General features: G+C 36.2%; 5 protein-coding genes and 1 long non-coding RNA gene across 11 annotated transcripts; 5 read left to right on the top strand and 1 right to left on the bottom strand.

Moving 5' to 3' along the window:
- The first annotated feature begins 18,182 nt into the window (after positions 1–18,182).
- On the top strand, positions 18,183–26,028 carry LOC127806933 (toMV resistance protein Tm-2(2)-like). Of its 4 annotated transcripts, XM_052344553.1 has the most exons (3): positions 18,183–18,925; positions 19,017–19,095; positions 25,711–26,028. In XM_052344553.1, the coding sequence occupies exons 1-3, from the start codon at positions 18,325–18,327 to the stop codon at positions 25,721–25,723; spliced, it is 693 nt and encodes a 230-aa protein (XP_052200513.1). In that variant the 5' UTR covers positions 18,183–18,324; the 3' UTR covers positions 25,724–26,028. The 4 variants fall into 3 exon arrangements, with proteins under 4 accessions (XP_052200513.1, XP_052200514.1, XP_052200510.1 ...); XM_052344550.1 differs by lacking the exon at positions 25,711–26,028 and having other exon boundaries at positions 19,017–25,701; XM_052344554.1 differs by lacking the exon at positions 19,017–19,095.
- Positions 18,225–101,919, top strand: LOC127806930 (toMV susceptible protein tm-2-like). Its single transcript, XM_052344545.1, has 4 exons — positions 18,225–18,300; positions 94,246–96,856; positions 100,585–100,662; positions 100,787–101,919. The coding sequence occupies exons 2-4, from the start codon at positions 94,270–94,272 to the stop codon at positions 100,840–100,842; spliced, it is 2,721 nt and encodes a 906-aa protein (XP_052200505.1). The 5' UTR covers positions 18,225–18,300; positions 94,246–94,269; the 3' UTR covers positions 100,843–101,919.
- LOC127806934 (uncharacterized) lies at positions 33,804–35,676 on the bottom strand. Its single transcript, XR_008024535.1, has 3 exons — positions 35,462–35,676; positions 34,832–34,933; positions 33,804–33,990 (listed from the first exon to the last, which is right to left on the bottom strand). It is a non-coding gene; the product is annotated as an uncharacterized LOC127806934 (long non-coding RNA).
- Positions 41,986–48,309, top strand: LOC127806931 (toMV resistance protein Tm-2(2)-like). 3 transcript variants are annotated; one of them, XM_052344547.1, is made up of 6 exons: positions 41,986–44,787; positions 44,950–44,992; positions 45,150–45,271; positions 46,811–47,065; positions 47,508–47,539; positions 47,889–48,309. In XM_052344547.1, exons 1-2 carry the CDS (start codon positions 42,192–42,194, stop codon positions 44,964–44,966), a joined length of 2,613 nt encoding a protein of 870 aa, XP_052200507.1. In that variant the 5' UTR covers positions 41,986–42,191; the 3' UTR covers positions 44,967–44,992; positions 45,150–45,271; positions 46,811–47,065; positions 47,508–47,539; positions 47,889–48,309. The 3 variants fall into 3 exon arrangements, with proteins under 3 accessions (XP_052200507.1, XP_052200506.1, XP_052200508.1); XM_052344546.1 differs by lacking the exon at positions 46,811–47,065; XM_052344548.1 differs by lacking the exons at positions 46,811–47,065; positions 47,508–47,539.
- Positions 60,582–64,402, top strand: LOC127806929 (toMV resistant protein Tm-2 netted virescent-like). The gene is made up of 3 exons (XM_052344544.1): positions 60,582–63,758; positions 63,925–63,981; positions 64,134–64,402. Exons 1-2 carry the CDS (start codon positions 61,025–61,027, stop codon positions 63,951–63,953), a joined length of 2,763 nt encoding a protein of 920 aa, XP_052200504.1. The 5' UTR covers positions 60,582–61,024; the 3' UTR covers positions 63,954–63,981; positions 64,134–64,402.
- Positions 101,920–132,172: 30,253 nt separating the features above from the next.
- Positions 132,173–135,604, top strand: LOC127806317 (toMV resistance protein Tm-2(2)-like). Its single transcript, XM_052343536.1, has 3 exons — positions 132,173–135,025; positions 135,190–135,246; positions 135,379–135,604. Exon 1 carries the CDS (start codon positions 132,430–132,432, stop codon positions 133,570–133,572), a length of 1,143 nt encoding a protein of 380 aa, XP_052199496.1. The 5' UTR covers positions 132,173–132,429; the 3' UTR covers positions 133,573–135,025; positions 135,190–135,246; positions 135,379–135,604.
- The last annotated feature ends 8,575 nt before the right edge of the window (positions 135,605–144,179 follow it).

Genomic DNA, 144,179 nt, shown 5'->3' on the forward strand with positions numbered 1-144,179 from the left:
TAAAAAAATTTGTTAGTAAGATTGATAGATCACAACTAGAATATTATTAATATTAATGAATTAAAATATTGGTTTAATCAGCAGTAATTAAACATTAATATGTTTAAAAAAATTTATGATGAAAATGTATGTATCTGTCTTAACAGAGGAAGTGTAAAATAGGTGACACAATTTTTTCTTAAACCAAACCGAATTAGTCCCTTTCATTTATCCAAATGTTCTATGATTTTGGTTTAAGTTTCATGTTAGATAGGTTTAAATTTAGTTTTACAGAGACTTATACCACTTAAATATAGCATTTAACACTTATTAAAAACAACACTATTTCAACAAGCTTGTTGATAATCTTAAACTCCAAACTAATGGGAGGAGTTAATGAAAATACACAGAGAGAGAATGTCAAATGTTAAATTTAAATCAGAGAGAATTTTTGTTAATGATATGTGTCCTAATGCTAGATTCGGATGACGTCTAGATGGCTTGTAATTAATATATTTATTGTATTTTTGTATGTATTAATAAAAATAAATTATCATCATTCATAAACTCTCAAGTTTGCTATATGAATGAATCTCTAGATTTCTTGTTTAAAAATCTTATTCTCAAAATATTAAAATTATGTGACAAGATTATTTGGTAACAAGGCTTTTTAAATGATTTATAGTTTTTAGATTATTCATATGGGGACACTGACTAGTCAAGTATGGACTAACACAATATTTACTATCTTATTCAATATTGATGGGATGTCTCCAGTAAACTTGTGGATGGTTGTTGGAGAATAACGCACTAAATGTGACATTGATAACTGACCACATGGCACAGTGAATAATGGTCAAGTTATCTAGTTGTGATAGTGTAGCTGATCTTAGACTTAAACCAGCATGGTTGTTTTATATATTAATTAGTGTGCGAGATTTAGTAATACGTCGAATCATCCAATTAGGAGGTGGAGATGTTCATTTATGTGGTTCCATATTGCTAATATATGGAGACAGGTATTAGGGATAAAATTTGTAACATCCCTTATTGAGCGATAGGAAGGATCGGAACAACTTATCCTGATGAGCCTACGTGAACTTTCGAGAGGGTCACCAATCCTTGAGCTTCCTCAGCTTAAGCACAATTAACCTGAGAGTTCTTTGCCTACATTCAGCCTAAAAGATATCCAGTTGGTGTTATTTTCGTCCTTATTTATCCTCGATATATACTATCATTCTCTAAGTTTTTGGGGTATTACATTCTACCTCTTGAGCACATGACGTCTTCGTCATGCTACCTTACAACTGGTCCCGGACCTTCTTTCATTTAGGGCCTTCCATCCTAGAAGTCTGCTAGAAGCCACTTCTTGTACAGGCCCTCGAGCCTTGGCGCCACTCCTCGCCTTTATTAGATAGCCTTCACCAAGGGTCGGCTCTGATACCACCTGTAACATCTCATATCGAGCGATAGGAAGGAGCGGAACAACTTACCCTAATGGGCCTACACGAACTTCTCAGGGGGTCACCCATTGTAATACCCAGTATTATATGGTATTGGAAAATAAATAATTTTCTGTGATTTTGAAAGGATCTTGGGTGGTCCAGGAAGCCCAAGGGCCAATTTCAGAAAATTAATTAATAAAAATGATCAAATTGGCAATAGGAAATGCCCCGAGACTTGGATATTCAGGGAAGAGGACAAAAGATTGGTGAGCATCACAAGGTGCACTACAAGAAAAATCGAATTTAGCGACAGAATTTTCGTCGCTAATTTTTTTAATATTTTTTTAATTTAGTGACGAAATTAGCGATGGAATACTCGTCACTAAATTTAGCGACGGAATTTGCGACGGAAATCCAGTGGCTAAATTTTAATTTTTTTATTTAAATTTGTTTTATTTTTTAGCGACGGTGTAACCTCGTCGCTAAATTTTAATTTTTTATTATTTTTTATTTTTTAGCGACAGGGGATGACCCATTGCTAAATTTTAATTTTTTTATTTATTTATTCTTTATTTTTTAGCGACGGGAGTAAGTCCGTCGCTAAATTTTAATTTTTTATTTATTTATTTTTTATTTTTTAGCGACGAGGTTGACTTTGTTGCTAAATTTAAATTTTTTTATTTATTTATTTTTATTTTTTAGCAACGAGGATGCCCTGTCGCTAAATTTAAATTATTATTTTTATTTATTTATTATTTTAATTTAAATATTTTTATTTAATTTTTTATTTTTTAGCGAATTTAATTTTTTAGCAATGGGGATGCCCCGTTGCTAAATTTAAATTATTTATTTATTTATTTATTTTTTAGCAACTGGGATGCTCCGTCGCTAAATTTAAATATTTTTATTTTATGTTTTTTATTTTTTAATGAATTTAAATTTTTTATTTAATTTTTTTTATTTTTTAGTGATGGGATGCCCGTCGCTAAATTTAAATTTTTTATTTATTTTTTTTTTATTTTTTAGTGATGGGGTTGACCCCATCACTAAGTTTTAAACTTATTTTATTTGTTTTTTTAAGTTTTAGTGACGGGAGTGACCCGTCGCTTAATTTTAAATTTTTATTTATTTTTAGCGACGGGGTCACTCTAATCGCTAAAATTTAAAAAAATAATAAAAAATTAAATAAAAAATTTAAATTTAGCGATGAGGTATTTCCCGTGGCTAAAAATTAAAAAAATATTAAATAAAAATTTTTAATTTAGCGACGCTAAAATAGAAAAAAAATTAAATAAAAAAATAATATTTAAAAAATTTAAAATAAAAAAAATAAAAATAAAAATTAAAAAAAATTAATTTTTTTTAAACATATCACAATAATTTTTACTAACATTAATATTAGTAAAATTAATTTTTTAAATATATTAAAATTAAAATCAAAATCAAAACATAATTTTTCACTTACTAATATAATAATTAATAAAGTTTTATTTAAGTTCATAACGAAATAAAATTAAAATTAATATTCATTTCCCTTTACTAACATTAAATATTAAAATTAATATCATTAAATAAGTTTGAGAAATTTTGGTGTATAATATAATTCTGAAATATTTGAAAGAGAATAGTATAAATATATTTTATATACATCAATGAACAAGAAAACTTGTAGATCGGCTGACTCGTGCGCGAAACTTGGTCATAAGAGGTTGGGGGTTCAAATCTTGTTAAAAGCATTAGATAATCGCTTGGAGTATTATCCTAGCACTGCCACGTGATGAGTAGAGGAGTGGCCACGTGGCGCACATGAGGGGTGGTTGCGACGGCCAGGCGCGTTGAATTTTGGGACGACCCCATCGCTAAAAAATTAAAAAATAAATAAATAAAAAAATTCAATTTAGCCACGAAGGTGCCCGTCACTAAATTTTTTAGCGACGAATTTTTATGTTTTAGCGACAGAATTTTCCGTCACTAAAACGTTGATTTTTGTAGTGGTGAGGCTGATGACGCTAGAAGCAATTCAACCATGAATAATTTCTGGAATAAATTTTGTATAAGTCTGAATTGGTGCCAGTACCGAATGATAGTAGGGGATCTCTGGGAAGTTGAGGGGACCCTAGGGGTGGTCTGGTTTTGCGAGTAAGGCAACCCTGAAGTGTTTTCAGGTGGAATAAAGGTCCCGTGCAGATGCATGGACGAAATTGACTTTTTCAAGTAAAATCGATTATTAATTTTGAGAAAAATCAAGTTTTGGGAAGATTCAATGATAATTAATGGAGGCTTGGAGAGTCAAGTGCTATTATCAAAAATCCTTAAGTATAATTAATATGTTCCTTAAGTGGAATTAATGATTGATGAGGGGTATATATATAGAGGCGCGCGTGTGTGTGAGGAAACTTGGCAGAGAGTGAGAGATAGAGAAAGGGAGAGAGATGGAGAGATCGAGAGAAGGAGCAAGGGCCGAGACCAAGAGAGAGAGAAATAGAGAGTTCGCGAGAGAGTAATGGAGAGACCGAGAGAAGGAGATGGTCGAACTCGGCCATGGAAGTAGCAACCTCGAGCTGCTATTGCAATGGTTGAGAGAAGTGAGGTAGCCGAAGGCGATGGTAGCAGCCGAAGGTGATGGTAGCAGCCGAGCTAGAGGCAGCGGACGACCGTGGCTAAGGCGGAGGCACGCGAGGCTGTTGAAGAAGGCCGATCAGCCATGGCTACCGCGGGAGCTGCAACACGCATGAGAGGCTGCCATGGTTGCTCACGGTGGCAGCGGCTGAGGCACGAGGAGGCTGGTTTTGGGGGCTGTTGATCGCGACGGAGGTGGTGGCCGCGGGCAGTAGTGGCGACCGGCGGGCCGGGCGACGGTGGCTACTGGTGCGCAGCCGTGCACAGAGGAAGAAGAAGGGGATGCGAAGAAGGAGAAAGAAGAACAATGGAAGAAAAGGAAAAATAAAAAAGAAAAGAAAAGAAAAGAAAAAGGAAAATATAGAAATTGGAGAAAATTGGGAAAAAATAGGAGAAAATTCCAAAAAATTCTAGGAATTATTTTAGAGCTCAAAGAACTTGCCGGAAGCTCGAAATGAAGATTTGGGCGTAAGATGGCAGTATAGAAAGCAAGGCCGGTGTGGGTGTTTGGCTGCTTTTCTCCTCAAATGAGTCGAGGTAAATTAATATTTTATTCCCAAGTTATTTGCATTAAGCGAGTTAATGTAGAATAATTGTAAGCACCCCCGCCCGAATATCCCCAACCACCCGGACTACCCGAATGGGAGCGCCTACAGGAGGAGAAAAGAATGAGACACAAGACCAAAACCACCCCGGCATGCATACACGAAAATAAGAACAGCGGAAGCAAAGCTCAAGACATGCATGCACTATGGGTACCCCGCTAACACAGCGGTCACAAGATAAATAAATAAACAAAAACTCCTGTGTCGACATACACAAGACTCGAGAAAACACCTGGGACAGTACGAAATAATAGTGTAAATTCTACTTAGACATTAGAGTGGATAGGGATTGACGAGACTGCCTGTACACCACACCGACTCTGCCGTTAAAGCTGACTCCCTTGCCATGGCCCACGCCGCCACTACCTGGAATGATGGAAAGTAAGGTGAGTCGAGAGACTCAGCAAGCATAAAGAAAAGAAAGGCTGAAGGCTGAACATAGCAAAAAAAAACTCTCCCCAAAATAAACCCCCAGGTACACACAAGGCATGAGACGCTACAATACAATAGTAGAGCATAATAAAAGCACATACCGGTCTTTGGGGCCCACACAAGACACACGACACCCAAGTCCCATACCAACCTGCCGCTGCCCTGAAAGGCAACAAATATCTCCACAAATCTGCGCGTGCAATCCCGGGTCGGTACTCCCGTCACCCGTATCCGTCGGTACTCCCGACAACCGAGCCATAGGCTCCCTCGGAACGGTACTCCAGTCCGAGAACTAAATACTACCAGTATCCATGCAATGCACATAGAAATGCAATGGCGTAGTGAGCATCAACGTGATACAAGGCGCCCATACATCCAAGCATCAAGCCATGCTCCGCCCACATAGTAAACCACACGGCATGCATATGCTCGCGCTGGATGCAACCTAACCAAACTAGAATGTCTGTGTCCAAGCATACTCAATAAATGGATATCCCAATATGCATCCCGTACCCATGTGCATATCAAATCATGAACAGTAATACAAGGTATCTAATCATGCAGTAAATCACATACCGACAGAGCTAGTCAGCAATGCCCAGCACCGGTCAACGGCCAGTGACTAGGGGTGTCCACCCGACGATCCATATCAGGGCCGTACCATAGTCTACCCCAACGTCACCAACAACCGACCCTTGCCCCACTGCTCGATAGCTCTAACCGAACCATAAATAAATCTGAGAAAAACTGTAAGTAAACCCAATAAAATCGTAAATAAACCCTCACATCTAAGAACCTAGTCCCCAAACTAGTTCAGTATCATTCCCGAAAGGAGTGGGGGCGGTACAAACCCCCATAGGCTCACAAAAAATAAAATGCTAGAAGTCTCAGATTTAATTTAAATTAAAACAAATGAATAATAATTCAACAGATAAGGCTAAGTGCCAAAATAAAGTAAGGGAGAAGACTAAATATGAGAAATCACGGGGTCTTTCACGGGAATTGAAAAGCACGAGGAGAGGGTTAGGAGCTTGCCTTTACACGGCTGTTTCTTTTCTTCCTTGCACTCCCGCTGCGAAGTAAAACGTTCGCTGGCAATAAATAAAATCGCGGCTTTAATTAAATAAATCTACCGTGTAATATAATTAATTTAACCGTCTAAAATCCCATGTAAGCGCACCACAATTAATATCTCAACGAGTCTCATATTTATTTTAAATTAAATCATGCTAATAAAGCCAGCTTAATAAATTAAATTTAAATTAGACGACTCAAATTTCCATAATTAATAAACGAATCGAAACAGACGAAGGGAGGATATAAAATATGAGAAATCATAGGGTTTCTCACGGGAATTGAAGAATATGAGGAAAGCATCAGGAACTTGCCTGAAACTAGCTGATTTCGACCTCTCTCAAGCTCCCGAGGTAAATTAAATCATTTTCTAGCAAATAACACAACCGGGACTCAAATTAATTAATTTTAATCGCGTAAAATTTATAATTTAAACATATCAGACTTTTATTAATTTTTACCCACGTACCTGACCACTTCCCATACCGAAATAATCCCAAAATTCTTTATTTTCTTTTATTTCCTTTCCTTTCTTTTCTCTTCTTCTTCTTCTTCTTCTTCTTCTTCTTCTTCTTCTTCTTCTTCCCGCAGCTCCTCCCCTGCGCCTTGCTTCTTCTTCTTCTTTTTCCTTTCTTCCTTTCTTCTTTCCTCTTCGCACGTTGCGGCCATGGTCGACGCTGCCCCAGCCGCTGCCTTGGCCAGCACCGCCCTCGCTGTTCGTCGCTGCTCCGCCCTCGCTAGCGCATCTGGCCGCCACTGCCATAGGCGGCTGCACCGCTTCCACCCACGCCTCACGCGGCCGCCGCTGCCGCCCTGCTCGGCTGCCATGGCCGAGCTCTCGGCCAACTTCTATGGCCGCCCAGCCACTTCTTCCTTCTCTCTCTCTCTCTCACCTGATCTCTCGGCCACTAGCTTGCTGCCATGGCCGATTCGGCCACTCCCTCATTCCCTTCTCTCGGCCTACTGATATCTCTCTCTCCTCTGTTCTTCTCTGTTTTCTATTTGACAAAATGGCCGCTTTGCTTAACCCCTACGCACACACGCACAGCCACAAAATTTTTAAACAAATTAATCAATTTAATTAATTAAATAAATTTAATTTAGATAAATTTAATTTACACTTATATTTTTGGGATATTACAATAATTATTCGTTGGATTAAACCCTAGGTCGTGGTTGCTTGAAAATTTGTTGATGGATGATTTTGCGGTGTATGGTGGAGTTTAAGGCATGGGTTTAATGTCTGATTGTTGGGTTTGTGTGTGGCATCTAGGATCGACTGGGGAGGCGGTGAACCTAGAAGAGCTTGGAATTCGTGCCGAGGCAGATGAGGGTTCGAGCCAGGTAAGGGATGCCCTAAGTGGTGGGGTTTACTTGCATTTGTAAGTGTTTAATTATGAGTTGCATGTAGCGGTCACATTTGCATAATATGTGTTCTAGTGTGTACCTATGGCCATATGGAGGACTAGTGGTGGGAAGGGTTGGTTGATGCCTTAACCTATGGAGGTTATGAGGGCATGGAAGACTACCCATTTGCATTGCATTTCGTATTACATGCTCTCTCATGTTTCATTTACTTATGCATTACACCCTTACTGAGTCTTTATGACTCATGAGGTTTTACCTCATGTGTAAATGTTGCAAGTCTAGATGCAAGCAAGGATGCTGCCGGAAGGCTGTTGTGGCAACTAGCGGTGTTGTCCGAGTTTGTGTATTTTATTATCTCTTATATGTATTCATGTGGTGATATGTAGATATACCCTTGCGTGTGAATGTGTAACACCCCACCTCACCAGGCGTGTCATTATAAGGGTATTTTCGGGAATCTTTTTTTTTTTTTCCAAGCTCATTACGCGCGGTGATTCCAAGAACAATCTTGAGATGTAGATAATGAATCCCGAGAACCCCAGTTTTGCCCGTTTAACAAATAAGATCAATAATCTTAACAACTAAACGAGACATAACATAACGCAGTGGATACATTAACATCAAACACCGTGATTCTTTCATAGTATTTCCATAACAAAATACGTAATACAGATAACCCCAATGATAACAATGTTATCGTATAACTATACATACATAAGCTGAATTACATACTAAAATCCCAAAAGATAACAACGACTATCAGTCTAAACACCATTGATCTTCAACCGGCCATGTCCTTGCCCACGCAGCAGTCCCTGGTTGGAACATTGAATGTTCCAGGGGCATAACCCAGGTTAGATGACAAAACATCTAAGTGATGACATAAACAGTTTACATTATGCATGAACAAACATACGAGCATGGCATACACAGACAAAATGACATACAACACGTCTAACTTGAGAAATCTCCCTGACATACTCAACCTCCCGTGGAAAATCCATTCCACACACCGTTGGGATTAACCTTGCCGCGACATACTTAATCTCTCGAATGCCTTATCGTGTCACTCGTTCACCTGGATTAACCTTGTCCCATTCTCAAGTAGACCCCATCCTGTCCCATATGGACCCAATAATGACACAAAAATCAATATCCCGATGATATGAAAATCACACGCTATGCACTGACTCTTTTGCAAGTAAAACAGTTAATGCAATATACCACATGATAAAAATGCAAATGATGCTATATATGCATGAATAAAACACATAAGCATAGCATCCCGAGTTTTGGTCTCGAGTGCCCTATCGTGTCACTCGTTCACCTGAACTCACTACACTCACACCAAGATATATCCAAAACAAGGGTAAAACTAGAGTCAAACCACTCACCTAAACGTATTTGGAATGCCTCGATCCTCGTGCAATGCTTTGATTTACATGCCAAATCGCAATCACTTGAACTTACACTCAACCTCGAGCCACAACACTTCCTAAACACCATATTTAATTAAGGAAACATTAAAATCTATTTTCCTCATTTTTTTTCATAATTTCCTTTATTTTTCTCCCATTTTTCACCTCGATAATTCAAAAATAATTATCTCCTCAGACATTTTTCAAAATATTTTAACACTATAATTCCCAAAATAATTAAAGAGAAATACTGAAATTGAAATTACCAATTTTCCCCTTCGCACGCGCCTGGCACGTGGGTGCAAATGATGTGTGGCGCGTGCATCTCGCGCACCACCATCTTCCCCGATTTTCCAGCCGCCGGTGACTCATCTGATGGCAAAACCAAGCATACTCCCTTGAAGCCCATGAAGAGTCGATCCAAGTGGTGCCATTTTTCGGCTGAAAGGACGCCGAAAACCCCCCTTAACGGCCAGTTGCAGGCGACCGGTGGCCGACTGCCACCCTCTTTCGGTCGAGTTCAAATCGGCCATAATACTAACCCAAAATGCTCCCAAATGATCCCAATCTATTCTCCTTGACACAAGGATTCAAAGCCACTTAATCACTCATTGAAAAACATTCAAAATCACGCTCGATTTGTTGCCAAAAACATTAAAACTCTCAGCTCCTTTTATACCCAAAATTCGGTCGGATCTCGGCCAATCACCGGCCAAGCTTAGTCCCCAAGCATTCCCTCGGCCATATACGACCTCCCCCAAGCTAGCCTCGACCATCCCATCGCCTGAAACGGCCTCCACGTGCGGTGGATTGAAGCGGCCGATTTTTGCCTTGCACATTCACACTGCCAGATTTCACTTTTTTTTACACTTTGGCCCCCAACTTTCTTCAAATGGCATTTTTGCCTTTTTCATGACACCCCTGATAAATCCAACTATACGTTTAAGACCCTCAAGATTAGTACATCTCATTTGACCCTCGAAACTCCTGAAAAATTACCGTTTTGACCTCCGTTGGGCAAATTTAAAAAAATTGCACTTAGGCTTGATTGATTGTTTTGATCTTAATTCCTTTCGTTTCAACCCGAATTCACTTAAGGGTTGTTCTACACATCAAATGTTAGTCCTTAGCATGCTATGTTGACCTTTTGGACGTCTCTTACGTCGGTTCGATTTTCCCAGCCCAGTCGACAGCTGTACTGAAAACTGTTCCCGATCCCACTTCTTTCATCACTAAAAATCATAATTCAAATCACTTGTCAACACTATACCATTTTCCTTAGCTAACTAGGGTCCGGGGTAACCCCCTCCGACTGATTCGGTTGCCTAAAGTTGCGTTAGTGTACCCTATAGTCTCATTTTTCTGAGAATTCCACTTGTATCCTTTATCAAATACCGTTTATACCCTTAATAATTTCCTGGGTATTAAAGAATGTATGTGTTGTTTAGAGTTAGATGTATCTAATTGTTGTAATCATCATAGTGTGATAGTTGATTGTGAAATTACTGGATGTATATGGCTTTAGTTGGTGGAGCCAAGTTCGGATGGGGTAAAGTTCAACAAGGTATGTTCTCATAAATCCCCAATACTCAGTGAAGTGTGTGTTATGCTAGTTTGCGCCTAGGTCACATTTGGCTTGTTTTAAGGCCAGCTAAAGAAAAGTGAAGCTTACTGGGGTTTTGGGTTCCCGTCCGCTGTGTTTTCTTGTGTGTGTTTGGGACCAATGCTTCGAGTGGAGTAAAGGGAAGGACGAAGCCTAGTTCCCACCTAGGGCATTTCCTGTTGAAAGATAGTCCAACCCTTCAATTATTGGCTTGGTGTGTGAGTAATTCGGTTGATTATACACCGGTGGCACTCGAAAGTGGGAGTAGGTCGTTACACCCATCCTTGAGCTTTCCTAGTTCAAGCACGTTTAACCCCGGAGTTCTTTGCCTACATTCACCCCAAAAGGTATCAAGCTGATATTGTTTCCTTCCTTACTTATCCTCGATATATACTACTCTTCTTTGGGCTCTCGGGGTATTACATTCTCCCTGTAACACCCCACTCTAACAGAGGGGCGTTATAAATGCGAAAAACATCATCATGGATTTCAGGGATATATTTTTTTCATAAATATATAATATAGTGTTTGTACGTGAATAGTACACTAGGTAAGTTCCTAAGAAAGAGAGGTGGGTCACAAAGAGGGCACACTTAAATACCAAGTATTTCCTTAGATAGAACTTTCCTAGACATGCATTTCCACTACACAAACACAACACTTAAATCCATAACTTCCCTGACAATCCTGATTACCTTCTCAGCACATCAAACTTAAAATCATCAAGCTAAGACAGGTAATATCATCATAAAACAAATGCGGAAGTTAGATCGAAACCTAATATAGTACATAATCGAAATCATCTCATATATAATATCTAAAACCGTACCATCGTCTAACATGACATCATCAAAATGAAAAGCATATAATCCAAAATACATGCTACAATCCACCTACAAGTTGCCGTCAATCCTCGATAATTCCTTTCCCTTTGCACTGCTGCTTTCATCTGAAATGCTGAATATTCCAGGGACAAAGTCCAAATATTAGATGTTAAATCATCTAAGTGAGAATTCAAAAACATTTTCATGAATGTATGCAAGACATGAAACAACAGAAAAATCATGACAAACTCGGCCAAAGAGAATCCTACATAGCACTTAACCCTAACCGGGAAAAATGCAATATCTCTAAAGGCAACTCAACCACATCGACACATTGGCATAACATAGTCCTAGCTTAAGAGGAAGCAACGTCAATGCATGAATCGAGAACCACCCCGTCATCATTACGTTCCCACTCAGAAGCTTACGGAGCACGTCAACATCAATCCTAGTCAAATGATGATCAACACCATCTTGGAAATCCACGTCCACATTGGAAACAATACTATTGCGCAAAGCATTTGGGGTGGTGTCCACTCGCAGCCCTCTCTTGCCAGTCCAGGGTGGTGTACACTCTTAGCCCTGCCACTTGTTGACTCGCAAGGGTGGTGTCCACTCTTAGCCCCCGTCAGAAGTGGGTATTTTACCTTGGCATGCTTCCCTAGTGCTGTCACTTCAAGTGTCACATCGTAAGTTGACATCCCATCCCATATGTACAACCTGTCACCCTAGTGTAACTTCCTTCCACCAAGCCCGACATGGAAACCGAGGCGATCATCCTAGCATACAGCTCGAGATACCTCTGTCCGACAAACATACTTGGGGAATTACGGCTACACTATCGGGGCAACATTCCCAGGTTGACATCCCATAAAAACACGCCAATGCATAAAACATAACTTGATGCATCATATGAAACAACATTTCATGTACACAATTTATCGCACAAAATTCAATGTACATGCATACAATATTTCGGGACAAATCCAATAAAAACAACCATCACAGGTTAAAACCATTCACATGCAGCAAAACATTTGCATGGATCAAATCAAGTTTAAGAGGATTAAAACCAAGTACAATGAACAAATTTTGGGGTTAGAGTTGCTCACATTTGACAAAAATTAGGGTACCTCGAAAAGCGCACATTACCTTGATTTGCGTGCCCGATCTCGATTTTCGTGCCAACCTCAAAAATCGAACCAACACTCAACCCTAGGCCTCAAAGCACCCTAATCATTATTTAAACATAAAAAATTTGATTTTTCTCCCAATTTCTTTATTTTCTCCATTTCCTCCCATTTTCTCTCTAAAAATTCCAAATAAATAGCTATCAAACTATTTTCTCATATATTTCTTCACAACAAATCATAATAACCTATGACCATCAAGAGAAAATTACTGGATTTACCTGGATGCTGCATTTTCACGCAAAATGAGACTCTTCGATTCTAAAATCGAGACATCAGAAATGTCCAACTTCAAAACTAATTGCACATACTTTAAGATCTCAAAATTCTAGGAATTTATAAAATTTTCTCACATTTTTCCAGGTAGGGACGAGTCCTCACATGCCCAAGGAAGCTTCTCCACGTGCCTGCGCGTGCTTGCCACGTGCCGGTCGTCTTCTCCGGCGCCAACACATCAGAAAAATTGGCCGACTCCACCATCTAGTTCTCCTCTTCCAGTAGATCACGATGGCATGCTTTGGGGGCTGAAATGAGCACCAGAGGATGTCCAACCGGGGCCTCGAATGATCGGCCAGGCGGTCTGCCTCCCAACTTCGACAAAGCTCTAACAGCCTTCAAAATGCCATGAGAATGGCTCTAACTCTCCAAAAATGACCTTCAAGCTATGGGCAACAAAAGCCCTATGCTTTGAAGTCCCAATTTGTTCATTAACCTTCTCAATTTGAAGCTTTAAACTTTTAAATTTTCGGCCACTTTGAGCTCCTATTTATAGACAAATCTGAGCTTGAAAAGGCCTTAGCCACTGAATCCAAGCCCTTAGGCATTTAACCCTACCCTAGATTGACCTAAACACAACCTCACCCGACCAAAAACGTGATTTATAGTGCCTCGACAAATCGACTAAACTTTCAGTTAGAAAACTCGATAATCCAGCCATACCAGAGGCTGTTGTCGGCCCAAACTTGATCCCCAAGCTCCCTTGACCAATCCTCGTGCGACCCTCATGGCTGAAATGGCCAGTTAGCTATTGCCAGTGGCTTAGTCGGTTTCCCATTGCTGCATTTTTGCTTATTTGAACTTTAGCCTCTTCAAATTTGGTATTATCACTTTGGCCATTTTTCACATAGCCCCTCAACTTTTTATAACTTCTATTGAGTCCCTTAAGTATTGATCCTTTCATTTCACCATTGAAACTTCCGAAAAAATGTCATTTTGACCTTCTCGGGTAAATTTGAAAAATTACACTTATGCCTAAATCCATGTTTTAGCCTCAAACCCATTTGTTTCTTCCAAAAACTACTGAAGGGTTGCTCTACCTGATGAATCGAAGCTTCCCTAGGTTTCTGTTTCTATTTCGGGAATCTCTTACGATTATTCGATTTTACAGCCTATTCCATTGTTGTATTTCAGTTGTATCGAAAACTATTCTCTATCCAAATTCTTTCGATGCCATAAATCATACCTCGAAATACTCGTCACCACCATATCATTTTGTTTAGGAATCTCGGCTCCAGGGTACTCCCTGTAGTCAATTCTGTCAATTTCTCGGGCTATTCTGATACCTATTTTCCTCAAATCTCATTTTTCTAATAAAATACTCAATTCTTAATTAACCCGAAGCTTTCGGGTATTGCATTCCCCCCCTTGAGCACATGACGTCCTCATCATGTGACCTTACAACTGGTCCTAGATCTTCTCTCACATTTGCATAGTCGATGTGGGATTCGCCTAAGGTGCCTACACGTACCCTCCTTTAGGGACTTAGTATTCTCGCTGAGGTTTGCCCCATCATCGTGCTCAAAGGCTCAAGGGTCGGTTCTGATACCACTTGTAACATCCCGCATCGAGCGATAAGAAGGACCGAAATAACTTATGTAATACCCGAGAAATTCTAAAAGACTCAAGGGTAAATTATCTTCAGGGCAAAAATGAAATTTAAGGATAAATGAAGGGTATAATGGTAATTTTTTATCGTATAGATGACCGAATCAACTGCCGGGAGTGTGCTGGAGCCAAGATGCCAAAGGAAAATGATGTGGCATTAACAATAACCCCGAGATAGGATTTATGGTGCCGATAGAAATCGGATCGGGAATAGTTTTCGGTACAACAAAATGACAGCTGCCAATTAGGCTGCAAATGAGAAAAGATAGAGGAGACTTCTCGGAAGTCAATGAAAGTTTGAAGGGGTTTTGATTTTTCATGAAGAACAACCCTTCAGAGGTTTCAGGAAGAAACGAAAGGGTTTAGGGCCAAAACGAAGATTTGGGCCTAAGTGAAATTTTTTAAAATTAACAGAGGGAGGTCGAGACGATGATTTTTCAGAATCTTCCGAGAAGGAATGGAAGTTTTTAGGACTTGAGGATCGTATTGGAACTATTAGAAAGCTCAGGGGCTTAAAGGAAAGGACCAAAATGCAAAATGAGAAAAGATAGAGGCTAAAGTGCAATTTTCCAAACTTGGAGGATGGAGCAAGCTGCCATGGCTGACCAGCCACATCTGAGCCATGGGATTTCATGGGGGTTTGTCGGGGATGCTTAAGGATCAAGCTTGGGCCGACAATAGCCACAAGGGTGGCCAAAATTTGAAGAAAAGCCAACCAACTTTTCGGTCGAATTTGGGAAGCAATGCAAGTCATCATTGCGGTCAGTTTTTGCTGCAATTAGGTTGATCCAAGGGTGGTAGAAGCCTCAAAGGTGTCAGTTTAGCAAGCCTTGAGCATTTGGAAGCTCGGTTCGCCAATAAATAGAACTGGCCGAATGCATTGAAAAAATTAAGATGTTAGATCTGTAAATTTGTGAATAAATTGGGAGAATTAGATAAGGGGATTTTGTTTCCCATATCCTAAGCTTCATTTCTGTGCAATTTGAGCGATTTTGGTTGAGAGATGAGTGAAATCCAAAGCCTTATCAGAAAAATGAGCTTTATCGAAAAATGAGCTTGAGCAGTCTGAAAATGGCTCGGTTTGAGCGATTTTATGGTATTATCTTGTAGAGGGCGAAAAGATGAAGCCATAGGTTCAAATAGGGGGTCAATCGGAGGTCAGATGAGGGAAATATGGCTATTAAACCGAAGGCAGCGCACCAGTCTGGCGAGCTGAAGGTGGAAGAAGACCGGCTCGTGTGGGACACGCGCCAGCTGGGCCCCGCGAGTGGGCGCGTGTGAGCCAACTTCTAGGGGCGCGTGAGGGCTCCAAAAATTATGAAAAAATTGCTAAACTCCTCTAAAATCAACATCTAGAGGCTGTGCAAAAATATTTAGATTTAGACTTCCCGATGTCTCGATTTTAGCATCAAAGAGCCTCGTTTTGCGTGAAAATGAAACATCCGGGTAAGTTCAGTATTTTTGTTTTGAAGTTCATAGCATATGATGAATTGTTGTGGAATTAGATTTGAGAAAATAGTCTTGATAGTATTTATTAGGATTTTTAGAAGAAAAAATAGAAGAAAATGAAGGAAAAATGAAATAAATGAAATATGGAGATATTTAGTGATAAATTATCATTTTTATGGTTGAGGTGATCGAGATGATGTGATTGGTACAACTTTTGAGAGTTGGCAGGAGAATCGAGGTCGAGCATGCATGTCGAGGTGATGCGCGCTTTTCGAGGTGTCTTGATCTTTGGATAAATGTGAGTGATTTGCTCACAAGAAATTATATTTATGATATGATTTTTATATATGCATGCTACTTATGAATGCAATATTCATTTTGTCACATTGCATGAAAAGTCATGATAATTACATGACACAATGTGATTGTCATATTGATATTTGTGCATGAGAATGAGATGTCGCCCCCAGAGTGTAGCGGTAATTCCCCTAAGGCAATGATGTAATAACGTTAGGCTTATCCTGTAGAGGTTTGGGATTTGATTAGGATTCCGTGTCAGACTGGTGGGCTTGGGAAGTTACATTAAGGGCAAATGTTGTTCATGTTATTGTATCATGCATTTGTATATATATGTTCTTGGAACCTCACTGGAAGTTTCATCTTCTAATGGGTTATGCCCCTAGAACATTCAAAGTTCCAGTTTAGACTTGTAGCTTAGGCAAGGAATAGGTTGAGATAAGACGGTACGTGATGGCGTGGCCGATGGATTCAACGATCTAATTTGGATATGTTTTAGCTTATGCTTTATTGATGATTAGTCTTGTTAGAATGTTTATGAAATCTCCATGTATTTTATATTTGAGAATATGATGTAATATATGGTACAGATTCTTTAAGATATAATATAAAGTGAATTCAGATATGTACCATATCTGGTTTCAATTATTGCTTTCGCATTGTGAATGATTTGCTGGGGTTTTTTTTTTTTTAGAATTCGGTACTTAAGGTTTAAGTTATGTACTGAAAAAGAAAGAAAAAATAATTTATGTAATTTGGGCCCCAGCATAGTGACACGCTCGGTAACAGAAAAGCGAGGTGTTACAACTTACCCCGATGGACCTACGCAAACTTCCTAGAGGGTCACCCATGCTTGAGCTTCCCCAGCTCAAGCACGCTTAACCCGGGTGTTCTTTCCCAAAAGATATCCAGCTAGTGTTGTTTCATTCTTTACTTATCCTCGATATATACTACCATTCTCTAGGCTCTTGGGGTATTGCAAAATCTATCACTCTGATTGTAATTGATGAGGTGAACATCTTATATGATCTATTGTTAGTGTGACGGGACAGTCCCTGGCTAGGGTAGATTGATTATCAAGAAATGTGTTTCATGAGGTGTCATTTAGTCACATTGACGAGGTTAGACACATAGTTACTGAGTTTGTGAGTTTATCATTCCATAACTCTCGCTCAGTCGAGACGTTAGATGATAGAAGGATGATAATATAAGTTAATCGTTAACTGTAATAGATTCATTTGAAGTGAGACTATACTGTCACTTATACTGTTCTGAACTGTTGTTAGATGCTATTCAAGAACACTCAGATCTTTATCGGGATATGGAGAGATTCTAGTAATGGGTCGAGGTGTTGGGTGGTGCCAAAATGGATTTTGATGCTATCTGATTACTAGCGAATAATAGAGCTAGAAAGTCACACGGGGAATTGAGAAACAAGTGTCAATGATACGTGATCTTCAATCTAGCATAGGAAGATATGACCAAAACGCTATCAGACTGCATACTAGATATAGACGGACTAAGAATACCACAACGTGATGTAAATTCAATTTCAATATAAAAACAATTTTTGGACTCAACGTTACATTGAATTGTAGGTATTCATTTACTCTATTTATATGATGAATATACTTGTTATTTAAATATTTAAATTATGTATAATGTGTGTTTATAACTTTTGTTGTGCATATTTGATGTATGTAAAATTTTTAATTTTATTCGCTCCATCATACTTATATTACGTCAATTTTGATAAAAAAAATAATATAAATTATAAGAAATTTGAGTAGAATTTATTAAGCTTTTTGTGAACGCATAAATGGAAAGGTAAACATTTCACGAGAAGAACAAGAATACCATCCGCAAACTCCTAGATAAGACATCACTTGCTATGTTGCCTTTTATGTCAAAATTCAGGGCCCACGTCTTGATGGCATTGGCATATGCCATTGGCAGCTGTCGGCGTTGCTAAAGGGAAGATTGTGTTGATAAAAACGAAGAATTGGTCTTCTGGTCTTTGTAAAAAATTCCGGGAACTTGCTGGAGGGCTTCTTGGAAGTTGTTCTCCTTATTTCTACTACTACACTTTCATTCTTGTTCTGGCCGATTGAAGGTTGTTGCCGCCGGGAAATCTAACATGGCAGAAATGCTTATTTCAGGAGTTGTCAAAAAACTTGCTGATATAGCAGGTAATCTAATAGCAAAAGAAGGCTCTCGTTTGTCTAACTTGAGAGCAAACATTCGTTGGATTGAAGAAGAGATGAGGTCAGTTAAATCTTTCTTGGAAGATGCTGATGCAGAAGAGTCAGAAAGCAGAGGATTGGCTGACGACATCAGGAGCATTTGGGATCTTGCTTATGATTTGGAGGATATCATGGAAGAGTACTTCCCTAAGCTATCACCACTTAGAAGGAATGACTGGAAGGGGCGTCTTGGTTGGTTTTTGAAAGCCAAAACTGTTCGTGACTTTGCGGTGAAGATTGAAGAAATAAGAGAAAGGGCAGTGGATATAAAACGCCGGAGAAAGACATATAAAGTCCCAGATGCAAGTGGCTGTCCTGGAAAACAGGGATGGGATCCAAGAAGAACTTTTCCTCACACTGACGAAGTAAATGTTGTTGGTATGGACAAACACATTAAGGAATTGGTGGCCAAAGTGACGGATCAAGATTCAGTGCATCGTGTGATCTCAATTACAGGCATGCCTGGTCTAGGCAAGACAACACTGGCCAGAAAAGGTATATAATTCTGTTCGACAAAGGTTTGAGTGTTCAGCTTGGATTTATGTCTTTCGACGACCAAACCCAAATGAACTTTTACATCATATAGCAAAGCAAGTTGGCTTGTCCGACGAGGAGAGCAAACAGGACTTGGAGGGTAATTTGTTTCGCCATTTAAACCTAAAAAGGTATGTGATAGTAATTGATGATATATGGCAGGTTGAACCATGGGATGCTTTAAAAAATGGCATTCCTGTTAATTCCATGAATGGCAGTAGAATAATCATCACTTCCAGATCCAAAGATGTATGTGTACGAATTGGTGGAAAAAAATTTTCACATGAATTGCAACCCTTAGACGAAGAAAAGAGTAGAGAGCTCTTCTTCAAAGTGGTTATGGCTGCCCCACAAGACAATGGTGAAGATGGTGATTCCTCACAATTGGAAAACATTGGTGAGAAAATACTAAAGAAATGTGGCGGTGTGCCGCTTGCGATAGTAGTTGTAGCAGGTGTGTTATTATCAAGAGACAGAAGCATACAAGCTTGGAAAGGGGTATTAGAGAGTATAGGTAAAGATGAAGACCAATGCCAAAAGATATTTGCTTTGAGCTACAAGGATTTACCTTGAATGTTGAAACCATGTTTTTTATACTTCGGTCTATATCCAGAGGATCACGAAATTTTCACGTTCAGACTAATCAATTTATGGGCAGCTGAAGGATTTATACATGGCAGTGGAGTAAGGGCAGTTGAGGATGTGGGGCAAGATTACCTAAATCAATTAATTGGTAGAAACCTAATTCAAGTTGTCAAGAGGAGGTTCGACGGGACAGTTAGATGTTGTCGTATTCATGATATCTTGCACGACCTTTCCATTAGCAAGGCTAGGGAGATGAACTTTCTTACCACACTCAATAATGTAGCCACTAGTGCAGATTGCATTGCACCACGCAGAGTCACCACTTCTTTTCATAGTGATGCTATCAACTACTTATCTTCAAATTATCAAATTCCAAAGCTTCGGTCTTTTTTATGTTTCGATGATTTAGATTCGTCGGGTGTTAAGCTTCCTCTTAGAAACTTCAAATCTCTTCGAGTGCTAATTTTATGTTACATGGGTAAGCAGCGGGCTCGTATGAATGAAATTGTGAAGTTAAAACACCTCAATCACCTTGAATTGGGAGGGCGTACGGTGGTGCTTCCTTACGCCATAAGCAATTTGGAAAATTTGCTGACCTTGGATCTACATCAATGCAACGGAGTCATCCTCCCTGAGGTCATCTGGAAAATGGAGCAACTAAGACATATTCGATTACCTCTTCTCTGTTGGGCTCCTTCAGTCCGTGGGTTCCACTTGGTTCGCCATGGGTTCCATCCATTTGAAGTTTCTTTACCAAACCTGCAGACCCTCCATAATTTGCCTGTCAAAGTTTTTGAGGCCAATTGGTTGCACAGACTTGATAGTTTGAGAAGACTGCGAGTCCGTTTAATAACTAAGCATATCATTGAGGTATTGTCGAGTGCAAACTCCCTGTCACAGAAGCTAGAAGAATTGCGTATAATACGGCCAGCATATATGAAATCTGCCTTGGATCTGTCTAGATATGTAAGCCTTCGTAAGTTATACATGAACGTCAGCGGCATAGTGGATTTTGCACGACATGATAAATTGCCAACATGTCTCACAGAGCTTGTCCTTGAGCACACTAGACTGGAAATGGACCCAATGGTGACTTTGAAGAAACTACCTAGACTTAAGATCCTTATATTTGGAAGGGATTCATACCTTGGGGAGAAGATGGTATGCTCTGGAGAAGCTGACAGTTTTCCTCAACTCGAAGTATTGAAAATTGAAGCAAGGATTCCCGGGTGGATGTATAGCGCTCAGAAACCTGAATTGCGTCTAAAGGAGTTTGTAGCTGAGGAAGGAGCAATGCCCAAACTCAAGGACCTTACCCTCACTCAATCCATACCGAGAATGAGAGTTCCAGTTAGAATCAAAAATATAATCACTGTTGCAATTTGAAAGGAAAGAACATAGATAGAGAGAGAAAACTGTTGCAGCACAAATGTGAGGAATAAGATGCATAAAAATCAAATAACTTCTGAAATTCTTACAGAATAAATAGAGGACAGAAAATTCAAATCACTAAGATCATGGCTAGAAGATATCCCATGACTAAGATCATGGTTAGAAGTTATCCCATGATCACAACAAACAACTAACCACTTCCTAGAAAAGTGGAACTAACTGCAAAGTAAAACAGAAACAAAACATTTTAAATCCACATCAGCATGCACTCCTAAACATGTCAGCTAACACTCCTCCTTGTTTAGTTTAGCTCTTAAATCTTCAAACCGGCTAGCTGGCAAAGGTTTTGTGAACATGTCTGCCACTTGACATTCAGACTTGCAGTAGATTAGCTTCACTTCTCCAATTTGCTGTACTTCTCTTAGGAAGAAAAGCTTGATATTAAAGTGCTTTGTCTTCCCATGAAACACTGGATTCCTTGAAATGGCTATGGCAGCCTGATTATCAACAAGAATCTCAGTGTTCTCCTTCTGCTTTAGGTTTAGATCAACTAGAATTTTCCTTAACCATAGAGCTTGATTTACAGCTGCTGTAGCAGCAATGAATTCAGCCTCTGCAGTTGACTGAGCCACTATGTCCTGCTTCTTTGAGCACCAAGAGAATGCACCAGACCCAAGGAAGAAACAATATCCTGAAGTGCTCTTTAGATCATCTACAGAACCTCCCCAATCACTGTCTGAATACCCTATCAGTTTGAATTCCTCACACTTCTCGAACTTAATTCCAAAATTACAGGTATTTTTGACATACCTTAACACCCTTTTAGCTGCTTTGAGATGCATTTCAGTAGGACAATGCATAAACCTTGACAAAATGCTTACTGCATTCAAGATGTCAGGTCTGGTGGCTGTAAGGTACATGAGGCAGCCAACCATGCTTCTAAACTGCACCTGATCTGCTCCTTCTGTTCCATCATTCTTGCTTAGCTTTTCCTTAGCATTCATAGGAGTATTCATGCCCTTACATTCTTCAAGGTTGAATTTATTTAGAATCTCCTTAGCATACTTTTTCTGGCATATGAAGATGTCATGATCTTTTTGCCTGACTTCCATTCCCAAAAAAAAAGCCATCAGCCCCAGGTCTGTCATCTCAAAAAGCTCCCTCATTTCCTGTTTAAACTGCTGAATCATGCTCAAATTGCTCCCAATCACCAGCAGGTCATCAACATATAGTGACACAACAAGAATCTCAGATTCAACCTTCTTTACATATAAAGTTGACTCTGACAAGCTTTTACAGAAGTTCAAGTTCTTCAAGTGCTCATCAATCCTGCTATACCAGGCTCTAGGAGCCTGTTTTAAACCATAAAGGGCTTTCTTTAGGAGATAAACCTTATCTTCTTCTCATTTTTTCACATAACCCTCAGGCTGATCAACATAAATCTCTTCCTCCAAATATCCATTTAAAAAAGCAGACTTCACATCAAGTTGATACACCTGCCAACCCATCTGTGCAGCAATAGCAAGAAGAAGTCTAATGATGTCCAACCTTGCAACTGGAGCAAATGTATCAGAATAGTCAACTCCAGGTATTTGTGCATACCCTTTCACCACAAGTCTTGCCTTGTACTTGTTGACTGTCCCATCTGCATTGAGATTTGTTCTGAACACCCACTTAACCCCAATAACCTTTCTATCTTGAGGTTTATCAACAAGCTTCCAGGTCTGGTTCTTTTCTATCATGAACAACTCCTCCTCCATTGCTGCTCTCCATTCCTTGCTTTGTTTGGCCTCATCATAGCTGGTAGGTTCACAAACAGCTACATTGCACCTTTGATAAACATCAGTTAGTAGCCTAGTACCTCTCACAGGTCTATCATCCATAGCATCTTCATCATTCACCAAATTCTGATCTGTAGAAACAAAGTCAGTTAGCTTTAAATTCTGCCTCTCTTCTGCTTTGTCATTCCAATCCCACTCTTCTTCTTCAAAGAAATGAACATCTCGGCTTACAACTATCTTCTCATTCTGTGGTTGGAAGACTCTGTAGGCTTTGGATGTAGAGCTGTACCCAATAAAGACTCCAGGTAGTGCTCTTTCATCCAATTTATCCCTCTTGGCATGAGGCACATGAGTGAAACACAAGCTGCCAAACACTTTGAGATGGAGTAAACTTGGTTTGTAACCATACCAAGCTTCAAAAGGTGTCACATCTCCTACTGCCCTTGAGAGAAGCCTGTTTTGCAGATACACAGCTGCATTTGCAGCTTCTGCCCATAGTTTTTTAGGCAGATTTTTCTCATGCAGTAAGCATCTAGTCATTTCCAGTATATACCTGTTCCTTCTCTCACTCACTCCATTTTGTTGTGGAGTGTATGGGGCTGTTAACTGATGATGTATGCCTGCATCTTCACAGAAATTTTCGAAGGCCTCAGAAGTATACTCTCTTCCATTATCAGACCTCAAAACCTGAATCTTCACCCCACTTTCATTCTCAACCTTAGCTTTGAACTTCCAAAATGCTTGTGCAACCTCTGACTTGTGCTTCAAAAAATAGATCCAGCACATTCTAGTTAAATCATCAATGAAAATAGCATAATAAAGGCTGCCATTCAATGAAAGTGTTCTTTGAGGGCCAGCTATGTCTGTATGAACTAGCTGCAGCTTCTTAGTGGCTCTCCAAGCTACTTTAGGAAATGGTTTTCTGGATTGTTTTCCTGTTTGGCAGGCCTTACAAGATGGGACTTGATTTACAAGTTCTGGAAGTCCTATAGCTACTTCCTTTGACTTCATTTGCAATAGGCCTTTATAATTAAAATGCCCTAACCTCTTATGCCACAACTCAGAGATGTTACCCTTTACGGAAAAAGCAATTTACTCCTCCTCCAATGGATTAAGAGCAAAGCTTTTTCCACTCATCTTTACTCTAAACAAAGTTTTCCCTACTGCATCTTGAATTAGACAGGTTTTTCTCTCAAACAAAACTTTGTTTCCATTTTCAATCAACTGTCCCACACTTAGTAAGTTCTGATCTATTTCAGGTACATAAAGCACACCAGAAATTAACTTTGTACCAAGACAAGTTTGAATGGCTACAGTACCTTTTCCTCTTACAGCTATGTATTTTCCATCACCCACTCTGACCTTTGATGAGCTTGCCCTACCCAATTCAGTGAAGAGCTCTTTGTCGTGGGTCATGTGGTTGGTGCAGCCACTGTCTATCAACCAATTCTCACTTGAATTCATGCTGGAGAAGCCAGTTGCCACAAAGAGGTGATCTTCCTCCTCTTGATCAGCAGCTTTGGCTTCTTCTTCATGTTGCTGAGACTTGGATCTGCAAATGATTGCTACATGCCCTTTCTGGTTGCACTTAGAGCACTTTGCATCTGGCCTTCTCCAGCATTTGAAAGGTGGATGGCCTTTCCTGTTGCAGTGTTGACATGGAGGATAGGACTTCTTTTGAGTCTCCTTTTTTCCATTAGCATTAGCTTGTGTAGCATTGGTGGCACTGTTTTCATCATCCTTTTTCTTGCCTTTCCATTTGCCTTTTGTTGTGCTTTGATGCTTGACAGTTAAGGCTCCTTCAACTTCAGTATCCTCCCTCGTTTGCCTTCTCTGCTCTTGTGCTTGAAGAGCATTTAGCAATTCTGCAAGAGCAATTTTTGACAAATCTTTAGTATTCTCAAGAGCAGTAATTGATGCTTCATACCTCTCAGGGACTGAGACAAGAATCTTTTCTACAATCCTTGAGTCTTTAAATTCTGCCCCCAGCAATCTAACTCTGTTTGCTATGCCCAGCAACTTGTCAGAATAGTCCTTGATGGACTCAGACTCTCTCATCCTTTGAAGTTCAAATTCTCTGATTAAATTCAGAATTTGCATGCTCTTAATTCTCTCATCACCTGCATATTCACTCTTGAGATAGTCCCATATCTCTTTTGCTGATTTGAATGACATAATTCGAGTGAAAACTGTTGGTGACACTGCTGCAAATAGGCAAGCTTTTGCCTTTGATTTCCTGGTCTTCTTCTCCTTATATGCTTTTATTTGTGCCATAGTAGGATTATCAGAAAGTGCAGGTACCTCATAGTCCTGTTCCACTGCCTCCCAGAGATCTAGGGCCTCCAAATAGGTCTCCATGCACACTGTCCACATCTAGTAGTTGGTGCCATCAAACACCTGTGGAGCAATTGTAGTCAGGTTGGATTCAGACTCCATGGTTGCACAGGTCCCTTAAAGAAAAAAGCTCTGATACCACTGTTGCAATTTGAAATGAAAGAACATAGATAGAGAGAGAAAACTGTTGCAGCACAAATGTGAGGAATAAGATGCATAAAAATCAAATAACTTCTGAAATCCTTACAGAATAAATAGAGGACAGAAAATTCAAATCACTAAGATCATGGCTAGAAGTTATCCCATGACCAAGATCATGGTTAGAAGTTATCCCATGATCACAACAAACAACTAACCACTTCCTAGAAAAGTGGAACTAACTGCAAAGTAAAACAGAAACAAAACATTTTAAATCCACATCAGCATGCACTCCTAAACATGTCAGCTAACAATCACGATTGACCCATACATGAACATGAGAGGTCAGTACCATTTGTTGTGTTTTATTTATATTCTTTTGATTATGGATATCTCGGTCCAATTCATTATCATTGTTTCACTGTTTTAATTTGTTTCATGTACTTGGAAATTATGCATTTTTCTCACAAAATATGGGGCTGGCTTTCTTACATACACACATGTAAATTTCATCAGCCTACGACTATGATTTCAACGTGTGGCCACCATCTAAAGAATGATGAATACATGGGCTCTTGATCTCCAGACTGCTTGCTCCTCAATCTATTCTTGCAACATGATGTCTTTCGACTGATTGCTTCTCATGAGAAGGAATGGTATATGCTTTAGATGTCTGAATTTATCAGTGGGTTTGATCGATGTTCAATAAATTTACATATGTTGGTTTCTTCAAACTGTCAATAGTCAATCAGTTGATTAGTCGTGTATTCATAATTAAAAAAAATACAAAATATTGATTGTAATGCTCTCTTCCTCTTGTATCTATAATTGAAAAAAATACAAAATATTAATTGTAATGCTGTCTTCCACCGACTTTTAAAAAAAAGTCTTGAATTCTTCATAAATTTTTGAAGTTTGTTATAATTATTCTTATTGAGTGTGACAGAAGAATTTACTATCGTATTAGAACTCGACACAATTAACAATAAAATGTAATGGCATAAATCATAATTTAAAATTGAAAGTAAAGGAGGAAAGTTTAATGCATAATTGATAAAATTAAAAATTAAAGATAAACTGAAAGTTATTTATTTATCTAAAAGTCTTAACCTTATACTTATGGCATTGATATTTTATAACTTTAAGCCAACATTTAATAATTTCCCATTTTTACTTTTTGTTTCATTTTCCCTAATCCATAATCAATATTAGATCTAAAGGCTTATCTAAATTAAGATTGATTATTACTTATTAATTAGGCCAACATTTATTCTCGGACATATAAAAAATAATTTATTTTTTGCTAAATCTATGAAAAAGAGAATAGATGATGTGGATTTGACCCTACACCCCATTCCATATCAAAACCTTAATCTAATGCCTTAGGCCAAGCATCTCAACAGATGATAACTGGACTCACAATAATAAATAAAATTTGGAATCCATAATTCCTCCATTTGAGTTTGACGTTTGTCGGCTGTAAAATGGTTTGATGTCTGATTCTATGCATCCCTCCACTGATATGGCAGCCCAATACTGCTTTCACCAAAATATAAATGGCAACAAATATGTATTGGGTATTTTACCAAATATCTCATTTCGTAAACTCATATTCATCTACTAATACATTTGATTTTTTTAAGAAATATTACTCTTAAGCACAAAGATCTTAATTCTAACTTGAATTTTAGCTATAAATCCACCGTTAAAACACTTTTTAAGAAAAAAGAAACAATTTTGTTACGATCAACGATATCTCAAAGTATACTAAATTGCTTTTGATATTCCAAATGTAAGTAAAAGACTACATTTTGAGATATAAAATAAACTAATAAATGTCCAAATCTAATTTCGACCTGGTTTGAAAACTAGAGTTTTAGCCATAGATTTATCGTAGAACACTTTGAAAAAGAAAGAGACAACTTTATTACAATCAATGATATTTCAAAGTATACTTGTTACAATCAACTAGAGTTTGCTTTTGGCGAATCCAAGTATAGGTGAAAGATAACTTTTTGAGATACAAAATAAACTAATGAAAGTCCAAATCTGATTTGGAGATGATTTGTAAACTTGAGTTTTAGCCATAAATCAACCATAGAACACTTTGAAGAAGAAAAAGATAATTTTGTCACAATCAACAATATCTTGAATTATATCATTTTTCTTTTGATGAGTTCAAATATAAGTGAAAGACGACATTTTTAGATACAAATTAAACAAATGAAAGTCCAAATCCAATTTCGGGATGATTTGAAAATTTGAGTTTTAACTATAAATCTACCGTAAAACATTTTCAAGAAAAAAAGTGACAATTTTGTTAGAATCAATGATATCTTGAAGTATACGTGTAAGTGGAATCATACTTTAATTTGTAAGTGCATATATTAATTGGTTAAGACCAATCAACTTATGAGTTGTGTATTAGTCATCTTATTTTATTTTGTTTTATTTTTTTTGTTTTTATGGTCAAATAATAATAGCAAGAGGAAATTTCACACACCATGCTTAAGATTTGATTAAATTATACTTATTATTCATTTATTTTTTAAAAATACTATCTTGCCTTCACATAGCATTAAAAAGTATCTAAAGAGACTATTTTACCGTTGTGCTTATACTAACCCAATCACTCTTTCTCTCTCCCATTTCCCATCATTTCTTAGTAATTTGCTCTGAAATAACGACAAGCTAACTAGTAGTTTCCTTTGTACTATACTTTCGATTTGACTTTCTTCTTTCATGTCCCCTTATCATTTCTTTCTCAATTTCCTATTTGATGACGATTAAAGCCATTATTGAATAAACATCGTAAAAGCCCAAAAAAGATTTTGATAAGGCCATCGACGACAATGATAATGGTAATAATAATGGTATATTAGTATATACCCGTACCTAAAGACACAGTGTAAATAATATTAATAGTAGAGGAAGGTGGCCATCAATAGTGGGTGAGGGGTGGTTGGTGGCGGCCATCAACGACTGGCAAGTGAGGGAGGAAGGGGCGTTGGCGATCACCCATGACGGCCAATGGGTTTGGGGAATGTTGATGGCTAAGGAAAGGTTGGTGGCGGCCATCAGCGGTCGGTAGACGAGAAGAGGCATTGGCGATCACCTATGGCGAATGCTGGGTTCCCCAAACCCCAAAAGTTGGAGAACCTGGGTTCCTCGACTTACGGGGTTTGAGGAACTCGGGATTCAGGAAACCTCGGTCCCTGACTTTCAAGGTTCAGGGAACCTCGGTTCCCCGAATCCCGAGTTCCTCGAACCCTGTGAGTCGAGGAACCCAAGTTCCAGGACTTTCAGGGTTCGGGGAACCTTGATTCCCTAAACCCATCGGCTGCCAACCCCCCAACGGCTATGGCGCCTATTGCCCCCATTCCCCTGCCCGCTGCCGTTGATGTTCGCCCCCCCTAGTGGCACCATTGATGATCGCTTTCCCCTTTCATGGTCACGAACACACACACATACACACGAAGACATATATATATATATATATTTTCACACACATTGTTAATATTATTTAGACTGTGCCTTCAAGTATGGGTATATGCTAGTATGTTGATATAATAATAAAATTATTCATCATTTAGTTGTTATTTAAACATCGTAAATTTAAAATCTTTTTTTTATAAACAAAATACAACAAAACATTCAATTTTGTTGATGATCTTATTTTTTCAACAAAATACAACAAAATATTTTTAAAAAACATTTAATTGTCATAATATCACAACATCAATTCACCAAAGTAGAGTATTATTTATTTATTTATTAATATTTTTTTGAGCTAAATATTTTGAAATAATATTGAAAATAAATTTTTATTTATGCATCATTACTTGGACTCGAGACATAAAATTAATATTTTTTAATTCTTTTTACTTAATACATAAAAAAAATTAATAAAATTTTCCAAAAGTAAGTAAATAGACACAAATAATTATATCTGTATTAATAGGGCAATAATTATCATTTTCGTTAAATTATCACTTTCATTAAATTATTAATATTTGTATTTAACAAAAGCGATAATTAAATAGACACAAATTTTTAACAAGCATATGTAAGTAGATACAAATTATAAATGTAATGTTTTCAACTTTAAATATCGATTAAGGTAATTTTATTTAAAAATATTTTTACTTTCTATTTTATCCATTAAGGAACTTTAAATATTTTTACTTTTTATTTTATCTAACTTTAAATATTTGTGTAAAAATATTTTTACACAAATTATAAATGTAAGATAAAAGAATAATAGAAAAATAAAGTATAAAATAAAAAATAAAAAATAAACGGTTAGCATAGGGCATCCCTCCCCTGCCACCCCTTCCCGTGGTTCCAAACCCACCCTGCACCCCTGACCACCCCTTTCCCCCAACAACCTGGCCGGCAGCTGCATGTACAAAGAGAGAGAGAGATGCAATGGAGAGAAGGAGATAGAGGTATTTTTGTCAAAGTATGAGAGATAAGATGGGGCCAAGGAAATGGTGGCTGCCAAAATGGAGGGGCCGATGGTGGGTTTAGGGGGGCGACGGTGGTGGATTTGGCGAGGGATTTGGTCGGGTGGCTTTGATAGAGAGAGGGACAGAGAGAGAAATAAGGGGAGGGGGAGGATGGGATGGAGCGGCGTTGGCGGGTGGCGATGACGATGGTCGGGTAGGGGTGATTGCTCGGCAGAGGCAACAACGAGGATGGCTTTGAGAGAGAGAGGGAGAGAAGGACAAAGAGAGAAAGAAAGAAAGGGGGAGGATGGGATGGAATAGCGTTGGCGGGAAGCAACGGCAGTGGCCGGGTGGGGGTGACGACGGTGGGTGGCAAGGATGACAACGGAGGGGGAGGATGGTTGGCGGGGGGCGACGATAGTGAGCGACATGGGAGATGATTCAGGGGCTTTGAGAGAGATGAGGGCAAGCAAAGAGTGGATTTGGCAGAGAATGAGTGCGTTGGACAGAGAGGGAGGATGGGATGGGATGCATTTGGGGGAAAAAAACATTGATCTTTGCCATTGATGAAAGAAGAAAACTCATCTTAACCATTAAAAAAATATCTCCCTCATAGTGTAAATAATAAATAAAAATAGATATCGATATATATTTTTAGAAAAAATATTTAATTTAATACAATTATAATGTCTCCTCGTTATGACGATATGACATCATTACAATTGTTTAGACTACCTTCCATATGACGCTGTCGTCGAGATGAAGAAATATGAGGTTGTAAGCCTCTTCTCTAATTTCCCCAGTTCGAGCGATCTAGTCTATATGCCATTTTCGATCATCTGATTCCAGTGCTATCAACACTTTGTGATGAGAGAGTAAGATTTTTATTTTCTTTTTCCAACTATCGAAGTCACATTTTTCGTCAAATATTCTGATTTCAAATCGGGTGGATGTCATCTTCGCTTTGCACGAAGGTAACCTAGACCTCTAGATTAAACCTTTCTCAGCACACACCCACTGACTAAGAAACCCTAGAGCCTAGGTTTGATTTACAGAGAAAAGAACAAAGACACCCAAACACATAAATCGAATAACTCGGATTCTGACTCAAACCCTGGAACACGATTTATGGAACTGAGCTCTAATACCACTGTTGAGCCTAGTGAAAGACTCTAAACAGATTAAACAAACTTTACAGAATCCGAAAGATTTTTGATAGATCAAAAAATCATTCTCACACTTCCGAGATAAAATGAACCACAAGCAAAACTGAATGACAATAAACATGAATGAAAAGTGAACACCAGAAAATCAATTACTTTTCTTGATTTCAAGTATTCAAATTTGAATTACTTCCTTTGGGGAAGGTGCTAGTAGAGTTAGAAGGGTTGTCAAAACTCAAAAACTTTACCCTAGTTCACTACAATCCAAAAATAAGGTTTCAAATAGAATTAGATATTCATTTAACCATGACTAGTTCTGAAAAATACCAGTAAAATTATACCATATTTCATTGATATAATTCTTTTTTCTCCCTTTTATTTTGTGGTCATGTTTATTTTTTTGAAGTTTATGGTTTGTTGTGTTAGCATGTTTACCCATTGTTTTTAACTATGTTGGTTCCTAGATGTGCCAAGAGAATCACATCACTTGATTCCATAGTATTAGGCTTGAAGTAGGATACGCCTCACTTGTGCTGGACCTTTGCTTAATTCCTACCATTGATAAATCACAACTAGGATATTATTAATATTAAATATATAAAAAGACAAAGTTAATTTTATCACAATCATAAATAGATATATAACTTAGTTGGAGCTAAACTGATCATAATCCAATATCCATCTGTCTATGAGTTTGATAAACAGATAAATCATATTAGCAGTTCATAGAAATAACAAGGGACAATATGATATAATAGGTGTCAATGAGATGCTGTCATTTGTTAGTTCGATCCCTATAAAATTCTTCTTCTTCCCTCTCTCTATTTGCTTGTCTGTGGCTTCTTTTTTTATTCTGGTCCTCAGAATACAAACCTGTGTTTACTAGATTAAGATTGATCTTTATTTAATTATATAAATTTTGTAATTGAGTACAAATTACATTTTACTTAATTTAATTTTTCTTATAGAAAAATTCAACATATAATTAATTGCAAAAGTCTATTTAATACAAAAGAATCTTTATTTGAATACAAATTTTCATACTCAATCACACTTTAGAACTAGAGACTTCACAAATCTTTAACTCTTGTTTACTTGATTGCTAAAATTATTTTCTCGAATACAAATCATATATTACTCGAGTACAATTTTAAACATTCAAATATAAAAACCATCCAAAGACTAATAGAAACTTTTAAGAATATATACTTAATTATAAAGAGTTATCATTTGTATTTAGATTGATCATTATTCGATCATAAAAATCGATTACTTGATTATTTTTGACTCTACAAAACCTTGCATTACCTACTCAAAAACAAACTCATATTAAGTTGAATACATTACATATTTACTCGATTAAATCGTTATTTGTAATTGATAATTTTTAGGTTTAAATGAAGTTTACTCGATTACAAAAATTTTCAATCGATTGAACAAGCACCTTAACTCGGAAATATGACTTAATTTTTATTTTTATCAGTGGAATACTCAATTATATAAAAATATTTACTTGATTAATAAACACTATAACTTAACTTAATTTAAATGATTTACTCGATTAACAACTTGATTAACTTGTGTTCTTTTCATATCATTCTTAATTATTTTAGTCATTATTTTTTAACTAAATTTTTTAATTTTCTCATTAAAATAAAATAAAAAATTTCTTAACAATTGTCTTTTTTTTTGGTTTATGAAGCCATTTAATGATGCATTAATACAAGAGACTCCCCCAAGCACAATAACCCTATTTTAGTATTTTTATTCTTTTTCTCTTATTTTTTTCTCATTAACAAAACTAAAGAGGCTCTCACGTAGGACATTTGTAAATAATTTGTTTCTCTTATTTTATGTATTTGAATTCACTTATGAGTAATTTTGAATATTGACACAGTAAGAAAGGTTTGAGTAAAAAAAAACAGAACATTTGGAATTCATTCAACATATTGAAAAGTTTTGATTACATTGATCGATAAAGATAAAAATAAAAAATACATGTGGAAATTCTATCCTACAGATGGTGGAGGATCTTCCCTGGATCCTTCTTCCTGCTGTCTTCATCCACCATGTTGATTGTATAGTTATCTTGATTTTTCTTCCATCTTTTGTCGCCTCCCTTTCAAGCTTGTCAATCCATGCTATTACGGGCCTCTTGCCTATCCAATAGCCTTACTCTATAGGAAATCATTCTGATTGATTGGACAAGGTGCTGAGAAGATGATTGATGGCATATGCCATCAGCTGCTTTCGGCGTTGCTAAAGTGAAGACTGACACAATTAACTGGGCACGCATACATTTAGAGATGGGAAAATGGGCCCTAGCCCACTCTCGGGCCGGGCTGGGCCGCCGGCCCATTAATCGTCCACAAAATCCCCACCCTCAGCCTCGCCCCTAACCCTCGCCCTCGCCCTCGCCCTCACCCTCGTCTCGCCCTCGCCCGTGCCCCTCGCCCTCGCCCTCACTGGCCCTCTGTCTCGCCCTCGCCCTCGCCCGCGCCCGCGCCCCTGTCTCGCCCTCGCCCTCACCCTAGTCCTCGCCCGCGCCCCTTGCTCTCGCCCTCGCTCTCCCTCTGTCTCGCCCTTGCCCTCGCCCTCGCCCTCGCTCTCGCCCGCCCCTCTCGCCCTCGCCCCTCGCTCGCCCTCTGTCTCGCCCGCGCTCGCCCTTTGTCTCGCCCTCGCCCTCGCCCTCGCCCTCGCCCTTACCCGCGCCCACGCCCGAGCCCCTGGCCCGCGCCTCTCGCTCTCGCTCTCGCCCTCGCTCGCCGCCCTCGCCCCTCAGTCGCCCGCGCCTGTAACGCCCCATTTTCCCACAACGAGCGTTAACTCGAGATTTCGGGAATATTTTTTTTTTTCAACATCGAACACACAACATAAGTCTCTCAATACATATACATTCGTCATAATCATTTCCCGTCAATCCCGATCGTACCTTCTTAGCATATCAAAATTTAATAATAAATAAACTAAGACAGGTATCAACAATTACATCAGCAGAAGCAAGATCGAAACCTCAATGATATATGACCGACAATTCCTTTACAATAACCAAATCGATGTTTCACATGAAAATATCAAAATATTACATAACCTCTGAACATCGTAATCATGGACAAAACCTACGAAAACTAAACATAGCCGCTACATCTCGATGATATTCTTTCCCTTGGCGCCACCGCTTTCACCTGGAACGTTTGAATATTCCAGGGACATAGTCCAAATTAGATGCTGAATCATCTAAGTGAGAGTTCAAAAACGTTTTCATGCAGATATGAAAAATCATATACAAAATCGATAAATCCCGACATGCACCAGCCTAAGAGAATCCCACATAGCACTTAACCCTAACCGGGGAAAATACAATCTCTCTAAAGGCGACACAACCACTTCGGCCCATTGGCAAAACAATCCTGCTTAAGAGGGACAATCTCGACATATGAACCCGGGAATCACCCCATTGTCATTGTTAGGCTTTACGCTCCAACTCAAAAGCATTCCAAAACCCAACGCAACCCTAGCCCCAAGAGTGTCACACCAGCACTATCCTCGGAATCGACGTCACCTCGGCATTAATGCTATTGCTCAAAGGAACCTGGGGTGGTGTCAACTCGCAGCCCCGCCACTTGAGCCAACAACCGGGGTGGTGTCCACTCTCAGCCCTGCCACTTGGGTCCCGTAGGGTGAAGTCCGTCTCAGCCCCGTCCCAAGTGGGTCACCTAGCATTAATCCTAGGTACGCATCCCGAGTGCTGTCACTCTGGGCTACGTCACAAGTTACCAACCCACGTCCCACATGGACGACACAAAACAAGCCAACGCCGAAAAATCATAACATGCATAAAATCAACATCTCAATGTATGCACTTTACCGTACGAAATTCAATGCATGTGTAAATAATTGTTTGGACAACCATAATAAACCAAGCCATAGGGATGAATATTCCCAGTAAACCATTCACATGTCGCTTAAAATCTTTTCGGGTAAAACCACTCACAAGTCAAAACAAAGTTGGAGGCGAACACTCACATTTGGCGATATTTCGGTACGCCTCGATTTGCGTGCCTGCCTCGATTTGCGTGCCTTCTTCGATCTTCGCACGAGTCACTTCGTCTCAACCCTCAAGGCACCCTAATCATCACATTTATCCAACAATTATAATTTTCCTTAATTTTCTCACAATTTTCCTATTTTTCTCCCATTTTCTTCTCTAATAATCCAAAATAAATACCTACACAACTATTTTATCAAATATTTTTACATAATAATTCATAAAATAATATTTATAAACCTCTGGAATTTTCTGGAAATTTTCCAGATTTTTCTCCTATTTTCTCAAATTTCCATAATTACTTTTCCTTGAGAAAATTTATTTCTCATCGATTTACTTCGAATATACTTCAAGAAAAATCACCAAAACTAATAAAATAAATTCCTTATACTTCTGGAATTTTTTTCAGAATTTCCTAAAAATTCCTCCTATTTATTTTCTATTTACATTTCCTTTCAAAAATCAAAAATAATTATTTCCCCAAGAAATTTCCAAGATAAAAATTCACCAAATTAAACTATTCATCTTTCTTGAATTTCTGGATATTTTTCCAGAATTTTAATTCCTTTAATTTTATATTTTCAGTATTTAAAAAAACATAAAAATACCTCCGGTCATCTTCTCCGGCGACGGCACACCGAAAAATTGAAGCGACGACACCAGGCTGTTCCTCTCCCTTATTCGATCCCAATGGTACCAATCTTGCTCGGAAAAGACCACCGGAAGCCTTCCGATTTGGCCAAAAACAGTCGGCCGAAGCTATCCCGCCACCGAACTCCGGCGAATCAAATTGACCCTCGATTTGAACTCCGATTGGCACGAAACTTTCTAGATCAGTTACCCATCACCTTGCGAACAAAAGCCCCTTATTAGATCGCTCGATCGATCACTCTACAACCCAATTGCAAAATGTATATATATATATATATATATATACGGCCGAATGTATATATATGCGAAAACACCCTCTATACTACCCCAAAAATTCCCAAAATCTCCAGAAATGATCCCCTTCCCTCAAGGATCAAAAGCCCCTTATTGGTTTCCCTCGATTTGCTCTCAAAACCGAGCAATTTGATGCTTCATTTTCGGCCGAAACCCTTGGCTATTTATAGCCAAATTCGACCCCCACGTGGCCGATTTCCGGCCAAGGCTTCTTCCCCACGCTTCCTAGACCACCCTAGGCCACTCCCTGACGACCCTAGGCTGCCCAAATCGCCGGAAAATCAGGCCAAAATCTCGGCCAAATCTGCCATGCTTTGGCAGATTTTCAAAAATTGCGATTTGGCCCCCTTTGAATTTTCTTTTACATTTTGGCCCTTATTCTCAAGCCCCTTAATTATCCAACTATAACACTAAGACCCACAAGATTAGAACTTCTCATTTCTCCCTTGAAATTTTCAAAAATTTATCGTTTTGACCTCCCTTGGGCATTTTTAAAAAATTACACTTAGGCCCGACTGATTTATTTGACCTCAAATCCACTCGATTCAACCCGAAACCTCTTAAGGGTTGTTCTATACATCGAATACTAGTCCTTGACACTCTCCATTGACTTTTTGGATGTCGTTTACAGCAATTCGGTAATACGACCTAATTGGCAGCTGTATTTTTGCTGTACCGAAAACTATTTCCGATCTCATTTCTCTCATCACTAAAAATCATAATTTTAATTGCTCGTTGATACTATACCATTTTCCTTGGCTATCTAGGGTCCGAGGTACTCCCTCTGATAAATTCGGTCGTCCAAAGCTGTGTTAGTGTGCCCTATAGTCCTATTTTTCCCAAAATTCCAATTATGCCCTTTATCAAATATCATTTTTATCCTCAAAATTATTCTCGGGTGTTACAGCGCCCCTCGCCCTCTCTTGCTCACTGCCTCGCTCACGCTGTCTGCCTCTATTGCCTAGCTAAAGAAAGGTAAGTTAAGTTTTTTTTTTGTTAATTATTTGCCTACCTAAAGTTTTGTGTTAATTATTTAAAATGAATTATTTTAATTATTTACAGTGAGGATTCTTTTGTTAGAAATTTAGAATGGATGGTGATGATCAAATTTCGAGAGAAATCCCTAGTAATGTTAATGAGGAATTCATCTCACAATCACAATAAAAAAAGTCTAAGATTTTAACCTCTGATATGTGGAACCATTTTGTGAAAATTGGTGTTGGTAGTGATGGCAAACCAAGGTGTAAATGCAAGGGGTGTGGTAAAGAATATTCATGTCCATCTAAATCAGGAACCTCTCATTTAAGTCGTCATATTCCTAAATGTATGATGATTTCTAAGTATAATGATGCGGGAGATATGCTTATTGATTATGAAGGAAAGTTGAAGAGAAAAAAATTTGACCCTAAAGTAAATCGTGAACTTATTGCTCAGATGATTATTTCACATGGTGCTCCCTTTAATATGGTTGAGTGGAAAGGGTTTAGAAATTACCAAAAGTTTCTGAATGAACATTGTAAGTTCATTTGTAGAAATATTGCTAAAGCGGATGTCTTGAGAACATATGAAATAGAGAAAGAGAAGTTAAAACAACAATTGGCCCAAATTCCTGGTAGAGTTTGTTTGACTTCTGATGTTTGGACTGCATGCACTAATCATGGATTTATTTCTCTTACTGTTCATTATGTTGATGGCAATTGGAAGTTAAATAGTAAGATATTGTCATTTGCTCATATGAAGCCACCACATAGTGGACATGAATTATCATTGAAGGTGTTAGAATTTTTAAAAGATTGGGGATTGGAGAAAATTTTTTTTCCCCTCACTTTGGACAATGCCACTTCAAATGACAACATGCAAAATATATTGAAAGAACATTTAAATTTGTCGAATACTTTGTTGCTTAATGGAGAGTTCTTTCACATTAGATGTTGTGCTCATGTACTAAACCTTATTGTTCAAGATGGTTTGAAGGTAGCTAGTGAGGCATTGCATAAAATAAGACAAAGTGTTCATTATGTGAGGGGTTCAGAAGCTAGGATGAGACAATTTTATCAATGTATTGAGCAAGTTGGTGGAATTGATACAGGAATTGGGTTGAGACCGGATGTTGTCAGTAGATGGAACTCCACCTACATAATGCTTGAGAGTGCACTCAAGTATCGTCGTGCATTTCATAGTTTAAGCTTATGTGATAAAAATTATAGGTGGTGTCCATCAAGTGATGAGTGGACAAGAGAGGAGATAATTTGTGAATTCTTGAAGCCATTTTATACTATCACTAATTTGATTTCTGGATCCTCTTACCCTACATCTAATTTGTATTTTGGGGAAATTTGGAGGATAGAGTGTCTCTTGACATCCAACTTGGAAAATGATGATGAGTTGATTGCAAGTATGAGTGCAATGATGAAAGAAAAATTTGATAAGTATTGGAGTGATTATAGAGTGGTTATTGCATTTGGGGCAATTCTTGATCCAACCAAGAAGTTTAACTTTTTGAGGTACACTTATTCAAAGCTCAATCCTTATAACTATGAAGAGAAGTTGGAAAGGGTGAAGACGGCTTTGTATAGGCTTTATGGTGAATATGTTAACAATGGTTTATCAAGTTCAAGTTCAATGTCTTCCTCAAATGTTAGTGGATCACAAATTTTCATTGGAGGTGAACAAGCAAAGAAGTCAAAAAATATATATGATGTAAGTCTATATTTTTTTAAAACACTTGTTCATATATAATTGATATAAATATTTGGTTGACTATTTTTTTGATTATTTGATAGGATTTTGAAGCATTTGATTGCCAAGTTTCTAACGATGCCGGAAAATCCCAACTTGATCTTTATTTGGAAGACCAAGGATTCCAATATCGGGAGCATTTGATGTCTTGGCATATTGGAAAAAGCGAGCTAATAGAGGGAAAATTATTGCAAAGATGGCTTGTGATATATTGAGTATTCCGATAACAACCGTAGCATCGGAGTCCGGTTTTAGCATTGGATCTCATATTTTGAACAAGTATAGAAGTCGTTTGTATGATGAAACAGTTCAAGCTCTCTTGTGCACACGGAGTTGGTTACATGGTTTTGGAGGTAATTTTTTTTAAACTTTCTAATATCTAGGATTTAACATAATATTAAACATTTCTCTTATATGATAAATAATTAACATATGTAATTTTTTATTATAGATGATGAGGAGGGGAGGAGTCAAGCATTGATGATATAAGACTTTCTAAACAAGACTCAAATGTTGTTGTTGATGAAGAGGATGAAGATTAGAGGCATAATTTTTAATTATTTTTTTTTTCTTATTTGTAATTTGGCCTCCAGAAATGACTTTTTGAGCAAGTTGTTTTTCTTCAAAGTGGGCTAAATGACCAAATATGGTATAAAAAAAAAAAAAATTGGACGGGCCCGTTTGGCCCGCGGGCCCGTGGCGGGCCGGGCTAGGGCCAGCAATCTGCTGGCCCGTTTTTAAGCGGGCCGATTTGGCCCGGCCGGTGGGCCATTTGGTGGCGGGTCAGGCCGGCCCGGCCCGACCTGTTTGCCATTTCCACATACATTACAGGCATTTACCTAACATATCATTCCGAAATATTTATGTTCTTGAAAATATTTATTTAACATAACAAAAGCTGAAAAAAAAGTCTTATTAGAGAAAATATTCTTAATGTTCCTAATTAAGCAAGCAGGTCTCGGGCAAGGGCAATGCATTTTAATACACTCTAATGTTTATGGACTGGAAATTGTTTACAACCTATTGGTAGTGGCAGCAGCAATTATGGTTTGAGCCCTTAAAACAGCTTGTGACATGCAATGTAGTGAATTTTTGCAATAGCTAGCGTGACAGACTTGTATTCTAGTGGTGGGCTGCACCTGAACATAATTCTTTTATAATTGTTTTATCACACAACTGTTGTGGAATTGATTTGTGCTTACATTTTCTTCCTATCCCATTCAACATTACATTTACTGAGAGAAATTCTATTTGTTGTCATCTAATTTACTCTTAATAGTCACTTTTAATATATTTGAAATATATTCAATTGAAAGGAAAATTTTATTTGCAGCAACGTGTTTTACTCTTCACAATCACTTTCTATTAAAATTGAATATGACAAAAATAACCTAAAAACAACACTTATTTTTACTCTTCTAAATATGCAACCATCTTATATCAAAAATCAAAAGATTCAATACTTCCCTAATTTCAAAATTTGGGAGAAAGCAAACCTCCCCAACTCCAGAGTTCGAGAGTAATTTTGTTTTCTCCTCTTAGAGTTTTAGAGAATCTTTCTCTCGAACTCTAAAGTTCAAGAAAAATGCATTCTCCCATCTAAGGTTCAGCAAAAGAACATTTTCACGAACCCCAAGATTTGGGAGAATTACATTCTCCCGAACTCTAATATTTGAGAAAAATGCATTCTCCCGAACTCTCAAGAGTTTTTTGTGAGTTTGTGCTTTTTTTCTCGTTCAATATTAATTTTTTTTAGTAATATTATAGATTCATGATTTGTCTAAAATGAAATGAAGTTGTGTTTCTTGTAATATATATCTTGTAACATTTATTATATATTTGTATATTTTTTTATTTTATGTTGATTGGGCAATATTTAATTCTGATGCAATCTAGCAACAGTAAATAGTCATATAAGTTTTGTAATCTCTAATGGCTGACACAAGGCCTCTGATCCCTCATCTAAGATCCAGAAGAATTTCTTTTAATTCTAGTAAATTAATTCCTATGTGCTTCTATTTTAATTTTAAAAAAATTACAAAATGATTCTTTCCTTTGAATTCCATTGCTACACTTTGAAATAAAATAAATTGACAGTGAAATATCATATAATAGGGCATCTTTTAAACAAAAATCCAAAGCAACCGAATCTCAGGGGTTCGGAATTAATGTTCAAACTGATTTTTTAGTATTAAGTGGATTGCAAGATACTCAAACCCTGGGATTCGAGTGCATTAAGGAGCATTGTTCTTCGATGTGATAGGCAATCCCGTTTGTCGTGGCCAGTGAAAGTACGTTCGAGTCGCCTGCAACCATTATGCTGGCGACCCTTTGCCTTCCATTCACTGTCGTCTTTTTCATGTGGGTCTCACCATGGCCACTCATTTAATTTTGCCTTCTTCCATTCTATTCTTCGATTTTGCCATCTATTCTTCGATTTGTGGTCTTTTGTGAAAAATTTGATTTTGCCTTCTTTGATTAGATTGTTAGGGTTTGAGAGAAAAAATTCTTATGGAATGTCTGTGTGTGAGATGATTGTGTGTGGAAGGATATTTTGAAAAAAAAAAATTGCAAAGAGTAATTGAGTGTGGGTGCGAAGAGCAAACGTAGAATGTTATAGAAAATAAAAAAAGTTACAGAATTTTCCTAATTTTTTTAGCCACGACCCTATTACAATTACCTTTATATACCCTCAATCATTAGTCATTTCCCTTTATGTCCCAATTTGCTTTATCATTTTTTACTTTCCTTTATATACAATGCAATATTTTACTTATTGCTTATATATCTGTTTGTATCCCAATTTGTAGACTCATTATTTTCACTTTGTACAATGCATATTTTACTGGTTTGTATAGCCATCTATCATTTGACATGTATGATGTCATAAATGCTATTTTTTTTGTTAATAAAAGATATTAATATATCTTTTAACTAGATTAGAAAAATATTTTCAGTTACAATTATATAATTTACTTCAAAGATAACATAATTGATTAACCTACTAAATCTTGATCTCAATCTTTACTAAATCTACGTCCGATATTTAGAGTTAGTTTAAGGTGTGTTTGATAATATGAAAAATACATAAAAAAAAATATTTCATCTAAAAAATTAAATTTCATATTTGTTGTTTAAAATATTATATTTTTTATGAAATTAAATTTCATAATATAACTATTAAAGTATCATTTAATTTCTTTTTTATAAAAAAAATTATCTAGCGGAAAGATAATTTTTATTTTTTATATAAATTAAAAAATATTTTTTTAACTAAATAGTATCAAATACACTCTTAATTTTTTTTAACTTTAATTCCAACTTTACAACCCGCAAACTCCTACGCAAGGCATCAGTTGCGATGTTGCCTTTATGGCAAAATTCAGGGCCTAGATCTAGATGGCATCTTGATAGCATCTTAATGGCATATGCCATTGGCAGCTGTCCGGGATTGACTTGATAAAAATGAAGTCTTGGTTTTCTCTTCTCGTCTTTGTTAAAAATTCCGGGAACTTGCTGGTCGGCTTCTTGGAAGTTGTTCTCCTTATTTCTACTACTGCACTTTCATTATTCGTCTGCCAATGATGAAGGCAGCCATCTTCTTGGAAGTTAAAAATTCCGGGATTGAAGGTTGTTCCTGTCGGGAAATCTAACATGGCAGAAACGCTTATTTCAGGAGTTGTCAAAAAACTTGCTGATATAGCAGGTAATCTAATAGCAAAAGAAGGCTCTCGCTTGTCTGAGTTGGAAGAAAACATTAATTGGATTGGAGATGAGATGAGGTCTATTAAAACTTTCTTGGAAAAATCTGACGCAGTAGAGTCAGAAATAGGAGGATTGGCTGACTTCATCAGAAGCACTTGCGATCTTGCTTATGATTTGGAGGATATCATGGAAGAGTACTTCCCTAAGCTATCACCACCTAGAAGGAATGGCTGGAAGGGGCGTCTTGGTTGGTTTTTGAAAGCCAAAACTGTTCGTGACTTTGCAGTGGAGATTGAAAAAATAAAACGAAGGGCGGTGGATATCAATCGCAGGAGACAGGCTTATCAAGTCCCAGATGTCCCAGATGCAAGTGGCCCTGCTGGAAGAGAGGAATGGGATCCAAGAAGAACTTTTGCTCACACTGAAGAAGTAAATGTTGTTGGTATGGACGAACACATTGAGGAATTAGCGGCCGAAGTGTCGGATCAAGATTTAGAGCATCGTGTGATCTCAATTATAGGCATGGCCGGTATAGGCAAGACAACACTGGCCAGAAAGGTATATAATTCTGTTCGACCAAGTTTTGTATATTCAGCTTGGATTTATGTCTCTCGACGACCAAACCCAAATGAACTTTTACATAATATAGCAAAGCAAGTTGGCCTGACCAACGAGGAGCGGAAACAGGACTTGGAGGGTAATTTGTTTCGCCGTTTAAGCCTAAAAAGGTATGTGATAGTAATTGACGATATATGGCAGATTGAACCATGGTATGCTTTAAAACATGGCATTCCTGTTAATTCCATGAATGGCAGTAGAATAATAATCACTTCCCGATCCAAAGATATATGTGTACGAATTGGTGGGCAAATTTTTTTACATGAATTGCAACCCTTAGACGAAGAAAAGAGTAGAGAACTCTTCTTCAAAGTGGTTTTGGCTGCCCCACAAGACAATGATGAAGATGGTGATCCCTCACAATTGGAAAACATTGGTGAGAAAATACTAAGGAAATGTGGCGGTGTGCCGCTTGCTATAGTAGTTATAGCAGGCGTGTTGTTATCAAGAGAGAGAAGCATACAAGCATGGAAAAGGGTACTAGAGAGTATCGGTAAAGATGAAGACCAATGTCGAAAGATATTTGCTTTGAGCTACAAGGATTTACCTTCAATGTTGAAACCATGTTTTTTATATTTTGGTCTATTTCCGGAGGATCACGAAATTTTCACATTCAGACTAATCAATTTATGGGCAGCTGAAGGATTTATACATGGCAGTGGAATAAGGGCAGTTGAGGATGTGGGGCAAGATTACCTAAATCAATTAGTTGGTAGAAACCTAATTCAAGTTGTCAAGAGGAGGTTGGACGGAACAGTTAAACTTTGTCGTATTCATGATATCTTGCACGACCTTTGCATTAGCAAGGCTAGGGAGACGAACTTTCTTAACACACTCGATAATGTAGCCACTAGTGCATATTCCCTTGCACCACGCAGAGTCACTACCTCTTTTCAAAGTGATGCGAGCAACTACGTTTCTTCAAATCTTCAAACTCCAAAGCTGCGGGCTTTGTTATGTTTCGATGATTCTACAACGAAAGGTTTCTGGGAAGTTAAGCTTCGTCTTAGAAACTTCAAATCTCTTCAAGTGCTAATTTTAACGTACTCAAGTGGGCTGAGGGCTCCTATGAATGAAATTGTGAAGTTAAAACACCTCTATCACCTTCAATTGGGAGGGGAGTATGTTATAGAGCTTCCTTACGCCATATGCAATTTGAAAAATTTGCTGACCTTGGATCTAAATTTTCTCGAAGTCATCCTCCCTAAGGTCATCTGGAAAATGAAGCAACTAAGACATATTCGATTACCTCCTCACTGTAGCGCTTCTTCAGTCCGTGGGTTCCACTTGGATTGCCATAGGTTCCATCCATTTGAAGTTTCTTTACCAAACCTGCAGACCCTCTTTGGATTGCCTGTCAATGTTTTTGAGGCCAATTGGTTGCACAAACTTGATAGTTTGAGAAGACTGGAAATCTATTTTATAACTAAGCATTTCATTGGGGTATTGTCAAGTGCAAACTCCCTGTTACAGAAGCTAGAAGAATTGCTTATATTTTCGCCAGACGATATGAAATCTGCCTTGGATCTGTCTAGATATGTAAGCCTTCGTAAGTTATTCATAAGCGGCAGCGGCATAGTGGATTTTACACGACATGATAAACTGCCAACATGCCTCACAGAGCTTGTCCTTTATGTAACTAACCTGGAAATGGACCCAATGGTGACTTTGAAGAAACTACCTAAACTTAAGTTCCTTATGCTTGAAAGGGATTCATACCTTGGGGAGAAGATGGTATGCTCTGGAGAAGCTGACAGCTTTCCTCAACTCAAAGTATTGAAAATTGCTGCAAAGAGTCTAAAGGAGTTTGTAGCTGAGGAAGGAGCAATGCCTGAACTCAAGGACCTTACCCTCACTAAGTGCATACCAAGAATGAGAGTTCCAGATAGAATCGGAAAAATAATCACGATTGACCCAAACATGAGAGGTTAGTAACATTTGTTGTGTTTCATTTGTATTCTTTTGATTTTGGATATGTCTGTCCAATTCATTGATTCACTGTTTTAATTTGTTTCATGTACTTGGAAATTATGCATTTTTCTCGCAAAATATGGGGCTGGCTTTGTTACATACATGTAAATTCCATCAGCCTACGAGACGTGGTAGTCAGATCCGTGACTTCATTTTGGAAGGTTTGAGTCCTTACCCAATTCTTTTACTCTTTCAATTATGCTTTCAAGAAAATAACTTAGGATAAATATTCCCCTAAGTACATTCATATATCATGGATGATGGGCTTCACATGTGGTGATAATGCCATAATTTGATTGAATTTGTGACCTCTCACAGGTGAAAGCACCAACTAAAGGATAATAAATACACGGGCTCTTGATCTTCAGACTGCTTGCTCCTCAATGTAATCTTGCGACATAATGTCTTTCGGCTGATTGCTTCTCATGAGAAGGAAAATGGTATATGCTTTGTGATTTGGTATCTTGGTTGTTGTATTACCTTTAGATGTTGTCTGAATTTATCAGTAGGTTTGATGGATATTCAATAAATTTACGTATACTGATTTCTTCGAACTCATCAATAATCAATCAGTAGGACTAAAGTCTTGTATCCATAATAATTAAAAAAAAAATACAAAATATTGATTGTAATGCTCTTCTCCTCAATTCTTCATAGCGTTTAAAGAAAGTCTTGAATTGCTCATAAATTTTTGAAACTTGCTATAACATAATTATTGTTAATGAGTGTGATAGAAGAATTTGCTATCGCTTTAGGACTCAACACAGTTAACAATAAGATGTAAATGATAATCTAAAATTGAAAGTAAAGGAGGAAAGTTTAATGCATAATTGATATAATCGAAAATTAAAGATAAACTGAAAGTTAATTTTTTTAATTAACCAAATAAAAGTCTTAACCTTATACCTATAGCATTGATATTTTATAACTTTAAGACAACATTTAATAGTAAACACCGCATTGGCAGCCGCTTACTTTACCTTCCGGATAATGCTACGTGAACAATTGCCTTGACAACTTTGTTGACAATTCATATCAAAATTACACATTTACCCCAAACCCCAATTACATATCTACCCCTGTCAAGCCTTCTTTCTCATTCTCGCTCTCATTCTCTCCACCAAAAAATTTTGAATGCCCGCCCGTCTTCTTTCTCTCTCTCTCCCTCTCACCTACTCGGATGCCCAAGCCTTCTTTGTCTCCGGCGTACTCTCTCGTTCTCGCCCGCTGGAACGAGCTGTGATTGAGAGAGAGAGGAGATGCCGAGGACCGGATTCAGAGGATCTCTCACAAGTCCGAAGGTAGACTTGATAGTGGACATGGGCAATCCCTTCCTCAAATCTCACCGTCGACGGCTTCTTGAAAGATCGGCACTGTAAAATTCCTCTTTCCTGCTTCTCCGTTGCCATCATCGATTCATCATCATCAAATATCAGTTCTTTCTTCACCTTTGGTTTTCTTTCTCTTTAAATCTTCCAGGTTGTAGTGGCTAAGATGGCGACCGAGGAAGCATATCACATCGTCAAAAGAGGTTCCGTTTTTCTGTCGTTCTTCGCCTTCGTCTATGTGTCCGTCCACGACTGCTTTGATATCTGAATTTAGGGACTTTATAGTTAATATCCGAATTAGAGGCTGTTTGGCTTACCCATTTTTTTTATACCTTTTAAGTTATTTAGCTTTCAAGTTAAAAGCTAGATAATATTTAAGTTGATAATATGTTTGGATAAATGTGTTTTTAAGCTATCAATTAATATTTATGTGTTTGGTTTGAAATAACTGATAAGTTATTAAAATTTGACAAAAAAATTAAAATAGACATGATGTAAATTTTTATTATTAAATGTTAATAAATTACACATGATTATTAAAAATATATTAATACAAGATTATTATATATTATATATGTTGTATATAATAATAATATATATTATTTTGTGTTATATATATATACATATAACATATAATACATATAACAACAGCGCTGCACAGCAACAGCGAGAAGAAAAGGAGAAGAACAGCAAGAAGAACAGTGGCCGATGGCGGATCTGGACTACGGCGATGGCGGCAGCCCAGCTGGACGACGGCAGCAGTAATCGCCAGAAGCAAAGGGAAGATGGAGAAGAGAGCAAACAGGGAAGATGATGGGAGAAGATGAGGGCAGAATAGTATTTTCATTGGTCAACTGTGTAGCGTTTTTTGGCAAAGCGGGGGGCACCAGCTTTTACTAAACGCTGGTATGGCAGCATTTAAGTGGCAAAGCGTATAAGCTAAAATTCTAAGCCAAACACTTAAGCACAAACGCAGCGCAGCGGATCCGTTGCATAAATGGCTTATACGCGGTCAAACCGCTAAGCCAAACAGCCTCTTAATTAACTTCTTCGAGTGAGCTATATGTGATGGAAAATTGATGGGTTTTCTTGATATTGACTGCGCGGGTGGGTTAAACAGATGGAAAGGGTGTAATTTACACTTACCTGTATAAACTGTCAGGACTTAGTTGTATGAATCAAATGATATTTTTAGATGATACTTAGTATGATGCCAAATTTTTCTGTGGCCTTTTGAAGAGTTAATCTAAATTTAATGGCCTGTTGTCAATGTTACTAGTTCGTTATTATATTTTATGTTCATTTGCTGTTCTTTATTTAATGCGTTGATGTAACATGGTTTTTGCAGGGAGTATTTCTCAACACAAGCTTGAGAATTCGGTGAGAACTCCTTGCCTTCTACCTCATTTCAACTTCAGTTTATTAAGGTTTTCCTATTACAGTTGATGGAAAATTCTCCTTACTTGATTTTGAGCACTATCTGTGTTTGAGTGATGCTCCACTTGATTGGCAACTTGTCCTGTATGTACTCTTGTTTGTAATCCACACAAATCTGTAGATTGTTCTGTTTTTGGGTGCACCCTGCTTATATGGGCTGTCAACATTGATGCATTAGTCCACTAAGATGTGAATATCTGGGATCTCATACCTGATTCCTAGTGGTGGACTGTCTAAAAAGCAGGTGTTTTCACTTCTGAACGCTCATTCTAAATCAATAATTCTCTTGCAGGTGTTTTCACTCAAGTACTTGCAGAAATATATAAAAGGAACTGCATTGACCTGCTTCCCAATTGTCGAGTGCAGATCTGAAGCCTTGAATTTCTGGGTCTGTGTGGCTGTCTTCTTGATTTTCTGTAGTCATGTTTTGCAGAAGACATATCCAAAATGAGTTGGAACCTACAAGTTGAAGCTATGTAAACGCTAGCTTTCCTTATAATTCAGCTGGTAGCTTTATGTAGCTTTATCAATTTCTTTACTGTTTGTTGCATATGAACATGTCAGTTTCATTTTTGCTGATGCACTACATGTTCAGGTACCTATTATTTGTGATGGTGTTTGTTCCCCTTGGTTTATGTTCTTTGGCTTGGCAAGACAAATGTGTATATGGACTTAATTATGCCTGTTATTTACTGTCATCAGATTTTGGTTTACTGTTTGTTCCCCTTGGTTTATGCATATGGTTTGGCAAGATAAATGTGTATTGGTGGTGAGGCTTGATGGTTCAAGGCCAAGTTTTGAATTTGTTTTTCTTCAACATGCAAACATTGGCTAATAATTCTGAGGTCATTAAATTCTTGCTTTGCCGGTTAAATATGGATTTCAATTGGTTGTGGAATACAACAATATGGTATTTTCGTATAGTTTGGTGAATACGAACTAAAGTTTATTAATTTATTCGTTTATTTATTTTTGGACACAATAAAATGGCATTGATTTTTGTAAGTGCATAGATACAGGAATGTGACATTGATTTTTGTAAGTGTAATAGAGAACGATCCTGACATTGGTGCCGTCGTAAATTGCTTCCCATTCTTAAATCACCGACAATCCAAAAGAACGGCACCAGCATTGTCGTCAATCATCGCTTCCTATTCTTGAACAGCTAACGAATCAAAAGAATGATATCGACATTGCTTCAAATCTTCGAAGCACTTCCTATTCCTTTTAAAGCCTTTCATTGCTTTGAATTTTCAACCGTTGTCAAACCGCTTCAATTTGTTTTTTTTTTGAATTTTTGTTTCTTTTAATTCTCAATCAAAATTGTTTTTCTTAGATTTTATTTGATTGATTGCAATACCTGACTGTTGGATTCTTCGCTATCTCAAAAATTATTTTTGCAACCATTACAATACTTCCAACCCAAGACCAAGCATTTTACTAAAATTGAAAGGTAAAATACAAAACATGCATTATTGTCACCAAGGCCAACAAATATTATTGTCAGCAACTTCTTTCCATTGAATCCGACATAAACCAAAAGCTAAATCACAAATGACTTATGGGTTAGAATTAATTAGAACAATTTTGATTTATATTTTTATATAGAGAGATTTGAGGGCAGTAGCCTTGTAAGCTCGATTAAGTCTGTAAAATTTTCACACAAAAAGTGAGATACAACTATATCATTAGAAAAGGTGGACTTTTTCCATAAAGGTCTATAGTAAAACACACTATACTACAAATCTAGAGAGGGCATCAGATAAGTAATATACATGTATATATAATAATTGGAACCTCTAGAGTTCAGTTTACACAAATAAATAAGAAATAAACATGACAAAGGTTGTGTTGCACAAACAGAAAGCAACCCAATCATACACAGTTTGAATCACTGAAATAAACATTTTCTAACATACAACAGAGTCGAAAATCGGAAACCCACATACACCATGAACAAATCCGAATAAAAATGGAAAGCAGAATCAACACGATGATTTACCGTGGTTCACCCGAAAGGGTTACGTCCACATTGAGTTCCGTTAACGGAGAGCTCGCTGCACTATCGAAGTTAAAAATAGGGTTTAGAAACACACTGAATACAAGCCTCACAATCACTCGTATTTACAGAGACAAGTTCTCTATCAAAAACGCCTCAAAATCATAACAAGAAATAGATCAGAGGCTTACCCTATTTTGAACCAGAGAGAAGACTAGAAGGAGCCGAAGAGAGTCTGAATTAAGAATAAGAAAGACCCCTCAAGCCCTAGCGACACCACACACACACACACACACACACACACACACACACACTCTCTCTCTCTCTCTCTCTCTCTCTCGTATCTGTCGCATTACACATCCCGATGCACACTAAATAAATAGGGGTTACACGATGCATTTGAAAGGCTCGGATTGCACCAGATAAAAAGCAGCATCGACGGTTCAGATTGCACAAGAACGAGACAAGGAGCACGATCGAGATGAAGGATGCCATGGCGGTTGCGAAGCTGCCCTCCACTGCCACGTGGCACTAGTTGCAGCTGACCCTCCTGCCCGGGTCCTTAAGTGAGAAATGGTGTCGTTGGGTGCTTCATTGCCAACAATCTCCACCTTGAAGCATCAACGATACAAGGGAACAAACACCAATAAGTGCAGCAAACTCCTATCCTTACCTTCATTGCTCTGGTTGGTTTGGATTAACCAACTTCTACATGTAGTAAGCCCAAGCAGTGCTTGAACTTAGCTGCAGTTACTACCTTTGTCCCAATATCAGCTGGATTATCCTCTATAGGTACTTTGAGAATTACAATAGTTCCATTACTTACCAAATTTCTCACAACATGAAACTTCACATCAATATGTTTAGTTCTTTCATGATAAATAGGATTCTTACATAAATGAATTGCACTCTGGCTATTAGAAAATACATTAACCTTACCTTGTAGAAGATTGATTTCCCTCAAGAGACCTTGAGGCCAGATAGCTTCCTTGAATGCATCAGTGACCGCCACATACTCAGCTTCAGTGGAAGACAGAGCAACCAAAGGCTGCAACTGGGACTTCCAGCTAAAGCAGTTGCCACCCAATGTGAAGAAATATGCTGTGATGGACTTACGGGAGTCCTTATCTCCTGCAAAATCTGAATCTACATATCCTACTAGGTCAAGAGTGTCATTTCTTTTTTCAAAGTTTAAGCTAATATGTAATGAACCATTAATGTATTTTAATACATATTTTAAAGCTTCCCAGTGAATTTTTCCTGGATTGGACATAAACCTACTTAGTAGGGATATTGAATATGCTAGGTCTGGCCTAGTGCTTATCATGGAATACATTATGATCCCTATTACATTTGCATATGGTATATTTTTCATTTTGAGAGATTTTGATTCAGATGATGGACACTGAATTTTAGACAATATAAAGTGTCATGCTAAGGGAACACTGATAGTTTTACATTCAGCCATACCATATTTTGAACTGTTTTAAGAAGGTAGTCATGCTGGTGTATTTTTAGTTTTCTTTTACTTCTATCTCTTTCTACTATCATCCCTAAGATTTTCTTAACTGGTCCTAAGTCTTTCATGTCAAAGTTAGTGTTTAACAGTGACTTTAACTTATAGATCTTTAACTTGGACTTGCTAATAATCAAGATATCATCAACATACAGTAAGAGATAAACAGGGACATCTGATAGTATGTAGTAAAAGCAACTATCATATTTACTTCGATTAAAACCAATCTCAGCAGCAAAATTATCAAACTTTTTATACCATTGTCTAGGGGATTGTTTTAATCCATACAATGATTTTTTTAGTAAGCAGACATGATCAGGATGATTTTTATCAATGTACCTAGCAGGTTGTTCCATGTAAATTATCTCATCTATGTGTCTCCATGTAAAAATGCAGTTTTGACATCCATTTGTTCAAGTTCTAAGTCAAATTGCACTACAACAACAAGCATCATACGTATGGTTTTGAATTTAACTACTGGTGAAAAGATTTTAGTGTAGTTTATTTCTTCTCTTTGTGAAAAACCTTTACCTTCAAGTCTTGCCTTAAATCTTAGAGGATTAGATGGAGACATCCATTCTTTAAGCTTAAACAACCATTTACATTTAATTAACTTTTTCTTATCAGGTCTTGGAACTAGTTTCCAAGTCTCATTGACCTTTAATGTAATACCTCATGTTCGTATAAAGTTGTCACATAATTTCGATGAGTTTTGAATATCAAAAAATTATCTTGATAGCAATTATAAGTACCGAATCGACTGCAGGGAATGCCTCGGAGTGAAATTATCTAAAGAAAATTATATGGTCTCGACAAGCATTCCGAGTTAGGATTTATGGTATCGAAAGAAATCGGATTGGGAACAGTTTTCAGTATAGCTAAAATATAGCTGCCATTTAGGCTGTAAAATCGAATTGTCGTAGGGGACTTCCGAAAAATCAACGGAACCCTAGGGGGGCTTCGGTTTTATGTAATGAGCAACTCTTCAGTAGTTTCTAGATGAAACGATAGCCCGGTAAGAATACTTGGACGAAATCGTCCTTTTTAACTAAGCTTCAAGTTATTAATTTTGTGTTTTCGGTATCGTAATAGAAATTAATTCAGTGTTTGAGGATATTATTGCAATTAGAGAATTATTCTAATAAAATTAGAGTTAAAAATGAGATTTAAATATATATTTTTTTAATTTTGATAATACAATATATAATTATATATATATACATATTCATATACACGTGTGTGTGGGTGGTGGCAGCCATGTCTCTCATCTTCACGCCATATCCTGCAACTTCACCCCATACCCTGCAAAAGATTGGAGAGATTTTCACGCAAAGAAGGTATGGGCAAGCAAATGTGAGACGATGGTGAATTGGCTATAAATAGGAGTTGAGAGATTGAGGGAAGCAGCAAAGGGCAAGCGAGAGAGAGAAATGGTCGAGAGAGAGAGCAAGGGTAGGGAGCTTGGGGAAGGCCGAGAAATGCGAGAGAGAGTGGGAGTCGATGATGGTGGCCAAAGGCAGCCGTGAAGGTGGCCGAAGGCGGCCAGAATGGGCCGCAACAGCTGGCAGTAGCCATGGCCTCAAGCTTCCAGCAGCTGGGCGGCCATGGCGGAGTGAAGCGGAGTAGGTGGCGAGTAGAGGAGCAGCAGGGGTGGCGGCTGCAGGGTTCGGCAACCTCGAGGCGACCGTCGAAGGGTCGAATAGCAGCCGGAGGAGGGCCAAGTTGTGGCGGCTGCATGACTGGTGCGTCACTGTAAGGAAGAGGAAGAAACAGAGGAAGAAGGAAGGAAGGAGAAGAAGGAAAAAAAAAAAGGGAAAAAACAAAAAAAAAAGAAGAAAAAGAAGAAATGAGAAAGATGGCATGTTGCTATGCGCAGGGGAGGTGGGAGGAAGAAGATGAAGTGAAGGGAAAAGAAAAAAGAAAAAAAGAAAAAAGAAAGAAAAGGAAGAAAAATAGGAAAAATTAGAAAAAAAATTCTAGAAAAATCTCAAACAATAGGATTTGGATATTTCTTAATATTTCAAAGATTTTGGGAGAGAAATCAATTCAAGCACGCGTTTTGAAAATATGGCACGCATACCGAGAAAGCTGAAGAAGCTAACTCAAGGTAAGTAAAATTTCTTAGAAAATTTCAAAAATTCAAGAATATTATTTTATAAATTTTCATAGTGAAATATTTGAGAAAATATTTTAGAAATATTTAATTTGGAATTATTGAGGAAAAATAGGAAGAAATAAAGAGAAAATTATAGAAAATGCCAGAAATTATGGAAAAATAAGTTTGAATGTTTATTTAAATAATTATGATGATTAGGATGCTTTGAGGAATAAGTTGAAGTGACTTGTCAAATTTTGAGATTGGCACGCAAATCGAGGCGATGCACGAGGCAAGGCATGGATATCGAGGTAGCCCGATAAGCTTTAGAAGGTAAATGGTACTCCCCAATTAAAGTTAGTTTATGGAAAATGCTTGGTTTATGTTCCTCGAAAATGTTTTCATATTGACATGTCTTGATATGTATCCATCACGTAGACTGCATACATGACATGACTATAAAATGCATAAATACACGTTGATATCATTGATCACGCGCATTTGTGGCCGTAGGGAGTACGAATTGGCATTGCTGCTTTACCAAGGGTGCACCCATACACCCCGGCATCGAAAGAGGTGGCTGCAAAAATAGTAGGTAGCATGAGTGGTGCAGTTGACACCTACGAGGAAAGACATTGCATATACACACTGCATAGTATTATGTACCCTTAAATGATTCATCATCTAACTTGGGTTTTGCCCCTGGAACATTCAAACGTTCCAGATGGAGATTGTAGCAGATTCGAGGATAAATGATGCATGAAGTGGCATTTAGCAGAGTGCATGAAGAATGAAATGTATGTTACGTAGCCCCTGTATTTAAGTTCTACTCCTTTAGATTTTGAACGTTTTGAGGAATGTTGAAGATATAAGAATTTATTTATGATTAATATTAAGATATCAAGTTTTGATCTTTGTTTCCGCATTTGATGTGTATAGTGAATCTCTTTCGAGATTAATGTATGGGAATTTTGAGACGAGTTTCGAGGTATGATGTGATTTAGAATTAAGTTTGAAAAGAAAAAAAATTATTGTCCCTAAATTGTCTCAATTTACAACACGCTCGAGAAAGCGGGGCGTTACTCTTTGTGTGTGTGGGGTGGAGGTGGCGAAGAATTGTTTCTTTCTTTTAACTCTTTGTGGCTTTCTCCAAGGATGGGTTAGCTCCTTGAACATCTCTATCAATCTTAATTTGAAATGGTGAAGTGTAGCTTTCAAGTGTGAGCAGTAACGAGACAAGAGTTATGCAGACAAAAATTAGCATTTCTTTTCTTTTTATTTTTATTAATACACCATCACAAACGCCCCTCGCAGCTTGGCCTCACGATTCCTATAGGAGAGGTCAATCAAAGTACCCAGCAGCTAATTCAATCCCTAGCCTTTCTGCAAACGTGAGGTTAGCAGACGATTTTTCAACTTTCAGCATTGCCCTGACTGTTGAACTTTCTCCCATGACTAGTTCTCGAACAAATAATCTAATATCTCAAAGAACAACACCCTAGCGCATTCTTTCTTTGTCAATTGATCTATGCTCTTGAGGCAGCATTTCTTTCTTTTTGAAATATATCTGAGATGTGTTAGCGTTGGTTTAGTATTGACATTTATGAATTCATGATTTGTTCTACCATTGCTATTATGCAAACATCTTTAGAGATGTGAACTATGGATATGATGTTGCTATACCATGATAAGTGAAAATTTGGAGAAAAAAAAATGATTATTCGATATCTAATGCAGAATAATTATACTAGAGTGTGGGCAAAATTTTCTGCATGAACTATAAGCAAAATGATTATGACTGTCTTACAAAACAATGATTAAGGTAGTGATTATTCAAAATTAAAAAATATAGGTGAGAAAATACTAGAAAGATGGCATGTTACTACATGCCTGTTGTTATCAAGAGATAGAATTGATCATGAATGGAAAAGGGTATTAGAGAATATGGGTCAAGGAGAAGATCAATGCTCAAAGATCTCCGCTTTGAGCTACAAATATTTATCTTCAAAGTTAAAATTATGTTTTTCATGCTTTGGCATATTTCTAGAGGACTATAAGATTTGTGCATCAAAATAATTAATTTATGGATAGCTGTGGAATTTTTACATGGCTGTGGAGTAAGAGAGTTTTAAGGATGCGGGACAAGATTACCTATATCACCTACTTGGTAGAAGCCTTATTCAAGTTGTTACAAAGACGTTCAAAGTTGTCATATCCATGATGATATCTTCCATGAGCTTTGCATTAGGAAGACTAGGGAGATCAACTTTTTTTTTTTTTTTTAACACTATTAGTGAGGTACCTGCTTATGCTCATTACCTAGTGCACGTCGAGTCATTATCCATTAAAGTAATCTTGGCAACTATGCCTCTATAGATTATCAAATTTGAGAAAAAAAAAAAAATCAGGTTAAGGGTCTTTTTTTTACTGGACACTTAAAAATCTCTTCAAGTGCAAAGTGCAATGGAAGACAAGATTTCCAAATCTTTTCTACATGAAGTTGACAATTTTAAATACTTGCATTACCTCCCCCTCTCATGAAGTCAAGATTCAAAAGTCTTAAAAGCCCTTAGTGCACAGGTCGAGTAGTCGGTCTGTGATAAGTTGAGATTTACACTAATATATTGTGGTTTCGACTTTTTGTCACTGTATAGTAAGATAAAATCTTCATCTATGACTTACCTCTTTTATTGAAATCAAAGATGAAGGACGGACAATAAATCCCAAGATTCAAAAGTCTTACATGTCACAAAGTCATCCTTCCTAATTTTGCATGGGAAATAAAGCTACTACGACATATTTTCTTAGCTCTTTCTATTGGGCTCCCTCTGTATGTGGAGTCAACTTAAATAAGTTTCCTTGATTGAAATTTCTTTACCAAACTTTCAGACCCTCTATAGATTACTTGTCAAAGTTTTTCAGGACAATTGGTTACACAAACTTGATTATTTGAGAACATTGAAAGTCTTCTGAGTAGAATATCATTGGATTTGGAATTTTGTGTATGTTTTGGTTTCTTCCCTGTATATAATAAGAATTTATTTTATTCAATTTCATGTCTTTGTGGTAAAAATTAAAATATTTGATAAATAATGCAAAATGCTGGTTTATGCAGTTATTATGGTCTAAAATTGCTTCAATGTTTTACGCAAGCCTTGGCACAGAGGAAGAGGATATATATATTTGTTTCAGATGGTGCAAAAACTGATATATCTGGCCTTCAGATTTGGTTTATCCTCCCTTATGTTTATCCTGTTCTTTAGTTTAAGCATATATTTCTACTCTTATGTCAGATTCAATCTATGCTTGATTACATTATGTATGTGAACTGTAAAGTAGACAAAATTTCTTGGCTAATTGCTTAGCTTGACAGGTCCTTTTTGGCTCCATTGTTACAATGGCAGATCAAGACCCTTCATATCCGGTAGATAGTCTACGCTTGCTTTTACTGAAAAAGAAAAATAGGAGTATCCCATCACCACCTTATGACAATTACCTTTATATACCCTTATTTGTTAGTCATTTCCCTTTATGTTTCCCATTTTGCTTATCATTTTTTACTTTTCTTTATGTACAATGCAATATTTTACTTATTGCTTATATCTCTGTTGTATCCCAATTTGTAGACTTACTATTTTCACTTTGTACAATGCATATTTTATTTTTTGTATAGCCATCTATCATTTGGCATGGATGATGTCATAAATGCTATTTTTTTTGTCAATAGAGGATATTAATATATCTTTTACAAGACTAGAAAGGTATTTTCAGCTACAATTCTACAATCTACTTCAAAGATAACATACCCTTATAATTGTGATGTATATTTAAATTTGACTAAGATTGAAATTCTTAATTTGATCGTAATTATGATTTCGAATTTAATTGTGATTAAAATATTGTTAAATTCGATTTTGACTGAAATTTATTTCATTTAAAGGAATATACTCATAAATCATCTTTTGATTATGATAGAATTTTTTGTATATACCTATAAATGATTTTATGTCTAATATTTTAAAATTAATTGCACCAATATCACTTTTGTTACAGTAATACTTGCTTGGTAATATTTTATTTTATTTTTATTTATTATTTTTTTAAATTTAGTTTTTTCACGTAAAAATTATGTATTTGTGTGTGTGATTGATGATTTGATTATGATTTATATTCCATCTAATTTAGTAACAAATTGATAGCAGAGCTGCTGAATTAAATCATCAATGACAAATCTCAGCCATTGGTTGGAGAAGAGTGCCTAACCCAATATCTATCTTGCTATGAGTTTGATCAACATATAGATCATATTGGTAGTTCATAAAAATATCAGGGGACAATATTGGCGTCAGAAGTGATTTTATGCAGCTGCCCAGATGCAACCCAAACACCACAACTGCCACAAATACAATTGAGTGATGAATGAAGGTAGTGAGGCCTGATCTACTTACTAGTACTCGTAATCACTGTCCACCACAGCTGGAAAAAGGCAAACACCGCCTAGGCAGCCGCTTGCTTTACCTTCCTTACCTCCTCTCCTCTCTCTCTCTAGCCTCGGTTGAGTATACAATGTTAGTAAGTTGCCACAACGTTTGACAAATCTCCCCTTATAAGGACCCATCTCCCGAAAGTTCTGTAAACACAGTAATTCCAAGAGGAAGCCCTCATAGAAAGGATACAGATGCAAACTTCAACAAAACATCTCAAATTAGATTTTTATTAATATACACAACGAAACCTTACATAATAATGAAACATTACATCAATATTTTAAACGGGCACATCAACCCATACATAACAAAATAATAAGAAGGGCACAAAAATAAAGTACTTCAATTACAACTTTTAGCCCTTTACCCCCAAAATAACCCCCAAGGACCATAGGTTTGCAGTGATTCTGTACACATATCTAACACCCGCTCAAGCTTGGCTAGACTCACTACCCTCCTTTGCCTTCCCCTTGCCTTTACCTGAAATGATGCGAAGAAGCAATATGAGCCGCAAGGCTCAGCAAGTTCATGTAGCAATTAAAGGCATAATGAATGAATCAAGATAAGCATAACATGATATCTCAACCGCAACATAAAAAACTCCCTTACCATGAGGGACTAACATTGGAAACAAGACAATAAGATTAGGTTGAGAAATTTTCACCGTAGCTACTTATTGATCCTCATGCCCAATGCCATGCTCCATGTCAATGTATATGTAAACCCATGCAATATGCATAAATGATGTGGATCTTCGTTCACCCACGCTTTGGTTCGAACCAGACGGCATTTCATATTCTTGTGGACTCACATCCACCCATACACACACTGGTTTAACACCAGGCGGCATTTCATATTCTTGTGGACTCACATCCACCCACACATTGGTTTAACACCAGGCGGCATTATGGGTCCAAATCCCCTACAGCTAGGCATAAGCCCACTGGCATTATTAGGATATCCCTTGCTCACATGCACATTTAATGCCATGCAAAAAAACAATTCAAAATGCACGCATGTATTCCACTATGTGCTATGCACCCGTAATATCGATCAATGGAGTAATGCATTCTCAAAAGATTATTACCCCCATCCTAACCAAATATATTTCCATGATAGAGTCCATTTATAACATGCTTTGATATGCTCATTCCATCCCAAGTGTCCCCATGTATAAGCACCTTAGCAACTCCCAATCCAACCATGTCATGTCAATGCTCACGCCACCACTAGACACAAAACATGATCCCAGATATATTCAAACCCATACCCCAATGTCCCAATGCATCACCATGTAATGTGTAATAATAAATAAATCAAAATATAACACCACCCCAAATAGCAATCATCTGGAACCTACCCCGATAAGGTTCAGCATCATTCCACAAGGAAATGTAGGGAGAAATAGCCCTACTTGGCTAGAAAATACAAAATGCATTTCAAGTTGGACAATGCCACAAATAGTTATGCCTCAAACATCAAAGCATTATTGGATTGGAATTGAAGATTTCAATTTCTAGCTTCTAGTTCATCGAGCTTCAACTCATCCAATTTTTGTCCAAATACCCAAAAATTATATACCAAATCGATACTTATCGAGTCTAGTTTATGAAATTTCAAACGGTTCATCAATTGGATATCTACACAAAAAGTTATGGCCGAAATAGTATAGGGTGCGCAGTGTAGCCTACCGCGGGAGTCGACTTTCGACATCCGAAAGTCGACTCTCGAGGCAAAGTCTACTGTCACATGTCCAGAGTCAACCTAGCAGAGAACCCTTCATGAAAAGTCGACTCCTAACACCCCAGAGTCGACTGTTGAACCTCCAGAACCTAAAAATGACGAACAAAACACCCCAAAACCCTTCAAACCTTCCAATACTCCAATAAACTCCAATTCCACCATAATCCTTCATCCCAAAAGGTATTACAACCTCTATTTCAAGAGCCAAATGAAACCAACAAAATCAAACAAGGGATTTGAGAGATTTACAACAATTTTTACATAGCTTTTCAAATCAAGCTTTTCTTGAAAAATACCAAAGCTAAATGAATCAAAGGGAAGAAAAAGGAGTTTAGAACTTGCCTTTAGAAGCTTTTCCTTTAGGATTCCACTTGAAGAGCAACCACAACAAAAAAAATACTTCACTCTACAATCAAAAACTAAGAAAAATAAGCAAGGAAAGAAGAAGGGAAACAAACTCAACTTGATCAATCTCTCTTGGAAGCACAACAAGCCCTCCTCACTTATATATATATATATATATATATCCCATATCTCCATAATTACAAAACTACCCTTACACACAATAACTTAAATGGAAAAATGCTTATATGCAAATAATACCTTGGTTTGATTTAGGCCCCACAAACTTTTCAAATAATCATCACACACATACCTTGCAAATAATTATGGGTCCCACTTCCTCTTAAGTCAAGCCTTTGACTTCTACACATTTCCATTTCCTTTGCACAACACCTGAAAATATCATACATAATTCCTCACAATTCTCTAAGATTATTATCCAAATAAATTAATTAGTTCGAGTTCATACACTTCACTGATACTCGGAACGGGTCGTTACACCCCCCGAGCACAATAACACTATTTTAGATATTCTTATTTTTTTCTCCTCTTTTTTTGGTCATTATCAAAAGAGGTTTCCCTAAAAACAATAGAGAGATTGCATGAGAATGCCCCCCGATAGGTAGGACATTTGTAAATAATTTGTTTCCTTATTTTATGTATTTGAATTCACTTATGAGTAATTTTGAGTATTGACACAGTAAGAAAGATTTTAGAAAAAAAAAACAGAACATTGAAATTTCATTGAATATGTATAATATATTGAAAAATACATGTGAAAAATCTATCTTAGAGCTGGTGGTGGATCTTCCTTGGATCCTTCTTCCTCCACTATTGTCCTTGAAGACTCTTGGGCTGCTGTCTTTATCCATCATGTTGATTGTTTGGATAAAAATGAAAGCATAATGTTGCCTTTATGCCATTGCCAGCTGTTGGTGTTGCGAGTCATTCTACAAGGTCCAATGGGCCAATTGAACGGCTCACAGAAAAGAGATAAAAAGACGATTTTGTCTTCGCCTATTTTGCAAATTTGCAAAGCAGGCCACTGCCCCCCTCTGCACGTCTCCCCTGCCATGGCCACCGCTCGCCTCTTAGGGTAGACGCACAAAGCAAAGGGGGAGGAAATCCATGGGAGGGAGAGAGCAGGGCGTGGAGGTAAAATGGTCTTTTTACCCCATTTCAATAAACCTATCGGGCTCTCTAGCATTTTCCTGGCCTTGCTAATGTAAGGATTGACTTAATAAAAATGAAATCTTGGTCTTCTGGGAACTTGCTGGTGGGCTTCTTGCTAATTCCGGGAACTTGCTGGTGGGCTTCTTGGGCGTTGTTCTCCTTATTTCTACTACTACACTTTCATTCTTGTTCTGGTCGATTGAAGGTTGTTGCTGCCGGGAAATCTAACATGGCAGAAATGCTTAGTTCAGGAGTTGTCCGAAAACTTGCTGATATTGCAGGTAATCTAATTGCAAGAGAAGGCTCTCGCTTGTCTGAGTTGGAAGAAAACATTAATTGGATTCGAGAAGAGATGAGTTCTATTAAAACTTTCTTGGAAAATGCTGATGCAGTAGAGTCAGAAATCGGAGGATTGGCTGACTTCATCAGGAGCACTTGCGATCTTGCTTATGATTTGGAGGATATCATGGAAGAGTACTTCCCTAAGCTATCACCACCTAGAAGGAATGGCTGGAAGGGGCGTCTTGGTTGGTTATGGAAAGCCAAAACTGTTCGTGACTTTGCGGTGGAGATTGAAAAACTAAAACGAAGGGCGGTGGATATAAAACGCCGGAGAAAGACTTATAAAGTCCCAGATGCAACTGGCTGTCCTGGAAAACAGGGATGGGATCCAAGAAGAACTTTTCCTCACACTGACGAAGTAAATGTTGTTGGTATGGACAAACACATTAAGGAATTGGAGGCCAAAGTGACGGATCAAGATTCAGTGCATCGTGTGATCTCAATTAGAGGCATGGCCGGTATAGGCAAGACAACACTGGCCAGAAAGGTATACAATTCTGTTCGAAAAAGTTTTGAATGTTCAGCTTGGATTTATGTCTCTCAACAACCAAATCCATATGGACTTTTACATGATATAGCAAGGCAAGTTGGCTTGACGGAGAAGCAGCAAAAACAGGACTTGGAGGGTAATTTGTTTCGCCATTTAAGCCTAAAAAGGTATGTGATAGTAATTGATGATATATGGCAGATTGAACCATGGAATGCTTTAAAAAATGGCATTCCTGTTAATTCCATGAATGGCAGTAGAATAATCATCACTTCCCGATCCAACGATATATGTAGACAAATTGGTGGGCAAAATTTTTTACATGAATTGCAACACTTAGACGAAGAAAAGAGCAGAGAGCTCTTCTTCAAAGTGGTTATGGCTGCCCCACAAGACAATGATGAAGATGGTGATCCCTCACAATTGAAAAACATTGGTGAGAAAATACTAAAGAAATGTGGCGGTGTGCCGCTTGCGATAGTAGTTATAGCAGGAGTGTTGTTATCAAGAGATAGAAGCATACAAGCATGGAAAGGTGTATTAGAGAGTATAGGTAAAGATGGAAACCAATGTTCAAAGATATTTGCTTTGAGCTACAAGGATTTACCTTCAATGTTGAAACCATGTTTTTTATATTTCGGTCTATTTCCAGAGGACCACGAAATTTCCACATTTAGACTAATCAATTTATGGGCAGCTGAAGGATTTATCCATGACAGTGGAGTAAGGGCGGTTGAGGATGTGGGGCAAGATTACCTAAATCAATTAGTTGGTAGAAACCTAATTCAAGTTGTCAACAGGAGGTGCGACGGGACAGTTAGATTTTGTCGTATTCATGATCTCTTGCACGACCTTTCCATTAGCAAGGCTGGGGAGATGAACTTTCTTAACACTCTGAATAATGTAGCCACTAGTGCATATTGCCTTGCACCACGCAGAGTCACTACCTCTTCTCAAATTGATGCTAGGAACTACGTATCTTCAAATCATCAAACTCCAAAGCTTCGGGCTTTATTATGTTTCAATGATTTTAAAATGATAGGTCGTCTTAGAAACTTCAACAAATCTCTTCGAGTACTAATTTTGATGGACCCAAGTGGGCTGGGGGCTCCTATGAATGAAATTGTGAAGTTAAAACACCTCTATCACCTTGAATTGGGAGGGGAATATATTATCGAGCTTCCTTACGCCATCAGCAATTTGGAAAATTTGCTGACCTTGGATCTAAAGGAATGTGCGGCAGTCATCCTCACTGAGGTCATCTGGAAAATGAAGCAACTAAGACATATTCTATTACCTCCTGACTTTAGGGCTTCTTCAGTCTGTGGGTTCCACTTGGATTGCCATAGGTTCCATTCATTTGAAGTTTCTTTACCAAACCTGCAGACCCTCTTTGGATTGCCTGTCAGAGATTTTGAGGCCAATTGGTTGCACAAACTTGATAGTTTGAGAAGACTGGAAATCCATTTGATAACTAAGCGTATCATTGGGGTATTGTCAAGTGCAAACTCCCTGTCACAGAAGCTAGAAGAATTGCGTATAATAAGCTCAGACGATATGAAATCTGCCTTGGATCTGTCTAGATACGTAAGCCTTCGTAAGTTATACATGCACGGCAGCGGCATAGTGGATTTTGCACGACATGATAAACTGCCAATATGCCTCACAGAGCTTATCCTTCATGGCACTAGGCTGGAAATGGACCCAATGGTGATTTTGAAGAAACTACCTAGACTTAAGATCCTTGTACTTGAATTTGATTCATACCTTGGGAAGAAGAAGATGGTATGCTCTGGAGAAGCTGACAGCTTTCCTCAACTCGAAGTATTGAGAATTTTTGCAAATAGTCTAGAGGAGTTTGTAGCTGAGGAAGGAGCAATGCCCAAACTCAAGCACCTTACCCTCTCTCATTCCATACCGACAGTGAAAGTTCCAGATAGAATCAGAAATATAATCATGATTGACCCATTCATGTCAGGTCAGTAACATTTGTTGTGTTTCATTTGTATTCTTTTGATTATGGGTATATGTGTCTCTCCAATTCATTGGTTCACTGTTTTAATTTGTTTCATGTGCTTGGAAATTATGCATTTTTCTCACAAAATATGGGGTTGGCTTTGTTACATACATGTAAATTCCATCAGGCCGCGACGAGTTGGATGCAGATCCGTAACTTCATTTCCATGACTTCATTTTGGAAGGTTTAAGTCCTTACCCAATTCTTTTACTCTTTCAATTATGCTTTCAAGAAAACAACTCAGAATAGATATTTACCCTAACTACAACTCAGAGTTGAAGGACTTCACATGTGGTGATAATGCCATAATTTGATTGAATTTGCGACGTTTCACAGATGAAAGCACTATCTAAAGGATGATGAATACATGGGCTCTTGATCTTCAAACTGCTTGCTCCTCAATCTATTCTTGCAACATGATGTCTTTCGGCTCATTGCTTCTCATCACATGAGAAGGAATGGTATATGCTTTAGATGTCTGAATTTATCAGTGGGTTTGATTGATATTTAATAAATTTACATATATTGGTTTCTTCAAACCGTCAATAGTCAATCAGTTCATTAGTTGTGTATTCATAATTAAAAAAAATACAAAATATTAATTGTAACACTGTCTTCCACCGGCATTTAAAAAAAGTCTTGAATTCTTCACGAATTTTTGAAGTTTGTTATAATTATTGTTAATGAGTGTGACAGAAGAATTTGCTATCGCATTAAGGCTCGACACAATTAACAATAAAATGTAATGGCATAAATCATAATTTAAAATTGAAAGTAAAGGAGGAAAGTTTAATGCATAATTGAAAAAATTAAAAATTAAAGATAAACTAAAAGTTTTTTTTTTTTTTTTTTGTAATTAACCAAAATAAAAGTCTAACCTTATACTTGTGGCATTGATATTTTATAACTTTAAGCCAACATTTAATAGTTTCCCATTTTTACTTTTTGTTTCATTTTCCCTAATCCATAATCAATATTAGATCTAAAGGCTTATCTAAATTAAGATTGATTATTACTTATTAATTAGGCCAACATTTATTCTCGGACATATAAAAAATAATTTATTCTTGGCTAAATCTATGAAAAAGAGAATAGATGATGTGGATTTGAACCTACACCCCCTTGCATATCAAAACCTTAATCTAATGCCTTAGACCAAGCATCTCAACAGATGATAACTGAACTCACAATAATAAATAAAATTTGGAATCCATAATTCGTCCATTTGAGTTTGACATTTGTCAGCAATGTGCTGTAAAATGGTTTGATGTCTGATTCTATGCATCCCTCCACTGATATGGCAGCCCAATACTGCTTTCATCAAAATATAAATGGCAACAAATATGTATTTGAGTATTTTATCAAATCTCTTTTCGTATACTCACATTCATGCTCATATTCATCTATTAATATATTTGATTTTTTTTTAAAAATATTACTCTTAAGCACAAAGATCTTAATTCTAACAGTAATTTCATAAATGTGGATTTCAACAAATTATGCCATTTGATACTTGGATGAACTCGAATTAGGTCATAAAATTGCTCAGTATCAAAATCTATTTCATGATGATCAAAGTCTTGTCCATTGGAATTAAAATGACTAATATTTGAATTTTTTGTCACTTGCCTTTTAACTTCAAAAATGACTGACACTTAAAGCCCAAAGATCAATGGATCCAAACATGGTGCTTAGAGATTGATTGGCCATTTGAATCATCCAATAGATTGCAAGTGAAATCATACTTTAAATTGTAAGTAATCAACTTACGTGTTGTGTATTAGTCATCTAATTTTTTTTTTATCAAATAATAATAGCAAGAAGAAATTTCACACACCATGCTTAAGATTTGATTAAATTATACTGAATATTCATTTATTTTTTAAAAATATTATCTTGTCTTCACTTAGCATTAAAAAATATCTAAAAAGACCATTTTACCCTTCTGCTTATACTAACCTTGTAATTTCTCAAATTTTTTAAAGAGTCCAAGAGTAACTTTAGCTTAGACTATAGGTGAAATTATCAAAAAATTAAGAATTTAAGTATAATTTCTTACAGTTATAAGTGCCGAATCGACTACAAGAAATGCTCCGAAGTGTAAATATCTATGGAAAATGATAAGGTCGCGATGAGTGTTCCGAGATAGGATTTATAATATTAAAAGAAATCGAAATTAAGATAATTTTCGGTACAGATAAAATACAGCTATGATTTAGGCTAAAAAATTAAATAATTATAGGGGACTTCCGAGAAGTCAACGAAACTTTGAGAGGGTTTCGATTTTTTGTAACGATCAACCCTGAGGTGATTTTGGGATGAGACAATAGCTTGGTGAGGACACTGAGATAAAATCGTAAGTTATGAATTATTAATTTTGTATTTACAGTATCATAATGCAAATTTATTAGACGTTAGATGGTATATTTGTAATTTAAGAAATTTTCAAGGGTAATAAAGATGTAATATGCAGATTAAATGTGTGAGATATATATAATGTATATATGTATACGAGTGAGACACGGGGGGCAAATTTGCATCATTGAGGGACAAATTTGCACCATTTAATGGCATTGGAATGAGAGATTGCAGAGAAAGTGTGGTGGGCAAGGCAATTTAATTCGGTGCATTGGCTATAAAAGAGGAAGCAAATGGAAGAGGCCGAGAGCAGAAAGAGATCAGAGAAGAGAAAGCTGAGGCAGAGAGTTGGAAGAACTGAGAGAAGCTGGGAGTTTGAAAGAGAGCTTGGGCCAAGCTAGTGAGAAGCGAGTGAGAAAGGGTCAATCGATGGTGGCCGGAGCTGGCCATAGCAAGTAGACAGCATCCATGGTGGCAAGCCGCAACCATGGCAGCTCGGGCAAAAGGCGAGCGACTGCTGCAAATGGCGAAGCAGCATCAGCGTCGGTTCGGATGAGGCCGATGCGGCTAGACTTGGTCGCACCACAGCGGCGGCCATGGCCTCGAGCTCGCAGCGGATGGGCGCGACGGTAGCTCGCATGAGCTGGGAGTTGGGGCGACCGGATGCACGCAAGAGGCCGGGGTAAATGGCGGCAGTCGGAGGCAGCCAGAGGGCAGGCGTTGGCGGCGACGGAGGCTAGGTGGTGGCCGGCTGCAGTGGCTGTGAGCAGGAGGCGCATGCGTAGGTCGCAGTGAAGAAGGAGGAAGAAGATGAATAGGAAGAAGAAAAAGGAAAAAGAAAAAAAAAAAGAAAAGAAAAGAAAGAAATATAAAATCTGAAAAAATGGAAAAAATATCAGAAAAATTTCAGAAAGGTCGGGAAAATTCTGGAAATTTATTTGGGACTTAAGGAGTATGCGAGAAGCTAGGAAATTGATCGGCACGTATTTCAAGATTGGGCATGAAAATCGAGGTCATGCATGAGAATTGAGGTGGTACACAAAAATCGAGTTAGTGTACAAGAATCGATGTAGTACTCGAGAATCGAGGTAGGGCTCAAGAATCAAGATTGTGTGCAAAAATCGAGACATGTCGCACATACTGAGAAAACTTGAGAGACTAAGTTCAGGTGAGTAATATTTTTTAGCAAATTTTAGAAAATCAGAAAAATTATTTTATGAATTGTTATAGAAAAATGTTTGAGAAATATTTAATTTGAATTTATTATGAAAAAATAGAAAGCAATAGAAAAAAATTATGAGAAATTTAAGAAAAATAAAATATTTATATTCTTGAATAAATATGATGGGCAATGTATTTTGACGATCTAAATTGAGTACGTTAGACGCCTAGCACGAGAATCAAGATGTTATGAAATACGATTTAAGTAAGTGGTTCAACTCCAAAATCCGATTTTATGTAAATGATTTTATCATATTGTTGTGCCTTGATGTGAGTATATCATATATATTGCATTTATATGTATTGATTATAAAATATGCATATGTACACGATGATATTGTTGACCATGCATTCGCATAAGGGTTTGAGAATACGGGCTATGACCGCTGCTCTTCCAAAAGTACACCTATACACCTCGGCCTGGTAAGGAAACTGTAAAAATAGAGAGTAACATTAAGGTATGGTCAACTCAAATCGAAATGAAATGAAAAATGACATTTTACATCTATTCACGAAATATGTTTTTTGTTCCTTTACTTAGATGATTCATTATCTAACTTGATTTTTGTTCTTGAAATATTCAAATGTTCCAGATGGAGATTGTAACAGAAATAAGGATGAATGAGGCATGAAATGACACTTAGCAAAGTGCATGATAAATTGAATGTATGTTATGTAGCCCATATATTTAAGTTTTGCTCCTTTAAATTCTGAACGTTTTGAAGAATGATGATGTATAACCTTATTTATGATTAAAGTTAAAGTTAAGGTTCGATTCTACTTTCTGCATTTGATGTTTATGATTATTTTCTTTCGAGATAGATGTATGAAAATTGTGGGATGGATCTAAGAAATGATATGATTTAACAGTAGTTTGACTAAAAAAAATTATTATTCTAGAATTATCTTAAGTTATAACATGCTCAAGAAAGCGAGGTGTTATAAACCCATGCACTCTTTCTCTCTCCTATTTCCCATTATTTCTTAATAACATGCTCTAAAACTAGGGACACGCTAATTAGTAGTTTCCGTTGTACTCTCTCATATCCCCCGTTATCATTTCTTTCTCTTTTCTCTATTTGATGACGATTAAAGCCATTGTTGAATAAACATCGTGAAAGCCCAAAAATGATTTTGATAAGGCCATCAACAATAATGATAATAGTGATTTGATAATAAGTATCTTTTTATATATATATATATAGATACCACCTATCTCTCTCTATGTTTATCCCTCTTTATATTCCTTTTTTGTGTATATATCTTTCTTTATGGGTTTATGAGTTTCAAGTGATGGGGTTTCTTTCTCTATGGTCAATTGTGAATATTATTTTTCTTTAATGTGTATAATTATGGGGTACTAAAAGAATAGATATTTTTGAAATTTAAAAAATTAATATAAGTTAAGTGACAAGAAGTGATTTTGTGTTATGCAATATATGAAGTTAAAAGAAATTAATAAAATATTTAAAATGAGAATACTCAATACAATTTAACAAAATCTCAAATATTATGCATTAAATTTACCCTAATAATAATCGTTTCAAAGAATTAAATACACTTTATGAATAAATTTATTAGCATTCACAGCTGAACGAGACAAATTTCACATTATCACCACATTCCTATTTTTACAACTAAAGTAGTGATTAATGACATGTGATAAAGTTAGAGTTCAAATTGTAAGAGTACTATTTTTAATATTTTTTTAATTTAATTTGTTTCTCAATCATATCATTTATGAATTTAACGACATGAGAACAATCATATATACAAGACTTTGAAAATTATACTTAAAAATAATAAATTACTAGATGCCATTCATACATACAAACATGTAAGGATACACTAGTAATTAATGTAACTACCCTTTCAGACAATTCAAAAAATTTCACCCAGCAAACTATATATGTTGCTGAAATTTCTCCATTTTAATTAGAAAATAATATTCTATCTTGTTATTTTTTCTTTTTGCCTTTTCACATTATCAAAACTTTTCTATTTTGTTCTTACACTTTGCACACTCACTTTCCAAAAGTATCGGAGAATGAAAAGTTTCAATACCCAATGCTAATTAGGGATTTTAGTACACTTAATAACTCTACATATCTTGACGTTCTCTTTGTGGCTTTGTCCAACTATGGGTTAGCTCTTTGAACATCTCTATCAATCTTAATTTGAAATGGTGAACTTATAGCTTTCAAGGGTGAGCAATAACTTGAAAAGAGTTATGCAAACAAAAATTAGCATTCATTTTCTTTTTGAAATATATGTGAGATGTGTCATAGTTGGTTTAGCACTGACAGTTATGAATTCCTGATTTGTTCAACCATTGCTATAATGTAAACATCTTTAGACATGAGACCTATGGATATGATGTTGCTATGCCATGAAAAGTGAAAATTTGAAGGAAAAAAAAAAACACATTATGTAATGGAAATATTTTCATTTACTGTATAGAAATTTAAAAAATTTCGTGTTCTCATTATTCGATATCTAATGCAGAATAACTATACTAGTTTAACTAGTGAGATACGTAGTTTCTTAAGCCTAGCCGGTTACTATCATAGATTTGTGAAGGATTTTTCAAAGATAGCCTCCCCATTGACTCGTTCGACCCAAAAGAATGTTAAGTTTGAGTGATCTGATCCGTGTGAGAGAAGTTTCGTAAAACTCAAGGAGAGTCTGACTATGACTCCAGTGTTAGCCTTATCTTCAGGGAAAAGTGGCTATGTCGTTTTTTGCAATGTCTCTAGAATTGGACTTGGTTGTGTCTCAATGCAACATGGTTGAGTCATTGCCTACATCTCAAGGCAGCTGAAGAGGCATGAGCAAAACTACTCCACCCACAATCTTGAGATGACAACAGTGATGTTTACCCTTAAGTTATGGCAACACTATCTATATGGTGAGACCTACAAGATCTATACCGACCATAAGAGTCTAAAATATATATTCGAGCAAAAAGATTTATATTTAAGGTAGAAGAGGTGGACGGATCTCCTCAAGGATTATGACCGCACTATATTGTATCACCCGAGTAAGGCTAATGTAGTAGCGAACGCCCTAAGTAGGCAGTAGATGGGCAACTAAGCCCACATTGTCGAGCTTAGGAGACCTCTAGTACGTGAACTGCATAGTTTGGAAGCGAGTGGTATATGTTTCAGGTTGGGCAATACATATGTGTTATTGGCTCATGTCCAACTTTGTTTCACTTTGATTGAGGAAATTAAGATAGCTCAACCTAGGGATCCATCCTTGGCCAAGTTGATGGATGTAGCTCGTAAAGGTAAGGTTAGTGAAGACAAGACTAAGGAGTTCATAATGAACTCTGAAGAGGTTTTAAGGTGCGGAGCGCACTTATGCGTTCCTGATGTGGATGGCTTAAAGCAACGTGTGCTGATAAAGAAACATCATATGATATACACCATACACCCTGGTGCAAACAAAATGTTCAAGGACATAAAGACCTTGTACTGGTGGAATAAGTTGAATGAGGATGTGGCAATGTTCGTAAGTTGGTACGTAGTGTTAGCAAGTGAAAGGGAAGCATCAAAAGCTGAGTGGAGAGATTCAAAAGATACCAATCCCTGAATGGAAGTGGGAGAGACTCACCATGGATTTCGTCGTAGGATTACCAACATCTAGGAAGGGTAGCAACTCCATATGGATAGTTGTAGATAGATTGACCAAGAGCGCTCTATTCATACCTGTAAACACCAGCTATACAGTACCTCGTATGTTCAAAAATACCTAAATTATGTGGTTAGGTTGCACGGAATTCCACTATCCATTATCTTCGATCGAGGACCTCAGTTTATCGCTCGATTCTGGAGAAAGTTCCAAAAGGCCCTAGGGATGGAATTGAACTTTAGCACAACATTCCACCCTCAAACTGATGGGCAATCTGAGCTGACTATACAAACCCTGGAAGATATGCTTAGAGTGTGTGTCATGGATTTCGGGGGTGATTGCGAGAAGAACCTACCGTTAGTCGAATTCACATATAACAACTATCACTTTAATATCCAGATGGCCCCATATGAGGCACTTTATGGTAGGCGATGTAGGACTCTAGTAAAATGGTTCGAGGTAGGTGAGGTTCAGCTGATTGGGCTAACTAAAGTCCATAAGACTATGGAGCAACTTCTATTGATTAGAAAAAGGCTGTTGGCAGCCAGAGTTGACAAAAATCCTATGCGGATCGTCGTAGGCGTCATTTAGAGTTTGGAGTCAAAGATATAGTATATCTTATGGTGTCACCTATAAAAAAGGTGATAAGGTTCGGCTAGAAGGGAAGCTTAGCCCTAGGTACATTGGTCCATTTGAGATTTTGGACCGAGTAAGTGCAGTAGCACACTAATTAGATCTCCCTCCCGTTTTTGCGAATATACACCCAATGTTCCATGTGTCAATTTTGAGGAAGCATGAACCCGATCCATTCCAAGTCCTCCCCCCACCGACTATTGAGATAGTGCAAATAGATAAGGATCTTAGTTATGAAGAGCAGTCGGAGCACATCATTGATAGGTAAGTAAAAAAGCTTCGAAACAAAGATATTGTCTCTGTAAAGGTGGTATGGCAAAACCACACGGAGGACGAGGCTACGTGGGAATCAAAAAGTGCCATGAGAAAGAAGTATCCATATCTGTTCGACACCTAGGTCATAGCTAAAATTCGAGGACGATTTTTTTGTAAAGAAGTGAGATTGTAAGGCCCAAAAGTTGGGCCTTATTGTGAGAAGGCCCAAGGGTGGGAGCTAGGCCCACATGGCTATAGAAAGCCATTAAGGCTCTCAATTTCTTCCTCCCTCTTGTTCCATTCTGCCCGTTTCTTTCTTTCTCTCTCTCAACCAATTTTGTGCAAACCAACACTTCGATCTTAGATCCAACCACATTTTCACCGTAAAAGCAACCTCGATCTACAAGAAGGCAAATCTTTTAGTTTTATTAGCTTTATTTTCAATATAAGAATCATGAAATATATATGTATATACATGTGGGTTGGGTTGGTTGAGACTTTAAACTAAGATCCACAAAGATCTAACCATTAGATCTTGCTGGTTTTTAGGCATGTTGGTAGAAGGGGGTAAGGGTGTTGAGTGGCCACCCCAGATCGCCAAAAAATGCTAGCCGGGGTGGCCGACGACGCCTGACAATGTATTTCAAATCTGGTCGAAAAATTAAAAATTAGATCTACGAAAATCCAGCTATGAGATCTAGTCCATTTTTAGATATATTAACTTCCTTGGCTTGGCGATTCTAACGATAGGATTGGATCGTAGAAACCTCCAACCAACAGTGGTTACCAACTGTCGACAACGGTCGTCGAGAGTTGTTGGTGGAGACGATAGTGGCTGGTATAAACTGTTTTGGGTCAGGCTTAGTTGTGGCAGCTTTCAGGTTTGGTCGAAGCTTAAGTGATTTAAATTTTGTATTTATTTAATTCTTATGTAATTGATAATTTTGATAGATGATTTTGACACGCTCTAGCCATGAGGTGTTTGAGGGATTTCCAAATCTTGCATATCACGGTAAGTGAATGAATTGTATTATCGTTGTAATTGCTGCATTCATATCTTCCATTATCCTGGTATTCTATGCATGAATTCATTCTTTATCTGCATTCAGAAAAATATAGTCTATCTTGTCTGATTTGCGCATATTGACATTTGTGGTTGATTGCATTTCCTTAAAATTTCATTTGGGAAGACTATGACTCATGATATTGTGGACTGTGAATGTTGATACTTATATGGTATATATATACTACATTTGGCACTTATTATTGCTAAATGATAATATGAAATGTGTTAAATGGAGAAATAATTAAAACCATGTATTGTTAACCATAATAAGAGTTAGTCATTAGTGCACCACATATACATGTGGATGAGAGTACAATCCACCCCTTGTTAGTGAGAGTACGATCCGCCATCCATGTTTATATCTAGCGAGAGTACAGTTTGTCAAAATGATACTGAGAGTGAGAGTACGATCCATCCCAGGAGAATGGAATATGTGAATTTAATTCTAAATGGTTAACTCCTAGATATACATGTTATTCGTCATCACCTATTATGTTATTATATATATTGAGCTTGACATGGCATGGAAATTAATTGGTCGCATTGATTATGCTTTCCCCCATTATAATGTTTTTTATCCCTCATTAAGGCGGTAGTTGGCTTATCTCTTAATATTTTAGATTTTGTAGGTTGGCATCAATTTTGATGGGAAGAGTCATGATAAACGATTCTACTTCATTTATTCTTGTCATACTTCGACTACAATACATATATTTTATCTCACGGGCTTGAGTATAGGAAGGTTTAATGTTTCTTTCGTATTTGCATTGAAAAATTTTAAATATTGTAAGTATGTAATAAATTTATGTCCCAATGGACACTTCAATATCAGTTAAAGACAAAAGAAATTATTTTGTAATTTATATGAGATGTTTAAATATTTAAAGGATTATGTATATTGTAAGACTTACTATTTCCTGTTGAAGTTTATTATTTCTTAGGAAATAGCGTCGGTCATGGCCCCGAATTTTGGGTTGTGACGGGGTCTACAAAAGTAAGATCAACATTGAATCTATATCAATATGTAAACCGTCGTAAGCTACTTTTGTGGCTAACCTTGGTCAATTTTTCTCAGCATGATAAACTTTCACGTTACCTCATAGAGCTTACCCTTTGGAACACAAAACTAGAATTAAAACCAATGATTACTTTGAAGAAATTGCCTAAACTTAAGATCCTTACATTAGGCTTAGATTCATACTATGGGGAGGAGTTGATCTGTCCCGGAGAAACTAACAACTTTCCTAAACTAGAAGTACTTAAAATTGAGTTACAATTTCTAGAGTTGTTCTTAGTTGAGGAAGGGGGAAGGCCAAAACTCAAGGGTCTAATTCTCATTAACTGCTATGCGAGTTCAGCCATAAATAGAGTTCTTGCTTTCCTATTCATTAATTTTTAAGAAACATTATATTAAGCACAAAGATTCTCAATTCTAACAATTAATTAATTAATAAAATATATGTCTAGGTAATTATGTAATTTGATAAATGGTAGAACACAAATCAAGTCACGAAATTGCTCTGTAACAAAATCTATTACATGAACAAAGTATTGCGTGTTGGAATTAAAATTAGTAGTTGAAATTTCTATAATATATCATTAAACTTCAAAAAAGACTAATAGTTGAAATTCATTGTATGAAAATCACCTACTAAAACCCGCTAGGCACCTACTCAAAAAGTTTCCTGGTAAAAAAAAGTTCACCATCAGATAATGTTCTAAAACACGCTAGGTGCTAGTCGAGCGCCTAAGTGGGCTTAGGAAAACTTTTATTTTTTTATTTTTTAACTTTGTGATATAACTTGATGTTATTTTCAATTAAATCAACGTTGAAAGTGACATGAAAATATATCTATATCTAACATATAAATAGAACAAAAATTATATATATATCTAACATATATAAATAAAAAAGAAAAATAAATAACATAATAAACCCTAATAGCTAACACCCAACAACGAGAGAAAGGTCGGAAGCAGAAGCGGAGATGGAGCTTGACAGCGGCGGTAGCTACGACGTTGACGCAGTGACGACACGACAATTATAGGATGGAGCTTGAGAACGTAGAGGCGGTGAGAAAGTCGCGATGGAATTGGAGACAACGAGGAGGTACTGGCGGCATCAAGGCAACGGTGGCCTTGGGCTAAGAGGAGTATGAGAGGGCGAGACGGCTAAGAAGAGTAAGAAATGCTTCGAAATCGACGAAAGGTAAGATTTAAACCCAAAAATTAAGCGTCCCAGGTGGCTAGACGCCACCTGGGCCGCCTAGGTGCCGCCGCCGCCCGATTAATCGGGCCAATGCCTAGAAGGGCCGACTAGGCCATATTCGTCGGGGACCAAGGGCCACCTACCTAGCGCCTCACCGATGCCTAGGCGGCCACCTAGGCTGATTTTTAGAACACTGCCATCAGATTGTACGAATTTTAACCATGTCATGCTACCTTGCTGCCATGCCAATCCACCTCATACAACCCTACATTTTGGGCATTCACTACATTTTGGTTACCACAATGAATTAAGGTGGTTGTACGTACACTTTTGAGGAAATTAATGGCCTCTAAACTTGGGGAAAAAAAATAAGTCGAGCAACTTCTACATCATATTAATTTCATTGTACAATATATACCACAACAAAATCATATAAAAAATAAACAAACGAGTCTACACTCATTTTATAACTATAGCCATTCTTATGTATGTATGTTTAGATGAACAGAGGGAAGGGCAGTGAAAAGACTTGCTGCCAAAGCTAATGAACGTGGCTATGTCACTGGTTAAGTTGGGTTCTAAGTTTTGAGTTTGGGTTCTTGTTTCTAGATACGTCCAAGATTCTCGGTGCAAATCAAGGCTTATTCGGGAAATTGAGTTGTGACTTCAAAGCTTAATCTTATTTGGTTTTTACTTGGTAACAATATGTTGCAATTCTATACACATCTATGGTGATGCTAAAATCACTCTATAAAGCATCAACATAAGCTTCTAGAGGCCTAAGTGGCAATTTGTAAGAATTGCACTACAGTAGCACAAATTTATGACAAGATCATAGGCCAAAGAGGAAGACTAAGGGCAGCATAGGACACTAGTGATATGTGATTTAAACAAAAGTCATAAAATGAAGGCTAACATAGGCAAACTACTTTTATATTTTAAACACACCTCACCAGTCACTACTACACAAACCCCTGCCAGATCAAGTGAAAAACAAGAAGAAAATTTAACTAACATGTAAAGAAACAAATAATAAGTTTTAAATGATGAAAATAGACCTGGGAGAAGGGGGATAACATTGAAAACAATCATAACAAGGCGAATCTGAAGCATATTTGCATTTAATATTTCGATCAATTCGAACAAATCTATATTGCAATAGCCCTACCATTGCCTTGTAGAGGGTGTACACAGTATGCATGACTAGGGAAGCCAAGTTACTAGCATTTCACACATTAGGCCATCTTCAGGGTTTTGTTCACTAAGTAACAACCCAATGCTGATCAACATAGTCGAAATGTTCAAAGATGGTTGCCATGCACCCTGCTCGGATTGGAATTTGAACGTTGTCATAGATGACCAATGAAAAGGAACAAAAAACATAATATAGTTACCCATGAAATATGTAAGAAAATAACTACCCTGCTGATTGGTTAAAACGTTTTTCCTCTCAAACTCTCATATTTAGCAGTTTAAACCAAGGGAGGCTGCACAGCAATCACACATGAAGGCTGGCCACTGGCGACTTGTACCAAGAGTAAAAAATAATAATATAAACAATAAAATTACTCTTTTTTCTTAGCAATTTGAGTTTTCAGATTAACTGATGGTTAAAAATTTGCAATCTAACTCCCAGATCTCAAATTAGGCAACTTTGGCAATTTCTGGGCAGCAAAGTCAAATCAAGTGTTCAAATTTATATCGGAGAGAAAAATAAAAAAGTTTTAGGTAGTTGACTATGCTCACAGCTTCGTTCATCTTCAGCTGGGTGTATACTCCACCGCATAAGTTTTCATTGTCATTCTATGAATATTTCAATAATGGTTTTGGTGATTCCTTGCTATTTCAGATAGACCAGCTATGCCAACTTAACTTGCAAAATTTACTCAGGGGATCTCACTTACGCAAAGTTTCATGAACAAAACTCTATTAATCCTCTCCAGGATTGCATGAAACATTAACATGATATTTGTTAAATAAAATGTTCTAAGTGCAATTTCAAAAGGACATGGAGCTAGAAATTGCTAGAAAATTGGCACAAATAAACCTTGTGGTATGTCATATTAAGATTAAATTTTAAATGAATGAATGAGAAATTAATTGAAATGTGATGGCCTACTTTTATATATAATAGATGTGATAATATATATTATTTTAAAAGTAAAAGAAAAGAAAAGAAAAGGCAAGTACGGATTATATGTATGTGAATTATGAGGGAGTAGGTGAAGTAGGCACACTATGCGCATGTGAAAAGTGTTGGTGGCTGATTGAAATTGATGTGAAATTGAAATTGAAATGTGAGCAGCTGCTGAATTTCATTATATATATTATAATAATATTAATATATATTATATTATATATATAAAGGAAGCAGCCACCGCCCTCAACAGCTGCCTCGCTCTGCTTTCTTCTTTCTTGTCCTAAAGAGGAGAATCGCTCACTTCAGGCGTCTTGACACTCGATTTGACAGAATGTGAGGGAGTTAATTATGGTGATTCAGTCGAACACAGTAGTTAAACCAGTGCTCACTGCGCACAAGGAGCCCCCCATTTTGAGAGATTGCTCCCACACTACCGCTGGCGAGACTCGATTCTTGATTCTTGTCCCAAACTTCACCTTAGAAGCACTTTATACCCCCCCGCTGAGCTGCCCATATGGGCTGCTTTCTTCTTTCTTCCATCTTGTTCTTCTTGCTCCTCCTATAAATAGTGTTTCCTCCTTTGGAAAATTATAACTCACATCTCACAACTCTCAGCACAAAAATTTCCAAAAACATTCTCATACTCTCCTAGCTCTAATAGTGTATATTCTCTCAGTTCTAATAGTATTTAAATAATGTTACATTTCGTTGTTAGACTTTCAAACTTGTGTTAATTTCGTAGTCCACCAACCGTTGTACCCTGAGAAATAGTGATCAACCAACCTCTAGCACTTTTAGTGAGGTGATAAATCTGTTTTAAGAAAATCACATGTCATGTAGATTTCGATTTTTCCATCCCTGCACTGATCTGGTTTATTTTAATATACTGTTGTACATTTATTTCTCTTTGCACTATATTGTATTAATATTTCTATACTAGTGTTTAAATATAGTATTATATTCAGTATTTTATTCTGAATTTTCCTAACAGAAATAAAGTTGTATGAATTTGAAAAGAATAAAAAATTGCCCACAATCCCACGGAAGGAAATGCTTTCTAAAAGCTTTTGTAAGTACTGATGAAATCAAGAAGAAACTAATAATGGCCTGTAAAAATAAGAGAATAGTTTTGGACATCTCACTTAGGAAGGCTTCAGTGAACAAAATTCAGAAAATTCTCTCTAAGCTAGGACGTTGCCCACGCCCCTCGCCGGCCGGGGCGGGAGGTGTTGATTTGTAACTACTAAAATATTTGTATTGATATATTATTATAAACAATCCCAAACAATGAATTCATCATAAATTTGAGAGAAAATCAAGCATATTGTGAAATCAGATAGAAGGGAATACGTTCCCAAAGCTACTGTAAGCTCCAATCTAATAAAAAATACTAACAACAGTAATCAAAACCACAGCATAGAACCTGAAATTTCTCAAAAATTCACCTTAGGAGGAAGGTTGAGAATGTCGAGAGCCTCCAGTGTCAATATTCGGGTGATAGATTGGTGTTGCAAATGTCACAATTGGAGGCTGAAAGGGGTACTTTCCTGCCTATTTTATCCCGTAAGTGGACGAATCGTGATAAATAATATAGTGATGAATAAAGTGTTGTACCTACGAGAACTAACTTTTGATGTTTACTTTAATTGATTTAACCTTAACTTAACACACACATTAACAAAGATTTCAATTGTAATGAAAACTAATTTACTAATAAAAGATGCAAACAAAATAATTCATTTGATTCAAAAATTCTCAAAGTTAAGACACTAGGGTTTGTGAATTCACCGTCGGCCTTCTATGATTCAATTATTCATTACTCGAGTCTTGTTATTCCTTATCTTAGGTTGAAAATCGATAATCTAATTATAACCAAAAACCTCTCTCGATGGTCATTCAGTTCTATGTATATATATGAGATTAACTATCTCTAGTCAACCTTCGAACATATAAACATGCATTCAATTACGGAGATCATCACAAAATGATTTCATAGGGCATAATGGTATCTCTACTTATTATAGGACCTTACATTGTTTGCTACCATGTCTAATCCGTATTGAATCTCTCGAAAACAATACAAATCACAAATATGTTCCAATGGTGATCAAGTATCAAAACAACATTATGAACATAACAAACAATCAACCCAAATGAATGAGAAAATAGCAAACCAAATAACTTTAAATCAAACCATTAGAAGTCGAGGTTTCATCATTCACCCTAGTTAGAAACACTTAGCAATGCGTTCTTGCAATCAAAAGAAAAATAAAAGAGTTGGAATCCATAGTAAAGAATTGAAGAAGAAAAGAAAAATACAACCCAATAGTAAAGTCTTCAATCTTCCGTCCGCTTCTCCTCCATCCAAGAACTCCAAATCTCCCAAGAATAAATCTTTATATAGTCCTCTTTAGGTTATCAAAGTCATACCTCTTGAAGGAGTCTATCTCTCCTTGATTTGGATTGAAACGGGCTTAAAACGATCTTTTCACGAAGCTTTGAACTCTACCGCAGTCCTACTGCGGTATGCTTGTTGTTGCAGACCCGTGAGCTCTAGATAACAATTCCTAAAGCGGTCTTACAGCGGTATGCATTCCGCTGTAAGACCATGAACTCCAGAAATTAAACCTTACAGCGGTCCTACAGTGGTATGCATTCTGCTATAAGCCCGCTAACCTTCTTCTTTGGCCTCTTACTTTATCATCTTCCACTTTTTGCTCTCGATACTCTTTTGCTTTCTTTTGAATCGATATCCGATCATGCCTCCAAGCTTAATTTCAACTCCCATTATGCATCAAAATCACTCTTTTTGCTCCAAGTGTATTTAACACATGCTCCACTTTTACATAACCATATATAGAACCAAATCAAGTATAAATCATGCTCATTAAATATATAAATGCTAAGTTTATAGACCAAAATAAGTGTATAAAAGACACTTATCAGGTACCTACAACCACCACCACCCCCAAAGTCCACTTAAATTGTCACCCAAATAAAGCGAAAATCGACAAAAACATAAACGATTCTCAAATATAAAGCACTTTCAAACCACACCTTTCGGGTATCTGAACCTTAATTTTGAAAATTCCCTACGCATAACACAGTTCATTCGGGACCTTCAATCTCTGATTTCATGAAAACAGAACCAAAAAAGAAACAAAAATAAGGAAACGTTGTAATTCCGAACATTGAATGAAAAGGGCAACTTACGGGCGTTGATGGCGGAGAAAGATGCGACAGAAGAGAGAACGGAGTCGGCGGAGAGAAACGGAAAGGAAGCACCCGGAAAAGGGTCAATGAGAAGGAGCTTGAGCTCCTTATGCATTCTCAGTCTGAGCCTTGCTGCCTGAGCCATTTCTAGTCCGTCGAATCAACTGCTTCCGATCGCTAGGTTTTGGCGCTTTCAAACGAAATCATTTCGATAATGGATGAAGAGAAGCGCGGGATAATGGACTGATGGCTTTGCCGTCAGATTGGTTCATAAAGCAAAAAATAAAAACATATCTAAATAATATATATTTAACACAATATAAAATAATAATATATAAAATAATGATATATCTAAATAATAATATAAAATATATAACATATATTTAACACAATTATCACAAATAAATATCTAAATAGTATTATATATATTTATATATAGGTTGAAAAGAGTCTGAAAAGTGCATTGATACCGGCGAACGAGAACCATAAAAAACAGAGTTAGAGAGAGAGAGGGACATGGGGGGTGCATTTACAGAAGGCAAGTCTTCAGTGGGGAGGGAGGAGTGTCTTCGGTTAACGAGTCATGGTCACCTGTCCTGCAACCGAAAAGCAACTCTAACCAAACCCCTATTGTCCTCCTCCACTATTCACCTTGGCATGCTCAGTTTGCCATGAAGGAGAGGTGCACGGAGAGCCTGGAGATGATGATTGACGAAGACATCCCACTGTGGCTGATGCATGCATCCAAATGTAGAGTGGTTATATTAGATGTTATGACATCATGGTTGCATATGTAGAATGTTTTTGATGGAGGAGTTGTAGATTCCGAATAAGGGCTGGATGCAGCAGCCTCTTCTGAGTTTGTCTACAGTGCTCCACACTCTCGAACCCTATTAAGGACAATATGCAATGCCACTCATTACTCATTCGTAAAACTTCTATTAAGGATTTCTTCGACTAAACAAACACTTAATAGCACAGGAATGATATATTGCCCACTGGCGGGCAACATATCATTTGCCCGCCAGTGAAGGCAGTGTGGGCCCCATGCACGTGGGACTCATGTGCAGAGACAGGCCCCACATGCATGGGGCTCACGTTGTCTTCATTGGCGGGTAAATGTTATGGGATAATGCTAGACGAACGTAAAGGCAGACAGAAAATTAGACAATCTTAATTTATCGTAATATTTTAATATAAAAATATCGTGAGAAATTAGCATTTTTAAAATACCCACCAAATGCTTTTGAATTAATTTTTCGTCGCCCATTTTCAAACCCACCAAAGGACAAAACCACTCCACTGCCAAATCTCTCACTCTCTCTTTCACTTTCACTCTCCCTCTCTCAAGACCACCTTTTCTCAAACCCACTCCATCTTTCCCCCACTCTCTCTCTCTCAAAACCACCATCTCTCAAACCCACTCTCTCTCTCCCCCATTTCTTTCTCTTAAACCCACCCTCGCTAGTTGCAGCATCAGCTGTCGCCCCCCGCCGCGAGCATGTCCGCTGTCGCCCCTCCCTCCGCCGTGAGCAACAGCATGCACCTACCACACCGCGGCTCGGACGGCCACCGCCGGCCCCTCATCGCTGCTCGGATGGCCACCAACTGCGGCTGTCCGCCCTCACCAAGTCGCCCCCTGGCCGATGAAAATGTTTAAATAGCAGTGTAAATCTAGCAACCCAGATTGGCTAGATGGTACAAACTGAATAGAGAAATGAACATCTATTGTCGCACGAATAATGCTATTCGGCCAGAAGTAGTGCCCGAAGAAGTGCCACCGCCAGAATATCGAAAAATATCGCGATATTTTTAGGCCAAAATATTGGAGAATCTTGCGATATGATTTGTGGCTCAAAATCATGTATTTCAAAATTTTCGGCCTTCTTCGACCCTCTCCTCCTCCTTTCTCAGAACGACTCCTCCCTCTCATTTCCCTTTTTCTTGCCAAGCCCTCGGTCTCCCTCTCCCTACCTCCCTGCCTCCCCTCACCTTACTGGCTATCAGTGTCTCTCTCCTTGTCGGCCGTAGGTCTTTCTCTCCCTGCCGGCCGTGTCTTCCATCCCTCTCGGGCTAGCGCTGAAACGACCCTCTCCCTGTTGGCCATTGGTCTTTCTCTGCCTACTGGCCGTTGCTTCTCTCACTGTCGCCCGCACTGAAACGACGCTCTATCTCCCTCTCCATTGAAACAGCTTCCTTGCCTCCTCCTGCAACATCTTTCGTTGTATCTCAAGCATTCTAATCTTTGATCTAACCGTTTGATCTTCGATCCGAGCATATTTTCACGGTATAAGTGGCCCAGATCTACACGAAGGTAAGTCTTTTAGTTTTATCAGTAATGATTTCCGACATACATCCATGATATATATGTATATACGCGCAATTTGGGTTTTTTGAAAGTTTAATCGTGATTTATGGAGCATCTTTGTGATTTATTTTGGATACTCGGCATCTTTCTGATTCATTTATTTTTGTGATTCATGTATCATCTTTTTTAGCATCTTGGATCCATGAATGGAAGTGTTGAATTATTTATTCTCTGGCAATATTTTTTGGGTCACTGGGTGAGGAATCCAGGAATGGAAGTGTTGAAATTGTATGATCCATGTCTTAGTTTTCAATTGACCCATGTTCCAACTGAAATTGTATAATTAGTTAGGTTTGTTCCTTTAGTAATAATAATTTTTTTTTAAAAAAAAGACAGTTTGGTGCTCTATTTGATTAACCATTGTTTGACTAGAATTTATTATTTTGTATTGAGAAGTCTGAGTGCGACTACTATTTGTTATGGTTCTTTAATTTATTGTTTTCAATTTAACCATTGTTTGGTCCTCTATTTGATCCGAGCATATTGTTTTGTTTAAGAATATAAATTTTATTTGTTATGGCTCTATTTGATAAACTTTATTTGTTTTGTTTAAGAAATTTACTATCTCAGGATTTATGGCTTCTATTTTAGAAATGGAAGAAGCTTCAATTAACTCATGTAGTTCGCATCAAACAATTGTGTGTAAGCACGGTGTATCTGTAAAGTGCTACACATCATGGAATAAGAGTAATCCTGGAAGAAAATTCTTGAGATGTCGGTTTTGGAAGGTAATTTATTCTCTTATAAATGTATAAGTCGTTAATATGAATGAAATTAATTGTTGGATGATTTGATGGACAGGATGATGATTGCAGATGGTTTCAATGGATCGATGATGAACGCACAGCGCGTGAGAAAATATTATGTGGAGTATTGTTCGATAAGGGGAAAGCTTTAGAAGAACAAGTCAAGATTTTTCAAAAAAAGACTTTAAGAAAAAAAGAAAAGTTATTGAAGCTTCAGATAGAGCTTAGCTGTATTGTACAAGAAAATATAAAATTAAAAATGAAACTTCAAGAGTATAAAACAAAAGACAAAAGGTTTGTTAAAGGTATGATAGTGTTAGGATTGGCTTGTTTTTTATTCAGTTTATGGGTGATGAAAAATGATGGAAGTAGATTTAGGTATTTTGCTTTGATGTAATTATGTACTTGTGTATAGTACCTAAATTAATGATTGTGTTTGTTGTTAGTATTTTCATATCAATGATATTTGAAGATATGTTTGTATTAGTATCCATCACCTTTATGTACGTGTATGTACATCTTTCTCACCATCTAAGGTATGGAAGAATGAATAGCCAAAGATATATCTTGCACTTGATTTCAAAAAATCCATGGACATGATGTAAAGAAAGATATATCTACCAAATGCCAACATTCCAGAATTCTCGCATCAAGTCCAGCAGCTTGGATGGAGAAGAATTGAATTGAAATTACAAACTTAACAATGTCCAGGCTTATCTTCTGTGTGAGTGGGGTTGCATCTTTTTATTTATTTTTCTCTCCTTTCTTTGTTTCTTTGTGAGCGTTTCTTTTTTTTTTTTTTCCCTTTTAATTTTAGGAAAGAGTTGATTTTCTATGGATCTAAAACAAACTTGAGCATGTGTGTAGAGAGGAGGGGACCTAATGCGCATATCTTACAATGTTTCCTCTGTGCAATTACCATATCATGCAGTGTGACAATATTTTCTCAAATCCAATACAGTATCAAATCCAGCTGTTATGGCAAACACATAAAGAACAATGTGACTTTATTTTTTCTTTCAATGCATCATTCCATAAATACGCAGACACTTGGATAATCTTTGCATATCAACATGGAAAATAATAGGGAACAAAAGGCAGGCTATGTCATTAAACTATGATGCTAAGCATCACGATGGGGTAAATGATCCATAATCATACAAACAAGTCTAGCATAGTAAATCTGCCCTAACAATAATAAAGGGTGACAATTAGCACAACCATTTTATAGAAGCTCAATACAACTTGAACCAAGCCTTCTTCCATCTACTTGAACTTGAGAACCTGCATCCTTTTTAACTACTCTGCTCAATAAAGGCACAAAGTTTCAGCTATACCACAATGTAGCATGTTTGAGAGGCTGGAAGTTGCTCATAACGTTTCGCCTGAATAAAAATCTACTTTTCACGAAGGACAATGCTAAGACACATCCTATCTCATAAGCAACCACATCTAATTCCAAGTCAATAGGTTTTACAGAGAAAATTTAAAAATTGCCTTGGCTGTCCTATCTATGAAGAGAGGCATGGTAATGTAGTGCTTCATTCGACAAACAAATTCCATGTGTTTCTTTGCCTGCAAGCGTGAAAACACAAAATATGAGAGTAAACTATGAAAGTAAAACACTAAACACAAAAATTCTCCTCTCAAGTGAGAGGTAAAACCATTGCAGTTCGTATATATTAACATGTAAAAAACAGTAGACCACATCCAGTTTCAACACTAAAAGGGTTACACATGCCTCAAACATCTGGTGGGTTGTCATCGGGTTGTGGATGGGGCATGTACATTGGCATGAGAAGCCTGCAAAAGAAAAAAACAAGCACTAGAATATAACCTAAACGAAAGTCCAAAAATTTAAAAAATGACAACTTAGATTATTACCCAAATATCATCCAAGTACTTACCATTAATTCTGAGCATGAGAATGATGCCAAATCGTGATATTGTCCTTGTGTAAATCCTTCACTAAATACTTGATTGTCTTGAATAATGTTTTGCATCGGAGCATTGCCTTCGTTTACTTTCGAGGATCCCACCTAGACATCAAACGAAAGTAACGACCATTACAATTGGAAATTTGAACACTACATTATTAGATAATTAAACAAAAGATTATAGCATACCTTCGCTTTTTTGGAACTCCTTTCCAATGGCACCTTCTTCGCTTTCTTAGAACTCGTTTCCAATGGACCCTTCTTGCGAAGCTTCCTAGGGGCTCCCTTTGTCTGCGAGCATCTTGGATCCAAAATTTGCACGCTTGAAGCTGTAACTGCCTCTCCAGAATCAGGAAATTGTTCTTGCACACTATCTTCAACATGTATATTACTACCACAACTAGGCTTCGTATTAGATTTCCTCAATGCAGCCAATTGAGATTCCATCCACTCCATAGTTTCCTGGGTACTATCTTCATCATCTGCAACCAAGTCTGCAATCTTTGCAAACACACTGCACAGCTTATCGTATCTTAACTGACTAGGCGTACTAATCCAACCGTTATAATTAATCTTTACTCTCGTGTAGGATCTACTGACATCTCTCCTCCACCGCCTTAAGATATACTTGTCAGGAAGTGATCTGATACCATCTCGAATCAATACTGTGACCATATGTCTGCATATTATTCCCCTAAACTCAAACATATGACAACTACAAATAAAATTGCATTTCTCTTTGTCAATATCAACTGAAAATTTTCTCTTCTTGAATCTTTCGTCAAATATGATATCTTCGCGCACCTTGTACCTCGTACCAAGCGACCCCTCCTCGATAGACACAACCTCGCAATACATCTTCCCTGTGAACTCATTCTGAAACTCCTTGAATTTTGAGATTGTGTATACTTCTTGAAATTGTTTCTCCATGGGATATCTCGATGCGCATGGGACCATCTGAGAAAATGACTTAACGTCTGCCTGAAACTCCTTTTCAACTTTAGACCTCAATGCACGCTCATATTGTTCAACAAATTGCTTCAATGAAGTTTTTGAGTGTACATAACCATCGAAAAATGCATTCATGCTCTCACTTCGCTGGGTTGTTGACATCCCTGCCCAAAAACTAGTTTTCAAGAAACATGGCACCCAACGGGCTCTTTGTGTGTATAGTCCAGACAACCAATCGTTGTCATGCAGTGCATATTTCTCAATCATTAAACTCCAACCTTGCTCGAATACTTCAGGACTATTTGATTCATACACAATATCATGTACAGCCGAAAGAATTGAAGCCTTGTAACTATGGTTCCCAAACTTTTCAGGCAACTTCTTTAGTATATGCCACAAACACCACCTGTGCTTCGTGTTAGGGAAAACTATCTCAATTGCGTTTTGCATAGCCCTATCCTGGTCAGTGATTATTCCAGTGGGAGCTTGATCCTCCATGCACTGAAGCCATGTACTAAACAGCCACACAAAAGTCCTAGTGTCCTCGTTCGAAAGTAGACCACATCCAAATAGTGTCGACTGCCCATGGTGATTTACACCAACAAATGGAGCAAATGGCATGTCGTACCTATTGGTCAGGTATGTGGTGTCGAATGTCACAACATCGCCAAATTCCTTATACGCTTGTCTACATCTATTATCCGCCCAAAATACATTCCTCAATCGATACTCTTTATCCAAGTCGACACTAAAGTAGAAACCCGGACAAAGGGCTTGCATTTTAGAAAAATACGCTTGAATAGCAGCAGCATCTCCTTCCCCAAGTCTTAACTTTCTCACCTTATCAATATAATTTCTACAATCTTTTTCCACAAATGTCAGATTCTCATACCCACCAGCCTCAACAACAGCTGAGTTATAACTTTTCTGTAGCGAGATTCCAGCTATATCATTAACTTGAAGTTGTCGCTTCACCTGATCGTTCAACTGTCTATTACATTTATACAACCTAGATTTGCTTGGACTTGTTTCATGGTTATGCTCAAGATGGATGGTGCTTATTTGCCATGTTCCTAAAACAACTAATATGGCTGTGATCTTAGCTTTACACCCTATTCGAATTGTTGGTTGAGGCTTCAAAGAAGTGCTAGCTTGACTAGTTCTTTTGCCCTCTCGACTACATGCATAAGTCACATATCTTACGACCCCATCCTCACCCTTCTTCGAATTCCTTTTTTTTATTGGAAAACCCACATGGTAAGCATATTGTTTGTAAAATTCATAAATTTCATTCTCATAATTGAATTTCATTCCAACCTTAGGGACAAGATCATTGTATTCTCCTGCTACTTCGTCATTTAACGGAGGACCCTCATTATCTTGGCAATTTTCCTCATTATCTTCGGCTAATTCCGGAAGCACACTATGATTCACTAGATCAAACAAGGCACACGCATAAGAGAATACAATGTTACCTATATAATTTGCATAAACATTTTGTTTTTCTTGTTTTAAATCACTAATTTTCTCATACATACCTATGTTACTCATTGGAGCTTTCCTTCATCTCCTAAATTAGAATTGATTGCCTACAATCAAATTAAAAATATTATAGAAAATCAATACTTTATTAGAAGTATAATATGGTACATGAATATATACAGAGAAATAGAAACAATGGAAACCAACAATAGAAACAATGTTAGATTATTCATGTGTGCTAAAGACATTTTAGTCATCAGCACACATTTTAGTCATCTTTGTATCTGATGTGTGCTAAAGTCGCAACCCTGCTCATTTTAGTCATATTTGTATCTGATGTGTGCTAAAGATGAATTCGCAACCCATCATCACATTTGAATAATCTTTGTATTTGATGACTAAAGTCTTTTAGACACAAAATGTGGTCTAACTCAATAGAAACAATGTCTAACACATTAGATACAAAGACGTCGCAACCCAAATGCGGACTGTCAGTCGCCACCAGCCATGGTGGCCGGTGGTTTCCAGTGATCATAGGCAACCACCAGACACCCAAAGGCCCATCGACCAACATACCCTAAAACTAGCAAGATCCAACGGCACAATCTCCCTAGATCTAACATTAAAGTTTCGGCCAAAGCTAGAAAATGCGTATATACGTATATAGGATGGATGTGTGCTCATGACTAAAATGTCTAAAAGACTTACCTCCCTCCTTTTAGATCTGAGCCAATGGAGTCGAGAGAGGGCCGGAGATAAAATCGTACGGGCAAAAGACGATGACCCTTGTTCGATCCGAGAAGACGGGTCGCACTACGGCCAGTTTCGTTTTGAGTGATGGGGGAGGTCGATTTAGAGAGAACAAGAGAGAGCAAGTAAGAGAGAAGGTAGTGAGAACAGTGAGAGACTTCGCGATGGCTAAGGTCGAACAAGAGAGAAGACACAGAGAGAGAGCAACTGAGAGAGAAGATAGAAGGGAGTGAGAGATTGAGCGTCTGAGCGAGGGAAGGACTCAAATTTGAATAGGGGTATTTCTGTCAATTGGATAAGGGGTGAAATTGTAATTCTCTTCTGGGGGTGGCACTTCTTCGGGTACCTCTTCTGGCCGAATAGCATTTCACATTGTCGCACATAGAGTGAAACTCATAACTTCCATCCATTTCACATAACTAAGTTAACACTTCACCTCATCAGTGTAATGGTTGCAAATCACAAATTTATCTCCTTGTCAATAATTTAAAAAAAAAAATTACACAATCACTTCTAAAGGAAACTCAACATTTTGAACCAGGTATCTCTGCTGCCAAAGCCGCTTCAACAACAATATAAATCTGTCACATCTTGTACAACTGCCCAATAATCTCCAGTTTGTTCCATACCTTATAATTCAAAATTCAATATTTCGGTAACGGCATCTGCTGATTCTGCTCCAATTGTTCAGATTATAAGGAAATGTCTCAAACAAATGAGATCGAGGAAGCCATTCAACTAAAAGAATTACTGTCCCTAAATTTATTGCCCTCGTATATATTTCAAGATTCAATTCAATGTGTGAAATTGCTATTCTATTGATTGTTGAAATCATATTCTCCACCTATTTTGTGTATGATAATTCAAATATTTCCTCTTCGTATATCATTACGCTTCACAAAATTCTGGCACATTAGTCCTCTGGTAGCTACAGAAAAAATAACACTTTCACAAGTGGTATTGCCAACAACCTTTACCGTCTTATATACTAAAATTAATGCCAAATAAACCGAAGAGACTCCACTAAGCAAATTGACTCTCGGGGGGTCGACGGCGAGCGATTTTGGCGGGGAGACGGTGGGCGACGACGATGCGAACAGAGGTGGTGGGGGTGACGGCGACGGCAGTGCGAGCGGCTGTGTGGAGGGCGGACGCTGCAACTGAGTTTGAGAGAGAGAGTGGAGGAGAGATAAAACTGGGTTTGAGAGAGAGAGAGAGAGAGAGTGGGGGAGACACAAAGTGAGAGAGGGTGGTTTTGACAGAGGGAAAGAGAGAGTGAGAGGTGAGGGTGAACTTGTCTTTTACATTAAGGGTTAGATATGTAATTTTGTTAGGATTGTCTAACTTTCTGTTTGTCGTTCCGTTCGTCCAGCATTATCCAGTGGGCACCATATCCTTTCTGCTTAATAGCATTACCAAAACAGAGAAGGATTTCTGGGTCTAGTCTACTTCCTTGGTGGTGAAAAAGTCTAGTCTATTTTTGTAGAAGGCTGCCTAATATTATATACACAAAAAGATATAACTAAACTATAATGCCATGCTAGCATAATGAGGTAGTGCACTCAATACTTTCTTTCTTACTTGCTTGGCCGACCAGCTTCATCGTCGTAAATTAGGTTGCATATGTACACAAAATCCTCTATGTCGCCGCCGCAAGTTCTATCAATAAAAGAAATAAAAGATTTATCATTTGATTTATATATTAAAAAAATAGTTAATAAATGTCATTTTGGTCAAGATATTTACATTTTTAGAATTTATTACTACATGTCCTATAATTTTATATAGTGATTTATTATAATGTAATAATTCATGTATTTTTTTATCAAGAATAACAATACTAGCTACTTACCAGAACTGTAATATTAAAAAAAATTGTTAATAAGATTGATAAATCACAACTAGGATATTATTCATATTAATGAATTAAAATATTGATTTAATCGACAATAATTAAATATTAATATATTAAAAAAACTTGTGATGAAAATGTATGTATTTGTCTTAACAGGAAGTGTAAAATAAGTTAAAACAATTTTTTCTTGAAAAAATTGTAAACAAGGGTGTGTATAATTTAAGTCAAATCTCTTGAACCAAACTGAATTAGTCCCTTTCATTTGTTCAAATGTTATGTGATTTTGGTTTAAGTTTCATTTTATATCGGTTTAAATTTAGTTTTACGAAACCCGCACCACCTAAATTTAGCATTTAACACTTATTGAAAACAATACTATTTCAACAAGTTTGCTGATAATATTAAACTCCAAACTAATGGAAAGGGTTAATTAAAACACACACCGAAAGAATCTCAAATGTTAAATTTAAATTACAGAGAATTTTGGTAAAAAATGACACAAACTATAAGAAATTTGAGTAAAATTTACTTGGCTTTTTTTAATGCATAAATCAAAAGGTAAACATTTTATTTCAAAACAGACACAAGAAGAAGAGAAGAAAACAATGTTGTATAGACATATGAAAAGGCAGAGTTGATTTTATCACAATCACGATGGGTATACAACTTGGTTGGAGAAGAGTGCCTAAACTGATCATAACCCAGTATCCATCTGACTCTGAGTTTGATCAACAGAGAGGTATTTTCAAAGATAACATAGTTAATTAACCAAAATAACATACCAAACCTTAATCTCAATCTTTATTTAAATATACATCAGATATCTAGAGTTGGTTAAATGTTTTTAAGTTTTATTCCAATTTTACGACTCGCAAACTCCTCCATAAGACATCACTTGCAATGTTGCCTTTCTGGCAAAATCAACTTGAAATATATGTAAGCATTTATTCGATTAAGAGACACTATAACTTGACTTAATTTAAATAATTTACTAGATGAACAACTTTACTAACTTGACTTCTTCTCATATTATTCTTAATTTTTTTTTATCATTATTTTTAACTAAATTTATTAATTTTTTCATTAAATCAAAACAATAAATTTCTCAATAATCTCCTTCTTTTTAATTTATGTGCTCATTTGATGATGACAAAATATATTAATACAACAGGCTCTCCCTAAACACAATAATCCTATTTTAGATTTTTGTTCTTTTTCTTCCCCCTTTTCCATTAACAAAAGAGCCTTCCCCTAAAAACACACAGAGAAGTTGCATGAGAATGCTCCCTGACAAATAGGATATTTGTAAATAATATGTTTCCTTATTTTATGTATTTGAATCACTTATGAGTAATTTTCAGTATTGACACAGAAAGGAAGATTTGAGAAAAAAAAAAAAAAAAAAAAACAGAACATTGAGATTTGATTGAATATGTGAGATACATTGAAAAGTTTTGATTACATTGATAGATAAAGATAAAAAATAAAAAATACATGTGAGAAATCTATCTTACAGCTGGTGGAGGATCTTCCTTGGATCCTCTTCCTCCATTATTGTCCTTGAAAACTTTTGAACTGTTGTCTTTATCGTTCCTGTTAATTATTACATAATTGTCTTAGTTTGAGCTGAGCTTTCTTCTATCCTTTGTCAATTCTAAGAATCGTGATCTCTTATTGTTTGTGTTTTTAAATTTAGCAGATGGGATAAATTATAATTAAAAATTTTATTTTATTATATAAAATAAAAAATTAAATTTATAATTTATTAGTATGAATCTCTAATTTATCGTGATCTAATTATTATTAATTTTATTATTATTTTTTTAATAAGAATGATTTTGTGTGGAGAGCAAAAAGGACAATAACCTTTATATACCCTCATTTCCCTTATGTGTCCCATTTTGCTTATCATTTTTTACTTTTCTTTACGTACAATGTAATATTTTACTTATTGCTTATATGTCTGCTTGTATCCCAATTTGTAGATTTACTAATTTCACGTTGAACAATGCATATTTTACTTGCTTGTATAGCTATCTATCATTTGGCTTGGATGATGTCATAAATGCTATTTTTTTTGTCAATAAAAGACATTAATATATCTTTTAGCAAGACTAGAGCGGTATTTTCAGTTGCAATTTTACAATCTATTTCAAAGATAACATAGTTAATTAACCAAAATAACTAATAATTGTGACTCAAAATTTAAATTTGACTAAAATTAAAACTCTTAATTTGATCGTGATTATGATTTCGAATTTGACTATAATTAAAATATTATCAAATTTAATTTTGATTGGAATTTATCTCATTTAAAAAAATATGTTCATGAATTATTTTTTAATCAAAATAAAATTTTTTGTATACATCTATAGATGATTTTACATCTATTTCTAACATTCTAGAATTAGTTGCATCAATATCACATTTGTTATAATAATATTTATTTAGTAATATTTTATTCTTTTTTTTCATATTTTTTTCTAATGTAGATTTTTCACGTAAAATTTTATATTTATATGTGTAATTGATGATTTGATTATGATTTATATTCGATCTAATTTAGTAACAAACTGATAGCAAAGCTGTTGAATTAAATCATTGATGTTTGATAAATATCAGCCATTGGTTGGAGAAGAATAGTGCCTAAACTGATCATAATCCAATATCTATCTGGCTATGAGTTTTGATCAACGTATAAATCATATTGGCAGTTCATAAAAATAACAAGAGACTATTGGCGTCAGAAGTGATTTTATGCGGTTGACCCAGATGCAACCCAAACACCACAACAGTCGCAGATAAAATTGAGTGATGAATGAGGGTAGTGAGGCCTGATCTACTTACTAGTACTCGTAATCGCTGTCCACCTCAACTGGGAAAGGCAAACACCGTCTTGGCAGCCGCTTACTTTACCTTCCCTACCTCCTCTCTCTCTCTCTAGCCTCGATTGAGCATACAATCTTCTCAATATTAGTAAGTAGCCACAACGTTTGACAAATCTTCCCCTAAGCACAATAACCTTATTTTAGATATTTTTATTTTTCTCCTTTTTTTTGTCAATAACAAAAGAGGTTTCCTAAAAACAGTAAAGAGGTTGCATGAGAATGCTCCCCCGACAAGTAGGACATTTGTAAATAATTTGTTTCCTTATTTTATGTATTTGAATTCACTTAGGAGTAATTTTGAGTATTGACACAGTAAGGAAGATTTGAGAAAAAAAAACAGAACATTGAAATTTCATTGAATATGAATAATATATTGAAAAGTTTTGATTACATTGATCGGTAAAGGTAAAAATAAAAAATACATGTGGAAAATCTATCCTACAGAGGCTACAACTGGTGGAGGATCTTCATTGGATCCTTCTTCCTCCACTATTGTCCTTGAAGACTCTTGGACTGCTGTCTTTATCCGTCATGTTGACTGTTTGGATAAAAATAAAAGCATAATGTTGACTTTATGCCATTACCAGCTGTTGGCGTTGCTAATGCAAGGATTGACTTGATAAAAATGAAATCTTGGTCTTCTGGTCTTTGTTAAAATTTCCGGGAACTTGCTGGTGGGCTTCTTGGACGTTGTTCTCCTTATTTCTACTACTATACTTTCATTCTTGTTCTGCCGATTGAAGGTTGTTGCTGCCGGGAAATCTAACATGGCAGAAATGCTTATTTCAGGAGTTGTCCAAAAACTTGCTGATATAGCAGGTAATCTAATAGCAAAAGAAGGCTCTCGCTTGTCTGAGTTGGAAGAAAACATTAATTGGTTTGGAGATGAGATGAGGTCTATTAAAACTTTCTTGGAAAAAGCTGATGCAGTAGAGTCAGAAATAGGAGGATTGGCTGACTTCATCAGGAGCACTTGCGATCTTGCTTATGATTTGGAGGATATCATGCAAGAGTACTTCCCTAAGCTATCACCACCTAGAAGGAATGGCTGGAAGGGGCGTCTTGGTTGGTTTTTGAAAGCCAAAACTGTTCGTGACTTTGCGGTGGAGATTGAAAAAATAAAACGAAGGGCGGTGGATATCAATCGCAGGAGACAGACTTATCAAGTCCCAGATGCAAGTGGCCCTACTGGAAGAGAGGTATGGGATCCAAGAAGAACTTTTCCTCACACTGACGAAGTAAATGTTGTTGGTATGGACGAACACGTTGAGGAATTGGTGGCCAAAGTGTCGGATCAAGATTTAGAGCATCGAGCGATCTCAATTACAGGCATGGCCGGTATAGGCAAGACAACACTGGCCAGAAAGCTATATAATTCTGTTCGACCAAATTTTGTATATTCAGCTTGGATTTATGTCTCTCGACGACCAAACCCAAATGAACTTTTACATAATATAGCAAAGCAAGTTGGCTTGACCAACGAGGAGCGCAAACAGGACTTGGAGGGTAATTTGTTTCGCCGTTTAAGCCTAAAAAGGTATGTGATAGTAATTGATGATATATGGCAGATTGAACCATGGTATGCTTTAAAAAATGGCATTCCTGTTAATTCCATGAATGGCAGTAGAATAATCATCACTTCCCGATCCAAAGATATATGTGTACGAATTGGTAGGCAAATTTTTTTACATGAATTGCAACCCTTAGACGAAGAAAAGAGTAGAGAGCTCTTCTTCAAAATGGTTATGGCTGCCCCACAAGACAATGATGAAGATGGTGATCCCTCAAAATTGGAAAACATTGGTGAGAAAATACTAAAGAAATGTGGCGGTGTGCCGCTTGCGATAGTAGTTATAGCAGGCGTCTTGTTATCAAGACAGAGAAGCATACATGCATGGAAAGGGGTATTAGAGAGTATAGGTACAGGTGAAGACCAATGTTTAAAGATCTTTGCTTTGAGCTACAAGGATTTACCTTTAATGTTGAAACCATGTTTTTTATACTTTGGTCTATTTCCAGAGGATCACGAAATTTCCACATTCATACTAATCAATTTATGGGCAGCTGAAGGATTTATACATGGCAGTGGAGTAAGGGCGGTTGAGGATGTGGGGCAAGATTACCTAAATCAATTAGTTGGTAGAAACCTAATTCAAGTTGTCAAGAGGAGATTTGACGGGACAGTTAGACTTTGTCGTATTCATGATAACTTGCACGACCTTTGCATTAGCAAGGCTAGGGAGATGAACTTTCTTAACACCCTCAATAATTTAGCCACTAGTGCCGTTTGCCTTGCACCACGCAGAGTCACTACCTCTTTTCAAAGTGATGCTCGCAACTACGTATCTTCAAATCATCAAACTCCAAAGCTTCGGTCTTTGTTATGTTTTGATGATTTTACAACGATGGATTTCCAGTATGTTGAACTTCCTCTTAGAAAGTTCAAATCTCTTCGAGTGCTAATTTTAATGGACTTAAGTAGGCTGAGGGCTCCTATGAATGAAATTGTGAACTTAAAACACCTCTATCACCTTCAATTGGGAGGGTTCTGTGATATCGAGCTTCCTTACGCCATAAACAATTTGAAAAATTTGCTGACCTTGGATCTACGGCTATTCCACACAGTCATCCTCCCTGAGGTCATCTGGAAAATGAAGCAACTAAGACATATTCGATTACCTTATAACTGTAGGGCTCCATCAGTCCGTGGGTTCCACTTGGATTGCCATAGGTTCAATCCATTTGAAGTTTCTTTACCAAACCTGCAGACCCTCCTTGGATTGCCTGTCGAAGTTTTTGAGGCCAATTGGTTGCACAAACTTGATAGTTTGAGAAGACTGGAAGTCTGTTTTATAACTAAGCATATCATTGAGGTATTGTCAAGTGCAAACTCCTTGTCACAGAACCTAGAAGAATTGGGAATATTATCGCCAGACGATATGAATTCTGCCTTGGATCTGTCTAGATATGTAAGCCTTTGTAAGTTACACATGAACGGCCGGGGCATAGTGGATTTTACACGACATGATATACTGCCAACATGCCTCACAGAGCTTGTCCTTGAGCAAACTTTGCTGGAAATGGACCCAATGGTGACTTTGAAGAAACTACCTAGACTTAAGATCCTTATACTTGGACTTAATTCATACTTTGGGAAGATGGTATGCTCTGGAGAAGCTGATGGCTTTCCTCAACTCAAAGTATTGAAAATTGATGCAACGCATCTGGAGGAGTTTGTAGCTGAGGAAGGAGCAATGCCCAAACTCAAGGACCTTACCTTCACTGGCCGCATACCGAGAATGAGAGTTCCATATAAAATCAGAAATATAATCAAGATTTACACAGAAATATCAGGTCAGTAACATTTGTTGTGTTTCATTTGTATTCTTTTGATTATGGATATGTCTGTCCAATTCATTGATTCACTGTTTTAATTTGTTTCATGTACTTGAAAATTATGCATTTTTCTCACAAAATATGGGGCTGGCTGTGTTACATACACATGTAAATTCCATCAGCCTACGACGAGTGGTTTTCATATCCGTGACTTCATTTCCATGACTTCATTTTGGAAGGTTTTAAGTCCTTACCCAATTCTTTTACTCTTTCAATTATGCTTTCAAGAAAACAACTTAGAATAGATATTCCCGTAACTATATTTATATCATGGATGATGGGCTTCACATGTGGTGATAATGCCATAATTTGATTGCATTTATGAGGTCTCATAGGTGAAGGCACCATCTAAAGGATGATAAATACATGAGCTCTTGATCTTCAGACTACTTGCTCCTTAATCTATTCTTACGACATGATGTCTTTCGGTTGCTTGCTTCTCATGAGAAGGAATGGTTTCTGCTTTGTGATTTGGTATCTTGGTTGTTGTATTACCCTTAGATGTTGTCATGACCCCAAATTCATGAGGTCGCGAATAGAAATAAAAATAAAAATAAAAAAAACCTTACATTCTTCCTCATTATTCTTTTACATCATAAGGGCATAGCGAATACAACATCACTTCACATATACATAACTCACTCAAAACTCCTACTGAGGATTACAATATTAGATCCCTTGGCCCAGCACATCCCTAGAATCTTCACGGTGGGTATGACCCTGTATGCAACATCTATACATCGACTCCTTTAGGCCTCCTAGCTCCATAGCCCGACCACACATGAACCTGGAATGATGCAATAGTAAGGGTGAGTCACAAGATTCAGCAAGCATATTGGAAATAAAAGGGCATCATAGGAAATTATATCTCGAAAGAATCGCACGACTAGCCATAATAAAGATTCCCACATTCGCTCCCACGCCATGTCACAAGTTATTGCATATATTCATTATACTTTACGTTATATGCCTATGTCAAGTTCCACGGGTTTGTATGATACATATTCATAATTATGCAGATGATTATGCGGGCTGAGTTTATATTATATACTATACACCGTCATGCACGTTCATGTTCACATTGTTTTTTACATTGTATACCCTCTTGAAAGGTTTCATATTATAATGCATCACATGCACATGCTCAACAAAATATAAATAGCCCTTAGGCTCACACTTGTCAATATACTCAACAATATGATATACAATATCAAGGCTCATAACATTCATCAACCATACGTCACCATCTTTGGCATGGTAGCACATGTCTAACTTGCCTGGACGTCACCGGCACAGCGATAATAATGCCCTTGCTCAGAAGTCGAGGGGACAAATACCCATCATAAACCTCACTTGATAATCATATATATAATATCATGCATGCTTATGTGCAACTCACACTGTCATGTATATGCAATGGTCTGTACTCAATTGTTATGAGAATATTTATTCAAGTAGTTCAATGCAAAAGCCCACATGTTCCACGTTATGCAAATCACGTTATTAAATCCATATTTGTATGTCCCCAACACATTTATGGCACAAGACATTAACCCCATAGTCACGTGTCAATATATTGATATTTGCACTCTTCATTCATTTTCCTCGTTAAGATTTTTAACATATCCCAATCAATTCTGTAATACCCCGTTTTGGCATAAAGTTACCACGCAATTTAGATAAGTTTAAAATATCGAAAAATTGGCTTGATAGCAGTTATAAGTACCGAATCGACTACAGGGAATGCCTCGGAGTGAAATTGTCCAAGGAAAATGATATAGCCTTGATGAGCATCTCGAGATAGGATTTATAGTATCGAAAGAAATCGGATCAGGAACGGTTTTCAATACAGCTAAAATGCAACTGCTATTTGGGCTGCAAAATTGAATCATTGTAGGAGACTCTCGAAAAATCAACGGAACCCTAGGAGGGCTTCGATTTTGCGTGATGAGCAACTCTTCAGTGATTTCAAGATGAAACAAAGGTCCCGAGAGGATGCAAAGGCGAAATCGTCTATATCGCGTAAAATTTAAGTTATTAATTGTGGATTTTCAGTATTGTAATGCAAATTAATTTAAGATTTAAAGGCATAGTTGCAATTAAGGAATTGCACAAGTGATATTGGATGAAATTTGGGGATTAAAAGTGTAATTTTCCTAATATATTGATATAATATAGTATTATATATATGTATGTATATAGACGTGGTGTGTGTGTGTGTGTGTGTGTGTGAGTGATGGCAGCCATTTGCAACTCCATACTTCATGCCATTTCTTGCAAGTGTTGGGATTTACACACAAATCCCATATCCCGTACCCTCTGAAATCTCCATGCTCTGCAAACGTGTGGCTAGAAATTGAGTAATCTTCACGCAAGATGATATGGGCAATGAGGTGAGGGAGCAATCGATTGCCTATAAATAGGCAGGGAGCTTAGCCGATGAGAAGCAGCAAGAGAGGTCGAGATCGAGAGAGAGAGAGAGAGAAAGAGAGAGAAGGGGAAAGATCGAATGAGAGAAAGCAGGAGAGCTCGTGAGAGAGAGCGCTGGAACCAAGAGGGCTGCCTGGAACGGCCAAAATCGGCCACGACAGCCATGGCCGACGTGCAGCCAGCAGCTGCGAGCGCGGTAGTAGCCACGATGGAGGGAGGTGGGCATGGTGCGACTGGTGCAGCAGTCGACAGAGGCGCTGACAGCAGGCGGGGGTGGGGGCAGCAGCAAAGGGCCAAGCGGGGGAGATCGCATGGCTGGTGTGCTGGTTCACGTTGCAGAGGAAGGCAGGGGAGGAAGAAGAAGGAAGAAGAAGAAGAAGGAAGGAGAAGAAGAAAAGAAGAAAAAGAAAAGAAAGGAAGAAAGAAAATAAAAAAAGAATAGAAGGAAGCTGGGCATGGCTGGTTCATTGGAAGGAAGGAGCAGAGGTTGAAGATGAAGTGAAAAGAAAAGAAAAGAAAAAGAAAAAGAAGAAAGGAAAAAAAAAAGAAAGAAAAAGAAAAGAAAAAAAGGAAAATAAAATGGAGAAAATGCCAAAAAATCTTAGAAAATTCTAGAAAAATAGGATTTGGAAATTTATTAATATTTTGAAGATTTTAGGCGATAAATCGGTTCGGTCACACGTTTCGAGGATATGGCACACATATTGAGGAAGCCGGAGAAGCTAAGTTAAGGTAAGTAAAATTTCCTAGAAAATTTTAGAAATTCAGAAATATTATTTTATGAATTTTTATAGTGAAATATTTGAGATAATATTTGAGAAATATTTAGTTTGGATTTATTGAGGAAAAATAAGAAGAAATAGAGAGAAAAATAAAGAAAATGCAAGAAAAATATGTTTTAATGCTTATTTAAATAATTATGGTGATTAGGATGTTTTGAGGCTTAAGTTGAAGTGACTTGTGCAAAGTTTGAGGTTGACACGCAAATCGAGATGATGTGCATATTTTGAGGCAATGCGCGAATATCGAGGTAGCTCGATAAGCTTGAAAAGGTAAGTAGTACTTCCCGACTGTATTTAGTTTTATGGAAAATGGTTGGTTGTAGGTGATTTATGTTTCAAACGTCGATCCTCGGGGATGTTTTCATCATATTAACATGCTCTGATATGTATCCATCACGTAGACTACATACATGACATGCTATGAAATGTATATGTACACGTTGATATCATTGATCACGCGTATTGTGGCCATAGGGAGTACGAACTTGCATTGCTGCTTTACCAAGGGTGCACCCATACACTCCGACTTTGAAAGAGGTGGCCGCAAAAATGGTGAGTAGCATGAAGGGTGCAGTTGACCCCTACGATGAGTAAGACATTACATACATGCACGAAATATATTTTTTTTATACTCTTACTTAGATGATTCATCATCTAATTTGGACTTTGCTCCTAGAATATTCAAATGTCCAGATGGAGATTGTAGCAGATATGAGGATGAATGAAGCATGAAATGACATTTAACAAAGTGCCTGATGAATTGAATGATGAATGAATGTATGATATGTAGCCCATGTATTTAAGTTCTGCTACTTTGAAATCTGAATGTTTTTCCATGATGTAAGATATGATTTATGATTGAACATTTTGAGGAGTGATGATGTATATCCTTATTTATGGTTAATGATGATATAAGAATTGATTTATGATCAATGTTAAAATGTAAGGTTCGATTCTAACTTCTGCAATTTGATGTGTATAATGATTCTTTTCCAAGATAAATGATTGGAAATTCTGGGATAGATATGAGGTATGGTCTAATTTAGCATTAGTTTTTGAAAAAAAAAATTTATTGTCCCAAGTTATAACGCACCTGGGAAAGCGGGGCGTTACAAATTCCATTTCATACAGTCATTAAACTTTCTTTTAGCACAAACCCTATTATTGATGTTAACATTTCCAACCTAGACTCAATAAACTCGAGAACCAACCCGCACCCATACATTATCTTCTTGCAAGACGCCACAAAATCTTGCATATATCTGAACTTAGCCAAGAAAGCATCATTCCCAATGGATAATAGGGTGAAGCAAACCCTATTTTCATGCTGAAAGAGGGATTATAACAAAGCCAAGAACAGAAAATAAACTCATGGTTCATTATAATACTTCTTCATAAAAGAGAGGGAAAGGAAGCTTGCAAAAAGGAAAGTAAAAGGAGTAAGAGCTTACAGTACTTAACATAAAGGAAATGAGAGAAAACTTGCAAAAGGAAAGCAAAGGAGTGGGAGCTTGCCTTAAACTCTTCGACTTCTTCCTTGTTCCCTGCGGTTTGTTGTGACTTCCTTTTCTTCAAATTTCCAACCACCAACGCAGAGGCTTCTTCTTCAATTTCCAGCAATTGCCCAAGCTTCTTCTTCCCTTTCTTTTCTTCTTCTTCTTTTGATCTCTTATCTAGCCGAGCCTTCATCTTTCTTTTATATAGTTGCCAAACCCTCACGGTTGCAGCCTCATCATTCTTCATCATCTCACGTACCATACCTCACCATCACGCATACCCTACCACACCATATCTCCACCATCTCTGTAATTAATACATGTAGAGATTAGGTGTACTAACTTGCCCCCAATCATGCCTTTCTATGATAAATCCCATGCCACATTAAAGCATAAGCCATTCTCAGCCACAGATATTAAGTAGCACCTCATTAAAACATTTCTTGGTCACAAAGCAAGCGTGGAGACGAGACACGTGGGTAGCCATGCAGATATCAACCCTTGCATTCGGATCTTTCCTTACCCACACATCTGGATGGTCATTTACTTCCCTATCCGAATGCATCTTACACGTATGCTTAATTTGGACTAAGAAAAGCCTTAATTGACTGAAATTATAAACAAAATATGCGATATTATATATCAAATTGAATTCCTCGAAATTTAGATTATGTCGCTTCAAACAGATCTCAATTCGGAGTTCTACATAAAAAGTTATGGACAAAATAGTGCAATATGCGTAGTGTTTCGTTGAGAAAGTTTTGAAATACAAAGGCCATGTTTTGAAATAAAAGCATCTGTTTTGCATGTTTCAAAATATAGAAGGCAAGTTTTGAAATATAAATGGCATGTTTCGAAATATGGCATATTTCGAAATAAAAGTTTTTGCTTGGCTATTTTAAAATTTTTAGCTCGAGCACTCGACTAAACTCACACAAAATCGAAAACTTACGAACGACAAACTCCCAAAACACACGTACATTTCTTTAAACCCCACATAAGTCCACCTTCTTCACTAACTCGAAAACTTGGGTCGTTACGTATGTTTGAATTTATAAGTGGCTTTGATGGATGTTTAATAAATTTATATATACTGGTTCTTCGAACTCGTCAATAGTCAATCAATTGATTGGTCATGTATTCATAATTAAAAAACATAAAAAATATTGATTGTAACACTCTCTTCTTCATCGTTTAAAAGAAGTCCTGATTTTTTCATGAATTTTTTAAACTTGCTATAACTATTGTTACTAAGTGTGACGGAAGAATTTGTTGCTTCAAAGACTGGCACAATTAACAATATAATGTAATGGCATAAATCATAATCTAAAATTGAAAGTAAAGGAGGAAAGGTTAATGCATAATTGATAAAATTAAAAATTAAGTTTAAAATTAAAGATAAATTGAAAGTTAATTTTTTTTTTGTAATTAACCAAATAAAAGTCTAACCTTATACTTATAGCATTCATATTTTATAACTTTAAGCCAACATTTAATAGTTTCCTATTTTTACTTTTTTTTTTCATTTTCCCTAATCTATAATCAATATTAGATCCAAAGGGTTTATCTAAATTAAAACTGATTATTACTTATTAATTATACTAATACTTTGTCTTGGACATACAAAGAATAATTTTTTTTTGGCTAAATCTATGAAAAAGAGTATATGTTGCGGATTTGAACCCACACCCCCTTGCATATCAACACCTTAATCTAATGCCTAAGACCATGCATCTCAACAGATGGCAACTGGACTCACAAAAATAAATAAAATCTGAAATCCATAATTCGTCCATTTGAGTTTGACATTTGTCAGCAATGGGCAGTAAAATGGTTTGATGTCTGCTTCTATGCACCCCTCCACTCATATGGCAGCCCAATACTGTTTTCATCAAAATAGAAATAGCAACAAATATGTATTGAGTATTCTACCAGCTATCTCTTTTCTTATACTCACGTTCACACTCATATTCATCTATAATTAATACATGTGATTTTTTAAAAAATATTACTCTAAACACAAAATTCTTAATTCTAACAGTAATTTAATAAATATGGGTCTCAACAAATTATGCCATTTGATATTTGGATGAACCAAAATTATGTTATGGAATTGTTCAATATCAAAATCTATTACATGATGATTAAAGTCTTGCCCGTTGAAATTAAAATGGTTAATAGTTGAATTTTGTTGTCACTTGCCTTTTAACTTCAAAAATGATTGACACTTGAAGCCCAAAGACCAATGGACCCAAATATAGTGCTTAGAGGTTGATTGGCCGATTGAATCATCCCATGAGATTGCAAGTGGAATCATAGTTTAATTTGTAACTGTAGATATTAATTAGTTAAGACCAAACAACTTATATGATGTGTATTAATCATCTAATTTTATTTTCTTTCTTTTTGTTTTTGGTCAAATAATAATAGCAAGAGTAAATTTCACACACCATCCTTAAGATTTGATTAAATTATATCGATTATTCATTTATTTTTTAAAAATGTTATCATGCCTTCACTTAGTATTAAAAAACATCTAAAGAGACCATTTTACCCTTGTGGTTATACTAACCCAAGCACTCTTTCTCTCCTCCCTTTCCCATAATTTCTTAGAAATTTGCTTTGAAACCAGCAACAACCTGACTATTAGCCTCTTGTTTGTATTCTATTTTCGCTTTGACTTTCTCCTCTCATGTCCCCCTTCTCATTTCTTTCTCTCTTCCTTATTTGATGACAATTAAAGTCATTGTTGAATAGACATCGTGAAAGCCCAAAAGGATTTTTTGTAAGGCCATCGACGACAATAATAATAGTGATTTGATAATAAGTCTCTCTTTATGTTTGTCTCTCTTTCTCTCTCTCTTTATATTCCTTTTTTATGTATATATACTTCTTTAGGAGTTTCAAGTGATGGGGTTTCTTTTTCTATAGTCAATTGTCAATATTCCTTTTCCTTTAATTTGTGTATAATTATGGGGTACGGAGAGAATAGGATCATTTTTTAAATTTAAAAAATTAATATTAGTTAAGTGACAACAAGGGATTTAGTGTTATGCAATATATGAAGTTAAAAGAAGTCAATAATATATTTAAAATGAGAACACTCAATACAATTTAACAAAATCGCACACATGATTCATTAAGCTTACTCTAAAAATAACTGTTTCAAAGAATTAAATACACTTTATGAATAAATTTATTAGCGTTCAGGGGACCTAATTTCACATTATCACCACATTTCTATTTTTACAACTAAGATAGTGATTAATGATAGGAGATAAAGTTAGAGTTCAAATTGTAAGAGTACTATTTTTAATATTTTTTAATTTAGTTTGTTTCTCAACCATATAATTTATGAATTTAATTAACGATATAAGAACAATCATATATACAAGATTTTAAATAAAAAAATATACTTAAAAATAATAAATTATTAGATGTCATTCATACAAACAAACATGTAAGGATACACTAGTAATTAGTGTAATTACCCTTTCAGATAGTTCAAAAAATTTCACAAAAGGCAAACTATGTATGATGCTAAAATTTCGCCATTTTAATTAAAAATAATATTCTATTTTGTTATTTCTTCCTTTTACATTTTCACGTTATCATAAGCATGAAAATCTTTCCAAATTAAGTTTCCATTAAAGTTCATCGTTTATATAATTAATAGAGTGGTTTCAAAATGTTGACCTTTTAAAGACTTATAGCATATTTTTGCTCCACTTTTTGTTTCCTTTTTATTTTTTTTTTCTTTCCTTGATACGTGCATATTAATCAAAGATATCATTCTTGACACTACCAATAGTTGGTTGCATCCCAAACAATGTTGCCAAATTTCTTTTAATTATCATATGACGCTTGATCACATGTTAACTTCATAATTTTGTTTCAAAACACGACTTTCGTTAGTAAGAGGGTCGAACCCTTATTATACAAGTAGTTAATCAAACTTAGACCTTTAAAATATATATATATATATAATTAATGAAGACTACATTTTCTCAATAACTTGGGCCAACCAATAGCCCAAAGACTAGCTAGCTTCATCATCAATTCCAGATGATCATAAACGGCAAATGAAGGGAAGATAATTAGCTTGTAATGAACATGATTGAGTCAGTTGCATAGCCAACAGGCAATTAGATATCCCGCTGTTGTGTTTCATTTGGCTTCAGTAATTGAAGGGTTTGATGTGTTGCCACAGGAGTAGGGTGCGTGTGATTGGGACACTTGTTTTATAGCCACAAATTCTCAATATATAACAGTGCCTACACCCAATATATATATAATAGTGTCCACACGGCCTAGGGCACAGCCGAGTTGGCAAAGGTTGAGGCGCATTACAACAAAAATAATTTGTTGAGACATCTTTTTTAGGGTATTTTGTAGAAAGTGTCCTCTAAAATATCATTTTAAGGCACAATCTAAAAAAGTGCCCCAATATAATAACTTTAATGAGGCACAACAATTAAGTGCCCTATAAAATACCATTTTAAGACACAATTTAAAGAAGTGTCCCAATAAAACAATTCTAATGAGGCACGATAATAAAATGCCCTAATAAACAAATATAAGTGTCTTAATAGATAAATCTAATAAGGCAGAATTTTTGAAATGTCCCATTAAAATAATTCTAACAAGACACTCTGATGAAGTGTCCTAATAGACAAATCTTAAGTGCCCCAATAGAATAATTCTAATAAAACTTAGATATACTATAAAATAAACATATGCACATATATTAATAACATGATGTGTAGATTAGGTGGTCACGCGTGTGCAAGAAGAATGAAAGGTTTAGGGTTCGAGCTGAGGGAGAAGTAAGTTAGAGTTAGGATATGAAAAATAAATTTATAGTGATTTTTGAGGCATTTTTAAGTGTCGCAACAAACTTAAATTTATAGTTATTTTTGAGCCATTTGTAAGTGCCTCAATACGTTTTTGGGGCACAATTACACGTGGCATTTTTATTAATGCCCTAATAGTTAAAATGCCCCAATAAACTATCTATTAAGCCATTTTTAAATGCCTCTTAATCCAAAATTTGTTGTAGTGGTAGGGATAAATCCTACTAGGCTAATGGCTAGTAACGTGGATTCGAACCTTGGGGGCAGCAACAGCTGTCTTCTGGGTTGGCAAGCGTCAGTGCGTGCAACACTTCAGACCCTGGTTGATTCGGGCATATTTCGCGATTTACCTCTGCAGTGTTGTCTCAGGGGTGGGGTGGCTGCGGATGCCCGTGATGGTGCGAAAACCAAAAAAAAAAAAATAGTGTCCAAACGCGTTGATGGTACTTTATTAATTACTTAATCGGTTAAGAGTAAATTAATTAATGTTGGGTTGCCGAGTTTTGTCTAATAGAGTAGATTTTACTTTACAACCAGTTAATAAGAGTATAGAATTTCCAATCACATCATTTTGTTATATATTTTTTTATATAAAGAATCGATTTTCACAACCAACCAAGATTTGTCACGAATTAAGTTAGTATTTGAATTTTAGAAAATGAGTAAGAGAGGAGAGTAATAAGCAAATTAACGTCATCTTTCCCTTAGCTCTAGAGAATTTAAGAATAATATGATCGATTGACGTGACCTAAACACAATTTTCACTAAATCCTTTTTTGTGATGTAACCCATAAATATGGGACAAACCTATATTTTTGACTATGTATTTTTAGGTTTTTTTCATATCATCACTTAAATATTTTATTATTTTAATTATATTTTTAAGTTAATTTAACCCTTATACTTAACATTTTATTAGTGTAGCAATCCAAATTATTCGTTATTTTAATTATATCCTAAATTTTTATTTTTAAATTAATTTAACTCATATACTTTGACATAAATAAAGTGTGACATATATTTTGTTATCTCACTTCACTTTTTTTTTACACATAAAAGTATATGAATTAAATTGATTCAAAAATATAGATCCATGTGTGTAATCGAAACAACAAAAAATTTGAGTTGCCACAAAAGAGTTAAATTGACTCAAAAATCAAGTTTAGAGGTATAATTAAAATAGTAAAAAGTTCATATAAATACAAAAAAAATATAAAAATAAAAATAAAAATTTGAACTTAAATATAATCTTAGGTAATATATGACCACACTTTTCAAATCACTCTAGAACTCATACTCCATCAGCTAGAGAAAAAGATTTAGTGACGCACTAATTTATTAAAAAAAAACACGTGTTAGCCTTTAGCCAAATTAACCCTCCGTCACTAAATTAACCCAATTGTGAGATGGATCGATAACTTTTTGTTTGATTAGAGTTTAATTTTTTTAATGAAAAATAATTATAAATATTTAAATATTAAATAATTTATTTTCTATGCACTTAAAAAATGAAAATGAATTTTTGTTAATAAAAAATAAAGTTATGGTGATGTTGAAGCCATTATATATATATAGACGGCCACGTCATACGCAAATCACAATGTTGGTGGCGACGTGCCTGCTAGGCGGGCAATGTCAAATTAATTTTAAAACTCTTATACAAAACCACTATTTCTTGATTGAATTCTCCACCCACCATACCATTGTATTGTACTCTTGTGTTGTGGTATATATAAAAACAATACGAAAAATGTTATATTCACCAACTATCATGGGTAACTTATTATTAATTTTAAATAAAATTATTATGAATTTTATCACTTTATGAGATTTATTTATCAAATTGTTTTATGAACATAGTATTTTTGAAATAATATTGATAAAAAGTTAATGTCAAAGATAATGATTAAGTAGTGATAAATATATTTTGTTCTTTACATAAGATTTATTTATTATATTTTATTTTCATCATTCAAACAATTCTATTAATTAATTAAATCGTTTAGAATAAAATACATTTATCATCAACCAACCAAATTATTTAATTATTCAAATAAAATACAATAAATACACATTCTCCGAGAGAAAGAAAATAAGACACCATATGATCTTCCGTTGCTTCAATCAATAGAGTTTAATGTCCAACTAGTTCACAATTTGGAGATATTAAAAAATTATGAGACTATGATTAATCATCTCAGGTTATTTATCAAAAAAGATAAAGAGTTAACTGGCCAATCTACAACCAGTTGGACTTTAAATCTTATGGTCAAGCTGGCTTGCTTTCCTTAATACATGAAGGAAAGCTATGTAGACATTTTGGGGGAATGCTTTTCCGACAATCATTACAACCTTACTTTTGAACGTGACTGATAAACAAATTCATAGCATGGGTGCTTAAAAATTTCCTAACACTGTCAATCCTCTCCTAGGTGTTACTTGGAGACATGGGAACCGGAAAAACAAGTTTGGTTTTGAGATTTGTAAGAAGCCAGTTCTATGACAATCAGGTTTGCTTGAATTTTATCTTTAATCTGTTCATCATTATCGTGTTTGTCAACAAAAAAAAAAATTATTTGGTTTGGGAAAAAAGAAAAAGAAAATCATGGGCTGGATATCCTGACCATAATAAGGAAGTTGTATTCCATGCAATCAATCATACATCCCAAATTATATGTGTGCTTGTGTGAATTTATATAGAGCTTTAGTTAACTTTGTGTCTCTGTGCATGCGGATTTTGCTTGTTTCTGCTCCAGCAGCTTGAGGTCGTCCTTCCTTTTTTTTTCCCCTGGTCCTTTCTTCTTTGTCACAATTCAATTATTATTTATTTCTTAAAGTTTAAAACCTCTCTTTTTAGGGCATAAGATATTATACAGTGTTGGGAGTTCTTAGTACATCTAATAATATCTGCCCCTTTTCCCCTCACTCCAAAAGGTCATGCCACCCTAAATAGATCTTATTTTCTTTTTTGATGTCATAATGAAAAAAAATTACATTTGGTGTGTCATCTTTGTTGTTTATATGTTACCATGGAAAAAGTTCAAACTTATGATGTTTTCGCTTCAGGATTCATTTGAACGAGACAAGAAATGGGTTTGAGAACTACAAAAACAAGGTGAATTATTTATTTCTGTAATATCTATGTCGCGATTGTCTTTTGATCTCATATATCATGAGGGCAAAGCTTGTATTGTTTGGATCAAAGCTATTCCCCTCAAATATTCTCGTTGTTACTCTTCTGAATGTTTCCATCTCTTTTCTAGTGAATTTGAGCTCTTAATAAGGTTTATAGCACTTGGGTGTAGCTTCACATGTTTTTATCTATGTTTTCTAAGGTCATTTTACCCCAATTTTTGAATCAATGGGGGAGGGTCTTACAAAATGAGAGGGGTACATTTTGTAATTTGCTAAACCTCAAGAGTGGTCAGTGTAATTGACTCAAAAATATATCACAAATTTGCTAAGTTCATAAGAATTCTCAGTTCTAATTCTTATGATTTTGGAAGAATGATAAAGATTAGACGCTTTATAGAAGTAGTTCATACTCAATTTTCTTTTATTGAATTAGAATAAACGGTTCCATTGTTAATCCATATTCTGTTTCTCTTATTTTATTAGTTAATTCTTACCATGTCGGCTGTTAATATCGCACTGAACCTTTAGAAGCATGCCTTGATTGAGGTCACTATGTCAAAATTGAAGATACAAATTCAATCACCACTTAACGGTCCAAATTTATGTTTAAATTTGTGTTTTAAACTTTTAAATGTGGTGTTGTGGTGAAATACATGTGCTTTAAACTTATGCATTGTACTACCTTGTCCGGATGTTTTCAACCAAATAATTGTTTAACACAAGTTAGAAATTCCTCTTGAAGAAATGATATTATTCATGAACGAATATAATAACTTATTCATAAATGAACGAGCTTGATAACTTATTTATGAACTAACTTGATAGCTTATTCATGAATGAAATTGATAATTTCTTGTCAAATTGGACTCATTTTGCTTAAATGAGCCAAAGCCAAACATGAAAATTTATTCACAAGTCAAATTCGAACACCCTTAATAGAGCTCAACTTAAAAATGAGGTCAATAGCTCTAAATAGCGGGGGAATTTTTTTTATCCTCCTCCAAGGACCAATTTGTTCTGCCGCCAAATGGGATCGAGTATCGATAAACAGTGTTCTTTGTTTTCTTTGAAGTATAGTTCCAATCTTTGTGGCTTTCTTGCTAGGGCTCTTCAATGCGGTTCTTGTGATTTCTAGGTTGTACTTCCATTCTTCTTCTGGACAATTAAGTGTCGTTGTTGCCGGAGAATCAAACATAGTACACATGGCTTGCCCGAAAACTTGTTGATATAGCTGGTAATCTAATAGTTAAAGAAGGCTCTCGCTTGTTTAAAGTTGAAAGATTCTTTGGATTGAAAACAAGATTAGGTTTATTCAATCTTACTTAGATGATGTTGATGCGACACAATCAGCAAGCAGTGGATTGCCCTATTCCAAGAGTATTTGGGATCTTGCCAAACACCCTCTAAATGAGCTCTTGCAAGATATAGCAAGACAAATTGGCTTGACAGAGGACTGCAAGCGCAATTCCATGGGTAACTTACTCCAATTTTGAAGCCAAAAAAGGTATGTGATAGTTACTTGATGATATTTGGCAGATTGAACCAATTGAATGCTTTAAAAAATGCCATTCTTGTTAATTCCATGAACGGAAGTATAATCATCATCATCACTTCTAGGGACAAATACATACATAGGTGTACAAATTCATGGGCAAAATTTTCTACATGAGTAACAACCCTTAGACCAAGAAAATAGTAGAAAACTCTTCTTCAAAATGGTTATGGTTGCCCCCACACAATGACAAGGGTAGCAATCTTTCACAATTGGAAAATGTTGTTGTCAAAATACAACAATGAACTTGTAACTCGGGAAATGTGATCTTGACGTCCGCATGCAAGGATAATCAAGAGACCAAAATGATCAGGTGGCATTAAGAGATGATAACTTGTTGATACTAGTGAGCGGTTTCTTGCCGGTGAACGGGAGGCCTTAAGTGATTGAGTGATTGAGAGGCCTAAAATAACCGAGAGACCTACCAAAACGAACAAACGATGAGAGACGCGAGAAGTTGTTCCTGCGCAAACCTAGATTACACAAAAACGAAAACGATAACATTTTCGATATGAAACGGAAATGCGAAAACAACATTTTACTAAAAAGTTAGGAAACGAAAATGTAGGATAAATTGTAATTTTAAAAAATATAAGTGCATATATGAAATTAATTTATAATTTATCTGATATAAATAGTTTTAAGTTGTAAACCCTAAATTAGAATTGTAGATCAAAGTTGCTGAAGGTTTGGACTTTGGAGCTGTAACGACCCATTGGTGGGTTTAAGAGTTATTAATATTTTATTTGTGAGCAGTGAGAATTTTGTCCTGTGAGAAATATTTTATGTAGTAAATGAATATAAATAAATTATGTGTTAAATTAATGGGTTTGGGTTGCTCATTTGGGCCTGAGCCATGTAGTAGTGTGTTGTGTATTTAGTTGATGGGTTGAGCTTGAGCCCATTGGTAAAAATTGTGTTTTAAATTAAAATAAAATGATATAAATGGGCTTTGCTCATATGTGATGTGTTTAGATTAATGGATTAGGCTTTGAAATTTGGGTTGAGCCCAAGAGGAGATTTTGTATATTTTAATTGTTGTAATGTTGTGAAGCTGATTAAGGCTTATGATGGAAATGGGCCATTATATTTAATTGGCCAAGGATTTGGGCTTGGCCCCATGTGTTTATATGAGTAGAATGAAATAAATGGAAAAGGAAATGAAAATAACAAAAGACAAAAGTGGCCATGCTTTTGTGAATAAAGGTGAGAGTAAATGGGAAAATTCATAATTGGAAAGATTAAAGAATAGAGAAAAGAAATGGTAAATGAACCTAAATGACCATAAAGGGCATGAGATATTTTGTGTTGTGCGTGTGTATGAGTGTATTTTGGTAATTTTCGAGGAGAGAGTGGTTGGCAGCCCACTCCCCTATCTTTCTCTCCATACTTTCATGCTTCTTCTCCTTCTCCTTCTCCCGGTGGTTCCTTCTTCATTTTTCATCTCCTTCCTCATTCTTCTTCTATTCTCATTTTTCCTCTTCTTTTTCTCTTTCCATTTATCTCCTTGTTTTGAGCTTCAAGAAGTGGGGAGGTTGGCTTCATCGGAAGGCTTTTCTTTTCTTCGGTTTTCTTCAAAAGGCAAGTTCTCATTGCACTTTTATTTATATATTGTGCAAGTTTCATTTATTTCCTTGTTCTCTTCTAAAGAAACCTCTTTCGGTTGCAAAGTGATGCATATTTATATATATTCATGGTTAGTCTTTTCTTGTGGTGGTAAAAATCACCTTTGCCAATGGTTGCTAAGTCTTTCATATTTTTCTCAAGTTGTGGGTCCCTTCTTGAGTCATTGTGGTGTCCCGTTGATAGTTTCGTTGGGGCTTGCTCACCCCATATTTTTCTTTCATGGAATGACATTGTGGGTTAGGAAGCTAGAAAGAGAGTTTTTGGGTGTTTAGTGTCTATTTTGTGTGTTTTCGGTGGGTTTTTGGCTATTTTTTTTCATTCTCGATCAAGTCGACTCGTCCAGGAGGTCAAGTCAACTCGTGTAATACCCCATGTTCGTATGAGGTTGCCACGTAATTTCGATAAGTTTAGAATACCAAAAAATTGGTTTGATAGCAGTTATAAGTACCGGATCGGCTGCAGGGAATGTCTCGGCGTGAAATTGTCTAAGAAAAATTATATGGCCTTGATTAGCGTTTCGAGAAAAAATTTATGGTATTGAAAGAAATCGGATCGGGAATAGTTTTCGATATAGCTAAAATACAACTACCATTTAGGTTACAAAACTGAATCGTCATAGGAGATTCCCAAAAAATCAACGGAACCCTAGGGGGGCTCTGGTTTTGTGTAATGAGCAACCCTTCAGTAGTTTCGAGATGAAACAATAGCCCGGTAATGACACTGGGGCGAAATCGTCATTATTGAGTAATTTTAAAGTTATTAATTTTACATTTTCAATATTGTAATGTAATTTAATTTGGTGTTTGAGAGTATAACTGCTATTAGGGAATTGCCCAAGTGATATTATGAGAAAATTAGAGTTTAAAGATATAATATATGATTTAATATATATAATTATATATGTATATATATTTGTGTGTGTGCGCGTATCAGTGCGTGTGTATGGCCATGCCCTGCACATCGCATGCTCTGCAACCAGCTACGCCTTTGCAAGATTTTTGAGTGTTTCTCACGCCAAGAGGGTTCTTCACGCATTGAGGGATGGCTTGAGGCATGGCGTGAGGCAATGGAATTGCTTATAAATAGAGAGAAATGGAAGCAAGCAAATGGCAAGGGAGAAGCTGGCCGAGAGATGCGGAGAGAGGGGGGTTCGAGCTTGGGCTGGGAAATCCGAGAGAGGCAAGGGTAAGAGAGAGAGAGAGAGAGAGAGCTGGAAGGGAGGTAGGCCGCAGCAAGCAGCGTCCATGGCCGCAAGCCGCGGCCATGGCAGCGAGAACTCGAGGCGGCCAGCACCAGCCGTGGTGATGGCCGTAGGAGAGGCAACATCCAACAAAGTCGGCGGCGTCGTTGGAGGCCCGGGAGGCTGCCGGGGGAGGCAGGTGTGGCCATGGCCATGGTCGCAACCTGTTGCAGCGATGAACAACCAGCTGCAGCCGCAGCCGCTTGCGGCTGCTAGCAGCGGTGCGGCTATCGCTGTGGTGTCCGGGGAGGCCGGCAGTAGGTGGCAAGAGCGACGGGGTAAGCAGTTGGTGCGCTGGCAGCGGTGGGCGGAGGTTGGTGCGTACTGGAGTTGTAGGCGCGGGAAGAAGAAGAAGAAAAGAGGAAGAAGGAAGGAAGAAAAATAAGAAAAAGAAAAAAAGAAAAGAAAAGAAAAGAAAAGGAAGAAAAGAAAAGAAATGGAGAAAATTTTTGGGAAAAATCCCAAAAAATAGGATTTGGGTATTTATTAATATTCTGGAGATTTTGGGCAAAAAAATGGTTCGGGCACACGTTTTGAGAATATGACACGCATATTGAGGAAGATGGAGAGGCTAAGTTAAGGTAAGTAAAATTCTCTAGAAAATTTCAGAAATTCAAGAATATTATTTTATAAATTTTCATAGTGAAATATTTGAGAAATATTTAGTTGGATGTATTGAGGAAAAAATAGGAAGAAATAGAGAAAAAAATAAAGAAAATATAATAAATTATGAAAAAATAGGTTTTAATAATTATTTAATCAAATATCGTGATTAGGATGCTTTGAGGATTAAATTGAAGTAACTTGTGCGAATTTTGAGGTTGGCACGCAAATTGAGGCGATACACGCATTTTGATGTAGGGTACGGATATCGAGGTAGCCCAATAAACTTGAAAAGGTAAGTGATACTTCCCAACTGAATTTAGCTTTATGAAAAATGCTTGATTTGTGGGTGATTTATGTTTCAAACCCCGATCCTCGGGGATACTTTTATCATATTGGCATGCTCTGATATGTATCTATCACGTAGACAGTATGCATGACATGACCATGAAATACATAAATACACGTTGATATCATTGATCACGCGTATTGTGGCCATAAGGAATACGAACTGGCACCGCTACTTTACCAAGGGTGCACCCATACACCCCGGTTTGGAAAGAGGTGGCCGTAAAAATGGTGATTAGCATGAATGGTGCAGTTGACCCTTACGATGAGTAAGACATTGCATTCATGCACAAAATATGTTTTCTATACCCTTACTTAGATAATTCATCATCGAACTTGAACTTTGCCTCTGGAATATTTAAACTTTCCAGATAGAGATTATAGTAGATACGAGAATGAATGAGGCATAAAATGGCACTTAACAGAATACATGAGGAATGAAATATATGTTATGTAGTCCATGTATTTAAATTTTGTTATTTTGAATTCTGGACGTTTTGAAAGCATGAGGATGTATAACCCTATTAAGGTTAATGTTAGTTGAGAACTTATGTTTTGTATTAAGTTATGTTGATGAGCCATGATTTAATTATCAATGTTAAGATATAAAGTTCAATCCTTGCTTCCGCATACGATGTGTGTATTTCTCTTTCGACAAAAATGAATGGGAATTCTGAGACGGATTCGAGGTATGATGTGGTTTAGAATTAGTTTGAAAGAAAAAAATTTATTGTCCCAGAATTGTTCCAAGTTGACTTGGTTTTGGGCAAGTCGACTCGACTTAAGTCGACTCAAATTTTTGTTGAGTCGACTCAGCCGCGACTTGACTACACTGCGTCTGCTTCGCTGTTTCGGCCATAACTTTTGATGTAGAACTCGAAATTGCGATTTGTTTGAAGTGTCATAAACTAGACTTCGAGGGATTTGATTTGATATATAATGTTATATATTTTGAATTTTACTTGAGTTGGATAAGACTTTCCCAATCCAAGTCAAGCATGATTGTTAAGATAAGTTGTTATTTAATGGATAAGCATTTGCTTTTCGTAATGGAACTCCATAAAATTGGGAGTGAGTTCTGCATTACCAGGGATTTGGTTTATCTTAGATAAGGTAGGTGAGTCCCGCCTCTGTTTATTTAGTAGCTTTTTTGTTATGCAAGCTGAATAATTTAGCCAGCGAGCTGACATCATCGTTGGGAGCTCGCTTGGTTCCTCGGTCTGAGCTCGGATCTCGGCGACGTGCGACCTTGTTTTAACAACCTCGGCCTTGGGTCGGTTGGGCAAGCTTGTTGGGTTGAATCCAACCCATAAGAAAGATGGTCCGAAAAATACCCATAACATGAGAGATTTTAATAATGGGTCAAAGTATTGACCGACGCTAAAATGGGTTTTAATGTTATCCGATTGCTAGCGGATAGTGGACCTAAAAAGTAATGAGGGGGAATTGAGACATAGGTGCCGGTGATACGGGATCTTCAGTCTAGCACGAAAAAAGGTGATCGGAATGGTATTAGACTACATACTCAGTATCAACAAACTAGGACCACCACGGTGTGAGGTGAATTCAGTCTTGCTACATAAATAGTTTCTAGACTCAACCTTATATTGAATTATGGGCATTCATTTATTATATTCATGTGATGAATATATATATTTCTTAAATATTTAACTTATGTTTAATATGTGTTTGTAACTTTCATTGTATATATCTTATGCACGTAAAATTTTTCATTTTATTCGCCCCACCATTCTTGTATTTTGCCAATTTTGATAAAAAAAAATAATACAAATTATAAGAAATTTGAGTAGAATTTATTATGCGATGTCGCCTTTATGTCGAAATTCAGGGCCCACATCTTGATGGCATTGGCATATGCCATTGGCAGCTGTCGGCGTTGCTAAAGCAAAGATTGACTTGATAAAAATGAAGTCTTGGTCTTCTGGTTCATGAGTTTCTGACATTATTGATTTTTGTCTTTTGGTTTGATTGGCAGAGGGTCCCGTATGCTTCCCATTTTTTGGTTTGATTGGCATTTTTATGCTCATTATTTTGATATTTTGCTCCATTTATGTGCAATGATTTGTGCTTAGATTTTCTTACTATCTCATTGAACATTGCATTTGAATTTAAACCTGCTACCTGATGTTGTAATTGCCTACCTCTATCTGCAACATCTTTGGATTTGGAATTTTGTGTATGTTTTGGTTTCTTCCTTGTATGTAACAAGAATTTATGTTATTCAATTTCATGTCTTTGTGGTAAAAATTAAAATATTTGATAAATAATGTAAAATCCTGGTTTATGTAGTTATTAAAGTCTAAAATTGCTTCAATGTTTTACGCAAGCCTTGCTATAGAGGAAGAGGATATATTTGTTTTAGATGGTGCAAAAACTGATATATCTCGCCTTCAGGTTTGGTTTATCCTCCCTTATGTTTGTCCTATTTTCTAGTTTAAGCATATACTTCTACTCTTATGTTAGATTCAATCTATACTTGATTACAGTGAACTGCAAAGTAGGCCTCAAATTTCTTCGTTAATTGTTTAGTTTGGCACACGAGCAGATCTAAGAGGACAGGCACGGGCTCTAGCCCGTGTCAGTCTCAGCCCTCCCAACAAATTTATCTTAAAATTTGGATCATTTAAGAGGGGAGGGGTCTATAATAAATGATGAATCTGAGACCAGTCCTCCCCAGATTCATCTTTAAATCCGCCTCTGATTTGGCAGGTCATTTTTGGCTCCATTACAATGGCAAATCAAGACCCTTCATATCCGGTAGATAGTGCACGCTTGCTTTTACTGAAAAGGAAAAATCGGTGTGTTAATTTTTTCTGCCCCCACCTTATGACAATAACCTTTACATATCCTCAATCGTTAGTCATTCCCCTTTATGGGTCCCATTTTGCTTATCATTTTTTACTTTCCTTTATGTACAATGCAATATTTTACTCATTGCTTTTATCTCTATTTGTATCCCAATTTGCAGATTTACTATTTTCACTTTGTACAATGCATATTTTACTTTTTTTTCTATAGCCATCTATCATTTGGCATGGATGATGTCATAAATGCTATTTTTGTCAACAAAAGACATTAATATATCTTTTAGAAAGACTAGAGAGGTATTTTCAGCTACCTAGTTGATTAACTCCAAAAATAATATAATTGATTAACTAAAATAATATACTATTATAATTGTGACTCAAAATTCATAATTCTACAAATAAACTCTTAATTAATCATAATTAAGATATTAAATTTGATTTTAACTGAAATTTATCTCATTTGGAGGAATATGTTCATTAATCATCTTTTGATCATGAAATTATTTTTTGTATATAAATAGATATCTAATATTTTAGAATTAATTGCACCAATATCACTTTTATTGTAATAATATTTATTTAGTAATATATTTTTCTTATAATTTTTTTAATTTGAGTTTTTTTTCGTAAAATTTTGTATTTATATGTGTAATTAATGATTTGATTATGATTTATGTTCAATCTAATTTAGTAACAAACTGATAACAAAGCTGTTAAATTAAATCATCAATATTTGACAAATCTCAGTTGTTGGGTGGAGAAGAGTGCCTAAACTGATCATAATATCTATCTGGCTGTGACTTTGATCAACATATAGATCATATTGGCGTCAGAAATGATTTTATGAAACTGCCGCAGATGCAACCCAAACACCACAACTGACGCAGATACATTTGAGTGATGAATGAAGGTAGCGAGGCCTGATCTACGTACTAGTACTCGTAATCGCTATCCATCACAACTGGAAAAGGCAAACACCGCCTTGGCAGCTGCTTAGTTTACCTTCCTTACCTCCTCCCTCTCTCTAGCCTCGCTTGAGTATACAATATTAGTAAGTAGCCACAACGTTTGACAAATCTCCCCCCTAAGCACAATAACCCTATCACGTTGATTGTACAGTTCTCTTGATTTTTCTTCCATCTTTTGTTGCCTCTCTTCCAAGTTTGTCAATCCATGCTATTACGGGCCTCTTGCCTATACAATAGCCTTACTACTGAACTTGTGAGGAAATCATTTATATAAATTCTGTCTGATCGGACAAGGTGCTGAGAAGATGATGCAGGAGCTTGAGAAGATAATTGATGGCATTTGCCACTAGCAGCTTTCGGCATTGCTAAAGCGAAGATTGCGTGTGATGCCGGTGTGAAAAAATATATCAAAATAAATTTTTAAAAAATTAAATTTTAATGGTCGAAATTTAATTTTTATGAAAATGCAAAAATAATAATGTTTTGTTAAAAAAAACTCAAATAAGTTACTAAAATTTATATTAAGAAAAATTTCATTATAAACTCTAAATTTTAGACATATTTATAGTGTTTGACTAATTTAAATCTATTTAATATTTATAAATAAAATATAACTAGAATCCTAATAAAAATAAATCCTAATTAAAATTCAACTAGAATATTAAAAATAAAACCCTAATCAAATATGAAATAGAATTCTAAAATATATGAAGTATTAAAATACTGTTTGCTACTGTTCCGACGCTACTGTTTTGGTTTGGTTGAGTTAGCCTTGTGTCGAGTCTTGATTGATGACTGCATCATTCATCCCCACTTGAGAAAAAATTCGATCTTGAATTTTGATCCGGGTAGGACAAATCCACGTCTGACAAGTACAAAGAGAGATTAGCCACATTGAATGTTTGGAAATACCCATATGATTAGGCAAATCTACGACATAAGCATCATCATTGATCTTCTTTTTAATTTTGTAAGGACCGTACTTTTATGACTTGAGCTTATTCTACTTTCCCGCTGGAATCCTTCATTTTTCAAAAATATCATGACTTCATCTCCAACCTCAAATACCTTGTGCTTCCTATTCTTGTCAGTTGTCGCCTTGTACTTCTTATTTGTGCAACTTTTGTTTGGCATCTTCCTGAACCACTTGAACTTTTCTGCTAAGGGAACATGAGCAAAGACATTCATCCTCTTCTTAGCCCTATCTTCGTTAGCATGGGTCCAACCATCGTTATGCTTGTTTCCCTCTGCCTCTACTGTTTTATTACTGTTAGATTGAGGACGTTGAACATTTCATCTTGAGTGTTTCTCTAATATGGTAGATCATATCACATGTCTTTCTCCTCTCATCTGTTTTCTTGATTTTGACTTCTCAATAGTTTCCAAATTCATCCATAGATTTTTCTTGCCTGGAGAAGCATTCTTTTGCAACTGTTTTGAATAGAGGCTTATTCCATGACTACCAACAGTCTCTCCATCATTTAAAATATTGATGCTTGTATCCTCCTTTGGTCTAAGCACTTGATCAGCTATATAGTGACAGTTGCTACAACATTCTTAGTTTCGAAATTTAATTTCAGATTAATACCAAAAGTAGTTGCACTGCTCGAGTTAACTAGAATGAGAGATCCAACACCTATATCCACAAAGAGACCCATGTGACCATCTTGTTTTTGCAATCGTAAAGGTGAATATGTTCTTATTGCCTTCGATTCAACCATACTAGAGCCTGAATAAACTGTAGGGAGATCTGCTACCATGGCCTCCATCTCCTTTACAATTGCAAGCTGAGATCAGAAGAAACATCACCATTCTTTGATTGCGAAATAATGCCTGAGCCCTTAGGACTAGAATACCCCAAAATAATGCCTGAGCCCTCAGGACTAGAATACCCCAGTATGAGTCAACAACCTTGGAGTTTTCATCATGTTAGCAACATAAACTAAATCTAAGTTTGCAAATGTTGAGGTTGGTGGGATAACATAATGTTTGAGATCAAGTTCCAAACTCACCAAAAAGTCATTCTTTGGTTTATACTCATCGTTTCCCCAATGATTGTGTTGTTGCACATTCCTTTTAACCCATTTACCATTAGGGTTGGCTATCATACAACCAAGATCATCCTCATAGTCGCTATCACCCATCATTGGTCTTCTAGGACTAACGAGGACATGATTAATGATTGGTCTTTCCGGTTTAACGTAGCTGACTTGATTCACACCATTAGTTTGGTTCCGATTATCTTTAACTCTTTGTAAAATGCCCAATTGGTTGTGGATTCACTCCAATTGTTGCTGCATTGTACGAGTTATTTCTCGTTGTTCTTCAATTGCTCTCCAAACTGCGAGCAACTCTCAATCACCGTCATGAGGTTAGTTGCTACCGCTACTTTCAAGTTTGGCCATCTAATTGGTTGATGAATCGCTCTGATACTACCTGACGCAGTGTGTAACGTGGGTGTGAAAAAAACATACCAAAATAAATTATTGAAAGAACAAACTTCAATGGTTGAATCTTGGGTTTCAAGAAAACGCAAAAACAAGACTGTTTTACTAAGAAAACCCAAATAGATTGCTGAAATATGTATTGAGAAAAACTTTATTATAAACTCTCTATTCTAGGCATATTTATAGTGTTTGACTAATTCAAATCCATTTAATATTTATAAATAAAATTTAACTAGAATCCTAATAGAAATAAATCCTAAGTAAAAGTCAATTAGAATCCGAATAGAAATAAATTCTAAATAAAATTCAACTAGAATTCTAAAAATAAAACCCTAATCAAATATAAAATAAAATCCTAAATCAAGTAAAAACAAGAAATATAATCCTAAATCAAGTAGGCTATCATCCATCATTGGTCTTCTAGGATTAACGAGGACAGGATTAATGGTTGGTCTTCCCGGTTTAACATAGCCGGCTTGATTCACGCCATTAGTCCAGTTCCGATTATCTTTAACTCTTTGTAAAATGCCCAATCGGTTGCTGATTCGCTCCAATTGTTGCTGCATTATACGAGTTATTTATCGTTGTTCTTCGATTGCTCTCCAAATCGCAGGCAGCTCTCGATCACTGTCATGAGACTAGTTGCTACCATTACTTTCAAGATTGACCATCTAATTGGTTGATGAATCGCTCTGATACCACCTGACGTAGTGTGTGATGTGGGTGTGAAAAAAATATACTAAAATAAACTCTTGAAAGAACAAACTTCAATGGTCGAAACTTGGGTTTCAAGAAGATGCAAAAACAAGACTGTATTACTAAAAAAATCCAAATAGATTGTTGAAATTTGTATTGAGAAAAACTTTATTATAAACTCTAGATTTTAGGTATATTTATAGTGTTTGGCTAATTCAAATTCATTTAATATTTATAAATAAAATTTAATTAGAATCCTAATAGAAATAAATTCTAAGTAAAAGTCAACTAGAATCCGAATAGAAATAAATCCTAAGTAAAATTCAACTAGCATTCTAAAATTAAAATTGTAACACCCCGCTTTCTCGGGCAAGTCATAAACTAGGATAATTTTGGAACAATAATTTTTTTCTTTCGATACTAATTCTAAATCACATCATTCTTTGCATTCATCCCAGAATTTCCAATCATTTTATCTCAAGAGAGAGAATCATCATATACATCAAATGCGGAAGCTAGAATCAAACCTGACATCTTACCTTAATATTAAATCATAAATAAACTCTTACATTCTCCTTAACCATAAATAGGTTATACATGACTGGTTCTCCAACTTAATTCCCAATACAAGGTTATTCATCAATGACTTAAAACATCACATAAGTTCTCAACTAACATTAACACATAACATAAGTCCTTGACTAACATTAATCCTAAATTAGGTTATACATCATCGTTCCTCAAATATCAATCATAACTCATATCTTATATCATGGACTTTCAAAACATTCAGATTTCAAAGTAGCAGAACTTAAACACATGGGTTACATTATATACATTCATCTCATTGTTCATTCATCATACACTTTACTAAGTGTCATTTCATATCTCATTCTTCCTCATTCCTGCTATAATCTTCATCTGGAACGTTTGAATATTCCAGGGGCAAAACCCAAGTTAAATGATGAATCATCTAAGTAAGGGTACAAAATCATTTTCGTGCATATATGCAAAATGTAAAATGTCATCATTCATAATTTCCTTTCATGAATCGACCGTACCTTATACTACCCCCCATTACTATAGCTTCCTATCCATGCTGAGGTCAATGGGTGCAGTGATGCCAGCCTGAACTTATATGCAATGTATGATCAATAACATCATTGTTAATATCTGCACATTTCATCATCAATACATGTAAATGCAATATACATGATGTATAACATATCAAGTCATGGTAAAATTATTACACCAAATTAGGTTTTGGGTTGAACCACTTTCAAATCAAGTTTTTTCATAAAACTAAATCCAGTTTGAGAAGTACTACTTACAAACAAAGCCTTTTCATAAACAAAATCCAGTTGAGAAATACCACTTACCTCATTCGCATCTCATAACATCTTGATTCGCGTGCCAAACTTCTAACGTACTCAATTTGGATCCTCAACACACCCTGACCATTATATTCATTCAAGAATCAATTTTTTATTTCTCATAATTTCCTCATAACTTTTCTCTATTTCTTTCTATTTTTCATCAATAAATCCGAACTAAATATTTTTCAAATATTTCTTCATAACCATTCATAAAATAATTTTCCTAATTTACTAAAATTTTTTAGAAAATTTTACTTATTATAACTTAGCCTCTCAAGCTGCCTCGATATGCATGTCCTGATCTCGAAACGCATGTTTGACCTCAATTATTGCATAGAACATCAATTTTGTGCGCCACCTTGATTTTTGTGCATTATCTCAATTTTCGTGCACTGCCTCAAAACCGAATAGTTTTTTGATGTCAAAATCTTTGAAATATTAATACATCTTTATTTTCTATTTCTCTAGAATTTTTGAGAGCTTCCTCATATTTTTCTCCTATTTTTCTTATTTTCTGCCTTTTCTTTTCTTATTTTTTTCTTTTTCTTTTTCTTTTCTCTTTCTACTATTCATCTTCTTCCTCCTTCCTTCCTCTGTTGGAAAATATTAGAAAGCCTGACGGGTTTACCGAAAGAGGGAAAAAAGACAATTTTGCCTCCACGCCCTGTTTTCTCCCTCCCCTCCCATGGATTGCAATCGCCCTGCTTCTCTTCTCTCCCCTCCCATGGCCGCTGCCCTAGCCTCGCTATTGCGCCTCCGTCGCCTCATTGCCCTCTCCTTCGTCACCTCGCTACCATCGCCGCCTCGCCTCGCTCGATCGTTGCTGCATCTTCAGCGACGATCGGCGAGGCGAGGCGACGGAGGTGCAGCGGCAAGGCAAGGCGAGGGTGGTGGCGAGGCTAGGCAACGTCCATGGGAGGGGAGAGGAGAGAAGTAGGGGCGAGGGTAGTGGCCCACTTTGCAAATTTGCAAAGTGGGTGGGGGCAATTTTGACTTTTTGCCCCCTTTTTGTAAATCTATTTGTGACCCTCTCTAGCTTTGTAGTGGAGCTCTTCTCTATTTCTTCTTCTTCATGTGAACCAGTGCCTACGCCGGCCACCTACAACGCACAACTGCTGCCTTCCAGCCTTACCGCAATCTATACGCACGCATGCAAGGCTATGGCCTGCATCACAGGCCACCGCGGCAATGCCAACCGTTTCCTGTGCGCACAACAACATCGCTGTTGTTCGTCCCCCGCCTCCAGGCGCCACCTCACGCCACCGTGCTACCTCAGCCGGCCTCCGCTATCGTTGCCCAGCTCCCCGCATTTCTTCTCGCCCAGCCACTGCTCGAGCTTGTTGCTCATAGGTGCCGCATCTGCCATGGTAGCTTGTGGCTATGGTCCCGAGCGATGCCATCTCTGCCTACTTTCCCCCTTTCGATCTATCACACCCGGCTCTGCTCCCTGATCTCTCGCGATCTCTCTCTTTGACTCACGCCCAGCCAAAGCTCTCTCATTGCTCTCACTCTCTCGGCCATTCTGATTGTTGCCATGGTCGAATTCGGCCACTCTCTCTCTCTCTCTCTCTCTCTCTCTCTCTCTCTATATATATATATATATATATATCGACGAATGCGGCTTGGGCACCACTCCATCTCTCGACAACTCTCTTCCCAACATTCCAATGGCTCCAAAGCTTGCTCCCCATGCCTTCCAACATGCTGCAACATGCCTCCACCATGCGCAGAGACAACCACCTCGAATCCCTCCACGTGCATGCACATATATAATACATATATATATTATACTAATAAAATTATAAAAAATAAATATTTAATCCCCATAATTATTCTATATTACACTTGGGAGTTTCTCTAATTGCAAATAGCTCCCCTATTGCTCAAATTAATTTGCATAACGATGCTTAAATCCAAAATTAATAACTTCGATAATTACTCGTTAAAACCGATTTCACCCTAATAACCTCATCGGGCCCTTGATTCATCCTACAACCACCAAATGGTTGATCCTTACGAAAAACTGAAGCCCTTTCAGGAGTCCATTGACTTCCCAGAAGTCCCCTATGACAATTCGGTATTTCAGCCTCAATCACAGCTACATTCTAGCTGTACCGAAAATTGTCTCAATTCCAATTTCTTTTAATTCGATAAATCCTATCTTGGAACGCTTATCGAGATCATATCATTTTTCATAGTTAATTGTACTCTGGGGCATTCGCTACAGTCGATTAGGAGATTTATTTTGCTATCAAGCCAATTTTTTGGAATTCTAATCTCACTTAAATTACGTGGCAACTTGATGTCAAAATAGGGTCTGTCGACATTCGATTTTAGCCGACCGTGATTCGTTTTGGGATGTGGTGAGTAAGTTTGAAAATGCCAAGAATAAGAAAACAAAACTCCCAGATATGAGTGGACATAAGCAATTTTCACGTGGTTCGGGCAGAACGATGCCTACTCCACTATCGCACTCTGATTATTCTTTCAGAATGACGATATCTGATTATTCTCCCTGCCCCCCTTATGATGTCTCTGACTTCTATTTATAATGAGAGGCCTTTACAATTTGGATAAAATATAGAAATATAAAGATGATATAATGGAGGACAAATAGTCCTTATTATCTGCATAAAACTGGGAGTGGGATCCTCATTTCGAGGAGTATGGTCTGTTTCAGATAAAGTAAGTGGGCCATGCTTCTGGCTGTTTAGCAACTTTGTCATCTATGCGAGTTGCGTGTTTTTAGGCCAGAGAGCTGACTGATCCAGCGAACTGGGGGTTTTATTGAGAGCTCGTTAGGTCGATTGCTAAGAGCTCGCTAGGAGCTTTACCGAAAGCTTGCAAGGAGCTCGCTTTATGAGTTTCGAATTTCGGTGGTGTATGAGCTTTCTTTTGACGAAGTTGCCTGGACTTTCTAGACTCCGGGCGATTGAGTCGGCCCATTGGACTGAGTTTGACCCATAAAGAGTGGTGCTGGAAATACATATAACAAGGTCAAAAACCCTAATCAAACATAAAATAGAATCTTAAATCAAGTAAAAACATGAAATATAATCTCCTAACACATATGAAATATTAAAATACTATTTGCTACTGTTTCAGTGCTACTATTTAGGCGCTACTGTTTTGCTTTGATCGAGTCAATTTTGGGCTGAGTTTTGATTGATGACCGCATCAAAGACTGACTTGATAAAAGTGAAGTCACATGCTCGATTGCCCTTAGCATGTGACTTGTTTAGTTTTGGAGAATATTTGTCTTTTTTTTTAGTTCGATTTTTGAGTAAATCAAATGCGGTTGTAAATTTATATAGCGGACACGTGATCAGCTCCAATAAATAAGATATCTTTGTCTTTATTAAAAATTGATCTTCCATCACTCTAAAAAAAATATAAAAACTTTATCACTTGTGCCATGAGGTGGGCGACATGTTCCATTTTTGTTTTTTGGTTTGATTGAGAGAGATCACATTCTCTGTCGACGGTAGAGGGTTGCAGTGGTTATGGAGCGGAAGAAGCTAAAAAAGTATGCTGCCTTTTCTTTTTCTAAACTAATTTCCTCTTTTTTTCTTCACAAAGAAATTAAATTTTATAGTATATTTACATTACGTGCCCTTCCTCTATCTATATAAAAAAGGCTTTCTGATTCTGAGATAGCTGATCCAGTTGCTTGTTGTATCTTCACAATTCACTGCATATGCACTATATATAATGCTATATATAAAAGACTCTTGTCATATTTTCAGTGTGGACAAATACAATCCAGTTTTATTATTTTATTTTTCTTTTATTAATAGGAATGATTTTGTGTGGAGAGCTAGCAAGACAATTAACTGGACATGTATACATTACAGGCTTTTAGCCAACAGTATACCATTCAAAAATATTTATGTTCTTGGAAATATCTATTTAACATACCAAAAGCTAAAAAGCCTTAATCAGAGGAAATATTCTGAATGTTCCTAAGCAAGCACGTCTGGGGCAATGCATTTTAATACACTTTAATGTTTATGAATTGGAAATTGTTTACAACCTAGTGGCAGGTTTTGAGCCCTTAAACACGTTGTGACATGCAATCTAGTGAATTTTTGCAATAGCGTGACAGACTTTTGTAGTCTAGTGGCGGGCAGCACCTGAACATAATTCTTTTATAATTGGTTGAATTGATTGATGGAATTTGTATGTTCATTATTTTGATATTTTGATTCATTTATGTGCAATGATTTGTGTTTAGATATTTTCTTACTATCTCATTGAACATTACATTTAAAATTAAACCTGCTACCTGATATTGTACTTGCCTACCTCTACCTGCAACATCTTTGGATTTGGAATTTTGTGTATGTTTTGGTTTGTTCCTTCCTTGTACATAACAAGAAGAATTTATATTGTTGCTCCAGTGATTAACAGGAAATAGTGGGTGGGTTGGGTTCTTAGGTTCAAATTTATTCTTTGCATAGTCATTATAGATCAGATTTAAATTTATCTTTCCTATCAAAATCGTAAGACCAAGTGATGGGAGCCTGGGCATCCCAAGAATTTATGTTATTCAATTTCATGTCTTTGTGGTAAAAATTAAAATATTTGATAAATAATGCAAAATGCTGGTTTATGCAGTTATTAAGATCTAAAATTGCTCCAACGTTTTACGCAAGCCTCGACATAGAGGAAGAGGATATATTTGTTTTAGATGGTGCAAAAATGATATTTCTAGCCGTGAGGTTTGGTTTATTCTCCCTTATATTTACCCTGTTTTTTAGTTTAAGCATATGCTTCTACTCTTATGTCAGATTCAATCTATGCTTGATTACATTATGTATGTGAACTGTAAAGTAGACAAAATTTCTTGGCTAATTGCTTAGCTTGACAGGTCCTTTTTGGCTCCATTGTTACAATGGAAGACCAAGACCCTTCATATATATCCAGTAGATAGGCTTAGCTTGACAGGTCCTTTTTGGCTCCATTGTTACAATGGCAGACCAAGACCCTTCATATATATTCAGTAGATGGTCTACACTTGCTTTTATCAGAAGAAAATGTTATTTGTATAAATAATTGAGGAAAAATTATTGAGAGTTAGACAAATTGAGAGATAGACTTACATAATAGAGGTTAAAGGACTAAAATATCTTCGCCAAATTTTACATTGCATTTTTTTCAATGTAATGTGAGTAAAGGTATTTTAATCTTTTAACCTCTATTCTGTAAACCTGTCTGTCAACTTATCTGATCTTGTAGAAGAACTCAATAATTGAGTTAGCGAGAGGATGATTAAAGGCACTAATGACAAAAATGCCCTCACCCAATTTGTAGATTCACCATCTTTGTCTTTGGCTGCCTCCTCTCTCCTCTGCCATAGCTGCTTTCAGTAAGCTCTGTCTTGGCTCACCTCATCACCATCTTTATCTCGCCTATCGCCAATGCTTCCTCTCGTCGCCCCACTGCAGTGCTTCGTGTGATCACCGCTACATCCTGGTGTTGTCTCGTCATTGTTGCATTTGGATAAAGCCCGAGTTTCTCTCATCCATAACATCTTGATAATCGATGATGAAGTTTGATTTAATTATCGAGCCTGTCATCCACTCAATACATCTAACACAGTCATTCCCTGAAAAGGAAAAATAGGAGTGTTAACTTTTTTAACCACCACCCTATTACAATTACCTTTATATGCCCTCGTTCATCAGTCATTTCCCTTTGTGTCCAAATTTGCTTATTATTTTTTACTTTCCTTTTTCTGCAATGCATATTTTACTTACTATTTATTAGTCTTAATCTCCTGTTTGCATCCGGCATTTCTTACCTTACCCCCCCCCCCCCCCATTAATTATAGAATCAAATTAATATTTTTGAAATCCATTTGTAATGTATATGTCATCAAACATCCATTAACATCATGCGTCAAGTTGAAAATATATATATATGTACCAGTGCAAGTGCAGTAGGTATCAATGATTAGCAGATGAGCTGAAAATAAAGTTAAAACTTCAACATATATAGTAAACCTTAAAATCTAAAATATCCACGAGAAATATATATATAAATTTCAATAATATATGCTGAATGGAAGCTTAATTTGCATAAGATGCCAAGATCCAAGAGTTAATTAGTTGGGTAAGCAACAGCGTATGCATGCATGAAGAGAGAAACCATGCATGGGACTCGTTTCAACAATTTTTTATTTTATTATTTTTATTTCATTAATTCCATCTCTATTGAAGAAAATGAAAACTGTGAATATTATTGCTTGATTTAATTTGTTGTAAGAAAAATAAAAATAAAATAAAAATTAATTTTTAATTTTCTGAATTTGAGTTCAACTTAATTAAAACCCCTTCGTCATCACTAGCTAACTTGCTTAATTTATTATATTATTAAATTAATTAATTTAATTCTTCATAATAATTGTAACGCCCTACTTTTCTGAGTATTAAATAATTTAAGAATTTTAAGAATATTTTTTTTTTCAATATAAATAATTTTCCGATAATCCCGCTTTACCTTACCAGCACACTAAACAAAAATCAATAAGTTAAGATAGGTAATCATCATAAATACAGAAGTTAAAATCGAAACCTGATATGATACAGAATCGTAATCCACTTTAATCATAAAATAAGAATTCGTACCATTACATCTTTAAATACTTAATTATATAGAGACTCATCATCAAAAAATAATAACTAAGTACCTCAAATGATACAATCTAAAAATACCTAAAAAATACATTAAACCATAATAATTATACATGATCATCATTATAATAATATATCCTGAATCCTCATAAGAAAACAAATACAGGGACAACTCGCTAAACTCATCGGCCACGCTATTGCGTGCCGTTACGTCTCAATCATATCCTTGCCATATCTGCAAGTCCTAACTAGAATGTTTGAATGTTCCAGGGGCATAACCAGATTAGAAGATGAATCTTCTAGTGAGGGTTTAGAAACATGATACATGAATACATGTTGCAATAACATAAACAATCATATGTCCTAGTGTAACTTCTCTGGTCTACCAGCCCGGCACAGAACCCTAAGCAGAATCCTGACCTGCTTTCAGAATAATCCTAACGTTGCTCTATCATTTGCCATTGAAAAATTACGGCTACACTATCGGGGCGACATCTGAATCCCATGCACGAGTATCAATATGCCAATAATATCGTGCTATGCAAAAATCACGATTTTCCATGCAATATGACAAAATGATCATAACTTCAACAAATATCATGCATAATGAAGCAAACATGTTATATATAGGTTCTCGGGACAAAACCACTTACCTTATCATAAAGTTCGAAATATCTTGAAAAATGTGAATAACTTCGATTTGCATGTCAACCTAAAAAATAACGCAAATCATTAAGATCCTTAGCCAAATCACTTCTTGACCAATAAAAATCAACAATCTAATTTTTCCAAGATTGTTTTTATTTTTTCTCTATTTTTCATATTCATAACTTCTTCCAAAATTTAAAATAAATATCTAATCAAGTAATTTATTGAATTTTTATTTATTAAAATTCCTAGAATAACATTTCTAACCTCCATAAATTTTCTTGGAATTTTTCGAAACCTCTTCCTATTTTTTTCTAATTAACTTTCCTTTCAAAAATTCAAAATAATTATTTTCTCAATAAATTTCTCAACTAAAAATTCACACAAGAAAACTATTCATTTTTTCTGTATTTATGAATATTTTTCCAAAATTGTATCCCTCTTATTTCTATTTTTACTCTATTTTTCTTTATTTTTAATATTTAAAAATATAAAACATTTCCTCCAATCATCTTCTCCGGTGCCGGCACACCAAAAAATTAAACTGACTATACCAGGAGATATCTCACCTTGAGTCAATCACTCTAGTCAAATTTGAGCTTGAAACAACACCTAGAAGACATCTCTTCGAGCAAATATCAATCCGTTTCTGATGAGTTTCGATTTTTCCGACAAACCTCCGATCATCTCTCAAATGAACTTCAAAATTTCTCAAATTTTTCAAAAATGATCCTCATCTCATAGGCAATGAAAGCTCTATGATTTGGTACCTCAATTTGTTCAAAAACAAGATCGATTTGAAGCTCAAATATTGCAAAACCGTCGGCCACCATATTCTCTATTTATAGCTAAATTCGGACCCCAAAACGATAGATCTCGAGCAACCCAAGGCCTCTAATGTCTCCCCTTATCATATATCCATCCAAAATCCACCGAAATAGCCCTCGAAGACTTTCAAACAGACTACGAAGGCTGGAAGATGTAAGTAGGAGATCCGTCAGTTTTGACGTGGAGAAAAACAGATAACAAAGGCTGGAAGAGGTCATTTCTTTTTATTCAAAACCATACTTATAGAGATTACATCCAAGACTTTCAAACTCTACCAACTCCTATCTGCAGATGTGCAGCTTAAATTAAGCGCATTCACTCCTTTTACAAAAAGTAAGCTTACACCAACTTCATAACTTGTCAAAAATATCTAGATGCATCTAATTTAATCAAAAGAATTTTTCCTACAGTGACAAGCTTGTTACAGCACCATCAAGATCAAGACTGCTGCTTATATCTCACTTTGTATTCCAATTTGTAGACTTATTATTTTCACTTTTTACAATGCATATTTTACTTGTTTGTATAGCCATTTATCATTTGGCCTGGATGATGTCACAAATGTTATTTTTTATCACTAAAAGATATTAATATATCTTTTATTAAGACTAGAGAGATATTTTCAACTACAATTCTACAATCTATTTCAAAGATAACATAATTGATTAGCCAAAATGACGTACCAAACCTTAATCTCAATCTCTACTTAAATCTACGTCTGATATCTAGAGTTGGTTCAGTTTTCCTTAGTTTAATTCCAATTTTACGTCCCGCAAACTCCTACGCAAGACATCACTTGCAATGTTCCCTTTATGGCAAAATTCAAGGCCCACATCTAGATGGGATAAGCCATTGGCAGCTGTCGGCGTTGCTAAAACGAAGATTGAGTTGATAAAAATGAAGTCTTGGTCCTCCGGGCTTTGTTAAAAATTCCGGGAACTTGCTGGTGGGCTTCTTGGAAGTTGTTCTCCCTATTTCTGATACTACACTTTCTTTCTTCTTCTGGCCGATTGAAGGTTGTTGCTGCCGGTAAATCTAACATGGCAGAAACGCTTATTTCAGGGGCTGTCCAAGGACTTGCTGAGATAGTAGCTATTCTAATTGCAAAAGAAGGCTCTCGCTTGTCTGAGTTGGAAGAAAACTTTAATTGGATTCGAGATGAGATGAGGTGTATTAAATATTTCTTGGAAGATGCTGATAAAGTAGAGTCAGAAAGCAGAGTATTGGATGAGTTCATCAGGAGCATTTGGGATCTTGCTTATGATTTGGAGTATATCGTGGATGAGTACTTCCCTAAGCTATCACCACTTCGAAGGAATGACTGGAAGGGGCGTCTTGGTTGGTTTTTGAGAGCCAAAACTGTTCGTGACTTTGTGGTGAAGATTGAAAAAATAAGACTAAGGGTTGAGCGTATCAGTGGCAGGAGACAGACTTATCAAGTCCCAGATGCAAGTGGCCCTGCTGGAAGAGAGGTATGGGATCTAAGAAGAACTTTTCCTCACACTGAAGAAGTAAATGTTGTTGGTATGGACGAACACATTGAGGAATTAGCGGCCGAAGTGTCGGATCAAGATTCAGAGCATCGTGTGTTCTCAATTACAGGCATGGCCGGTATAGGCAAGACAACACTGGCCAGAAAGGTATATAATTCTGTTCGACAAAGTTTTAATTGTTCAGCTTGGATTTGTGTCTCTCAAAAACCAAACCTACATCAGCTTTTACATGATATAGCAAGGCAAGTTGGCTTGACGGAGGAGTGCGAACACAACTTGGTGGTTAATTTGTCCCAACTTTTAAGCCAAAAAAGGTATGTGATAGTATTTGATGATATATGGGACACTGAACATTGGGATGCTTTAAAAAATGGCATTCCTGTTAATTCCGTGAATGGCAGCAGAATAATCATCACTTCCCGATCCAAAGATATATGTGTACGAATTGGTGGGCAATTTTTTTTACATGAATTGCAACCCTTAGACGAAGAAAAGAGTAGAGAGCTCTTCTTCAAAGTGGTTATGGCTGCCCCACATGACAATGATGAAGATGGTGATCCCTCACAATTGGAAAACATTGGTGACAAAATACTAAAGAAATGTGGCGGTGTGCCGCTTGCGATAGTACTTATAGCAGGCGTGTTGTTATCAAAAGAGAGAAGCATACAAGCATGGAAAGGGGTATTATAGAGTATAGGTAAAGATGAAGACCAATGTTCAAAGATATTTGCTTTGAGCTACAAGGATTTACCTTCAAGGTTGAAACCATGTTTTTTATACTTTGGTCTATTTCCAGAGGATCACGAAATTTCCACTTTCAGATTAATCAATGTATGGGCAGCTGAAGGATTTATGCATGACAGTGGAGTAAGGGCAGTTGAGGATGTCGGGCAAGATTACCTAAATCAATTAGTTGGTAGAAACCTAATTCAAGTTGTCAAGAGGAGGGTCGATGGGACAATTAGACTTTGTCGTATTCATGATATCTTGCACGACCTTTCCATTAGCAAGGCTAGGGAGATCAACTTTCTTACCACACTCAATAATGTAGCTACTAGTGCAGATTGCATTGCACCACGCAGAGTCACTACCTCTTTTCGAAGTGATGCTATCAACTACTTATCTTCAAATTATCAAATTCCAAAGCTTCGGTCTTTTTTATGTTTCGATGATTTGACATCGATAGTTATGCCGGATGTTAAGCTTCGTCTTAGAAACTTCAAATCTCTTCGAGTGCTAATTTTACCGTACATCAGTGGGCCGAGAGCTCCTATGAATGAAATTGTGAAGTTAAAACACCTCTATCACCTTGAATTGGGATGGAACGATGTTATCGAGCTTCCTTACGCCATAAGCAATTTGGAAAATTTGCTGACCTTGGATCTAGAGCAATGCTACGAAGTCATCCTTCCTGAGGTCATCTGGAAAATGAAGCAACTAAGACATATTCGATTACCTCATAACTGTAGGGCTCCTTCAGTCCGTGGGTTCCACTTGGATTGCCATAGGTTCCATTCATTTGAAGTTTCTTTACCAAACCTGCAGACCCTCTTTGGATTTCCTGTCAAAGTTTTTGAGGCCAATTGGTTGCACAATCTTGATAGTTTGAGAAGACTGCAAGTCTGGTTTATAACTAAGCATATCATTGAGGTATTGTCAAGTGCAAACTCCTTGTCACAGAAGCTAGAAGAATTGCGAATATTATCTCCAGACGATATGAAATCTGCCTTGGATCTATCTAGATATGTAAGCCTTCGTAAGTTATACATGGAAGGCAGCGGCATAGTGGATTTTACACGACATGATAAACTGCCAACATGCCTCACAGAGCTTATCCTTAGGTGCACTGGGCTGGAAATGGACCCAATGGTGACTTTGAAGAAACTACCTAGACTTAAGATCCTTATACTTGGATTTGATTCATACCTTGGGGAGAAGATGGTATGCTCTGGAGAAGCTGACAGCTTTCCTCAACTCAAAGTATTGAAAATTGCTGTAAATAGTCTAAAAGAGTTTGTAGCTGAGGAAGGAGCAATGCCCAAACTCAAGGACCTTACCCTCACTGGTTCCATACGGATAATGAGAGTTCCAGATAGAATCAGAAATAAAATCATGATTGACCCAAACTACCCAAACATAATAGGTCAGTAACATTTGTTGTGTTTCATTTTTATTCTTTTGATTATGGATATGTCTGTCCAATTTATTGGTTCACCGTTTTAATTTGTTTCATGTACTTGGAAATTATGCATTTTTCACACAAAATATTTGGCTGGCTTTGTTACATGCACACGTAAATTCCATCAGTCTACGACGAGTTGGATGCAGATCCGTAACTTCATTTCCGTGACTTCATTTTGGAAGGTATAAGTCCTTACCCAATTCTTTTACTCTTTCAATTATGCTTTCAAGAAAACAACTCAGAATAGTCATGGATGATGGGCTTCACATGTGGTGATAATGTCATAATTTGATTGAATTTGTGACGTCTCACAGGTGAAAGCACCATCTAAAGGATGATGAATACATGGGCTCTTGATCTTCAGACTGCTTGCTCCTCAATCTATTCTTGCGACATGATGTCTTTCGGCTGATTGCTTCTCCTGAGAAGGAATGGTATATGCTTTGTGATTTGGTATATTGGTTGTTGTAATACCCTTAGATGTTATCTGAATTTATCAATGGCTTTGATAGATGTTTAATAAATTTACATATACTGATTTCTTCGCACTCGTCAATAGTCAATCACTAGATTAGTCTTGTATCCATAATTAAAAAAATACAAAATATTAATTGTAACGCTCTCTTCCTTAAAAAAAGTCTTGAATTCTTCATAAAAAAAAAGTAACAGAAGAATTTGTTATCTTATTAGGACTCGGCACAATTAACAATAAAATGTAATGGCATAAATTATAATCTAAAATTCAAAGTAAAGGAGAAAAGTTTAATTCATAATTGATAAATTATGCATTAATGTAACCTTATACTTATAGCATTGATATTTTATAACTTTAAGCCAATATTTAATAGTTTCCTATTTTTACTTTTTTTTTTCATTTTCCCTAATCTATAATCAATATTAGATCCAAAGGGCTTATCTAAATTAAGATTGATTATTACTTATTAATTAGGTTGACATTTATTCTCAGACATATAAAAAATAATTTATTTTTGGCTAAATCTATGAAAAAGAGAATAGATTATGTGGATTTGAACCCACACCCCCTTGCATATCAAAACCTTAATCTAATGCCTTAGACCAAGCATCTCAACAGATGACAACTGGACTCAAGATAATAAATAAAATTTAGAATCCATAATTCGTTCATTTGAGTTTGACATTTTTCAGCAATGTGCTGTAAAATGGTTTGATGTCTGATTCTATGCATCCTTTCACTGATATGGCAGCCCAATACTGCTTTCACCAAAATAGAAATGGCAACAAATATGTATTGAGTATTCAACCATATATCTCTTTTCCTATACTCACATTTACACTCATATTCATCTATTAATACAGTTGATTTTTTTAAGAAATATTACTCTTAAGCACAAAGATCTTAATTCTAACAATAACTTAATAAATGTGGGTCTCAACAAATTATGCCATTTGATATTTGGATGAACTCGAATTAGGTCATGAAATTGCTTAGTATCAAAATCTATTACATGATGATCAAAATCTTGCCCATTGGAATTAAAATTACTAATAATTAAATTTTTTGTTACTTGCCTTTTAACTTCAAAAATATCGACGCTTGAAGCCCAAAGATCAATGGACTCAAATATAGTGCTTAGAGGTTGGTTGGCCATTTGAATCATCAAATAGATTGCAAGTAGAATTATATTTTAATTTATAAGTGCAGATATTACATTGAATTTTATAGAAAGATGTGACCAAAACGATATCAGACTGCATATTAGGTATGAGCGGACTAGAAATACCACAACGTGATGTGAATTCAATTTCAGTATAAAAATAGTTTTTAAAATTAGTTTTACATTTGATTATATGTATTCATTTATTGTATTCATATGATAAATATATTTGTTATTTAAATATTTAAATTATGTATAATGTGTGTTTCTAATTTTCGTTACGTATAACGAACATAAAATTTTTAATTTTTTTCACCTCACTATATATACTTGTATTCTGTCAATTTTGATAAAAAGAATAATACACATTGTAAGAAATTTGGGTAGAATTTATTAGGCTTTTTTTGAATGCATAAATGGAAAGATAAACATTTCACGAGAAGAACAATAATACCATCCGCAAACTCCTAGATAAGACATCACTTGCGATGTTACCTTTATGTCAAAATTCAGGGCCCACATCTAGATGGCATTGGCAGCTGTCGGCGTTGCTAAGAGCAGCTCCAATGGAGCGGCAAATGCAGCGCGAACTCCAAATTGGCGCTGAAAACGGCTCCAACGTATACACCAAAATGGTGTTGGCACAATTTTTTATAATAAAATTTAGTGTTGGGTGAATAGTATAACATCAAATTTGGTGTTATACTATTTATTAACATCAAATTTTTTTTTTAATTTTATTCCCTATTTTACCCCTCATTGTATAACTTCAAAATAAATTATTCCTTTTATATCCTTTATCACTTTTAATATATTTGTATATTTTGATTAATAATTAAAAATATAAATTAGATTATTATAAAAAAAATATACTGATAGAAATATTTTATTTAGATCTATAAAATGAGTACAATATTGAATATATTTTAAAATATTTAATATATTTTATAAATACCATGTTAATATAAAATGAAATATTTTTGTTTATGTATATGAATTTTTGTATTTTAATAATTACTTAATATGAAGAAAATATTCTTAATGCAAAAATTCAATAATATAATGAAAAGCAACAATTTTTCCATTAACTTAAATTAAAAATACATGATGAAAATACAAAAAAAAGTTTAATAGGAAAAAAATATGTGGATAAAATAAATAGTAGTAAAGTTATGTGGATAAAAATATGTAGTAAAGTTAGTTGTGAAATAAATAGGAAAAAAATATGTGGATAAAAGAAGATAAGAAAATTAATTGAAATATTAAGTGAAAAAAATATTTATGGGAAAAATAGTTTCTTTGATTTAAAATATTAGTTGAAAAATGAGATGGATAAATAATTAGGTGGATAAACAATTAATTTGATAAAAGTTATGTGAAAATAATTAATTAAAAATTTAGTAAAAAAATTAATTAGAATAACATATTTTGAAAAAAAATTAAAAAATTATGACTATAATTTTTAATTTTTTTTATAAAATATGACTAATTATTTTTAATTATATTATACTATTAATATTTATTAAATACTTATTTATATTAAAAATTCTTTTTTACACCAATTTGGTGTCCAACGTTAGAGACAACACCAAAATGGTGTTAAGATATTTGGTGTAATCTACTATTGGACACCAAATTGATGTCCAATTTGATGTTCAACATTGGAGATGCTCTAAGCGAAGATCGACTTGATAAAAATGAAGTCTTGGTCTTCTGGTTCATGAGTTTCTGCCATGATTGATTTTTGTCTTTTGGTTTGATTGGCAGAGGGTCGCATCGCATGCTTCCCATTTTTTGGTTTGATTGGCATTTGTATGTTCATTATTTTGATATTTTGCTCCATTTATGTGCAATGATTTGTGCTTAGATATTTTCTTACTATCTCATTGAACATTACATTTGAATTTAAACCTGCTACCTGATATTGTACTTGCCTACCTCTACCTGCAACATCTTTGGATTTGGAATTTTGTGTATGTTTTGGTTTCTTCCTTCCTTATATATAGCAATAATTTATGTTATTCAATTTCATGTCTTTGTGATAAAAATTAAAATATTTGATAAATAATGCAAAATGGTAGTTTATGTAGTTATTAAGATCTAAAATTGCTTCAACGTCTTACGCAAGCCTTGCTATAGAGGAAGAGGATATATATATATATATATATATATATTTGGTTCAGATGGTGCAAAAATTGATATATCTCGCCTTCAAGTTTGGTTTTTTCTCCTTCATGTTTATCCTATTTTTCAATTTAAGCGTATACTTTTATTCTTATGTCAAATTTAATCTATGCTTATTACATTTTGTAAAGTAGGCATCAAATTTCTAGGCTAATTGTTTTAGCTTGACAGGTCCTTTTTGGCTCCATTGTTACAATGGCAGACCAAGACCCTTCATATCCGGTTGCTTTTACTGAAAAGGAAAAATAGGAATGTCAACTGTTTTTAGCCACCACCATATTACAATATTACCTTTAGGCAAATTCTATTTGCACTCACAATGTTGCTCTTTATAATTACATTATAATATACTTAAAATATTTTTTTTGAAAAGTTATTTTTACCATCATACCCACTTTCTCCCTCAATCAATTATCTGCCATCCACCTATTCATAGTTGCAGTCGAAAATAAAAAAATAGATAAAAATATAACAATAGAACAACACACACATATATATAGACATATATACATTGAGAGTGACATATGCATTGCAGACACAAACACATCATAAATATATATATACACGCATATATATATATATACAAGAAATGGCGGCCATGGCCGTCGGTGGTGCCAAGCTGCACGGCTTGCAACGCTCCGTTTTCTCAGACGCATTATAATTTGGGATAACTCTAGGATAATAATTTTTTTTTCTTTTCAAACTAATCCTAAATCACATCATTCCTCGTATTCGTCCTAGAATTCCCAATCATTTTCTCGAAAGAGAGTCATTATACACATCAAATGCAGAAGTAACGGCCGAACCTGACATCTTAACATTAATCATAAATCAATTCTCACATCAATGTTTCTCAACATAACTTAATACAAAGCATAAGTTCTCAACTAACATTAACCTTAAATAGGGTTATACATCCTCATTCTTTCAACATGTTCAGAATTCAAAGTAGCAGAACTTAAATACATGAGCTACATTACATACATTTCATTCATCATGCACTTTGTTAAGTGCCATTTCATGCCTCATTAATCCTCGTATCTGCTACAATCTCCATCTGGAGCATTTGAATATTCTAGGGGTAAAGCTCAAGTTAGATGATGAATCATCTAAGTAAGGGTACAGTAAACACATTTTGTGCATAAATACAAAATGCAAAATGTCTTTTTCATATCATTTCAATTTGAGTTGGCCGCACCCAATTGTTGCTCCCTATTTTTACAACCATCTCTTTCGAAATCGGGGTGTATAGGTGCACCCTTGGAAGAGTAGTTGTAATACTCGAGAAATTATAAAGGACTCAAGGGTAAATTATCTTGGGGGCAAAAATAAAATTTAAAGATAAATGAAGGGTATAACGGTAATTTATTATCATATAGATGACTGAATCGACTGTCAAGAATGCCCTAGAGCCGAGATGCCAAAGGAAAATGATGTGGCATTAACAAGCACTCGAGATAGGATTTATGGTGTCGAAAGAAATTGAATCGGGAACGATTTTCGGTATAGCTAAAATACAGCTGCTGATTAGGCTGCAATATCGAATTGTTATAGATAAATTTCGGGAAGTCAACGGAATCTTGAGGGGGATTTAGTTTTTCATAAGAAACAACCTTTCAATGGTTTCAGGAAGAAACGAAAAGGTTTAAGGCCAAAACGAAGATTCGGACATAAGTGCAATTTTTTGAAATTGCCAGAGGGAGGTCAAAACGATGACTTCTTGGAATCCTCAGGGGTAAAATTGATGTTTTAGGACTTGAGGGTATTGAAAGCAATTATGAAAAGTTCAGGGACTAAGTAAAAAGGGCAAAAAAGTAAAGGCCAAAAGTTAAAGGGCCAAAATGCAAAAAGAACAAAAGTTGGCCAATGACCAACATATGGCCGGTCGGCCATGGCTGATTTTGGCCATCTGAAGCACTAGGCTAGCACGAGGGTTGGTCAGGGATCACGTAGGTGTGATCATTAGCTGACAAAGGCCACCGTGGTGGTTGAAATTTAAAGAAAAAGCCAACCATATTGGTCGATAGGGGTCGTTCCAGGCTGATTTAGGGGAGGTGGAGACTCTTAAGGGGATGGGTCAAGTGGCCAAAGGGGTTTCGAAGCTCAGTTTTTGCCTATAAATAGCACGCGAAGTGGCCGAAAGTTTTCAAGTTTAAAGCTCCAAATTGAGACCAAATTCAAAGTTTTCAAGTTTAAAGCCCCAAATTGAGGATATGATGTTAACTATGGTACAGATTCTTATGTTATAAATAAAATGAATTGATTATGTACCATATCAGGTTTCGATTATCGCTTCAGCATTTTTAATGATTTGCTAGGGGTTTTGTTTGAAACTTGGTACTTAAGGTTTAAGTTATGTACCGAGAAAGAAAGAAAAAAATAATTTACGTATATTTTGGGCCCCAGTACAGTGACACGCTCTGTAAGAGAAAAGCAGGGTGTTACAGCAGCGGTGCCAGTCCATATCTCAAACCCTTATGCAATACATGAATAATAATATCATCGTGAGTATATGCATATTTCATCATCAATGCATGTAAATGCAATTTACATGATATATTCATATCAAGGCATGACAATATGATAAAATCATTTACTTAAAATCGGGTTTTGAGTTGAACCACTTATAAACCAGGCATTTTTCATAAAACTAACTCCAGTTGGGAAGTACTACTTACAAATCAAGTATTTTTCATAAAACTAAATCTAGTTGGGAAGTACCATTTACCTTCTCAAGTTTATCGAGATACCTCGATATTTGCGTCTTGTCTCGAAATCCGTACATTGCCTTGATTTGCATGCTAACCTTAAAATTTGCACAAGTCACTTCAATTTTAAGGCTCAAAGCATCCTAATCACCATATTTATTTAAATATGTATTAAAATTTATTTTCCATAATTTCTTACATTTTCTTTATTTTTCTCTCTATTTTTTCTTTTTTTTTAATAAATCTGAATTAAATATTTCTCAAATATTTTTCAATTTGCATGCCAACCTCAGATTTACGTGGCTGCCATGGCCACGACCATGCAGTGTGTGTGTGTGTCCATGGCCGCGGCCATGCATTGTGTGTGTAAATATATTTATATATGTGTGTGTGAGTGTCCATGGCCGTGATCATGCGTGTGTGTAAATATATATATATAGATATATATATATATATATGTTTGTGTGTGTACTTGGGGGATAGAGAGAGAAAGAGTGTGAGTTAGCTGCCATTACCAATTCATTTTGTTTCGCGGCCATCGCACAAATAAAGAGAAAGAGGGTGTGTGGGTTTGTCGTCATGGCTGACCCAATAATGACATGTATATGTATATATATATATGTGTGTGTGTGTTTGTGTGTATATATAATACGAGAGAGAAAGAAGAAAAGAAAAAGAGAGTGGGCTGTGAGCTATGAGGGATAAAATAGTTATTGAAGTGCAATTTATTGGGTTGCTCATTGAATTTCTCTCTCCGTTAATTTGGAGGGCAAATTGACGCATTTGCCCTCCAAATCAACTTTGGTTTTGTGCACCTGCGTTAAATCAGGTTCACAAAATCACACTCCATTCGGCTGCCGTCAAAAGCATCTCCGCCGCTATAAAAACTTAAAAGCCATTGAGAACAGCTAAACCAATTTTAAAATTGTGGGATTGATTTTAAGTAATAGTTAATTTTTAAATTGTGGAATTGATTTTTAAGTAATAGTTAATTTTTTAAATTGTGGGATTGATTCATTTTCAAAAGGGAATGAATTCTTGGTCTTGTGGTCTTTGTTAAAAATTCCGGGAACTTGCTGGTGGGCTTCTTGGAAGTTGTTCTCCCTATTTCTTCTTCTAGCCGATTGAAGGTTGTTGCCGCCGGGAAATCTAACATGGCAGAAATGCTTATTTCAGGAGTTGTCAAAAAACTTGCTGATATAGCAGGTAATCGAATAACAAAAGAAGGCTCTCGCTTGTCTGAGTTGGAAGAAAACATTAATTGGATTCGAGAAGAAATGAGTTATATTAAAACTTTCTTGGAAAAAGCTGATGCAGTAGAGTCAGAAAGCAGAGGATTGGCTGACTTCATCAGGAGCATTTGGGATCTCGCTTATGATTTGGAGGATATCGTGGATGCGTACTTCCCTAAGCTATCACCACTTAGAAGGAATGACTGGAAGGGGCGTCTTGGTTGGTTTTTGAGAGCCAAAACTGTTCGTGACTTTGCGGTGGAGATTGAAGAAATAAGACGAAGGGTTGAGGATATCAATCGCAGGAGACAGACTTATCAAGTCCAAGATGCAAGTGGCCCTGCTGGAAGAGAGGTATGGGATCCAAGAAGAACTTTTCCTCACATTGACGAAGTAAATGTTGTTGGTATGGACGAACACATTGAGGAATTGGTGGCCGAAGTGTCGGATGAAGATTTAGAGCATCGTGTGATCTCAATTACAGGTATGGCCGGTCTAGGCAAGACAACACTGGCCAAAAAGGTATATAATTCTGTTCGACAAAGATTTCGATGTTCAGCTTGGATTTATGTCTCTCAACAACCAAACCCAAATGAACTTTTACATGATATAGCAAGACAAGTTGGCTTGACTAGAGAGAAGTGCAGGCACAACTTAGTTGGGAACTTATTCGAGATTTTAAGCCAAAAAAGGTATGTGATAGTAATTGATGATATATGGCAGATTGACCCATGGAATGATTTAAAAAATGGCATTCCTGTTAATTCCATAAATGGAAGTAGAATAATCATCACTTCCCGATACAAATATATAGGTGTACAAATTGGTGGGCAACATTTTTTACATGAATTGCAACCCTTAGACCAAGAAAAGAGTAAAGAGCTCTTCTTCAAAATGGTTACGGCTGCCCCACAAGACGATGATGAAGATGGTGATTCCTCACAATTGGAAAACATTGGTAAAAAAATACTTAAGAGATGTGGCGGTGTGCCGCTTGCGATAGTTGTCATAGCAGGCCTATTGTTATCAAGAGAGAGAAACATACACGCTTGGAAAGGGGTATTAAAGAGTATAGGTAAAGTTGACGACCAATGCTCAAAGATCTTTGCTTTGAGCTACAAAGATTTACCTCTAATGTTGAAACAATGTTTTTTATACTTTGGTCTATTTCCAGAGGATCACAAAATTTGCACATTCCAACTAATCAATTTATGGGCAGCTGAAGGATTTATACATGGCAGTGGAGGAAGGGCAGTTGAGGATGTGGGGCAAGATTACCTAAATCACTTAGTTGGTAGAAACCTAATTCAAGTTGTTGAGAGGAGATTCAACGGGACAATTAGATTTTGTCGTG

Source organism: Diospyros lotus, chromosome 7 (assembly GCF_014633365.1).
Source record: "Diospyros lotus cultivar Yz01 chromosome 7, ASM1463336v1, whole genome shotgun sequence".
In the NCBI taxonomy this organism is placed as follows: Eukaryota; Viridiplantae; Streptophyta; class Magnoliopsida; order Ericales; family Ebenaceae; genus Diospyros; species Diospyros lotus.

Coding starts and splice junctions, on each gene's coding strand:
- LOC127806933 (XM_052344550.1), top strand. CDS start 19,538: ATGTTGAAACCATGTTTTTTATACTTCGGTCTATATCCAGAGGATCAC.
- LOC127806931 (XM_052344547.1), top strand. CDS start 42,192: ATGGCAGAAACGCTTATTTCAGGAGTTGTCAAAAAACTTGCTGATATA.
- LOC127806929 (XM_052344544.1), top strand. CDS start 61,025: ATGAAATCTTGGTCTTCTGGGAACTTGCTGGTGGGCTTCTTGCTAATT. Junction 63,759..63,924: donor GATTGACCCATTCATGTCAG/GTCAGTAACATT, acceptor AAATTCCATCAG/GCCGCGACGAGTTGGATGCA.
- LOC127806930 (XM_052344545.1), top strand. CDS start 94,270: ATGGCAGAAATGCTTATTTCAGGAGTTGTCCAAAAACTTGCTGATATA. Junction 96,857..100,584: donor GATTTACACAGAAATATCAG/GTCAGTAACATT, acceptor TTGTGGCCATAG/GGAGTACGAACTTGCATTGC. Junction 100,663..100,786: donor AAGAGGTGGCCGCAAAAATG/GTGAGTAGCATG, acceptor CTTTGCTCCTAG/AATATTCAAATGTCCAGATG.
- LOC127806317 (XM_052343536.1), top strand. CDS start 132,430: ATGGCAGAAACGCTTATTTCAGGGGCTGTCCAAGGACTTGCTGAGATA.